The sequence below is a fragment of the Psammomys obesus genome, unplaced genomic scaffold, assembly GCF_907164565.1.
Source record: "Psammomys obesus unplaced genomic scaffold, mPsaObe1.curated_primary_1811, whole genome shotgun sequence".
Classification (NCBI taxonomy): Eukaryota; Metazoa; Chordata; class Mammalia; order Rodentia; family Muridae; genus Psammomys; species Psammomys obesus.
The window spans coordinates 6,034,041-6,178,219 of record NW_026590809.1 but is presented as its reverse complement, the minus strand read 5'-3'; the positions used below and the strand labels follow the sequence as shown (position 1 = coordinate 6,178,219).

Below are 144,179 nucleotides of genomic sequence, written 5' to 3'. Positions count from 1 at the left end.
ATTGCTTCACCAGAAAGCCCCCAAATCAATGGATACTCAATCAATTCATTGGAAACACAGGAAAATTATCTATGCTTATTCAATTATTACAGGCACATAAAGAGAAAACAAACCAATCTCTCAAAGAATTAGCCACACAAATGGAAGCTAATAAAGAGAAAATGAACAAAGCTCTCAAAGAAATACAGCAAACACGGTCAAACAAATAGAGGGACAAGTAGAGACACTATGAGTGGCATATAGAGAGGAAACAAACAAAACAAACAAAAAAAATAGAAACCATTGTAGAGAGACAGGAATCCACATTCAAACAGAAGAAGGAAATAGTGCAAGTCATGAAAACAAAATTAGAATCAATAAAGAAAACATAAACAGAGAAAACCCGGGAGCTGGAGAACGTAGGGAAAAGAACAACAACCACAAAGGTAGGCATCACCAATAGAATACAAGAGACAGAAGAGAGAATATCAGGTGCTGAAGTACAATTGCAGAAATTGATACCTCTCTCAGAGAAAAAGTAAAATGGGAAAAGTTCCAAACACAAAACATCCAAGAAATCAAGGACACCACGAAAAGACAAAAACCTAAGAATAATAGGAATTGATGAAAAAGAAGATTCCAGGCTCTAAGGTCCAGAAAATATTTTCAAGAAACTCATAGAGGAAAATTTTCCCAACTTAAAGAAAGAGATGTCCATAAGCATAAAAGAGGCCTACAGAATATCAAATAGAATAGGTCAGAAAAGAAACTCCTCATGTTACATCATAGTCAAACACTAAATCTAAAGAATAAAGAAAAAATATTAAAAGCAGCAAGAGAAAAAGGCCATGTAAAATATAATGGTAGACCTATCAGAATCACACGGGACTTCTCATAAGAAACTATGAAAACTAGAAGTGCCTGGGCAAATGTCATGCTACATTAAGGAACCACAAATGCTAACCCAGACTAATATACTCTGCTAAGCTTTAAATCAACATAGATGGAGAAAACAAAATATTCCATGACAAAACCAAATTTAAAAAATATCTACACAGCAAACAAGCCCTACAGAAGATTCTAGAAGGAAAACTCCAATCCAACAAAAAAAAGGGAAAACATAGGACACAGATAATTTCACAACAAGAAAAATTAAAACAAGCAATGAATAACAGTAACACCACCAACTCCACAATAAAAGAAACTAACATTCATTGGTCACTATTATCTATCCACATCAATGTACTCAACTCTCCAATAAAAAGACACAGACTAACAGAATGGTTACAGAAACAGGATTCAACATTCTGCTGCATTCAAGAAACACATCTCCACAACAAAGATAAACACTGCCTCAGAGTATAGGGCTGGAAAAATGTTTTTCAAGCAAATGGACCCCGAAAACAAGCTGGGGTAGCTAGTCTAATAACTAATAAAATACACTTTCAACCAAAATTAATCAAAAAAATGAGGAGGACACTTCATTCTCATAAAAGGAAAAATCCACCAGGAGGACATCACAATTCTGAACATCTATGCCACAAATACAAGAGCACCTATATATGTAAATGAAACATTATTAAAGCTGAAAACACACATCGATCCCAACACGTTAATAGTGGTTGACTTCAACACTCCACTCTCACCAAGGGAAAGATCTAGACAGAAGCTAAATAGGGAAATAATGCGACTTACAAAGGTCCTAAATTAAATGGGCCTAATAGATGTCTACAGAACTTTTCATCCAATTTCAAAAGAGTATACATTCTTTTCAGCACCTCATGGAACCTTCTCCAAAACAGACCATACAGTTGGTCAAAAGCAAGCCTCAGGTGATTCAAGAAGATTGAAATAATCCCTTGTATCCTATCTCACCACCATGGACTAAAGCTGGACCTCAATAACAACAATAGAAATAGCAGAAAGCCCACACACATGGAAACTGAACAACTTGCTACTCAATGACAGCTGGGTTAAGGAAGAAATAAAGAATGAAATTAAAGACTTCCTAAAATTCAATGAAAAGGAAGGCACAACATGCCTAAACTTATGGGTCACAATGAAAGCAGTGCTAAGAGGAAAATTCATACCACTAAGTGCCTTCAAGAAGAAATTTGAAACATCTCATACAAGCAACTTAATGGTTCACCTGAAAGCCCTAGGGGTTGGGGAGTGGGGAAGATGGCTAGAAATATTCAAGCGCAGGGCTGAAATCAATAAATTAGAAACAAATAAAACAATTCAAAGAATCGATGAAATCAAGAGCTGGTTCTTTAAGAAAATCAACAAGATAGACAAATCCTTAGCCAAACTAATAAAAGTCAGAGAGAAATTATCCAAATCAGCAAAATCAGAAACAAAAAGGGGGACAAAACTACAGCCACTGAGGAAATCTAAACAATCATTAGGTCTTACAGCAAAAAACTGATGTGCCACAAAATTTGAAAATCTAAATGAAATGGACAATTTTCTTGATATATTCCATTCACGTGAACTCAAGGTGTACCAGAGAGCAATAGTAATAAAAACTGAATGGTATTGGCATAAAAACAGAATAGTGGTTCGATGGAACTGAATAGAAGACCCAGAAATAAATCCATACACCTACGGATACCTGATATTTGACAAAGAAGCCAAAATCATACAATGGAATAAAGACAGCATCTTCAACAAATGGTGCTGTTCTAACTGGATGTCTACATGCAGAAAAATGCAAATAGATCCTTATTTATCACCCTGCACAAAACTAAACTTCAAGTGGATCAAAGACCTCAACATAAAACCAGACACACTAAATTGGTTAGAAAAAAAAAAAAAGCTGGGAAAAAACCTAGAAATCATTGGAACAGGATACTTCCTGAACATAATACCAACAGCACAGGCTCTAAGATCAATAATCAATAAATGCAATAAATGGGACCTCATGAATTGAAAACCTTCTGTAAAGCAAAGGACACTGTTGTCAGAACAAAACTACAGCCTACAGACTGGGAAAGGGTCTTCACCAACCCTATATCTGACAGAAGTCTAATATGCAGAACAAAAAGAAACTCAATAAGTTAAAAAGCAAAAAAAAAAAAAAAAAAAAAAAAAAAAAAAAAAAAAAAAAAAAAAAAGTCAAGTAATCCAATTTAAAAAATGGGTTACAGAGCTAAACGGAGAATTCTCTGTAGAGAAATATAGAATGGAAAAGAAATATTTAAAGAAATGCTCAAAGTCCTTAGTCATCAGGGAGATGCAAATCAAAATGACCTTGAGATTTCACCATACACCCATCAGAATGGCTAACTCTGTGACAATACATGCTGGAGAGGATGGAGAAAGGGAAACCCTCCTTCATTGCTGGTGGAAATGTAAACTTGTACAACCACTTTGGAAATAAATCTGGTGCTTTCTCTGACAATTAAGAATAGCACTTCCTCAGGATCCAGCTATACCACCCCTAGGCATATATCCAAAAGTTGCTTAAGTACACAACAAGGGCATTTGTTCAACCATATTCATGGCAGCTTTATTTGTAATAGCCAGAAGCTGGAAACAACTCAGATGTCCCTAAGTTGAGGAATGAATACAGAAATTGTGGTACATTTACACAATGGAATACTACTCAGCAATTAAAAACAAGGAAACCATGAAATTTGCAGGCAAATGGTGGGAACTAGAAAAGACCATCCTGAGGAGGTATCCCAGGAGCAGAAAGACACACATGGTATATACTTACTTATAAGTGGATACTAGACATGTAACATAGGATAAACATACTAAAATCTATACACCTAAAGAAACTAAGCAAGAGGGAGGACCCTGGGTAAGATAATCAATCCTCACGCACACAGACAAACAGGATGGACATGGAAAAAGGAGAAAACAGAACAGAAGCCTACCACAGAGGGCCTCTGAAAGACTCTACCCAGCAATGTATCAAAACAGATGCTGAGACTCATAACCAAACTTTGGGCAGAGTTCAGAGAATCATATGAAAGAAGGGGGACAGGGTAAGATCTAGAGTGGACAGGAGATCCACAAGGAGAGCAACAGAACCAAAATATCTGGCACTGGGGTCTTTTGAGACTGATACTCCAACCCTAGACCATTCTAGGATACAACCTAGAACCCCTGCTCAAATGTAGCCCATGGCAGCTCAGTGTCCAAGTGGTTTTCCTAGTAAGGGGGACAGGGATTGTCTCTGACATGAACTCAGTGGCTGGTTCTCTGACCGCTAACCCCTAATGGAGGAGCAGCCTTGACCACAAAGGAGGACAATGCAGCCAGTCCTGATGAGACCTGACAAACTAGGGTCAGATTGAAGGGGAGTAGGACCTCCCCTATCAGTGGACTTGGGCAGAGTCATGGGAGGAAATGAGGGAGAGAGGGTGGAACTGGAAGGGAATGAAGAAGGAGGCTACAACTGGGATACAAGGTGAATAAACTGCCAATTCATATAAAAATAAAAATATAGTTTAAAAAAAGTTCAGCGATTTTCCCCAGGCCAATAGTCAGTCAGTGCTGACTGGGAAGAGCAGGCACCAGGAAAGGAAGTGCTGCCAGAGAGCACAATGGACTCACATAACTTACTGCTGCAGGTAAGTTATAATGCCATAAGGGTTTTGGATACTTCTGTATCCAAAACTCTGCACTGCAGAAGAGAAAACAGACTCTAAGGCTGAACTCTAACAGTATTTCATCCTATGATCTGATGTGATGTCTAATTCATAAGAATGAAAATCTCTTTGGAGAAATTTGTCTAGTATGATATTCTTAGGGAGGTTTATCAAAAGGGAAAATCACATCGGGTGCCATACATTATGTCAAGGAGGCACAAAAGAGCAACAAAATTACAAAGTATTGATAAATTTAGATTACTTAAGGAAAAATTATGAGACGTTTGTCATTTAAACTTAATTTTATGATTTAAATCCACATATGATTCCAGGTACAGCTCACTTCCTTATCCATTAATCTGTCAGTTTTCTTCGACCAGGATATAGTTTCTGATTTTCGTTGTCACCTTTTGTTGGTTCAGCAGAGAGAGAAAAGTAGGACAACCTTAAACACATAATCCCGAGTTAACTCACCATTCTGTAGACTGTGGATACAGATAAGATTTGTCTACAAGATTTTCACATTGGCCATCGATGTCACAAGATGGCCGAGACCTTTCAGCTAGGCCTACAGAGCAGTTGTCAGCTCATTAGAGGTATGTTCTTAGGACTGATGGACCTAATTCTTATGGGACCTTAGTCCCACCATGCCTTCTCTTTGGCTGTGTGCTCTCCTCTTGCACTTACTGCCATTACGATGCCATGGTCCTCCACGGAGACAGAACCAATTGAGTTGCCTGAACTGGTACTTTCATTCTCTAAAAGTATAGGCTAAATAAACCCTTCTTTTTTATGAATATCAGCTGTAGGTGTATTGCTATAGTAACAGAGAACAGACTTGTATAGCTGCTTAATGTCGATATTCAGAAACTTAGTGCAGAATCAAACATTTGACAGCTCTGAAATTCCGTGCAAGCTAGGTTACACTGAGTAACCAGAGCCTGGAAGTTATAGCAGTTAGTGGAAGTGCCCTCCCACACACATGTTATCTCCTTTGAAAATGAAATATGTTGACAGAAAAGGAAAAATCCAACCAAACTGTATTTTTTTACATTCTTCTATGCAAATGGCATAGCATATAAAAAGTGTTTGGCATGCATGCATTCACATATACTGCAGGTAAACCTTCCATCCAACAAAGATGAAGAATTTAAAGCCAAATAATAAATTTTATTTCTTTTCAAATGTACTTTGATTGCTGTTAAGCACACTGAAAAGGTCTATGGGCCTCTAGACTACAAAAATGATATGCCAATGGAACTCTGAGTGTGATGAGAAATGACTCCTACCAAAAGAGCTAGAGAAGACACTGAGGAGTTGTTTAGTTCCATTCCATGGATCTCAGGGGAAAAAATGTTTTGTACTTTGGGTCTTAATGTTCCTAGGATGATCTGCTAGAAGCTAGGCCCTCAGCTGTTAGTATTATTGACAAGGTAAAAACATTTAAAGGACCCGATTTGAGGCAGTGTATCACTGAGTGTGTCTTTGATGTTGGGGTATTAGCCTCTGCTCTTTCTCTGTTGCTTGCCCATCCAGGGTGAACCTCTTATCATCAACTGCTGTCTCATTAATGTTTTGTCTGAAGACAGACACATAAAACACAGAGTCACCAACCAAAACCTCTGAAATCTTGAGTCAAAATGCAACTTTCCAAAGATGGCTTTTTAAAGTAATCTATAAAGACATACAGAAGTGACTGACTATTACATAGTATTCTGATAGACAAAATGAAGATACTAAAAACAGAGGCCACATTATAAGAAAAGGATACTATGTTTATTTGGGGAAGAAGAGGTTTAAACATAAGACTTAAAAAAAGCCTTAAGTGGGCTTGCTCATATTCTCCCTTAATATTTCAAATAGCATCTGAGTTACAAATTAAAATTATTGTTGTTCTTCTGGCTTTCTCCTTAACAATCACCCAAATAAAGAAAAATAGAGCCTATACCTCCATGGCATATGTGTTGAGATTTGCTGTACAACTTCATACAGAGGAAGGAAACATCTGATCATGACCAGTGTTGACTAGATATTCCAACCTTGGGCTCATCTTTCCAAGGACCCAGACACTCAGAAAGTATCTGGATGAATAAATTAATTGTTGGAGAAGAGGTGAGCAGAATATTGCTTGTGGTGTGACAGGAAAATAAGGGGGAACTTCCTTAGAGATAGAACACACTCTATATCCTTATTCTGTGAAATCTCTTCAAGACATGCTAATCCCTCAGCAGAGTGCATGGAATCATACGAAAGAAGGGGAGTTAGTATGATGTGGAAAGGATAGGAGCTCAACAAGGACCAAATATATCTGGGCACAGGGGTCTTTTCTGAGATGACACTCCACCAAGGACCATATATGGATATAACCTAGAACCTCTGCTCAGATGTAGCCCATGGTAGCTCAGTAACCAATTGGTTTCCCATCGTAAGGGGAACAGGGACTATTTCTAACAGGAACTCAATGGCTGGCTCTTTGACCTCCCTACCCCCCAAGAGAGGAGCAGTCCTGCTAGGCCACAGAGGAGGACTTTGCAGCCAGTCCTGAAGATACCTGATAAAACAGTGTCAGATGAAAGGGGAGGAGGTCCTCCCCAATCAGTGGACTTGGAAAGGGGCAGGGAGGAGATGAGGGAAGGAGGATGGGATTGGCAGGGAATAAGAGAGCGGGATACAGCTGGGATACAGTTAATAAAATGTAACTAGCAATAAAAAAATTAAATTAAATTAAATTAAAAAAAGACATGCTTTGAATCTTTGTATATCTGTCATTGAAAAATAGAAATTACTTGAATCTTGAGTCATAGAGTCCAAGGTAGAGTGAAAACAGTCAATAATGTAGTTTAAAGATGGCAGATATTCATATTAAGGATGAATACATCCAATTTTCTCTTTATTTCTTTGAATGTGTCATGACTTTATTCAGAAAAGCCACAGAAGTTGATCAACTTTTAAAGATAAAATATATTACCCAAGAGACAGAAAATATATTTGTGTAAGCAAATAAAATGAAGGATATATAATGTGGATAAAAGCTTTATATAGATTTCAAAGGATATTGGATTTAGGAAAAGTAGAATAATGAGAATTAAAGTTACTGGGTCAGTTTAATCAATAAAGTACTTTCACCCATATAATTTGCACTCTCAAATCACTGTGGGTTTAAATAATTTAAACTAGTTGGTATAGAGACAAATGTTAAAGTATGGGCTGATTATATTATGCAGTCTCAAATTATCCACTATAATTTTAAATCCAAGTAATACTCCATAAACTTAACTACTGGCTTAAGCTAAAGTTAATAGTTCTAAAGACTGACAAAGACACAGACAGTTGACCAGGTTACTTTAGAAGACAAATCAAGAAAGTTAGAAATTTTGTCTTTTTTAAAAATATGATTTAAAACACATTTTAATTTAGCTTATCTGGCGCTAACCAGTCGTGCAGTCTGTCTCTTGAGGTCAAACCCAATTCTTCCTTCCAGAGCGTAATTCTCCGGCATAACGACTTCAGGTCTTTCTGAGAGTGACACAATATGGCAGACTGAAACAGTATCTGTGTTCCTGCCACACTTATATTCCTCTTTTTCCATCCACTGGTGACTACTTGCTCATGTTCAGTGTTTATCATGCCCATCGCTTCTCATTCATTTGAATAAATACTTCTTTAGACCTCTAGGGTCCAGTGATTCTTCAGGGTGCTACAGCAGAGTGTAATAAAGAAATATGACAGATATTCCCATTCTTGGGGACTTTATATTTCAACGACCTACAACGTTTGAACAAACCTACTCTTCTGACATAGGTGATAATGTCATGGGTACACAGCAGCTGAAGTCTGAAATTTATTTTCATATAAAGTAAGCAAGGTCAATTATATTTGTCTGTCTTACTATGTGCACCCAAGTTCAGCCAAAACGTCTATTCTTGAATTCTGCCCAGCACTTATTTTCCTTTGCAGTGAAGTCGGTATCACCCTGAAAATTATTTCGTGTATATAAATAGTCTAATCTGAGGTCTATAGACCAATCACAGTCACACGAGGCACCAAACTTCTTGTACAATGTCCAAACTTTTAGTGAATTCACTTGGCCTGCTGTCAGCAGCCGACATTGGATATCAAGCTTTTGGCAGGAGCCAGTATGAAGTCATCTCTTCCACCTTCACTCGACCTCAGCTAGAGGCTGTGGAACTCAGCTGCAGAGTTTCACAATACATCAAGCACATCAGTTCCATTCCAGCCCAGCCTTCTGTCTTTGCAGAATTTAAGAAGCAAAGGAAACAGGCAAAGCTTAACTATGGAAAGCATCGTTTTCACATGATTCCCATGCTTATTATATATTCTAAATAATATTTTTTACTTGAGGCAGAAAAAAAATAACAGCAGCCAATATCTGATCTAAAATCCAACACTACATTAAACATTTCACGTCATTTTATCTAGGTCAGTAGTTCTTTTCCATATGTATATCCTAGTCTTTTTCAGAAGCAAGGACAAAAATTATATAGAATGAAATAAAAATAAATATTAGCTGTCTATATCTCTAGATATAAATATTAGTTGTTTATACATTATAAACACACACACACACACACACACACACACACACACATTCTCTAGGCTGCCAAATGGAATATACTAAGAAACTTGTAACATTTCATGCAGCTTTAGTAAAATGCACCCAAAACATTGTTTCTAATAAATATATCTGAAAACTTGATCATTGATTACTTTATTATTATTTGCCCTCATAAATGTACAAATTCAAGAATAAACTTAGATATTTAGGACTGAAAACAAACTTGAAAGAAGTTGAGATGGATTAAGTTAAAAAGCAAAACTCCAAAGAAATCTACCCTAACAATTAGCACTGGATTTATAATATCTTTATCTTTGGAAATAATCAAAGGTAAAGCCATACTTATTGGTATGTTACCTTTATATATTGATCATTTTACTAGGCTTGGCTGATGAAAGTTATTGCTCATACATTAAATGTTTCTTGTGCTAAATGTTTTGGAGGGCTGTGCGAAGAGTTTCAGAAGCCTTTGTGTTAAGAGAGATCGCTGACGTGTTGTTCACTGATTCTAGTGGTTTTTCATGAGAGCAATACACCTTGGCACAGGCACACAGAAGTATAGGTGTTTGATTCTCTCTCTCTCTGAGACAGGGTTTTTCTGTGTAGCCTTGGCTGCCCTGGACTTACTTTGTAGACCATGCTGGCTTTGAACTCACAACGATCTACCTGCTACTGCCTCCCTGAGTGTTTGAGAATAGGAAGAAATTTCTTCCTTCTCTTGGTATATGTGTGTCAGCATTCTGAAAATTATCCCACTTAGTTTAGTGGAATTAAACCCATAGTAAAGAAAAAACCTGCAAATTCTGTCATAAGTGGTGATGCATTACTGCTGAGAAATTCAAATTGCTACAAGCTTGGGAGGCAACCAAGTAACGTCTAACTGTACACTGAGCTCACAACAGCACATGCTCTTTACACGAGCTGCCTTCTCTATACATGGAGAAGAGCCAAACATGAGTTCATTGACAATACAGTGACATGCTCTCTGGCTTCCGGAATTAATTCCACCCGATCCAGCGTGATCCTTGACACACTTAGGATACCCTTAGATACTAAACAACTTGACATGCAACCCTTGTAATGATGGACAGGCAACGCGTGGGGAACAATGTGCAAATCTGACTCAGAATTCTGATACACTACCAACTCCCAAGTACAGCAGCATCTTATCAGCCATGATGGCTGAACCTATCTAGGTTTATAGGTCTGGCTGCCTTCCATGAATTTAAGAATGTCACAGAACCTGTCCTGACATCTGTCTTGAGTGAGCTGTTCATAACATGTCTTGTATGTAATGGTGACAAGTGCACTTTAGATAAGAAGTTGGTTTATGAGCAGAGTAAGAATTTAAAAGCAAAGAGTTCAAAACAGTTTGGAGGCCTCCTTTTCTGTAAGCCTAAAAAGTTCCAGTCACAGGAGACAAACTGTATGCATAAAGAAGGGAAATTATGTGCAATGAAGCATATAAACAATATGTTCATTGTTTTAATGAAATAGAGTCACACCAGTTTAAGAAAAAAATAGTAGACAAATATGTTTGTAGCTCTTATATCAAAGGCTTTTTAACTTTCAGAAAAACAAAACAAAACAAAACAAAAACAAACAAAAAACAAAGTATCCTGAGAATACACAGGGAATATTCTACAGGGGCTTCTAATGAAGACTGACTGGAAGGATCACATGAAGGTGGAGATGACGAGATTCACAGAGAAAGAATGGTGTTCATGTAAGAATAGTGCCATGACCTTTATAATATAATGCATGCCCCTGTCCCTTCCTCTATGCTTTCGCCCCATACCTAAGGGTGCCAGATAAAATATGGAATGCCTACAGAAATTTGCATTTCTGATAAACAATGAATAATTTTGTTCATTGATTTTCATTGAAAATATTTATTCACTGAAAATTTTTTCTTATCTGAAATTCAAATCTGACCGGGTATCCTGTGTTTTCATTTGCTACATCTGCTAACCCTACCAATCCAGCCCACCCTACACCCTACTGTAATAACAGTGAAAAGAATTGTAATTAATGGCAGTGTCCCAGGAAAACTTAGCCAAATGAGTCAGGTTGGCCTTAATGTCTGTCTAATACAAAGCTCGGTTTTAATGATGTCATTGATGCTTTGTCATGTGTCTTTCTGCCCATTCCTCATATTCCCACACTACCTCATTGCCAGAGCAGTGGCTGCTCTTAATTTAACTTAGTGACTTATGTACTGGAATAGTTTTGGCTGAACCACTAGTTTAGGGAGCTCCTACCTTGCCCCTACAGGGCACATGTCCTTCAAGGAAGAGATGGGACTTAATGTTCAGATTTTTTTAGATCATGCTTGTTTTTAAGTAGAATATAAGAAAAGAATTACTGCTAACCCATCTTTGGTGTGGATCACCAAGTTTTTCAAATGAGTGCTTTGAATATTAAGCAGAATTATGAGATAAAAGTGAAAATACTGCTGTGGTTGCTACTTTCACAAAACTCTGTGGAAAAAAAATGGGTTCATATATGCATTGCTTTGGGCAGCCTTAATGCAATGGCACAAGGAGAAGAGAGGCTTAAGCCTTCAGTGTTGTGTAAGAGTGAAACTCTAAGACTAACAAAGCCAGGATTGATTGATGACAATCATGGAAATGTGTCAAGTGTAACAGCTTTCAAACACTACTTTACAAATTGCACATATTTTCTTTCCCATGTAAAGATTTAAATTGGCAATAAATTATGTCTGTTTTAGTCTGACTGGGTTATATAAATAACTTCTATGGAATACAGAATTTCTCACTAGCACATCAAGTGTTACAACACGTTTCATCTTTACTACATAGATCATATTTAGAACATAGAATGCAAACTGTAAAGCAGCTGTCAAGACTGAGCCCACAGTAGGGAAATGGGAAGCATTTTCTATAGTTTGGAATCAAAGCATTCCAAGTAAAAAGACAGAATACCACACATAAGCTGATAAAAGAGAACATGCGCTAGTGATTAATACCCCTGATCAACCACACAACCCAGGCTGGCCTCGAAGAACTGACAGTACTTTTGGGTCAGATCCCTCACTGCAGGAATTATAGCTGTGTGCTACCATGCCTAGCTCAAGCAAAACTCCTACAATATACTCCAAGTGAAACAGTCACCTTAAAGTAACATGTAAGTATGTACATACATTTACTATGGCTTGGAACATATCCTGGATAGTGTATACGCAAAAGCAATTCCACTTCCATGTCAGTAATATTTTCGCTTGCTATGAATGTGTTCTCATGTGAGAGTATTCCAAATGTTCAGGAAACTACTTTCGTCCTTCTTACACTGTGAAGAAGGACTGCTGTTTCACATTACAGTTCCACCTACATTTACATATGATTTCACTTGGCTCCTCACTGTAAATTTTTACAATTATTTACTTTATAATGTCTCACAGTCTCTTACTCGGACACTATGAGTGCTAAAAACATAACTTGGGCATACAACATTTATTGCCTATGTTGAACTTTTCATCGTTGTTTTAAAATTGATTTCAGATTCTCTTAATGGAGACTTGCAATATGTTTTAGTGAAATTGATCAATAAGGATATCTCAGAAAGTTGTGCACAACTGAAATGATTTATGTGTCAGAGCCAGCTGAGAATAAAATATACAAATGTTAGCCATAGAGGTTAAAAGACAGAGGAAAAAAGAGGCCAGGATTTTGTTTAGTTAGGAAGTATTTTATGTCTCCATTGCAAAAGATGAAACAAAAATGTTTGGTTTGGGCTTTATTTGCATTTATTTTTTTAATTTTTTAAAAATTTTATTGGTTACAGTTTATTCACTTTGTATCCCAGCTGTAGATCCCTCCCCCATTCTGTTTCAATCCTACCCTCCCTCACTCTTCTTCTCCTATGCCCCTTCCCCAGTCCAATGATAGAGGAGGTCCTCCTCCCCTTCCATCTGACCCTAGTCTATCAGGTCTCATCATGACTGGCTTCTTTGTCTTCCTATGTGGATCGGTAAGGCTGCTCTCCCTTCAGGTGGAGGTAATCAAAGAGCCAGCCCATGAGCTCATGTCAGAGACAGTCCCTGTTCCTATTATTGGGGGAATCCTCTTGGACACTGAGCTGCCATGAGCTACTTCTGTGCAGGGGTTCTAGGTTATCTCTATGTAGGGTCTTTGTTTGGAGTATCAGTCTCAGAAAAGACCCCTGGGCCCAGATTTTTTGGTTCTCTTGCTCTCCTTGCGGAGCTCCTGTTCCCTCCAGGTCTTTCTATCTCCCGCTTCTTTCATAAGATTCCCTGCACTCTGCCATAAGTTTGGCTATGACTCTCAGCATGTTTTGATACATTGTTGGGTAGAGTCTTTCAGAGGCCCTCTGTGGTAGGCTCCTGTCCTGTTCCCTGTTTTCTCCCTCTTCCAATGTTCAGCTCATTTGACTTTCTGAATGAAGATTGAGCATCTTACTCAGGGTCCTCCTTCTTGATTAGCTTCCTTAGGTGTACAGATTTAGTATGAATACCCTATGTTTTATATTATATGTCTAACATCCACTTATAAGTGAGTATATACCATGTGTGTCTTTTTGCTTCTGGGATACCTCACTCAGAATGATCTTTTCTAGATCCCACCATTTGCCTACAAATTTCATGATTTTCTTGTTTTTAAGTGTTGAGTAGTATTCCATTGTGTAAATGTACCACAATTTCTGTATCCATTCCTCAACTTAGGGACATTGTTTCCAGCTTCTGGCTATTAGAAATAAAGCTGTTATGAACATGTTTGAGCAAATGTCCTTGTTTTGTACTTGAGCATCTTTTGGATATATGCCTAGGAGTGGTATGGCTGGATCTTGTGGTAGCACTATTTCTAATTATTTGAGAAAGTGCCAGATTGGTTTCCAAAATGGTTGTACAAGTTTATATTCCCACCAGCAGTGGAGGAGGGTTCCTTTTTATCCACATCCTCTCCAGCACGTGTTGTCACTTGAGTTGTTTGGGGTTTTTAATTTTGATTTTTTTAAGACTTAAAACAACACAGAAGTAAAACCAAAAGAGCTAGGAATCTCAAAGAAGAGATGAAATCTTAGCTAGAACTCAGCATTTCTGACACCATGTTTATCTTTTATTACAAACAAATAGGGAATTAGGAATACCTTACTGAAAATGGTGTAGGCACGTGCACCCACAGACACAAACACAGACATACAGACACAGACACTCACAGATACAACACACACACACACACACACACACACACACACACACACACACACCTATTAAAGATCATCCTTCTGGAGCTCCAACATAATATACTTCTAAGACAACTTTTACTTCAATACATCTCCCCAAATGAAATTTTTGTTTATTTTAAAATTATTGCATTTGAGAAATGAAAGTGTTCTAGGTGTGAGGATATAGCAGAGCAATGAAGAACACTAACTAGTCTTCACAGAATCTGAGTTTTATTCCCAGCATCCACATGGTGGCTAATGGCCATCTATAACTCTGGTTCCAGAAGATCTGACACCTTCCTGACAAAACACTTATACACATAAAATAATTTTTTTAAAGGATTGTAAAACTAAATTAGACCAAAATGATCTTTCTAATAAATTTTAAATAAGTTTATATGCAATAAAATTAATATTATTTATTCAGGTATTCTGTATTCATACAAACAATACTGAAGCAAATATAGATAATGTATTCTTTATAATACTGATCAATCCCTTTTTTGAAGAATGTTTATATATAACTAATAAAGGCCTCAAATATTTGACATGAAAAACTCTAAGAAAATGAAGTAGAAGAAATAAATTTTACTGATAAAGATTTTCTATAGTATAAAGAGTTGCAGAAAAAAACACCAGTATTATGCACAAAATAGTAGTTTACAACTTGGGAAGAATATCAGTTAAAAAAAGAATATGACTCTTGGCATTAGTCCAGTTTTTGTTCTAACAAATGAATGAAATTTCAGAAATAACTAGTGTTTCAGACTTTCAGCTCCAAAGACTGTTCATAAAGTGGAAGCTATAGACAGGACTATAATTTACAGGACATGTGCAGTTAATAAAAAAGGTACTGGTATTGTTTAAAGAAGCTTCAATAATCTGTCCTTCTGCATGTAAGAATTTCTTATTCTCATCCATAATAAGTAGAAGGCCAATTAACATTTTACTGGCACAGGATTGCCAAGTACTTCACAAGTATAAAATATGATGTAAATGCCACAGAATCAATCACTTCATACTCAATGTTCAATCAACAATTAATAAAAATGTGGTATCATAGAAGAGACATACTAATGAAACTATAACTTCCCTATAGCATTAGAATACTCCAGAATATTACATAGTTGTTTAAGGTCAAATTTCATTTTACTTTATACATTATTTATGCTATTTTATTGTTTGACTTTGGAACCATGTATATAAATGGATATAACCTCTCATTTCCTGTATGAGATGATAATTTTATTCTAGGATTAATATATTTATCACTTCATGGCAAAACACTTACCACACATATTTATTAATCTGCAATAGACTTATCCTTTTTGTTTGAAGATTCAAAAAAAAAATCATGAGTTATTGTAAAGTCAGAGTTTGGGGAAAATAGTAGAAAGACTCTTAGAAGCTGGAAAGGATGCAGGCTGCCAGGGCTTGTTCCAAGCCTCTCACTCAAATGTGGCAGAGACCATACATAGTGCAGAGAGATTATATCACCAATTACTCACTTTTGTGTCATTTGGACAGATGAGATCAGCTTCCACAGCTACAAATGCTTTTTGAGAAATGAAAGTAGGAGAGGGCAGATGTAAAGAGCTCCAATGATGTTCATGTACTCGAACTCCAAAGTTATCTGCAGGCAGATGAGGGAAAGGTGAATTTCAAGAATGAGTCTCTTGAGCCTTGTTGTCCTTTGAGCGAACCAAATAGATTTCAAGATGTGTGGGCTCCATCATTTACAACAGAAAGCTCTTCATCAGGTCTAAAATACACATGTTTAATTGACTATTTTCTACACGGTGTGTGCATTGATTGTTAAGTAGATTTCAGATGCTGCTAATGACAGTAATTTTGTTGAAATTTAGTTGGTTCCACTGCTGAATTAAGCCTCAATTTAGAAAACTCACCAAGCAGATTTAAGCCACCATTCTAGAAGTCTGAAGAAGAGGAAAAGAAATTATTTTGTTTAACAAAGCATAGGCTATTTCTTCAGTTTGTTTGCAAGTGCTTGCAGAATCACTAAATGAATTGTTCTATCATTTCCCCTTTCAAAGGGGATTCATGAATTGCTTTTTGTGCTGGTTGTTGTGTAAACTAGTAGATAAGATGGTGTTCCATTAAAAGGTCACAATTCAACAGCTGGTGAGATTGATTTCTTTACAGTAGTAGCAAATGATCTCTTACAACCTGAAGGGCAGGTAGATTAAATGAATGAGGTTCAAACACTATGAGAGACAAAAAGAGTTTATAGAAATGCTAAATTTTAGGTTGGAGAGATTATATAGTACACACAAGACTTGTGGTTGGAATATAAAAATATATGAGAGAAAGGCAGAAAATAAAGACATACAGAAGTGAAATCGTGAAGGCACTTATGTGCAACACTAATTTGTTTGAACTCTTGTTATGAAAGGCATTGAACAGACACCAAAGAATAATTGTTGAGTGGATGAATGAATTAATATGGAAGCAAGACAGACATCCTTAACACATCACCAAAGAGAAAGCAAATCCTTGGTAGTTGTATAGTCTGGTAAGTCAAATATATACAAAGACATGAATATGTGTGTATTAATTTTACATTTATCCAACTTATATATTAATATTAATCCTATTAATTAATAGTAAAGTAATTAAATAGTAATTACACACAATTAATATTAATGTAATATTAATTATATTATAATTAAATATATTATTAATATAATATTAATTGATTAATATTAATTACAATTAATACTATATTACAAACAATTATATATATGGGGAGGAAGGCACAGAGGCTATAGTCACCAATGGCAAGTCCTGACTCAATTAATGCTTGCTGATAGGAAGTACAAATAAACATTTTAAGCAGGGCAATAATGAGAACAAGGAAGTCTTGTCTTGAAATTTGGAACAGGAAGCAACATGAAGAGATAAACAGCTGGGAATGATTAGAACCCTTATGTAATTATTAGGAAAATACCTGATGAGTTAGGAGACGAGAGGGACATGCTAATCTCTCAGTCATCACACCATTTTTCTCAGCAGCTTCTAGGTGAAGATTCAATACCCCTCCCATCACAATTTGTCATTGAGAAACATTTAAAGGTATCCCTGTTGAACTCAGTAGTGATCTGTATGCAATTGTATGTTGATTGGAACACTGGGAGAATTATATGGGAAAGACCTGGGTTGAACTTTTCTTTATATACTCAAGAGGCTAAACAAAAATTTCCAGCTGCGTTTAGATGGAGGGCTAGGTTCTGGTGAACTATTATTCACAATGACTGTAGTTAATAGTAATGTCTTTTGCCTTTTAAGACCACTAAATGAATGGAATGTACGTATTGTCACTACGGACAAATGATAAGTTAGCAAAATGAAATTCTAACAAATGTGGTTGATTCATTAGTGTATATACATGCACTAAAACATCAAATTGTACCTGTAAATACATTTGTCAAATAAAAATTTAAAATGTTTAAACATAAGGTGGTTAATGGCAAGTCAAAACTCTTTAAAAAGGTTTCAAAGTCACACTTAAGTATGTAATTCATCTGTGTTATCTTTTGAAGTTACAATTATCTTACTTAGGTTGTTTCCTGTGCATGCTTTTGTGTACAATTCTCTCATTTCTATTATTGTACTAAATTGTTTCTAATTGAAAGTGTCTAATTTGTTTTTGAGATTGGTAAAGTTCTGACAGATGGAAAAATGAAAATTATCACCAGAAGCTAGACTGATTTATAATATTCACATTAAGCTGAACCTTATCACTGTGGTAGAGTAACGGTCATGTAATCTGGCAGGAACCTATTTTAGGACTAAGAAGGAAACTATCAAAGAAACCTAATTTTAAAACAGGTTAAGAAATCTGAAGAAAAAAAAAAGAAATCTGAAGAAAAGATGTTTTTTTTTTTTTTAAGTAATTGAAAGTGAGGGATAGGGAGGAGGTGAAGATTGAAAACTATAGCTTTTTATAAACAAGCACAAAGTGCTTAAGATAGTGCTGTTTCATGGACGAATTAAAGTGTATCTTCAAGTAATGCTCACAAATGAAGAAAAACAGGACATTGTCTCAACAGAAACCCCCACCAATGTGAACTGGTATTTAAGTGTGAAAAATGCAAGTCCCCCAGGTGAGGAGTAATAAACTGAAGATTCTGGACATGAGTAGATATGAAATAGGAACTTAGGAGGCAGCTTCCACTGTTTATAATTCTTTTTTTATTTTTTATTATTAGTTACATTTTATTAACGTTGTATCCCAGCTGTATCCCGTTCCCTCATTGCCTCCCAACCCCACCCTTCCTCCCTCATCTCCTCCCTTCCCCTTTCCAAGTCCACTGATTGGGGAGGAACTCCTCCCCTTTCATCTGACCCTGTTTTATCAGGTATCTTCAGGACTGGCTGCAAGGTCCTCCTCTGTGGCCTAGCAGGGCTGCTCCTCCCTTGGGGGGTGGGGAGGTCAAAGAGCCAGCCATTGAGTTCCTGTCAGAAATAGACCCTGTTCCCCTTACTATGAGAAACCAAATGGTTACTGAGCTACCACTGGCGACATCCAAGCAGAGGTTCTAGGTTATATCCATACATGGTTCTTGGTGGAGTATCAGTCTCAGAAAAGACTCCTGTGCCCAGACATATTTGGTCCTTGTTGAGCTCCTATCCTTTCCACATCATACTAACTTCCCCTTCTTTCATATGATTCCCTGCACTCTGCCGAAGGTTTGGTTATGAGTCTTAGTATCTGCTTTGATACACTGCTAGGTAGAGTCTCTCAGGGGCCCTATGCAGTAGGCTCCTGTCCTGTTACTTGTTTTCTCCTACATCCAATGACCATCCCATTTGTCTTCTAAGTGAGGATTGATCTTCATACCCCGGGTCTTCTTTCTTGTTTATCTTCTTTAGGTGTATAGATTTCATTATGTGTATCATATCTAATAGCTCTATGTAAGTGAGAATATATTCCATGTGTGTATTTCTCCTTCTGGGATACCTCACTCAGAATGATCTTTTCTAGATCCCACCATTTGCCTACAAATTTCATTATTTCCTCGTTTTTGATTGCTGAGTTGTATTCCATTGTGTAAAAATACCACAATTTCTGTATCCATTCCTCAACTCAGGGACATCTGGGTTATTTCCAGCTTCTGGCTATTACAAATAAAGTTGCTATGAATATGGTTGAGCAAATGTCCTTGTTGTGTACTTGAGCAAATTTTGGGTATATGCCTAGGAGTGGTATAGTTTGGTCTTGAGGAAGCACTATTCCTAATTGTCTGAGAAAGCGCCAGATTTATTTCCAAAGTGGTTGTACCAGTTTACATTCCCAACAGCAATGTAGGAGGGTTCCCCTTTCTCCACAACCTCTCCAGCATGTGTTGTCATTTTTTATTTTAGCCATTTTGATGGGTGTAAGGTGAAATCTCAGGGTCGTTTTGATTTGCCTTTCTCTGATGGCTAAAGATGTTGAGCATCTCTTTAAGTGTTTCCATGCCATTCTATATTTCTCGACAGAGAATTCTCTGTTTAGCTCTGTACCCCATTTTTTAATTGAATTACTTGATTTATTGCTGTTTATAATTCTAAGTGGTATAAGCTGCAGTTGCATCCTCTTGCTCTGTAGGAAGCCCAACACAGCTGCCTTCTGTTGCCAATGAATTAAGAATCCTGAAGATAAAACAAAATTGATCTTGCTGCTCTGGTCTTCAGAGTCTTATGTCTAACTCTATCCATTCAAATTCATGGGTCCTCCTGATCTGCATGTTCAAAGAAGATACTTTGAAATCCCCATGTAGTTATGTACAAGGATGCATAGCAGCACCATAGCAAGCACTGTCTTAGCTTCTCTCTATTTTCTCAATGACTTACTCTCTAACTCATGAACCCTGGACAGATGACTTTAGGCTCCAAGTTTCTCTATGATATTTATTTCTGTAACTCAGTATTCCTTTTGGATGTTTTGGAAGGCACGTTCCTTTTGCTCTGGAATCGTATTTCTGTCAGTCTCCCATTGCCTGCTCTCTGTCCCCTCAACCTGATATTCCTCAGATGTCAATAGTTTCTCTAGTGACAACAGCTGCAGGCAATGGAGCAGCCTGTTTATAGTCAGAACAGGATGAAGTCGAGAGTTCCTTTCGTGCTGGCAACTATTTGGGAGCTGTTTTTCAGTTATGAGGGACTTTTCTTTCCTGGCCTCTACTCACTCATACTTTCCCCATCATCTGTGAGCTTTGCTTTGTCTCTAGGATGGCTGAATGAAACCAATGGAGTATCAGAACCTAGCCCATATGTTCATTAGCAGTGAATTTGTAATTATTTTCTACAGTTTGAAGTTAGTGAAATTTTGTGCATGTATGTGTACATGCTGTGCACATATGTTTTTAATGATCTACATATTTTGCTACATTTTGCCTGAACTGACCATGAAGGTACTTGATTTTCTTTGGCTATTTATGAAGCAGCATTCTGTGTAAACCTGTGTCCACATTCTATACATGAAGAATAGACTCAAGTTTGAGATTCCTTGCTCTGTGAGTTGAGAATAAAGTATCCACACCTGGGTAAAATTCATTAACCTGCTTTACAGGGTTCCCTACAGCAATGAGAGAATTATATTAGATGCTCTACATTTTTAGATGAATAGTTTCTGGAAAGCAACAAAACAATTAAAATATTAAAAAACACTACACAGGTGCAAGACCAATTTACAGGTGAGTATGTATAAGCATACTTGGCAAAATATGAATCAAGAGTCTCCTCTTTTGTAAAACAATCATCATGCTTCATAGGTTTAGTAAAAAAGTAAAACCAAAAGATAATCTTAGCACTAATACTACAGAAAAATTAATGCTTGGTATTTCTCTGTTTTTTTTAAGCCTATATATACAGTAAAAAAAAAATGTGAATTAATTTACTTGTAAACATTTGGTGGAAGCAGGTGATTTATAAAACAATATGACTTATCCAATAAAAATGAACATGGTCTGGGAAGACTGGAAATCAAGCAGTTTTAGTCTGTGCAGTGGGATTAAATATTATGTGAAAAGACATGAAGATCATATAGAAGAATTGCCCCATTTTCCTCATAGGATTTAGAATTTTCTAGAACATTTGTGGGTTTTATCCACTTTTTAAATTTTTATTTATATTTTTATAAATTACAGTTTATTCACTTTGTACCCCACTGTAGCCCCTCCTTCATTCCCTCCCATCCCCACCCTTCCTCCCTCATCACCTCACTTATAAGTGGATATTAGATATCCACTTATATGGATATATACCATGTGTGTCTTCCTGCTTCTGGGATACCTCACTCAGGATGATCTTTTCTAGTTCCCACCATTTGCCTGCAGATTTCATGATTTCCTTGTTTTTAATTGCTGAGAAGTATTCCATTGTGTAAATGTACCACAAATTCTGTATCCATTCCTCCATTGAGGGGCATTGAGTTGTTTCTAATAGTTAAAACAAAATTAAACTAAACTAAAACAAGAAAGAGCACATGCACTTACTTGTCAAAAAGACTAAATATAGATTCTAGACTCCCAGATATTAACTGTATTAATCAGACTATTAACTTCTATTGTTTGTTTAGTCAAAAGTTGGAGTAGAGGGGGTTTTATTGTTTTCTTGAGACTAAGAGGATGGGATTAAGATTACACTTACCATCCAGCTTGATTGTAGGATCCCTGCTCACCCTTGGGTCTGAGTGTGAGATCATTTGATTACTGTCTCTGCGGCTGGGAAGATCATTTACACTTTATGTCCTTCAGTGTCAACAAATTTTCAGCGGTTTCTGCTGCGTAAGTTTGTGAAAAAGCTCAAAAGGAAGTAATGATTCCGAATAATTTATCACAATTCTTGCCAAATAAAATAAAACGAATATTCTTAGCATCACTGATATCTTTATTATCGCTAGCTTGGAGTCAAGTTCCTTATAAGCCGTAATTGTTGTAGTTTTTATTTCATGGTCCAGAAACATAGTTTCTCATTTTCAAGGAGAAAAGGGAGTCACACCAAAAAACACGGAAGAAGAAATGTTATTTCCTTGGTTCCAAAGCAGACTCCGGGAAATGCGTTCAAGAAGTGCCCCTCCCTGTTCCAGCACCCCGGGAAAGGTGAGGGTTGAGCTTCTGGTATTGGGTGTGGATGTGTGTCTGCCAAGGGCCTGTACCGTGCTATATGGGATCATTCTGGGCTTCGGTGCTGGAGAAAAATATTTTTTTGACAGAGGCTTCTTTACTTTGCTGCAGCAAGAAAAATATAATCTTGAATGGCCAAATAACACATCATTGTGACAGCATTAGCTCAGACGAGTGAGAGGGTGTCAGAGCTTGAACTATATAGGATTAATGAGGCTCTTGTTTGCCAGTTGGGGACAAGACCCGAAGCCCTGGCTTCATCATTCACACATGAGCTTTCTGAATGTAACAAATACATGAAGTAATGAACTTCTAGAGAGAAGAGGCATATTTTGGTTCACGTGTGTGAAAGGTTTAAATGCACAGCTGACTTGATCTTTTTCTTTCAGCATCTGCTATGTCTGCACACGAGGGCGGTGGAGCAAACCCATGGAAGCCCATCAGAAGAGAGGATGAGGAGGTGCTGAAGTCCCATTGTTTCCATCTAAAAGCATGTGCAAAGTGACTTCCCACTAGACCTGAGCTATGAAAAGTTTTTCATGACAGAAAGAACCAAGATGGAGATTAAGACTTCATTTTTTAAAACATTTAACTATTGAATGGTTTTGGCATCTTTGTCAAAAAACAGGTGTCCATAAGTGTGTGGATTTATGTCAGGGTCTTCTATTCGATTCCATTGATCCACCAATCTGTTTCTATGCCAGTACCATGCAGTTTTTACTACTGTTGCTCTATAGTACAGCTTGAGATCAGGGATGGAAATACCTCCTAAAGATCTTTTACTGTAGAGAATTGTTTTAGCAATTCTTGGTTTCTTGTTGTTCCATATGAAGGTGAGAATTTTTCTTTCAAGGTCTGTAAAGAATTATGTTGGTAATTTGATGGAAGTTGCATTGAATCTGTAGATTGCTTTTGGTAAGATGGCCATTTTCACTATATTAATTCTGCCAAGCCTGAACATGGGAGATCTTTCCATCTTCTGATATCTTCTTCTAATTCTTTTTTCAGAGACTGGAAATTTTTTCATACAAGTCTTTGACTTGCTTGGGTAGGTTCACACCAAGGTACTTTATGTCCTTTGTGGCTATTATGAAGGGTGTTGTTTCCCTGCCCTGCAGACTATCAATGCAGATGCTGAGACTTATGGGCAACTTTTGGGCAGAGTGCAGGGAATCTTATGAAAGAAGTGGGAAACAGTAAGATCTGGAGAGGACAGGAACTCCACAAGGAGAGCAACAGAACCAAAAAATCTGAGCACAGGGGTCTTTCCTGATTCTGATACTCCAACCAAGGCCTATGCATGGAGATAACCTAAGATCCCTGCACAGATGTAGCTCATGGCAGTTCAGTATCCAAGTGGGTTCCATTGTAATAGGAACAGTGACTGTCTCTGACATGAACTGATTGGCCAGCTCTTTAATTACCTCCCCCTGAGGGGGAAGCAGCTTTACCAGGCCACAGAAGAAGACAATACAGCCACTCCTGATGAGACCTAATTGACTAGGATCAGAAGGAAGGAAAAGAAGACCTCCCCTATCAGTGGACTTGGGGAGGGGCATGCATGCAGAGGGTAGAGGAAGGAAGGGATTGGGATGGGAGGAAGGAAGGAACCACAGGGGGGATACAAAGTGAGTAAATGTAATTAATAAAGAATTAAAAAAATGTTATACTGAAAAAAACATTTAATTAAGTTATTTTTAGTATTTAAAATAATGTGTTTAATTATATTTTCACATACACAATATATCATTGTAATTTTTCTCATACTCACCCCTCTGTTAATCTCCTTTATCCTCCTCTGCCACCATTCCCTGTTTCCCAGTCCTCACACCTCCAAATGAGAATAAGACTTTAATCCATAGACTCTGATGGTAGCCCAGGTCCGAACTACAGAACTACAGCACCATCCCTTAAAAAATGGAGTGTCTACTGGCTTCCAGTTAACAAGAGACAATTTTAGTCAGAAAAGCACTTAGATCCAGTGCAAACCTTAGAGCCCACATGAAAAAAGTGTGCATGTTTGCATATGCTAGTAGTTTCAGAAATGGAGAAGTTGAGACAAGCATCTAGTGAGAGAGACACTGCCCCCAAAAACTAACATGGACAGAATCTGTGGACCAGCATCTGAGGCTGACTTTGTTTTCTTATACATTCTTTCTCCCACTTTCATGTACCTACACACAAACACAAAGAACATTATTCTTGAAAACATAAATCAGATAATACATCTCCCATCCTTAGGACATTCTGTTAGTTTCAAGTTAAAATGAAAAATAAATTCTTGGCATGGTTAAAAGTAGCCTGCCCTTATCTCCCTTCTTCTTTCATGGCTCAATGTTTTCTTTTGCTAGCTGCATTCCACACAGACTCATCTCTTTGAAATCCCTCGGTTAAGCCATAGGTGTGTCACAATACAAGGCCTTTGCAATCACCATGATTCCTTCATATATGTTTCGTTGAAAGGCACATGGCTAGCTTTTTTCTTATTCTTCAGATCTCTGTTCAAGTTTCAGCTCTCAGTGATTCCACCCTCAAGGACTTTCTCTCTTTTCATTCTATACTTGTTTGTCTCTAAATATCTGAAATGCTATTAAATACTTAGTATTTTCTTCTATATGCTCTCTTGAGAATCTAAACTCCATAGAGCCAAAAACCTCGATGGATGACATAAGACACATCCATGTATTTAAAACAAGAAAACACAGTACCTATCCATTCATAATTATCTACTTTATTAATGAAGAAACAAGGGTTTATGTGTTTGTCTTATCAGTCCTTTTTTTTTTTTCTAATAACAACGTAAGTTCTCAGATTCCATGTCTGTTTAACATAAAGGGGGAAATTATAAGGAGAAATATTAGAGTATAGTTGTAATTGTTTGAATACTGTCCCACAAAATTTTATCTCTGTCTGGAACCTCTAAATATAACATCATTTGGAAATAGGTCTTTACAAATCAAAGTTTTATAATGATCTCACATTATTTCTCTAGATCATTGCTTATATTATAATCTTTAAGTGAATATTTTAGAAAAATTAATGAAAAATAATTTAGCTCTCAGTAATGATTGACCACAAATATTGTTGTGCAGCCTTCAGGAAAATCCCCAAAGCATTATAGTCTCTGTTCTAGGTTATCCTGTCGTCAAGTTCAGATCCTCTTTATCATGGGGCTGCAGATACAGCTCAGTTAATAAGAATGACTTCTGCTCCTGCAGAGAAGGTAGGTTTGGTTCCCAGCACCCACATGGGATAATCTGCAGTGCCCTGTTCCTTCAGCTCCAGGGAATATAAGACGAAGAAGCCCTCTTGCCTTCACAAATAGCTGTTGGATGCCTGCCTTGTCATGTGGGTGCTAGAAACCAAACTCTGTCCTCATAATTGTACAACCAGTGCTTTTGATAACTAATCTATCTGTCTATCCTTTAAAAACCTATAGTTCCTTAGGGTGTTATAAATACAGATGTGTAATACAAAATAACGTAAAATTTCATTGTGGTAAATATATGCTTCTGTCTACACTTCTACCATAAAAATTGTTACGATTAAATTCCTGTACACTTGTGAGTAGGGTTTTTTATAAACATTTTAAGGATCTTGATAGACATCTTTATAATTTATTCCATAAAACTGTGCTGTTAATGTTTTAGCTTTAGAAACTGAGGGTCTCTTTTAAAATGTACATCTCAACATTTGATGCTGTTTTCTTTTAATATTTGTCAACTTTAAAATATCTGATTTTTACTTCTTTGTAATAAGTAGACGAAATGTGCTGCTTTTTCCTGTTAATTAATTTATGTTAGCAACATAAATTGTAAGATCGTAGAACCTCAAACTAAAACAGAAAGAAACTAGTTAATATTTGATTCTTGGAAATCAGTGTAATTTTCATTGTTTATCAATCATTTAGGCAAATGTTATTAATATGAAAAATACATTCTTATAATTTTAAACATAAAATCAATATACTGAAAGAAATATGAGCTGAAATGTTAAATTATAACACTACCTAGCAGCAAATATGATCTAGCAAAATATACAGATCTACTGTTAAGTTCTAAAGAGAAAACTAGAAAAAAAGAGAATGAAAGTATATATAAAATTAACATATTTAAGTGGAGAAATAGTTTTAATTAAGATAAAATAAACCTGAGAAAAATATCTCTTGAACAAGGTTGCAGAGCACTTACTTAGAGGCCATGAGAGTAAGGAACAAATACTTTACTTAGAATTTAAGACATTTCTAAATAGGCTGCAGAAAATCTGATTTACAAGGTCAGCAACTACAGTGTGAAGAAATGAGATATTTGAGTGAGGAGAAAAAAATGACTTCAATAACTGAGATAGAAAATAATCAAGAATGATAATCAAAAATGTTAACTAATGGATGGCTGTGAGAGATACATATTAAGGAAGACTTTTGTTCGCTTTATATATCAGTGACCCTAAGGAGGGTATAGGATCAACTTTGCCGATATGGCAGAAGTTGGGGTTTGATGGGTCAGTCAAAAAAGAGGTGCGTGGCTTATTCAGTTCAATTCAGAAGTAAAAATTTCCAGGAACTTAAAACCATTTTTTAAAGGAATATATGCTACTAAGTTTCCTGGGCGTGGAGCTCTGAAAGAAACATATTGAGGTATAATATCAATTATGTTGAGAAGTTATACACACACACACTGTGACCAGGTGGGTATTCAGTATATGCAAACTATATTGGGAGCCTGGAAATTTCTGAATCTGCTTTAATATTTTCATGTTATTGTTTCTCAGCCATATTTTTTCTCATATTTTTCTTTTGACTTCTTCACACAGAATAATGTCATAATGCTGAATGCTATTATTTCATTTTATCAGGTTTGGCAACTAGTATTAGAATATGTTGTGGCCATGTTAGTCATGATAGGAGATTTGTTAGACTGAAATAATTAAAAAGAAAAAAAGGACTAGTGTAAACACCTTAAAATAGCCCGTGGGTATTCAGCCCCTGTTGCCCCAGTTGGTTTTTAGGCTTCATGGGCATCTTTGCTAATAAAAGGAGGGAAACAAGTAGAAGGCAGTAGTTGAGTGACGAAACCGTAATTTCTAGACATCAACTGTTCCCCCAACACTCAGAAAATTATCAGCCCCTGGTTATGCCTATCCATGACCACTGGGAGGGACTCAGGCTGTTTCCATAAGCTCTGGATGCTTAGAATATGGCTGCAGCCACCATTTTCCTCCTCCTCCTCCTCCTCCTCCTCCTCCTCCTCCTCCTCCTCCTCTTTCCTCCTCCTCTTCTTTATCCTCCTCCTCTTTCCTCTCCTCCACTCTTCCGCTCCTTTTTCTTGAGCAAGGACAATAGAGAAGATCGCTAAATACTAGATATAACTAGCTACTGATGAATTCTTTCATCACATCGAAAGAAACTAGGACACCCACCCCTTTCTGCTCCATACAGAAATCGGAAACAAAATGTAGTCACTGTACTGATGTCTCCTTGCTTCAGAATTGCTAGTAAGATTGTACTGACCAAAGTGGGATATTCATAATCTTAATTAAACAATATGCAGTCAGCAATGAAGGTAGAAGTTATTGTTTGCTTCGTGATTAATCCTTATAATAATTCTGTGGGTGAGTAGTGTCTTAATTTTGCAGATTTTAAAAAAAAGCCATGGATAACAGAAATGTTTCATGTTTCTGAGATTTCAGAGGTGGAAATGAGCCCTGCATCTACATCCTGTTTGATTTCATACCAAAGTCTCTGATTTCTCTATCATACCATGATTGATTGTTGATTTCCCTTCACCATTCCTTGCAACCCTGTTTTGAGGCTTTCCCATTTCCATATACCCAGCCTGCTGTGGAATTGTTCTTCATTTCCAAAGTCATGTTATCTGAACTAGTCTTTGCATGTACTTTATTGCATTTCTCAGACCCAAAAGTGGTTTAATAGCCATGACTCTGCCATCCATTGGTTGGTTGCCTTGTATGTGGTAGCTGCTCATTGTTTTTGTTATTGATTGAATATATTTATGTGCTCTTGTCAAAGGTTCACCTTTACAGAATTTGGCTATGGTGCTGAATTTGTTATGCTTAATTAACAGCTATAAAAATCTTTCAAAGCAGACTCACAACTGTAAAATTCTACACTCAACTATATTTTATATAAATAGTGAACAAAATAGTTGTAATTACCCTTTTCTTTTCCTTGTGACTTCTGTAAGTAAGTTTGTTGTCACAATACTCTGGAGGACAACTCTATAGTCACCAAAGAAGCCGCTGTAGTTGCACAACTACGATAGCTTTCTATCGCTGTGACAGATGCCTGATACATACAACTAAAGGAAGAAAAATACTGTTCATAGCTTCAGATTTGAGCTCTCAATCTATTGGCTCTATTGACATCACCTATAGCGGGGAAAACACTATGACAAGAAGTACAGTGTAGAGAGGCTCAAAGTTGCTCACCCTTTTGTGACCAGAATGCAAGTAAAGAGACGGTAAGAAACAGGATCTCAAGATCTCCTTAAAAGGTCATGCTCTTGACTTATGTCTGCTAGTTCCCATCTTAAAACTTCCACTAGCTCCAAATAGCAATCTGGAGACCAATTCTTTCACATATAGGTCATTGGGAGAGATTAAATATCTGAATGATAGCAATAGCCTAGATCAAATCCTAGTCCTGTCATCTATTTGTATTTTGACTTTAGGCACATCACATAACTTTTTTGTGCTTCAGTTATTTCATCTGTCAAATGAATTACTCAAGTACCTTCCTGTCTAGAAAGCTGTCTGGCACATTTATTAGCATTTAGTAAATATTTGGTCAGATGCAAGTCATTGCAGACCTATGTTATTTCCTCCCAATTTACTCTTCTTTCCTTTTACTTATAATTTTTCCCTTTGGGAAATGGAAAACTAACTTAAAGTTATTAAACTAATTAAGATAGGCTTGTTTTCTACTTTGAGTTAACCTCACAAATGATTATTGATTACATATGACAAACCAAGTACTGCTTTGGTGCCTAGAGATACCAACTGGATAGGATAGGTACATAAGAACCTCTGACCTTAGGAGCTGGTAGAAAGCACAAGTACAGAAAAAACAAAACAAACAAACAAACAAAAAGCAAAACCTTACAACTCAGTGTTTGGTGCTTCCAGTACAGAATCATTTAAAAGACATTCTTCAGGTGCCAAAATACAATATGAACAGGACTAGGATGTTCTTTGACAACAAAGTCATTGCTCAGTGAATCACCCTGATGCCTTTCACCTCAATGTCAGCAGGCACAGTAAAAACTTGGGTTACTGTGGTTCCCCGACAGCTTGTCCTCGCCTTCAAGCCCAGCGCAGTCAATTCCTACATTACAGGCGACAGAGGCAGGCCTCTGCTAAGGGTAACCACCCTGCATTGCTACAGAGCCCGTGTTCAGCATCTCATAATCGTCAATTTCGTTTTTCCTTTGCACCTGCAGCATGGTAACACTCAATACAATTTCTAGATGACGTGCATTAAGCAGATTCAAAGATTATTGCTGAATGTACACAGTCAAGGCATTGTTTGGAGTGCTGCATGAGGACAGCTATGTATACATTTATGACAGGCACAAATTTAAACACTAAGCTGTGTAAGTAAAATATAGTGGTAAACATATGCACAGTTGTGATATATACAGAACAAGGTCATAATTGAATATATTAATATTTTCTTAAATCCAAAGCAAAATGTATTGAAATATATACTGTTCATAGTATGCAGTTACCACCCCCATCACACAACACACACGTGTAGACATGGAGGGCTGATTTTTACTCATTTGAACAGTAAATTTCTATTTATCATATATTACCAAATGTATACAATGTTAATACAAATATTGTAAAACTCGGGAAGCCAGACAAATCATACATTAGCAACTCTCTTGGTGACCTTCCAGCTTGGCTGTTCCTGTCCTCTACGACACTTTCAGACAGCTAAGAGTGACCGTCAGGTTTTAGATTCAAGGTTTCCTGTCAATAAAAGGGGCAAGAGAAAATGGGTTTTTAAAGTTGCAGTTGGTTTAATGGAAAAGTTTCTACAGACTTTGTTTTTACAGACAAAGTACTATTTAGTATAATTTAGTAAAACTGTGTGTTTCTAAAAGTCAGTGACAAACATCAAGAGTCAAATTATACGACTAGACCCTGTAGTTGTACTCTGAGAAGGAAAATAATTCTCACTGATGTAAAATACTGAGGTCACAAAATACACGAGAGAAACGAATTATTTCTTCCAGAATGCAAGGATCAAAGACGATATTCAATTTCCGTGTAGTGTGTAGTAATAACAATATCCATATTATCTACATAATCTGATTTCTTGTGACTCGGGAAAGAGCCCAGATGTCATCACCAATGTATGTTAGGTTACTTTTGCTTTAATGAGAATTTATTGAGCAACATTTCAAGTTAGGGATATTTTAAGAACAGGACATGTTAATTAAGATTAAGAAGCCCATATCATCTACTAATCCAAAAAGCAGATAGTCTGGTGTTTTGAGGTGATAGAGGCACAGAATTCAGAATAGGCAGCGAAACAAGACAGAGTACAACAGCATTTCATAGCAGTAGGAGACCAGGCTTTAGATTACCAAGAAACCTTATTGGAATTTGATTTCTCTATTCATCATTAAAATTAGCCTGATAAACAATGAGCTTCATTATGCCATTATCACACACAGTTCTCTGCTCTTCCATGTGTGTGTTTGTGTGTGTGTGCAAGCACAGATATACAAGTCTACTTGTCTGAAGGTCAGAAAACAGTCTTTGGGAATTGGTTCTTGTCTTCCCTCTTATTGAAGCAGGGTCTCTCTTGTTTCTGTGTGTACTCCAGCTTCTAGGCAATTCTGTGAGCACTTATATTCTTAGAATAAAACTAACTCAGTTGTGGTGTCTGATTTTTTTTAATTTAAATTTTATTTTTTATATTAATTACAGTTTATTCCTTCCTTCCTTCCTTCCTTCCTTTCTTTCTTTTGGTTACTTTGACTAGAACTCTGTCAATCTCGTTTTTGTTTGCAAAGAACCAAGTTTGCTTTATTGTTTATTATTCTTGCAGTCTCCAGTTCACGAATTTCTGCTCTAATCTATTATAGCTTGCCTTTTATTTCACTTAGGTTTGCCTTCTTATTCAAGGACCTCGAGGTGCATTCTATGTTATTTATTTGACATTGCTCTAATTTATTTTAATGTAAACACTTAAAGCTGTAAACTTTTCTCTTTGATATGACTTAGCTGAGTTTTAGAGGTTCTAATAAGCCAACACTTCATTTTCTTTTAATTCTAGGAATTTGTATATTTATTCACTGATTTCTCCAATGACTCACTGTTTATTTACATTGCCTCCTTCAGTCTTCAAGTATATGTGGTTTGTCTTCCTGTTGAGTTCCAGGTTCATTTCAACGCGATCTGTTAAGATATAAATAGAAAGAGGGGAAGCCGGTGGAAATTGAACCACATAGGCTGGGAGGGAGACCCTCAAAAGCGAAAGGGATGATACAGGAAAAGGATAAGCAGGGGAGCTCCAAGATGGCAGCAACCAGTGTGCGCCGTATCTGACGGGCCGAGGATCCAAACTCCAAAGCCAGCAAGTGGACAGGCAGCTGGCTCCAGAGCGTCGACTTTGGTGGGCTGAGTGGACAGGCAGCTGGCTCCAGAGCGTCGACTTTGGTGGGCTGAGTGGACAGGCAGCTGGCTCCGGAGCATCAACTTTGGTGCTTCCCAGAATAAAGGGGACATCCCATGAGTTGAGGCCTATGGAATCAAGGTCTCTCAGGTCCAAGAGTCGTGAACTGTAGGCCCCCTGCATTTTCCAAATACTCTCTCTGGCAAGTACAAAGCCCCAGATCCAAGGACTCTCAACTCTAGTGGCCAAACATTGGATTTTTCCTGCCCCCTTGAGGGCAACATCAGGATTTCTGGGACACTGTTTCAGGATCCAAGCCATAGTTCTGCTGGTCACTCTATGGAGGCGAGGCAAATAACAGAAGCTCAAGGATCCAAGATGGCACAGCCCAGACAAATCTGAGTAGCAGGAACAAAGAATCTGGTAGGCCTGTAAGCTGCAACCCAGCTGCTTTCTGAGGCACCCGGCGATTGGCACCCACGAATTGCCAACAACTTCAAGGCACCTACATCTGTGCCCTGCCTTCCTTAGCTGCATCCGAATCAGCAGTACCCATTCTTGTGCCCCTGGACCTCTCTCATCTTCCTGAAGATTACTCCAGACTGCAAAGACAGGCAGACTCAATCTGTAGTGCAGGCTCCAAAAACAAACAGCCAAGGTTAAGGACAACAAGATGTTAAAAGGCCAGCATAAAAAACACAATCAACAAAAACCAGGACATCATGCTTCCCCAGAACCTCACCCTGACAACTCAATGGATATCCTAATGCAGCTGAAACACAGGAAAATGATCTTAAATCAATGATTATGCAGTTATTAGAGGCACATAATGAGGAAACAGTAATAGAGGCCATCATGGACAGACAGGAACCCATGATCAGACAGGTGAAGGAAATGAATAAAATTGCTCAAGACATAAAAATGGAATTAGAATAAACAAAGAAAACACAAACCAAGAAAACCCTGGATATGAAGAACTTATATAAGAAATCATGTGAGAAACAGGAACAATGGAATGCAAGAGATGGAGGAGAGAATCTCAAATGCTAAAGATAAAATTGCAGAAATCCATCTCAAAAAAAAAACAAAAACAAAAACGGAAAAAGTTCCTGACACAAAACATCCAAAAAAATCAAGGACACCACAAAAAGATGAAACTTAAGGATAATAGAAATAGATGAAAAAGAAGATTCCAGGCTCCAAGGTTCAGAAAATAATTTCAAGAAAATCATAGAAGAAACTTTCCCAATCTTAAGAAAGAGATTTCCTTAAACATGCAAGAGGCCTACAGAACACCAAAAAACTAGAACGCAAAAGAAATTCCTTCTGCCACATAATAATCAAAACACTATACCTACAGAACAAAGAAAAATATTAAAAGTGGCAAAGGGAAAAGGCTAAGTAACATATAAAGGCAGACCTATCAGAATCTCACCAGACTTCTCAACAGAGACTATGAAAGCCAGAAGGGCCTGTACAGATATTTTGCAGGCACTAAGAGACCACAGATGCTAACCCAGACTACTATCCCTAGAAAAACTTTCAATCATGGAAACTTTCTATAAATGGAGAAAACAAAATATTTCATGACATAACTAAATTTAAACAATATATACACAGTAATCCAGCGCTACAGAAGATACTAGAAGGAAAACTCCAACGCAACAAGATCAACTACACCCAAGAAAAAACAGAGTATAGATAACTTCACAACCAAAACAATCAAAGGAAAAGAGGCACACAAACACACTATCACAACCAACTCTACAATAAAAGGAAGTAAAATTCATTGGTCACTAATATCTATCAACATCAATGGATTAACTTTTTAATAAAAAGACACAGACTAACAGAATGGTTGCAGAAACAGTACCAAACATTCTGCTGTATTAAATAAACATACTTCTGCAACAAAGATAGCCACTGCCTCAGAGTAAAGAGATGAAAAACGTTTTTCCAAGAAAATAGACCCAAGGAGCAAGCAAGAGTAGCTTTCTAATGTGCAATAAAATAGACTTTCAAAGAGAATTAATAAAAAAAAGATGGGGGATACTTCATTCTCATCAAAGGAAAAAAATCCACCATGAGGACATCATAATCCTGAACATCTATACCCCAAATATAAGGGCATCTGCATTTGTAAATGAAACGTTATTAAAGCTTAAATAACACATCAATCCCAACATATTAATAGTGGGAGACTTCAACAGCCCACTCTCACCAAAGGACAGATACTGAGACAAGTTAAATAAATAATGACACTTACAGAATTCTTAAATCAAATAGACCTAATAGATGTCCACAGAACTTTTCACTCAAACACAAAAGAATAAACCTTCTAGCACATCATAGAACCTTGTACAAAATTGATAATATAGTGGGGCACAAAGCAAGCCTCAACAGATAAAAGAAGATTGAAAGAATCTTTTGTATCCTATCAGACCATTATGCTCTAAAGCTAGACCTCAAAAATAACAGAAAGAGCAAAAAGCCTAGAAACACATGGAAACTGAACAACTCTCTACTCAACTACAGCTGGGTCACGGAAGAAATAAAGAAAGAAATAAAAGACTTCCTAGAATTCAAAGAAAATGGAAACACAACTTACCCAAACTTGTGGGATAGAATGCTGAGAAGAAAGTTTATAGTACTAAGTGCCTTCATAAAGGTATTTGAGATATCTCATATAAGCAACTTAACAGCACACCTGAAAGCCCTGGGAGGGGGCAAGGAAAGAAGCAGACACACCCAAGAGGAGCAGACGGCTGGAAATAATCAAACTCAGGGATGAAATCAATAAATTAGGAACAAAGAGAATAATTCAAAGAATCAGTGAAACCAAGAGCTAGTTAGTTGGGAAAATCAACAAGGTAGACAGACCCTTAGCGAAAATAAGTAAAAAGCACAGAGATACTATCCAAATTAACAAAATCAGAGATGAAAAGGTGGACATAATGACAGACACTGAGGAAATCCAAAGAATCATTAGGTCTTACTTCAAAAGCCTATATGCCACAAAATTTGATAATCTAAATGAAATGGACAATTTTTGTGACAGATTCCACTTACCAAAACTGAATCAAGATCAGGTAAATGAATTAAATAATTCTAAATACCGTAAGAAAATAGAAGCAGTCATCAAAAGTCTCCCATCCAAAAAATAAATAAATAAAAAACATAATAATAATAATAAAAGACCAGGGTCAGATGGTTTCAGCACAGAATTTGACCAGACCTTCAAAGGGGGGCTAATTCCAAAACTTCTCAAACTATTTCATAAAACAGAAACAGAAAGAACATCACCAAACTCATTCTATGAGGCACAGTCACCCTGAGACCTAAACCATACAAAGACCCAACAAAGAAATAGAGTTTCAGAAGATGGCAGCGCCAGGAGGACTCTCATTCTGAGGAGCAGCACAGCAAGATTGGCACAGTGACCAGCAATCAGAACTCGTGGCCATAAAACACAAGTGATTGTGTTTCACAGGTGAGAGGATACCCCACGGTGGGGAATTCAATCAGCTTTAACTCACCCGGCTAAACCGCGGAAGAGATCCCGGTTCTGCCAGGCGCTTGGTCGCCAGCCCAGAGCTACACGCCAGCACAATCTGGTCACGATCCCAGACTGAACTGTGGGCCATAGACTGGATTTCCCAGTCGAGAGATAACCCCACGGAGCAGGAAACAATTGGGACCGACCTCAGGTTACCCAGACATCCCCTGGAAAAGACTCGGGGTCCCCGGGGGCCCCAAGAGCCAGCCCGGACCCAGAGCCGGGACCCAGGCGCCTGCACAGAGCCCTGCCTGTGCACCTGATTCGCCGCCTCAGATAGAACTGTGGGCACCAGGGCACCAGGGCACCAGACTGCGTGTCTCTGGCAGGAGGAAACCCCCAGCGGAGGGGGTCAGCAGCTCTAACGCTTAGGACACCCAGCACCAAAACACTTCCTGGACTCACGCAGACTCTAGGGCAGGCAGGAGTGCTGTGCTCTGCCGCCATTGTTGCGTTCCCCTGGGGCACTTGGACATACACCTGCATCCTCAGACCTACAAAAGCCAGAGAGCCATTACAGCAGCCCTCAGATACTGTGCCAGGGATCGGCCAGTTTTCCCTGGTCTGTCAAAACTGTGGAAATCCCTGGTCCTTCAAGAGGGCTGCACCCACAGTGTCTGGACCAGAGGAGTGCCTGCAGCCGCCATCCCAGACAGAGACACACAGCTTCTGGTCCAGAGTGAGGCACCCAGCCTCCAGACCAGAGCAGCGCCCCCAGGCGCCAACTCAACCTAGGTGCACATTCTCCAGGTCCAGAGCAGAGCAATCAGCCTCTGGCCCAGAGACTTGCTGAGTGCACCTCCCACTTTCCGGGACAGAACTGTGCGCCCCAGGATAACAGACTGAGTTTCCCTGTTGGGAGAAAACCCCACAGCTAGGGAATCAGCAGGTTCTTCAAGAGGACTGTACATGGAAATTTAGTGAGCAGCAGCACACTAAATTTATAACAAGAAACCCAACAGTGGGGCGGGTGTCTTGAGAAATTCTATGGGTAAGAGGAGATCCCCCCCTGCCTAACATAGACCACAGCTACTACTCAGGGCTATAAACCTGAGGTGAGCAGTGGCAACTCCTGAGAAACACTGGCCATACAGTGTCCATAACCAAAAAGCAGAGAAGGACTTCTTCAGGAAAAATCATCTTCCGGCCAAGGGGATACTCCCTACCTCAGGACTCCAGGAAGCACAGAAACTAACAGCCAACACCTAAATCAGCCCAATGGGTAGAGGTCAGCGTAAAGGCTCAACCATCAAAAGACAGAGCAATATGGCATCTCCAGAACCCAGCCATCCAGGGGCGAAAAGCCCTGAACAATGCAGCATAATAGAAAATCAAGAAGGTGACCTTACATCTATGTTGATGAATAGGATAATAGAGGAAACAAATAAAATACGTAAAGAATTAGAGGAAGATAAAACCAAACAGATCATGGCTATCTGTAAAGAAATGGAGGAAGATAAAGACAAGCAGATTAGGACCATCCGTGAAGAAATACAGGAAGATGCAGCCAAACAGCTTGTGGCCTTCAGAGAAGAAATAATTAAATCACTGAAAGAAATCAAAGAGACAGAGTTGAAGGAACTAAAAGAAAAAGAGGAAAATACAAGCAGACAGGTGAAGGAAGTAAACAAAACAACTCAAGACCTGAAGATAGAACTAGAAAAATTAAAGAAAACACAAATGGAGGAAATAATGGAGAGGAAGAATTTAGGGAAGAAAACAGGAACTACAGAGGTAAGCATAACCAACAGAATACAAGAAATGGAAGAAAGAATCTCAAGTGTAGAAGATACAATGGAAGAAATCGACGTATCTGTCAAAGAAAATGTTAAATCCAAAAAATTCCTGACACAGACCGTCCAAGAAATCCAAGACAATATGAAAAGACAAAATCTAAGAATAATAGGAATAGAGGAAAAAGAAGACTCCCTTCTCCAAGGCCCAGAAAATATTTTCAACAAAATCATTGAAGAAAATTTCCCCAAGTTAAAGGAGAAGCCAATAAGGATACATGAGGCCTACAGAACACCCAACAAATTTGACCAGAAAAGAAAATCCTCCCGCCACATAATAATCAAAACAGTAAGTATACAGAACAAAGAAAAAATACTAAAAGCTGCAAGGGAAAAAGGCCAAGTAACATATAACGGCAAACCCATTAGAATCAGACCTGACTTTTCAACAGAAACTATGAAAGCCAGAAGGGCCTGGACAGATATCATGCAGACCCTAAGAGAACACAGATGTCAACCCAGGCTACTATACCCTGCAAAACTCTCAGTCCTCATAGACGGAGAAAACAAGATATTCAATGACAAAAAAAATTTCAACAATACCTACACACAAATCCAGCATTACAGAAGACACTGGAAGGGAAAATACAACCCAAGAAAATTAGCTTCTGTCAAGAAAACACAGGAAATAATTAACCTTACTACAGCAAAACAAAAAGCAACCAAGCACACAACCTTATGAACACAGCCAACATCAATATCAAAGGATCTAACAGCCACTGGTCATTAATCTCTCTCAACATCAATGGACTCAACTCTCCAGTAAAAAGACACAGATTAACAGAGTGGATACGTAAACAAAACCCAGCAATCTGTTGCATACAAGAAACACACCTAAGACACAAAGATAGACATTACCTGAGGGTAAAAGGTTGGAAGACGACTTTCCAAGCAAATGGACCCAAGAAACAACCATTCTAATATCTGATAAAATAGACTTTTAACGAAAATTAATAAAAAGAGATGAGGAAGGACACTTCATACTCATCAAGGAAAAATTCCACCAGGAAGACATCACAATCCTGAACATCTATGCCCCAAATACAAGAGCACCCACATTTGTAAAAGAAACATTGATAAAATTTAAACCACATATAGATCCCCACACATTAATAGTGGGAGACTTCAACATCCCACTTTCAACAAAGGACAGGTCAACAAAACAGAAATTAAATAAAGAAACAATATCTCTGACAGAGGTCATGAATCAAATGGACCTCAAAGACATTTACAGAACTTTACACCCAAACACAAAAGAATTTACCTTCTTTTCAGCACCTCATGGAACCTTCTCCAAAATAGACCATATAGTTGGTCACAAAGCAAGCCTCAACAGATACAAGAAGACTGAAATAATCACTTGTATCCTGTCTGATCACCATGGAATAAAGCTGGACTTCAACAACAACAGAAATAGCAAAAAGCCTACACACACATGGACAATGAACAACTTGTTACTAAATGACAGCTGGGTCAGGGAAGAAATAAAGAAAGAAATTAAAGCCTTTCTAGAACTCAATGAAAATGAAGACACAACATACCCAAACTTGTGGGACACAATGAAAGCAGTGCTAAGAGGAAAGTTCATAGCACTAAGTGCCTTCAAGAAGAAATTTGAGACAGCTCATTCAAGCAACTTAATGGCCCACTTAAAAAACCCTAGAAAAAGAAGAAGCAGACACACCAAAAAGGAGTAGATGGCTGGAAATAATCAAACTCAGGGCTGAAATCAATCAATTAGAAACAAATAAAACAGTTCAAAGAATCAATGAAACCAAGAGCTGGTTCTTTGAGAAAATCAACAAGATCGACAAACCCTTAGCCAAGCTAACTAAAAGGCAGAGAGACACCAACCAATTCAACAAAATCAGAAATGAAAAGGGGGACATAACTACAGACACTGAGGAAATCCAAACAATCATTAGGACTTACTTCAAAAGTCTATACTCAACAAAATTTGAAAATCTAAATAAAATGGACAATTTTCTTGATCGATTTGACTTACCAAAGCTGAATCAGGACCAGGTAAATCAATTAAATAGTCCTATATCCCCCAAAGAAATAGAAGCAGTCATCAAAAGTCTCCCATCCAAAAAAAGCCCAGGACCAGATGGCTTCAGGGCAGAATTCTACCAGACCTTCAAAGAAGAGCTAACTCCAATTCTCTTCAAACTATTCCACAAAATAGAAACAGAAGGAACATTACCAAACTCATTCTATGAAGCCACAGTCACCTTGGTACCTAAACCTCACAAAGACTCAACAAAGAAAGAGAATTTCAGGCCAATCTCCCTTATGAACATTGATGCAAAAATACTTAACAAAATACTTGCAAACCGAATCCAAGAACACATGAAAGATATTATCCACTATGACCAAGTAGGCTTCATCCCAGGTATGCAGGGGTGGTTCAATACATGGAAATCCATCAATGTGATCCACCATATTAACAAACTGAAAGAAAAAAACCACATGATAATCTGCCTAGATGCTGAAAAAGCATTTGACAAAATCCAACATCCATTCATGTTTAAAGTACTGGAGAGATCAGGGATACAAGGCACATATCTAAACATAGTAAAGGCGATATACAGCAAGCCTATAGCCAACATCAAACTGAACGGAGAGAAACTTAAAGCAATCCCACTGAAATCAGGGACAAGACAAGGCTGCCCACTCTCTACATATCTCTTCAACATAGTGCTGGAAGTCCTTGCTAGAGCAATAAGACAGTTAAAGGAGATCAAGGGGATACAGATGGGAAAGGAAGAAGTCAAATTATCACTATTTGCAGATGATATGATAGTATACATGAGTGACCCCCAAAACTCTACCAGGGAACTTCTACAGCTGATAAACACCTTCAGTAAAGTGGCTGGATACAAAATTAACTCAAAAAAATCAGTAGCCTTCCTGTTTACAAAAGACAAAAGGGCTGAGAAAGAAATCAGAGAAACAACACCCTTCACAATAGCCACAAATGACATAAAGTACCTTGGTGTAACCCTAACAAAGCAAGTCAAAGACTTGTATGAAAAAAATTTCAAGTCTCTGAAGAAAGACTTAGAAGAAGATATGAGAAGATGGAAAGATCTCCCATGCTCATGGCTTGGCAGGATTAACATAGTAAAAATGGCCATCTTACCAAAAGCAATCTACACATTTAATGCAATTCCCATCAAATTGCCAACACAATTCTTTACAGACCTGGAAAGAAAAAGTCTCAATTTCATATGGAATAACAAGAAACCGAGAATTGCTAAAACAATCCTCTACAATAAAAGATCTTCTGGAGGTATCTCCATCCTTGATCTCAAGCTGTACTATAGAGCAACAGTTATAAAAACTGCATGGTACTGGCATAGAAACAGAATGGTGGATCAATGGAATTGAACAGAAGACCCAGAAATAAACCCACACACTTACGGACACCTGATTTTTTACAAAGATGCCAAAACCATACAATGGAAAAAAGATAGCATCTTCAACAAATGGTGCTGGTCCAACTGGATGTCTACATGTAGAAAAATGAAAATAGATCCATACTTATCACCCTGCACAAAACTGAAGTCCAAGTGGATCAAAGACCTCAACATAAAACCAGACACATTAAATCGGCTAGAAAAAAAAGTGGGGAATACCCTAGAACTCATTGGTACAGGAGAAAACTTCCTGAACAGAACACCAACAGCACAGGCTCTAAGAGCAACAATCAATAAATGGGACCTCATGAAATTGAAAAGCTTCTGTAAAGCAAAGGACATCGTCATCAAAACAAAGCGACTGCCTACAGATTGTGAAAGAATCTTCACAAACCCTTTATCTGACAGAGGACTCATATCCAATATATATAAAGAACTAAACAAGCTGAAAAGCAACAAACCAAGTAATCCACTTAAAAAATGGGGAACAGAGCTAAAGAGAGAATTCTCCGTAGAGGAATATCGAAGGGCAGAGAAGCACTTAAAGAAATGCTCAACCTCATTAGCCATCACGGAAATGCAAATCAAAACAACCCTGAGATTTCACCTTACACCCATCAGAATGGCCAAGATGAAAATCTCAAGGGACAACACATGCTGGAGAGGTTGTGGAGAAAGGGGAACCCTTCTCCACTGCTGGTGGGAATGTAAACTGGTACAACCACTCTGGAAATCAATCTGGTGTTTTCTCAGACAACTAGGAATAGCGCTTTCTCAAGATCCAGCCATACCACTCCTAGGCATATACCCAAAAGAGGCGCAAGTACACAAAAAGGACATTTGCTCAACTATGTTTGTAGCAGCTTTGTTTGTAATAGCCAGAAGCTGGAAACAACCCAGATGCCCCTCAACTGAAGAATGGATGCAGAAACTGTGGTACATCTATACAATGGAGTATTACTCAGCAATGAAAAATAAGGAAATCATGAAATTTGCAGGTAAATGGTGGGACCTGGAAAGGATCATCCTGAGTGAGTTGTCCCAGAAGCAAAAAGACAGGCATGGTATATACTCACTCATATAAACATACAACATAGAATAAACCCACTAAAATCTGTACATCTAAACAAACTAAGCAAAAGAGAGGACCCTAACTAAAATGTTTAATCCCCATCCTGAAAGGCAAAGAAGATGTACATCAGAAGAAAAAGAAAATAGGAAACAACCTCGGAACCCGCTACAGAGGGCCTCTGAAAGCCAGAAGAAAACAGGAAACAACCTTGAAACCTGCCACAGAGGGCCTCTGAAAGCTTCTGCAGTATAGACTGTCAAAGCAGATGCTGAGCCTGATGGCCAACTGATGGACAGAGTGAATGGAATTTTATGTAAGAAGTGGGAAATAGTAAGAGCTGGAGGGGACAGGAACTCCACAAGGAGAGCAACAGAACAAGATAATTTGAACACAGGGAACTTCCCAGAAAATCATACTCCAACCAAGGACTATTCATGGAGATGACCTGGAACCCCTGCACAGGTGTAGCCCATGGCAGTTCAGTGTCCAAGTGGGTTCCATAGTAATGGGAAGAGGGACTGCCTCTGACATAATCTGATTGGCCTGCTCGTTGATCACTTCCCCCTGAGGGGGGAGCAGCCTTACCAGGCCACAGTAGAAGACATGGCAGCCACTTTTGATGAGAACTGATAGACTAAGATCAGAAAGAAGAGGAGAACCTCCCCTATCAGTGGACTTGGGGAGTGGCATGCAGAAAGGGGAGGGAGGGTGGGATCGGGAGGGGAGGAGGGAGAGGCTTATGGGGGGGATACAAAATGAATAAAGTGTAATTAATAAAAAAAAAGAAATAGAGTTTCAGAGTAATTCTTTTATGATCATTTATGTAAAAATATTAAATAAAAATACTCACAACTGAATCTAAGAACACATCAAAGATATCATCCACTCTGACCAAGTAGGCTTCATCCCAGGCATGCAGAGGGTTCAATGTATGGAAATCCATCAATCCATCAATGTAATCCAAGATACATATATATTACATGATGTTTAAATGCATCTTCTTAGATGCTGAGAAATGCATTTGACAAAATCCAATCCCCACTCATGTTTAAAGTTTTGGAGCGATCAGGGACATAGGCACATACGTAAACATAGTAAAAGCAATATACTGCAAACCTATACCAACATCAACTAAATGGAGAGAAACTTAAATCAATCCCACTGAAATCAGGAGCAAGGCAAGGCTGCCCACTGTCTCCATATCTCTTCAACATAGTAGTGGAAGTCCTAGCTAGATTAATAAGATAACTAAAGGAAATAAAGAAGATACAAATTAGAAAGGAAGAAGTCAAAGTATCACTATTCGCAGATGATATAATAGTTTACATTAATGACCCCAAAATTTCTATCACAGAACTCCTACAGCTGATAAAAATACCTTTAACAAAGTGGTTGGATGCAAAATTAACTAAAAAATAAATAAATAAATAAAAATTTAAAAAAGATCAGTAGCCCTTCTGCATACAAAGACAAACTGGCAAGAAAGAAATTAGGGAAACAAAACCCTTCACAATAGCCACAAATAACATAAAATACCTTGATGTAATGCTAACCAAGCAAGTTACATATTAAAAACATATTAAAAAAATACTTCAAGTCTCTGAAGAAAAAAAAAAATCGAAGAGGATACCAGAAATGGAAGGATCTCTCATGTTCATGGATTGGTAGGATAAACATGGTAAAAATATCCTACAGAAAGCAATCTATAGATACAATGCAATCCACATCAAAATAGCAACACAATTCATTACAGACCTTGAAAGAACAATTCTTAACTTCATATGGAAAAACAAACAAAACAAAAACAAAACAAAAAAAAACAAAAAAACAAAAACAGAGTAGGTAAAAACATCCTATACAATAAAAGATCAGGAGGAATCTCCATCCTTGATCTCAAGCTTTACTATAGAGCAACAGAAATGGCATGGAACTGACATAGAGATAGAGTGATGGATTTAATGGAATCTAGTCAAAGTACCAGAAATAAACCTACACACCTACAGACACCTGATTTTTGACAAAGAATCCAAAACCTTACAAAGGAAAAATAAAAGAATATTTAAGGTGTGGTGTTGGTCTAACTGGATGTATACATGTAGAAAAATACAAATAAATCCATATTTATTACTCTGCACAAAAGTAAAATCCAAGTGGATAAAAGACCTCAACATAAAACCAGACACAGTAAATCTGTTAGAAGAAAAAGTGAGGAAGAGTTTTGAACTCATTGGCACAGGAAAAAACTTCCTGAACAGAACACCAATAGCACAGGCTCTGAGATCAACAATCAATAAATGGGACCTCATGAAACTGAAAAGCTTCTGTAAAACAAAGAACACTGTGAACAGAGCAGAACTATAACCAACAGACTGTGAAAAGATCTTCACCAACCCTACATCTGACACAGGGCTGATATCCAGAATATATAAAATACTCAAGAAGTTAAACAGCAACAAATCAAGTACCCTAATTAAAAAATGGGGTACAGAGCTAAACAGAGAATTCTCAACAGAGGAATATTGAATGGTGCAGAAACAGGAAATCTTCAACATGCTTAGTAATCAGGGAAATGCAAGTCAAAATGACTCTGAAATTCCATCTTACACCTATTAGAATGACTAAGATCAGAAACTCAAGTGAGAACACATGGAAAGAGGATGTGGAAAAAGTGGAATCCTCCTCCATTTCTGGTGGGAATGTAAACTTTTACAACCACTTTGGAAATCAATCTGGTGCTTTCTCAGAAAAGTGGGAATAGTGCTACCTCAAGACCCACCTATCCCACTCCTGGGCATATATCTGAAAAATTATCAACCATACAAGGAAATTTGCTCAACTATGTTTGTAACAGCTTTATTCATAATAGCTAGAATCTGGAAACAACCTAGATCTACCTCAACCTAAGAATACATACAGAAATTGTGGTACATTTATACAATGGAATACTACATATATATATATGAAATCATGAAATTCTAAGGCAAATGATGGACCTAGAAAGAATCATCCTTAGTGAGGTAACCCAGAATCAGAAACACATGCATGGTATATACTCACTTATAAGATATTAGCCATATACTATAGGATAAACATACTAAAATCTAAAGACTTAAAGAAGCTAAATAAAATGAGTACCCTAGGGAAGATGCTTAATTCTCATTCAGAATGGCAAACAGGATAGTCACTGGCAATAGAAGAGAAGAAACAGGACTGGAGCTTACAGCAGATGTCTTCTGAAAGACTCTACCCAGCAGGGGAACAAAGTAGGTACAGAGACCCACGGCCAAACTTTGAGGAAAGAGCAGGGAGTCATAATGAAGAAGTGGGGATAGAAAGACCTGGAGGAAACAGGAGCTCCACAAGGAGACCCATAAAACCAAAAATTATAGGCACAGGGGGTGTCTGCAAAGCCTGAGGCATAACATACATTGAGAGAACCTAGACCCCTGCTCAGATGTAGCCCATAGGCAGCTCAGTCCCCATTTCGGTCCCCTATTATGGGGCACAGGGGCTGTCTCTAATTTGAAGTTGCCTTCTCTTTGATCACCTCCCCTGGAGGGGAGAAAGAGGACCCAGGCAGTCCTGATGAGCCTTGATAGGCTAGGGTCAGACAGTAGAGGCAGATGACTTCCCCTATCAGTGAACTAGGAGAGGGGGAAAGGGAGGAGTGGTGAGACTGGGAGGAGATGAAGGAGAGGGCTACACCGGGATACAAAGTGAGAAAATCACAAAAATTAACAATGATAAACAAAAAACAAAACAAACAAATAAATGATATCAGTAATTATATTGATTCTTTTATCTCTTGAAGCTTGCATTGTGGCGTCTGTAGCCGCTGTAGATGAAGAGATGCATTTGCTGGCTGCTCTATGTACATCTGGTAAATAGAAATAATCTATTGTATAGCTTAACTCTGAAGTTCCAGTATGAATGTTTGGTTGGCATGATGAGTAAGATGCTGAAATCTGATGTTTTTGTTTCTTTTGGTATTAATGTTATGAAATTTGATGTCTGAAGAGTCACTCTGGATATATTTATAATTGTTGTGTCATCTTGATTAAAATTTTTTATCAATATATAATGGGGTTTTTTAGCACTTCTGACTAGTTTACAAACAAAACAAAACAAAACAAAAAAACTGCTAGCTGTTTTCAGCTTCTTTATGCTTCATAGGTTTATCTGGCTTTAAGTTTGGAGTTATCCGTCTAGTTTGATGTATTCTTGGAGGAATAGATAGTTATATGTATATTACTTTTAAATACAGTCAGCTACTTGGTGTCTTTTTTTTCATTCATTGAAAGTAGATGTTTTTCATACAATATGTTGATTGTAGTTTCCCTTCCCACAGCTCTCCTGAGATTCTTCCCATCTCCCCTCCTATCCAAATCCACATGTTTTCTGACTCTCCTTAGACAATAGATAGGCACCTGCATAATAATAAAATAAGATGTAATAATTTAAAAGTTATGAAACAGAATAGGACAAAACAAAGAAAGCAAAAATAGGCAAATAAAAAGAAGTAACATATACAGACACAGAGACACTCACAGAAATCCCATACAAACACAAAACATGAAGCCACAATATATATGCCTAGGACCAGTAAGGTTAAAAGAAAACAATAAAATTTTTTCTTTCTTTTTTCTTTTGTTTTTTATAAGACAGGGTCTCTTTGTGTAGTCCTGCCTGTCCTGGAACTCCCTCTCTCTCTGTAGACCATGCTGGCCTCGAACTCACAGAGATCTGCGTCTGCCTCCCAAGTGCTGGTTATAAGGCACATGCCACCACACCCAGCTAAATATATATTTTTTAAATATAAGTAAATAAAAATAATTTTTAAAAATACCTTGATTAAACATTATGAGAAAAAGAACCTCCAAAGATGCCACTGAGTTTATTTTGTGTTGGCCATCTTCTGGTAAGCATGCAGACTCCCCACAAGAGCAGTTTGTTTCCCAAGTGAGGCTTCCCTGGAGAAAATCCCCTTTTTAGCACTGGTGTTCAGTTGGAGCTTGCTCCTGGGTTAGGATGAGGGCTGTGTCTACTCCTCCTCTTCATGCTGGCTGCATCTGGTGCAGACTCCTGCGGGTCCTGTGTCTGTTGACACAGTTTCTGCGAGTTCGAGTTCGTACGTGCATCAGCCCTGTGTTGAGAAGGCCCTTTTCTTTGGTTTCCTACTTCTCTGCCTTAAAAATCATTCCTCCTTCTCTTCTGCAAGGTTACCCAAACTCTGAGGAGAAGGGTTTGATGGAGATATCCTACTTAGAATGGTTTAAATATTAGTTGATGTCATTGGCATTTAATATTATTATTGAGAGCATTTTGCTATTTCTTACGGTTTTGTTGGTTATTCTTCTTGCTAGTTGATTGCAATTATTGCTACTTCATTTCTTCCTTTTCCCAGTAGTATTAGGTGTTGCTAGTGTACTATGTTGGATATAAAGGAAATAAGAGCATTTCCTAAGCATGTAGGAATAGATGCTCAATAAATTCTTGTCCCATGACTTCCACCTCTGTTCTGCCTCCCCCAACCACCTGTGCTGCTTCAGAATCATTTATTATGCTGGACTTTGTTGCCTTTCTTCCTCTTTCTGTATCAATAAGATGATTACAGACCAAACCAGGTGGAGTTCAGCTTTCAAGTGAAGAAAGCAACAGCTTTGTCTGTTTCAACTTGATAATAAGTATATGCAAAAGTTAATCTGCATACCACAAAGAACTAAGAAGATAACCACCACACTGACCTGGCACTATGAATGGTTAATTTTCTTGAGAAAAATATAACAAGATTTCTCAGAATCTTCATCAAAATGAGCAAATGCCCCATTACTCTAGAGGATTACCATAAATTTGATGCTAGCCTGGAGCTACGGAGCAAGCCCCTGTCTTTAAGAAGACTCAAGATGTGGCTATTAGTTTGTAGTCAAAACTTTATCAACGTTTAAAAACTCACTTCAATCCTATCTGGCCTTAGAAACCGACGTTCATCACACAGATCTCTTCAGTGTGGGTGTTCTGCTTCCCTTTTTGACAGGAAAGTCTTTATAAATGCTATTGCCTTAATGCTATAATTGCGATGTTGAGGTTATATCCCAGTATGGCTTGCTTTCTTCTCCTCAGATCACTCAACCTTTTCCAACAACCTGACCTAGCATCTCAGTTTTCCATCTATTCTGCATACAGCTTCAATTTCTACAAAGTGTTATATTGTGATATAGAGCAATGGACTTCAGAGACAGAGATGCCTATGGGGAACAGTTCTATTCAAACCACAACAGACAAAATGAGTTGCTACTCAAATAAGACTTTTGGATAAAAGAGTGGAAGCAATAACAACACTGAAACAATAAACCTAAATGGAGACTGTTCTAGGCAAAACAAGACATTTAGCTAAACCATAACCTAGATACACTACTTATGTGATTTTGGCACAATACTTTCTGTGAGATGTTCTGTTTATAAAATGGTTCATAATAAGGTCAAGTAATTCACTAAAAGTGGTTGATAAAACACACACAAGAAAGGTCACCGTTTCATGTTATCTGTATCTTCCAACTCTACATTTCACACTGTGAAATGTTTTCTGTATGAATTGAAGTAGAGTCTACATGTTTTGTCCCATGGTTTTGAAATATAGTACTAATTTTCCTTGCTTTCCCTACATTTTCCCAAATTTTTTTATGGAAAAATCGCTTTTCTTGAGGGAAACATTCTTCTGTTTTTAATATAATGCCTGGGCTTATATCACCATTCTTCATCTGGAACACTTTCTAGTTTAATTAGAAAATAGATAAATTAAAGCAAAATTACACAAGTTTTTGATGACTTATTTTTAGCTGTAAGCAATAAAAATATTAAATGTTAACAATGTTAGGGCAAGAAGTAGAACACGGTTCTTTATTTAAAAGTAATTAATTTTTCCTTTATGTGGTGCCGAGAGACGAACTTAAGACTGGGAAAGGGCTCTACTTACGAGCCACACATACTTCACAGAACACTCATATTTTAATTTTATCTTAACAATTAACCACTTGAGACATTACATAAGCCCTCATTATTGAGAAAAAAAAGTAAGAGAAGCGTAAAAACTAGGAAAAGCGTATTCTAAGCTGTTTGGATATACTGAATGTATAAATTTCACATTTCCTGTATGGGAGGGCCTCCAGGAGTGACTGAATTTCTTTACTTGAAAGTTTATCAGTGAAGCTCCAGGGAATTGAGAAAATTGTCCCAAGCTCTCCTCTAGTACATAGTGAGACAAGAGTCAAACCCATTTCTTGTCTGAGTGATGTCTTCACAGTGCTACCCTCACACTGCCAACCAAGAATCCCTTTTCCTTTCTCAAAAGTGGGAATTTTATTTGGGATTCATGAGACTGGCACTAACACTGAATCTTTTTTCCAAAGTTATTTTTATGTTCTTCTTGAGTCTTTAATTCAGACTTTAATGAAACTTTTGAAATAGCCATTTCATGGCAGAAAATGGAGTGCACACAATTTTTAAAGTAGTGTCTAATTGCCCTTGATTCCAAGCCAAATCTGTACTCCCAACACCACTTCCCCATGCTGGGACAGTATCTTTTCTTCTGGTCTCCCTGTCATGGACATCTTCCTATTAGGCTTATGCTAGGTCACCTTGACATTTGGAAACAATTGCTTTGTCTTGTGCTTCTATTGGAGTATTTTATTAAAACAAAGTGCAGTTCATTTTTAATTACTGTGCCATTCTGCGTTCATCTGTAAGGTGACATTCTAGCTCATCAGCCATAGTGCTGCTATTTAAGAAAAGAGAAGAGAGTGAAAGGAGAACAAGGCAATTACAAGGTTAGTCTCTATTTTCAAAGCCTCACTTGAGGCTTCATTCAGGTAATTTCAATTAACTTTTATGGAAGTTACCCTGCTAACATGCCAGCAAATGCTACTGTAACTAGATTCAGTGCTTTTGGCAATACAACTGTGAAAGAAGTTAAGCTATGGATTTTTCAAATGCACCAAAAATATTTTTCCCAAGACCTTATGACATGTTCTCCATGGTGTAATGCAAATTAAGACCACTGATCTAAGGATCTGGGAAGCCAGGGTCATAATGGAGACATTAGCAGATCTTTCTCTAATGCAGCTCTGCAGGGGGCCATTAGGATAGTTTATGGAAGTACCAGTGGCAGCCTAAGAAAGAAAGAAAGAAAGAAAGAAAGAAAGAAAGAAAGAAAGAAAGAAAGAAAGAAAGAAAACAGAAAAGAGTAGGAAACATAAAGAACTATAAATAGAAAACAAAACAAGAACCCAAAAAGAGATGAAGACATAATTAAAAGAATAAAAGCAATGGAAAGACCCACGACGTGTTTTCCATTTTCTGTAACCTTGTGCTGCAGTTTTGGACAGTTTATGAAAAATACTTCTTATATCCCTAAGCTCATAGGTCTTTGGTTCTTTGTAAATGAGGCACAGAGCCCACGACAATTACCAAAATCATACTGACAATCTCTTGTTGGAGTAATCCTTCTGACTCTTTATTAGTGTCTCTCAGAACATCTATCCAGGATGACATGAAGAAAAATTAAAAACAAGGAAATTTGCAGGTAAATGGATGGAAATAGAAAAGATCATCCTGAGTGAAGTAACCCAGAAAGACACACATGGTATATACTCAGTTGTAAGTAGATTTTAGTCATATAGTACAGGATAGACATACTATAATGCACAGACCCCAAGAAGATAAGTCCGATGGCTATCTTCGATATCATGTCGGCCCACTAGTTAGCGGAGTGGGGGATATCTCTGACATAGACTATGTTGCCTGCTTTTGGATCACTTCCCCCTGATGGGACTTCCCTACAAGGCCACAGAGGAGGAAGACTAACTCAGTCATCATGGGAATAGATGAACTGGGGTGTCTGGGTAGGGGGGCTCCTCTATTCTGAAGACAAGGGAGAAGGAATGTGGGAGGGAGAGTGGGACTGAGAGAAGAGGAGGGAGGGGCATATGACCAAGACGTAAATTGAATTAATTAACAAGAAAGAAAGAAAGAAAGAAAGAAAGAAAGAAAGAAAGAAAGAAAGAAAGAAAGAAAGAAAGAAAGAGGGAAGGAGGGAGGGAGGGAGGGAGGGAGGGAGGAAGGAAGGAAGGAAGGAAGGAAGGAAGGAAGGAAGGAAGGAAGGAGTCCTGTGATTCTGGAAGATCATTAGCCTCTCAGCATGACGGAGGTGAACATGCCATTTTCTACATCTAAAAGGCAGCTAGTTAGCAAGACATTGCAGAACAAAAGATCATTCTTCATTGTAGTTACACTGTCCCTTTATCTAAATCAGATTCAGAGTGAAGAGTAATCCTGCTATCAAAATATTTTATGCGCCAGAGACAGTAATCAAAATTACTACATAATGTTTAGCCCTTGGGTCACTCAAATTTTTATGTGTTTAGCTTTTTTTTTTTTTTTTCTTTTTTAACAGTAATTTTTGTTTAGGAAAGGACTAAAACACATATTTTGTTTGGATTTTTACTGAAATCAAGTGCACTTCTCTACTATTTCTCATCAAAAGACATTGAGTTCCAGGCATCCAAGGTTAAATTTGATGGCACCGTAGACTACCAGGAACACAGTCCCACTTCTTCCATTTGCTTTGAATGTATGACTGCACATAGTCTTTACATAATCGTTTCTAGAACACTAAATTAAATGTGACCACAAGTCTGTATTTTTCCAATATTTAGGGGATGTTTGATGAATAGTCTGGCAACTTATTTCTCATAAAAGTGATTAAGTAAGAATAATACTGGCAAGAGGCAGCTATCACGTCATGTTTGGGAAGGTGCATAGAAAAGGCAACTAAGTCTCAGAGTTTCAAAGTATCTTTCCCCCTCCCTCCTCCCTCCTCCCTCTCTTAATGTCTACCCCAGTAACATCTCTATAGGATTCTTACTTTTTCAGTACTGAAGCTAGAGCCTTAAAATTAAGTGTGAAATATAATGCAAGTTGTTATTATTATTATTATTATTATTATTATTATTATTATTACAACTAACCTGAAATGGGGTGCTTTGTTCTCTTTAGAAATAGCCTCTTTCCAGACAGACTAAATTATACTTTGGTCCACTACAAATACTAAGGAAACATTGTGGTGTTGTCACGGTCAAGGCAGCTGGGGACTCAGATCTACCCCTTTGATGGACAGGTTGTGAAGGAACTTTCAGAATGAGGAAGGGAGGGGTGAAGCTGCTATCTGATTGGATGGTCAGACGGGAATTGCAGGGTCTCTTCCGGTACAGGCATACACTGCATCAGGCCTCTTCACAGGACAATCGGCTGTGTGGCTGGGAATATGGTATGTGCAGGGGGCCTGGCACTTGCATTGTGAAAGTGCGTTGCACCTTGAGTGGGCTCGCTGTACATGCCCCCCTCCTTTTTTTTGGAAAGCCATTTCAAATAATTCTTAGGTACGTTCTGGAGATTTTTTTTTCTTCTGGAAAATCTAAGTGCATTTCCATTTATGAAATTTATATCTGGCTCTGTCCAGAAAATTAATATGTGGTTACTATTTGTGTCTTCCATTTTGCAGCACAAAAAATGTTGAAGTTAAGCATCTAGGCAGAATGAAGTTGGTAAAAATCCCTCTCTGCAAAGCAGGCTCATCTTTACTTTTGATAAAATGAATAAACTAGCTGTGTATATGAATTAACCAGCACAAATCTGTTTGTATAAACCACCTTGGTTATACACTGCGTCCAGGCTGGTCTCTCATGAGAGTTTTAAAGCAGACAGAAGAGTCAGAGGATGAGGCTGATAGTCCCTTCAGCCTTGAATCCAACCTCCAGAAAGAAAGGAAACTAACAAGACTACAGGGATCCAAAACAGGCACAAAATCAGCCAGGAAGCCAGCTGGTGGAGATCAGAACATACGTTTCTATCATAGAAGAGGAAAGGTCCAGAGAGTGTACCTAACTGAGAAAATAGGTACATAAAAATTTAAAAGGCTAAAGCCTGTGATTGAATCTAACATCTCTATAGAAACAAAAGCAGATCAACCATGCTGGTTAGGGGAAGCCAATTTTCAAATCAATAATTTGTTTTAAAGTCTAGACTTATAAATTGGTTCCATATGGTAAGAACCCAAATTGACATATCTTATCTAGAATCTACTATGTGCATATGTATGTTTCAAGGCAAGAAGCACTGGTCTGGAATGGTGAGGTCTCACTCTCCCTCTCTCCTCTCTCTTCCTTCTCCCTCCTTCTCCCCATCCCTCCTTTGCTCTTTACTTATCATCCTCTCTCCTTCCTACACCCCATAAGGTGAAGTCCTGACCACAGTGTTCTGCCTGCTGTAGGCTAGAAGAAACAAGAACAAACAGCCATGCACTGAGAGCCCCTGGAATCCTGAGTCAGAGAAAACTTTTCTTTCTGTTTCTCTCCTGTTTTCTTATTGCAGCAAGGTTCCACATGGTGTGATTTCCTCTTTATTTATTTTAAAATGTCCTTTTGGCTTTTTCTCCTGAACCCATGTAAAAGCCAGACATGGCAGCATGCATCCCACAACTGGATTCCCAGAATTCACTGGGCATCCTGTCTGGTTCAAAAGACAAACTCACCGTTCAGTGAGAGACCTTGTCTCAATAATAATTGTGTGTGTGTGTGTGTGTGTGTGTGTGCTGTCTTAATATATTTATATATGCATGAGTATGTTTCTCTTGTCTCCACCATGAAGAGATTGAAAAAGATATCTCCATGTCAATATCTGTGCTCAGCATGCACCTGTAGTATGACCACACCCATATACACACAGGCACAGCACATATATGTCCTCCAAGTTTCCTTCTGACGCCTTCCCTGATGCACTGTTATTTTAAATGTGTGTTATTCAGTTTGTCTATATTTATATAATTTATAATGTATGATTTTTTAATGCCAAAGTGATCAAAAAGGATACAGCATATGATTTGATTTACAAATATTTCTTAGGGCTGATTTTGTGGTCCAATATGTTTTTTTTTTCTTAATATGGTTACCACACTGATGAAAAGAAAAATGTAGGCTGTGTAGCAATTATGTGGAGTGATCTGTACCTGTCTGCTAAGGCCATATCATTTAACTTTGATGCTCCTGGGGAAGTGTTTTCTGTGAGGTGCTGAAGTTTCCTTCTATAACCGTGTTGGAGACTACCTAACCACTTTCAGATGTGTCCAAGCTATAATCCATAGATCAAATGTATTCCAAGAGAGCTAAGAACATGGCCCTACATAAAACTGTGAGCTTTCTTAAGCCTTATACGGTTTTATTTGTAATTTGATTACACATTTCTTAAGCATGAACTTTATAGATAATGCCATGTCACAATGTCAAAAAGGTTGAATAAGCCCATTAGAACTTACAGTTATATACATATATATAATTTTTTTATAATTTACTCACTTTATATCCTGATTGTAGACCCTTCCTCATCTCCTCCCAGTCCCACCCTTCCTCTCTCTTCCTCCCTAACCTCTTTGCCTAGTCCACTGAAAGGGGGAGTTCTCCTTCCCTGCCATCTGACCCTATCCCATCAAGTCTCATCAGGACTGCCTGCATCCTCTTCCTCTGTGATCTGGCAAGACTGCCCCACCAGACAGAAGTGATCAAAGAATGGCCAACAGAGTCCGTGTCAGAGACAGCCCCTGCTACCCTTACTAGGACACCCGCATGGAGACTGAACTGCCTATGGCCTACATCTGAGCAGAGGATCTAGGTCCTCTCCATGCATGGTCTGTAGTTATGCATCAGTCTCTGCAACACCCCCCTGGTCCCAGACTTGTTGGCTTTGTTGGTGTCCTTGTGGAGCTCCTATCCCCTCTGTGTCCTTCTCTAAAAGCTAATGCTCTGAGGGCAGGTGCACAGAGCTCTACAGTTGAAGCCCATTGCTTCAACATTTTTGATGATCTTAGTAACTTTTGAATTTTTGTCTTGAAACCTATTGAATGGGAAAAAAGTATAAACACATCTGTTCACCTCAGGCTCCCCTTTATTTTGAATTTGTTTCCACCTTCTCACTCTCTTTCTGTGAATGTCCTTTGCAGTAAAATGATACGTTTTTAAACAGGCAACTTAATATTGAATCTTCTTTTTGTTTCTGTTAAATACATTCAACCACTCTGTATCTTTTAAAAAAATTATCTATCTCTCTATGTCTCTATCTCTCTATCTCTCTATCTGCCTGTATGCTTGAGCACTTTCATATCATGGCATATACATGGAGGTCAGAGAAAAATAGCAGTCAGTTTTCTCCTTTTACTATGTGGGTCCTGGGAATTAAACAAGGGTTATGAAACTTGTAGTACCCAATGAACCATTGCACTAGCTCCCGTCTTTTCTTTTTAATTTACTTTAATTTTATTTTTTAGGTACAGTTTACTCACTTTGTATCCAAGCTGTAGCCCCTCCCCCATCCCTCCCCATTCCACCCTTCCTCCCTCTTCTTCTCCTATGCCCCTCCCCTAATCCAATGGTAGGGGAGGTCCTCCTCCCCTTCCATCTGACCATAGTCTATCAGGTCTCATCAGGACTGGCTTCTTTGTCTTCCTCTGTGCACTGGTAAGGCTGCTTGCCCCTAAGGTGGAGGTGATTTAATTAAGAAATGCAGCCTGTTCATATTCAAGGCTATTACTGAAGGTTAAAAAATTATTCTTGTCACTTTGATGAATTTTTTTGTTGTTTGGAATATTCATTTCACTGCAGTTCTTCTCATGTCCAACTCTTTGGCCTGATTGCTCTGCTTCTGATTCTATTTCATTAAATAAGTTTTCTATGCATATGAATTTATTCTTCTCATTTTTAGATATTAAAAATGTGCATATGTGTTTGATTACTGAAGTCCTGTATGTCTTAAATATTCTCTTCATTTTCCTTCCTCTGTCTTTCTCATTCTCTTCACTCCTCCCTTTTCACATTTGCCTTCCTCCAGTCTCTTTCTCTTTCTTTTTTGATTGAAATATTTCCAAAAATGACTCCTTAAGTTTAGATATTTTCTTCTAGTTCATATAGTCTACTGTTGAGACTTTCAGCTGCATTCTTGGTTGACTATCCAGCTATTCATATACACAATTTCTGTTTGGTTCTTTTTAAACATCTTTTCATTGATAAATTCCTCATATATCTTAATTTTATTTAACCATATATTTGTTTCTCTTATTCTTCATTGATGTTTCACTTAATCATTGTTTCCAATTTATCAGATATTTCATCCATTTTATTTTCTTAGGAACCAGTTGCTATAGAGATGTGAATTTGAGAAGTGTTGTTTCACTTTGTTTTTCATATTTATTTTGCTTCTTTAATATGATTTGCACGTCCCATGGATCAGATCACTTTTATTATGTTGCTTCCTTATTAACCAAATCTCTCTTGAAGATGTTGGGTTGTCAAACAATCTCAAACAAGGCTACTGTAATGTATCCTTATTACAGCCTTCCCCCCATTATAATTAATTGGGGCACAGTGTGTAACAATATGATTTTAGAGGAATAATGTTGTTACAACTCAGGTAACACCGAAAATATTCCAGATATTCAAGCAGATATGATGCACATAGCAATAGGTCTGATGAACTTTTTATGTGGTTTCTCCTACAGTCAGAATTATTTCCACATCAGGCTGCTCAGGCAGTTAATCCTAGCTCTGTTGCTTAGTAGAGGTCCCAGCAACTGCTGATGCATAGTAGTGGCTGTCCTGAAACACTTGCCCTTCAACGAGTCAGTAGTACAGGCCCAGATGCTGTAGAAGAAGAAGTGGCAGTACTGCTATAACATGTAGCCAGACCACGCAGGGGTGGGGCGGGTGGAGAGAGTGCCCCAAGGCCATCGCATAGCTGGGAGGAGCACAGGGTGAAATTTCTCTTCTGAATATCTGGTGATACTGCCCAAGGATAGCTCGAGATGAGTAGATTTGCTCTTGGGTCCCACTTTGATTATGTATGCCCAGAGACAGAGGGGAATCTAAAGCTGCAGACGTGTTTGTACAGACCACATTCAGACATACATTGTTCCCTCTGCCCTTCTAGAAGGAGTCTCTGAGTGGTGCACAGCTAAGCAGGGTGGCAGGAACTGTGGGGACACAGATGCTGGCCATATCCTTGGACACATCACAAGAACCCTGACATGGCTTTCTAGTATGATGTCATTCATTTTCCACTGTATCAAAACTTTCATGAGGTTCATGTTACAGTCACTCTGTTGAGTCATATTAGATTTGGAATGTAGCTACCCACAAAGCCAGTGAAGTAAATGCCTGCGCAGTCCAAGAGAAGAGAATGTCAAAGAGTTCCTGAATCCCTGGGTAGACAGTTCTCAAAAACCTTATTTTTCCAGATGGTTCTTGGCTACTGAGAGCAGTCTAGGCTTTCACTGCAAAGCGAGACTGCATAGATAGCTTCAGGTTACTAGGGAGGTGAGCTGTAATCTTGTGAAACTTTCCGGTAGCAAGGGAGTTTCAGGAGACTCGCCTTTGGCCTTCCAGCTGTCACCACTTGGGTAGTAGATGCCAGAGTATTTTGTTTCTTTTGCTATGCTGTTGTCCTAAGATTTAGAATCATACCAGATTTCAGTGTTTCATAGTCTGGCTTCCAGTGTTCTCCCACATCACTCTCCAAAATGCAGTCATATAACTGCTGTAGTAGTCTCCTACATGGACACAAGATGAGTGCTTGGTATTGCCATTCAGCCATCTTGAATCTCCTGAAAGGAATTGCTTTGAATTCACATTTTTCAATGGTAAATTTAAACAATGAAGACTACACAACTATTTTCTTATACAAATAATATTTATTGAAATTAAGTAACAAATCATTAAAAACAGGAAAACATCACAATTCCATGAAGTGCTCTTTTGTTCATTTTTATTTATTAGCATATGTGATCAGTACAAAGTAAGATATTTTATTACAACATTTCCATACAGACATATATTATACTTTGATCATATTTACCTCCTGTGGTACTCATTTACTCCTTTTACTTCTGTCTTTTTTCTTTCTCTTTCCACATGTCCTATCGTCCCTACTTTACCTTTATGTCTTCAGCACCCTCATCTAGATTCCACACATGAAAGTTAATATGAAAAACTTGGCTTTGGGACTAAGTTATTTCATTAACATGATGGACTGACTGCTTCCTGCAAAAGACATGATTTCACTCTTCTTTTTGGATGAGTAAAGCATCACAGTGTACATACACTAAATGTTTTAATACAGTCATCTGCTGATGGGCAGTTAGGTTGACTGCACAACTTGGTTAATTTCTATAGTAAATTTCTGATGTTGAGTCTGACATTATATCTTTCAAAATTAATTTCTCTGTTTAAAAATCTAACTCTAAAGCATAAAAGGTGATTTAGTTCATGTTATGGACCACATTTTCATAGACCTGTATAATAAATTATTGGAGGGTTTTTTATTTTTAATTATGTGTATGTGTGTGTCTGTCTGTGTATGCATACACATGAGGCCATGAGTGGCTCTTAAAGGCCAGAGGTGTCAGATTATCTGGGTCTGGAGTTACATGTGGTTGTGAGCCACTCAAATGGGTGCTAGACACCAATTTTAGGTCCTGGGGAAGAGTGGTATGCTCTCTTAACCACTAAGCCATCTGTCCAGCCCCTGAATAATAAATTTTAAAGACACTATTCTTACATTTATGCAAAAAGAAGGGCTCTTGTTATAAACATTGTCTGTTAAGAATGCACCTAACATGTACATCATTTTAAAATTCAAAGTCTGATCCATTAATTCACTTAAATGAGCCATTATCATTCCACAGATCTTATTGCTTCTCTTAGAAATCGGCAGTGATTCTACCCTGTGTCAACTAGCACAGGAACTATTGCGGCGAGGTTGCTAGAAGTTTCATAGCTTGTAAATTCTTGAGACTCCATCAATTTCTTCTATTATTTAAACTGCAAGATGTATAGACTGTCTGTGGAGTAATGAGTACAGCCCCTGCAGGTCAACAGTCCCTGAATTATGCATGGGAAATGGACAGCAAACACGGACACATCCAACTTTGGTACTGTAAATTTTGGGCAGTAGCTTTTCCCCTAATAGCTTCTTGAAATATCTCTCTTCCCAATGGTCTACATACTGTAAGGGCCTGTCTACATGGTCAGGGCCATGCTCTTTGTGCCTGAAAGTTTAATCTTGTTATCACTATTTACTATGTACTATTTTTTCCCCTTTGGGCTAAGGCATCTTTAAACCTTATTTAAATCACCTCACAGTTTTAATATCTGAGGAATAAGAAAATTTATAGCTAAATGGTTCATTTGTCCTCAACAAAACAGTACTAAGTGGGTTGTATTATCTAACATAAGTGAGGACCGTATTAGATAGAAAGGGACATAAATCTAGAGACAGCTATTTATATTTGGAAATCATTAAAGTTTCTATGTCATGACCTGTGCATGACAGGTTGCATATTGTAATGAGTTATCAGTGTCATGTATTCCATGTATGCTCTTAGTACAGATTTTTATGCCATTTCTGCTTGTGAGAAGTGAAGTGGAGAATGTGGTTACATGATGATTAGAAAATAGAGTCAGTGCCCAGGAATGCAAGGAACTTTGCTAATCCTGGTTTTAGGCTGCAAATCCAGAAAGGTAGAAGAGTTCTTTCATAAAACATTGTCACTTGTACAACAAAAAATGATCTTAGAACAGGTTTGGAAGTAAGTAGATGCTGCAATTCACTGTCTGTGTGAAAAATCTCAATGATATACATGAGATATAAGAAAAGCAAAGCAGCTTGACGGTAGCTCATTCTTACAAATTACAAGAGTGCTTTATTACATTGCTATTCATAACCTCAAACAACAATATTATAGAAATATATCATACTACTACTATTAATAGTTCTAATAATATTATATAGCATTTCTGGACAACGATTTTGTGTCTGATTGTTGCTAAATGTTGTATGTTGAATTTCCTCATTTAATTCTATCAATATTCCTAAGAGATAGGCACTTTTGTCATTTTCATTTTCCCATATGGGGAAACTGAGGTTTAATGGGTCAAGCAAATTATTCAAGGAATAAAGAATAAATCCAGAATTATATAATTAAAAAGTTCAGGATTATATTTTTGTAAAAATTAAGCCAAATAAACATCTCGTGATTATTTGCTTTTCTGTATACTGAGCTAAAATTTCTGCTGTAGGATCTGCCACAACTGGTGCAGAGACAGAGAGAGAGGCGCAGTGCATTCCTTCTCCCAATGAAAGAATTTATTAAAATATAATGAAATTTCCATTAATTTGTCTACTTTGCTTCAGACTTTTCTTTCTAAATCTCATAAATATAAAATCGAAGCTTCATGTATGGTGAAAAATAAACAAACAAAGTTGAAAATACACATTTTGAGCCTCAAAAATAATTCTATGGATTCACATTGGTTTTGTGGACCAGAGTTTTCTGAGATACTACAATTCTATTCTCTGGGAGGTCCTATTCCTCCAAATGATAAAGTATTTCATTGTTAGGATCCCTTGGTGGAGCCAGACAACCTGTAATATCACTGGTCTTTCAGTTTGATGATAGTGGAAATTTCTTACAGAATTGGTTCTACAGCTCAAAGTCAAAGAGAACCAAGTTCTAAAGCTGCCTTTATGCCCTAGTTTCGCCGTAGATGAGTCGGGCTGTGAGCAGCGAGGCCCAGAGGTGGGATCTGATGGTATGATGATGCCTTGTCTTGTGGAGACAACAAGGCAATTATTTTCCCTCTGAACAACAGTCTTGAGTTAAAAATGCAAACTTTAGAGCTGGGCATGGTGATGAGCTTCTTTAAGCCCAGCACCCATGAACAGCTGGGCAGATTGCTTGAGTTGGAAATCATCCTGGTCTGCAAGGCGAGTCTAGGACAGTGAAGGCTACACAGAGAAACTTTGTCTAAAAGAACAACAAAATGCAAACTACCTCGTTGCTTAGGCAGAAAGTTGGTACCAGCCTCAGAGATCTATAAAGGCATCTGAGCCACAAAGCCTGGTGTCTTACACTCCAATAGAGATGAGAGATGTACCGAAACAAGAGGAGACACCAGCAGTAAGCAGAAATAAACAGGTCAAGAACCAAAAAAAAAAAAAAAAAAAGGTTGGGATATGATGAGTGTTGGAAATGTTTCAGTCGGCTTTCTATCACTGTTTCAAAATATCTGTGATGGTTAAGTTGCGAGGACCAAGGGTTTATCTTGTAGTTTTGTAGGCTCCAGCCACTGTTTTGGGTCTTCGGGTACTAGGAAGCAAATCGGCAACTTTAACCAATCTGTGAAGCAGAAGAGAAAAAGAAGCAGCAGGATCTCCGGCCATCCTCTTGTAAGGTACACACAAAATAGCTGAAGAAAGTTCCCTTTGGGTTCCAGCTCCTAAGGGTGCCAACCACTCCGAGTATCAGCCTTGGGACCATCCCTTCCACACGCAAGCCTTTCAGGGTGCTCTAGATGCAAACCGTAGTGAAAGGGACAATGGGGCTCAGTATTCCCTCACACTTTCTACCATTCTGTGGCAGGTGATCACTTTTACAAAACACAGAAACCGAATGAGCACATCATAGAGCCTCATCAAGAGCTAAGAGAAACCAACTGAGTGAAAAGTATTCACAGAAGACACTGACAACTACTATTCTATCATGTGAGCCTGCCTTGACAGCCAACAGAAAACTGGGCCTATAATTGCTTGTGTGAAATCATTAGATAGCTAAACCCTGAAAAGAAGAAACAGAAGGAAAATCTCTAATGATGAAAAAAAAATTAAACAAGCTATAAAACATACAACTAAATATACAAATAGCTATACCTATTTTTTCTTTTTGGAATAGGTAACAATCATAAGGATCAAATAATTCTATTTTTCCCTTTGGACCAGAGTAATCCATAGAGTAGCTACCGATGCAATTTGTAATCAGCACAGTAGAGAGAAGATTCTAACTCCGGCAAGTAAAAGACATAGAATATATTCCAATTAGTAGAGACAGGCCCAGTTCTCAGAGCTTGAGTTCTCACTTGGACTTGTACAAAAATAGACCATTAGAATTACAAGTGAAAAGGTAGTAGTAATTGAAACCATCTTTTAAGCTGTTTCAGGCAGGGAACTATGCAATTAGCACCTTTGTCCCCGAAAAGTGGAAGTAAAAATGAACTGAGGAAGAAAGTTTTGAAAACAAAGTTATATCCCAATATTAAATGCAATTAACCTTGCGGTTGGCCTGTACATCACCACGGCTGTTGCTGAATTGCGTTGGCTAGGTTAGGCTGTGACAAAATGTCACAGACTGAGTGGCTTAGACAGCAGAGGTCTGAGTTCTCACAGCTCTTAGGTGTGGGATGTTTATGATCAGGGAGCAAGCATGATTATGGTGAGGGACCCTCACAGTATTTTCTCATGGTTTGTGAGAGGAGAGTAAGCACTAGTCTCTAACCCCATCATGAGGGGACCACTTTGATAATGCAATCAAATGCCAAAAGCCGTCCCCTCCAAATACCACACTGGAAGGAGAGGGCTTCCACGTCTGAAAGAGAATAGGGCACAATACTATACTCCGTTCAACAGCATCCGTACATGCAATCATTTACATAGTTAACAGAACCAATCTGAGGAATGGGTTATTAGGTGACTGTGTGAGCGCTGTCTGTGAAATCAGATGGGTCCAATATCCTACAGGAGTCTTTTGGAACCTTGGTATCATATGCAGACTACACTGACCAAGACACTGTTATACAGTAACTAATTATATTTATAATTCCTGTGCTCAAAAAAGCTGGAATCTTTTCAATCTTCCCTAGAATACGCTACATTTTTACATCTTCTGACTCAATCTCCCAACATCTCTTCCACAGAACAGATTACATGCTCTATTTCAATCACAGTAATCCCTTTACTTCCTGTCCAACACACTAATGACCAATGCTTACCAGAAATGTTCTTCTGGGTACCTACCTTAGTCACTCTTACTTCCTCAAGGACTCCGTTCAAACACTATTATGCAGAGGAATTTTTCTTGAGCATCCTATGAGATAGCAATCTCAGCCTCCTACCCTGATCTTGCCTTAGCATGCTGTCCCTTTCACCTGTCTAGTCTATTTTCCTGTATACTTACCAACACTTTATAACGTACATATGGCTTATTCTTCTGTTCCTTACATTTTTATTTCTTTCTATGCCTGTGTTGGCATAAAGTAGTGCCGAAGAGGTTTTTATTAGACTGTTGCGAAGTAACCTGAGTACTACATATACTACACACACAACATACACACATGCACATACACACACACAACATACACACATGCACATACACACACCATCTGCCTCCTAACTACAGCAACACAAAACACCTGGGTTGAGAGCTCCCCTTCAGCGGAGGAATGGGTACAGAAATTGTGGTACATTTACACAATGGAATACTACTCAGCAATTAAAAACAAGGAAATCATGAACTCTGCAGGTAAATGGTGGGATCTAGAAAAGATCATCCAGAGTGAGGTATCCCAGAAGCAGAAAGACACACACAGTATATACTCACTTATAAGTAGATTTTAGATATCTAATATAGGATAAACATACTAAAATATGTACACCTAAGGAAGCTAAGCAAGAAGGAGGACCCAAGGTGAGATGATCAATCCTCACTCAGAAAGGCAAATGGGATGGACATCGGAAGAAGAAGAAAACAGGAAACAGGACAGGAGCCTACCACAGAAGGACTCTGAAAGACTCTACCCAGCAGTGTATCAAAGCAAATTCTGATGCTCATAGCCAAACTTTGGGCAGAATGCAGGGAATCTTATGAAAGAAGAGGGAGATAGAAAGATCTGGAGGGGACAGGAGCTTGACAAGGAGAGCAACAGAACCAAAAAATCTGGGCCCAGGATTCTTTTCTGAGACTGTTACTCCAATCAAGCACCATGCATGGAGATAACCTAGAACCCTTGCACAGGTGTAGCCCATGACAGCTCAGTGTCCAAGTTGGTAATGGGAACAGGGACTATCTCTGCCATGAACTCAGTGACAGGCTCTCTGATCACCTCCCCCTGATGGGAGAGCAGCCTTACCAGTCCACAGAGAAAGACAATGCAGCCAGTCCTGATGAGACCTGATAGGCTAGGGTCAGATGGAAGGGGAGGAGGGCCTCCCCTATCAGTGGACTTGGAGAGGGGCATGAGAGGAGATAAGGGAAGAAGTGTGGGATTGGGAGGGAATACTGGAGGGGGCTACAGCTGGAATACAAAGTGAATAAACTCTAATTAATATAAAAAATTAAAATAAAAAAGACCTGGGTTGCACATCTTGCTAAAGTTGTTCTCTGCACTGCAAGAAAATAGTCACACTTTCACTGAGTGCACTTTCACAAACCAAACTCTATACTGTATGCCTTTTACCTAATGAAGCCTCACAAACAAATCGGAATTTTGGTAAGGAATGCTCGCCACATATCTGGACAGGTTCTCGATCATTGTTATTTGAAGGTGTTTGTTGTAAAGAGTGAAGTAAAACATAGACTAAGAAGTAAAACTATTTTGGGGGCCAGTGAGATGGTTCAGCATGTAAAGAAGTTATGAAGATGAAAAGCAACTCCTGCAGCTGGGCTCTGACTTCCATGTACAACCTGCCCCGATATTCACACAATAATAACTTTAAAGCTGTTCTTTAAGCTAAATGTTGATAAAGACTGCCAAGAGGACTGTAAACGTAAGACTGTCCTGTAGCCTATAGCCAGAGTTCTCCAGGCAAATGGACACGGGTTACCTACTGCATAAAATCGTGCTGATAAAAATGAAATCCCTCATCTTGGAGGACTGCAGGAACCTCTATCCTAACTCTGGCAAAGTCAATAAATCTCTTTCTCATTCTGTTCTGGCAGTGTGTCATGTGTGTAAAGTTTCTCCTTGAAAACTTAGTGGCTTGAAAGTGCCATTCCAATGGGATGTCAATTCAGAGCATGCTTTGGGCTTTCCGCCTCTTGACACTGGATGAGTCTCCTGGTAAATGACTCAGTCACAGGATTGGTCATTTGATTTTGGCTACTATGTGAAGCTCTGAAAAGGCTGAGGGACAGAGGGGCCTATTGCTCTCTATGTGGATCTTCTTTTGTATGCTTTCATGGGTTTCCTTTTGGAGTCCATAGAATATTTATAAAGGAAAAGTCCAAAAAGTACATAGAAGAAAGGTCCCCTTTTATCCCTTAGCCTTGGAAGACATAAGCATAACTTCTGATCTCTTAAGCAAGATAATCAAAAGATCCTCCTGGGTCCAAGGGGACAGGACAGAATCCGACTTGATAAAAGGCCTATGATTGTCCTAGCAAATGAGGCTTGGAGATAGTTATAGTGTTCATGTTTGGAGGATAGACTCGCCCATGAACCCTGTCCTGGCTTTTATTGTTCCATTATCTGAATTTTCCCACCTCTCTGGTGTTCCATGTACCATTCTTTCCCCCACAGCCTTAGGCTCTGGACTGTGCCTGGCCTCTGTCTGCATCCTCGTTATTATTTATGCACAGTCCTGACTCTTTGCTTGTGTAGCAGCCCTTTATTCAACAGTGAACCTTGGGAAGTTTATTCTTTCAAACCGTTGCAGGATTTCTTCCATTGATTATTTAATAATGTAAGACTTGCTGATCTATTTTCAGCGGCTATGAAACTGCTCTCTCCCTTCACTGGGCAGGTTCTGTATTTACCCTTGTACCTTCAGGTTCTTTCCCTGCTTTTATGGCAGCAAAGAAGAACTTTTTCTTTTCTTACTTTGAAGAAATGAAAAAAGCAAGAAAATTAGGTTAGTTGCTGACTAGAGCTTGAAAAGAAATTGAATGTTTCCCCTTGTGTCATGTAGGGGGCCTGACATTTTCTCTGACACTCTATTAACTTGCCTTTACCCAAATAGTTACAAACACCCCCACAGGGCAACTTTGGTTTTACAGCAGATTAGGCATGGCAACCTTTTCTCTAAATTAAGCCTTCAGGGATCGGCCCCACAGCCACACAGCAGCTTTAAACCCATCTTCCAATGCTCTTTTCCTAGATACTTTGCATGCAGCCATGGAAACCACTGGAGGCCACTTTTATCCTTAGGTGGATCAAGGGAATTGGGATGGAGTAGGGTTGCTACCCTTTCCTCCCTGATATACCTCATGCTGCCCCTTGAAGGGCTGATGGCCCAGGAATTTCTTCAACAGTAAGTTCAAGGCCAGACTCAAGGTCCATGTCTGCTCCCAAACTCCCAGGAAAGTTCCAGGGATTAGGGGTGGGGTTAAGCTCTACACTTCAAACTGCCAGAGCCCTTGTTGCTATGTCACAGGGGAGGAACCCAGGGTTTTACAGCCCAGCACAATCTGCTGAGATGCATATAGTTTTCAGCTTCTGCATTAGAAAAAGGAAAACAATTATTTTGCTTCTTACAAAGCCTAACCCTTGACTCCCAATCAACCTGTTTCTATCTGACTCAGGGTGCTGGGAAATGGATGGATCTGTGGGCATGAATTTTCTGAACTGCTTCTTCTCCCACAGTCCCTGCTTAGAGGATGTGGGCTGTCTGAATATAAAACACAAGGTGCAGTTGTACTTGGCTTTGGATCATAACGAAAATTCTACAAGTAGAGTATCTGATTTGACATCTTGGCACATACATAAAGTTGAAAAAGGTCTGATCTGCACATTTGCTACTAGGTATCCAGCTGGGAAAAAAAGACGCTGAAAATTCTGAGGCAATACAAATCCTTAAATGATTGCTTGAATCTCTTAAAACAAGACTTTGTTTCCTGTCCTCACCCCACAGGCAAGCCTTCCTCACACACGCTGCATCTGGATTTTCCACTGGCTCCTCTGTGGGCACCCACAGGGTGTGGCAGCCTTCTCAGAATAAAGAGGGATTTCACTTCAGAAGGAGCAGGAAATAATTTAATTCAATTCATTCTGGAACAAATGACCCCACAGTGTTTCAATCTCATCTATATTTTCACCAGAAAAAAAAAAAAAAAAAAAAAAAAATGGCGGATTTCCTAGAGCACCTGAAGCGCCTCAAGGAGTTGGTGTTGCCAGCACTCCTGCAGCAGCTGACCTTGTGAAGCTTTCCAGTATAATCGTTTTGGGCAGCATGAAAAAGAACATATACACAAACTCAAAGGTCCAGAGAACTACATAAATGTTGATGTACAAAAATAGACCACAAAGATCACTGCCCTGTTCACTCTGTATAGTTTCCTCCCTCTTCTTTCGTTATTATTTTGCTATTATCATGAAAATATTTTTAGGTTTTATTTTTGCTTGTTTGCTTGCTTGCTTGCTTGCTTCCTTTTTAGAGAGAACTCACTGAACGCTTGACTTGACCTCAATATTCAGCTCTGAGGCCCGGCTGCCCACGCAACATTGCTGGCTTGGAGAACATTGTTAGAATGATCAGTTTCACCTGGAACCGCGCTCGCTGTGGCAGTGTAATAAAGAAAGAAAGTGTTCTGGACTGGCTACATCTCATCTATCAAACGGATGAGATTAGATGTTTTCTCCACTGAGGCAACAGCAGCGAGCAAGGGACGAAGCCCCTGGAAGAAGATCACGTCTTTACAAGAGAAGGAAACACACAGAGATTTGAAAAGGAGAACGGAGAATGGCTTGGTGAGGAAAGTGGAGGTCACCACCCCACTGGTGGCAATGTCTGGGAGTTGGACTCCTCCTCTGTGAAAGAGGCGTGTGCACGTGACCGCAAGCTCAGCTTCAGCGTGAACTCTGAAGCTCTGCTCCCACTCAGCGGTGTTAGAACGGCCTCCACGCGGGCAGCGCTCCAGCTCTGCTCACCGGGGGAGGGGAATGTAGGTCAGAAGACCGGTGTCTGGGCAGCTGGACGCAATTCATAAATTTGCAGTAATTGCTTTTAATCCACACTCCTCCATTTTTTTTTATTTGTCCTGAAACTCAAACCAGAATAATCAAACAGCTCTGTATTAACATTACCCAGTAGACCTTGGACCACCTGTCTGCTTCCTGGTTTCCTGGCCAGTATTCCTTCTGGGAAAGGCTGATTGGAAACACAGCAGGGTAGAACTCATTGCTTTTCTTCCTTTGTTCCATCTGTCTCCCTCGTCTTCTGGGAGATGGCTTGCTCAGCTTCATATTGCTTCTCACGTGGAAGGCGCAGTCTCCACCTGCGCTCCCGATCCACGGCTTCAAGTCTTCTCCCAGATGCTGCTGATGCAGCGAGCCCTGTTCCTTGTTTTTCCAGTGTGTTAAAAGCCTCATCTCCTGAACATTTTCACAAAGCTAAAAATCTTACCCCGTCTTTTTCATGGAGTACCCTCCATTCTCTCTGTCCTTATTGGTGCTTTCTCTTCACCAAACACACCCTTTTGAAGTAGGTAGGCTACAGTTCACATAGCTTCAGATTTCTTTCCTGCTGATGTGTCAAAACACTGATGGGCTGAGGATGTGGCTCAAGAGTAACCCTGGAGTGTATTCCAGGATCCACAAAATACTCAAGGTATTGGCACAGGTCTCTCTCTGGAACTGCATGTAGTTGGTTTTGTCAAGGTCTTGAGTGATCAAACAATTGCTGTGTATTTTCACTACTGTTAGCAAATTGACATTGTTAGCTGTGAATCTGTAAAAGTAGCCCCTTACTTATTGTCAAAGACAGGACTCTTTGATCCATTATCACACCAGGGTTTTACCATAGCCTTTTTTAGGTACTTTTATATGAAGTACAAGAGGTTTTTATTCCACACATACTCATATGAGTGTGTAACATGAACACATGTGCACCAGGATATCTTACCAACACTCATTCTTACAAGACCTTCACATTTTACCACTGTTGTGCAGTCAGTTTACCCCACTGCAAGAGGGCTCCGAAACAGAGAAGTGAGTGCTTATGGAGCAAATCATTAGAAAATGCCTGCCATTTATTGGCATTCCAATGACTGCCACCAAGGATGCTCCTTTATGAGTATCCAATGTCTCTTTATAAATGTATAGTATAACAATACATTAATATGTTCGCTTGTCTTCGCTACTCCAACTCCCGCTTGTTAATTTGCAATTGCGTCACATTTCCACCTCCATCGTTACATTTGCTGCTTCTTGCAGTCTCGTGTTGAGAAGCAACCAGGGCAACAACATTAAATACAAGAGAAGTTTCTGGGTGTGTGGCCTTTGCCAGAGGGTCCACCCACCAGTGAGGAAACTGACATTGCCTTTTCCAGGAGCTGCTACCTGTAGCAACTGTTTTTGATGATAATATAAACACATTTCTCTCTCCCCTTTCCCACCTCCAAACCTTCCCATAGGCCCCTCCGCACTATCCTCCAGATTCGTAATCTCTTTCTCACTAACTGCTAGTTCACGCATATATGTATATGTATATAAATATATATTCCTAAATATAGCCTTTAAGTCCATATAATGTTACTTTTATGTTTATTTTCAGGGTTAACTGCTTGACACAATAAGAAACTTTTAACTCAGAAAAAGGCATATAAACCTGGACAGATTTCAGCTTTCCTTTATCAGCATTGTTTTCATATGAGGAGTCAAGCTCAAATTTTCTGGGTATTTTACCTAATAGTTATTAAGAGCAATGTCCAAGAATAGATGAGAGATGTTCTTCATAAATTCATTTTGAAATATACTTTTTGATGTTTGTCATTAGCTTATACCTCACAGATGGCACCCCAAGCCATCTGAATTTAAATGCCACCACACACAACTACCTAGGACAAATGTTCTCTACAGCAAAGTGAGAATATGAATTTTTATACTTTCCATCAGTATGAAACAAGGCCTGAGAAACACATCTTCGCTCAGCTTGAGGAAAAATATAACTTACTTAATGTCATGAATTTTTACAAAAATGTTATCTAAGGAGAACCTAACAATTCCAAATGCTTAACAGTGTCACTGAGAAAAGGATGAGAAGAGTGTGCATAAAGTCAGAAAGAGGCGGAGCCACCCACAGGAAAGAGAACAGTAAAGCCACCTTCCTTGGCCCAAGTGTGAGCTCTGCATTCACATCGTGTCCCTAGAATACCACTTACTGTGTTGGAGACAGAGAAAACATCAATTCATAAGCCTTCCAAAAGAGATGGAAACTCATTTTGCTTAAAAATGTCTACACTTTCTATTAATACTTCCTTACCTAGGACTAAAACCGTGCACTGCTTGAAGAAATAACATGACCTATGCCTACCTGTCCTGCCTTCCTCCATTTGTCCCCAGGAGAGGAAGTCAGTGACCTAAGAGGCACAGCTGAACTGTGTCAGATCCTGTCATGAGTGTGAGGTGAAAGCAAGAAGAATTAAACTCAAGAACAGGAAGGCTACCCAGTGAGATCCTGTCTCAGAAAATGAAAAACCTGGGAATATAGCTTGTGGTAGAGCATTTGCCTGTCTTCTGCGTGAAGTCCTTCAAGGAAAACCAAAGGGAAAACATGAAGTGAACAGAAAACCTTCCTTCAAAGGCACAGACAACCTACAGGGAAGCCGGGTCTTTCTCTCCAGATATTTCTGCCTCCGTATTTTCTTTTTTTAATTAATTTTTTATTTTTTTACATTAATTACAGCTTATTCACTTTGTATCCCAGCTGTAGCCCCCTCCCCCATTCCCTCCCAAGTCCACCCTCTCTCCCTCATCTCTTCCCTGCCCCTCTCCAAGTCCACTGATAGGGGAGCTCCTCCTCCCCTTCCATCTGACCCTAGCTTATAAGGTCTCATCAGGACTCTGCCTCCATATTTTCAACACAGTTTTACATAACCAACCTATTTTCTCTATTTTAAAGATTTATTTTACATTTATGTATGTACGTGTGTATATATGTATGCATGATTTACTTGTGTGTATGGATAATGTATGTATGTATGTATGTATGTATGTATGTATTATTTAGTTGTGTGTGTAGATGTTGTACCTGTATGTATGTATGTATGTATGTGCACCATGACGTGTATAAACTCACAGGATAATTTTGTTAAGTTGACTGCCTCCTTCGGCTTTGGTCCTTCCATTCTTGGATTGAACTCAGTTTTGGGGATTGAACTCAGGTTTTCAGGCTTAACAGCAAACACCTGCTGGACCCTCTCACAGACCCTCTCCTTCTTTCCCTGACTGAGGCTATTGTAAGTATCACTGTTAAATTTCCCAAGAACGTAGTGTTTTCAACCTAAAAGCTACCCTTTGTTGAATTCTGTTTTTAAAACACAATGAACAGGTTGCTTTTCCAAACACGGCTGACTGTTACCATTCTGGTGGGAACAGCTTGAACCATAAAACAAAACAAAACAATGTACACTTGGAAATCATGGTATGTAAAGGAGCGGTCTAAGGGACCTTTTGTGCCCACTGAAAACTTTTCATGGCATCTCCTCTGTATGAACCTACTTACTTGCAGCTGAAAAACTAGTTTTCCTCTTAGCTGTATTTCCCTTCTGTTCGTCTCTGCTGTGGAGACAGAGTGCTGTGCGTAACACCGCAATCTGTCACATGGTATGGCTGTCGGCCCCACACATTCAGCATTAGCCATACCAAGTGCAAGGAAAAGGAGAACACTATCCTCCACAGTTAGTTTAATGTCACAGAAAACTGTGAAAAACACACACAAAGTATTCTGTGTGTCCATTTTTCAGCATGATTTATTTTTAGCTTTCTGCATCCGGAGTGTCTGAATCCAGACTCAAGAGGAAAATATCAATGGGCTACATATGGTACACTTCTCAGCATGTTTGAACATATTTGAAGTAAGCAAAGTCATCCCGAAAGACTTTTCAGGACTAAACAATCTCTGTTAACACTTACAGCCTTCGTTGCAAAGAGTGGAAAACCCAGGAAGAAACCTTGCCTCATATTCCTCCCTCCCACAGTGTTCTTTCCAAAGACTGTTGCTACTTTCCTCATCTTGTTCAAGGCCCTGGCCTTCTACCATTCTACGTTGCTATTTTCTTTTAGCTAAACGCTAAACGCTGAGAACACTGGTGTCACTAGCTGACATCTAGATACTGAAGATCCCAAATTCATATCCCTTGTGACACCTTCTCTATAAAATTCAAATAAAAATTTGTACTCATATATCCAAGTTTTTACTGGACAACTCTCCTTGGATGTCTTAAGACATAGCTCTAGATTAATAACTCAATTATTTGAAACTACTAGTTTTAAATACACTAATCCCAAAAGCACCTGAGTTCATGGCATTATAAAAACTTCATTTACCCCCAACTCTTTTCTTGATATTCTTGTATCTTCTTTTTTTATGGCCTGTATCAAACCACCCACTAACTCTACTGGTTTACCCCAAAGCACACCAAGGATACAGCTATTTCCACTTAGAGTTGCTAGCTTTGGGTCTAAGGTACTATCTCCTCTCACTTGCAGCAACAGATGGTTCCTACTGGTTCCTCAGTTTCGTCACCCTAGTCCAGCTCGCCAAATTATTGTGTTAGGTGATTGTCAAAGCAGGCCAACCTTCTGGTCAATTTGTACAGTCTTTCCTTCTGTAAAAGTAAATCAAATATTTTTAATAACTTGTGTGATTGTTCTTCTTTCCGATTCTTTCAGCTAGGCTGGCCCCTGAGTGACTGCTGTATTGTGCATACACATACAGGCCATCATAATCATGTCATCACCACTGTCGAGGTCAAGAGGATATTTGTGACATTGGTTGTGGCAAAGGCTATGTACTTACGTAGGTGTTCCCTCATGTCAGGGATCATCAAGTCATACACATTAAATATGCACCATTTTGTATGTAAATTGCACCTCTGTGCTGTAGCTGTATAAGAGGGCTAGCAGTGTGCTCCTTAGCCTGAAAGGTCGGATCATACTGAACGTAAGCTAGAGGCCAGTCTCATCTTTCATTCAGGGGTTACTGGAAAAGTTATAAAACTATAACTGAGGCTTTGCCTTACCAAGTGTTTAAAATTTCTTCTACCTGACCAGAGATTCCTTTTTTTCCCTTCTGGTTTTTATAGTCTCTGCTGGGGAATGACCCCAGTGTCTTGTGCTTACTGTACCATGTGCTACACAGAACCCTCCTTTCATAGTTTCCTTTCAATGTTTATCATGTTTCAGTGTTTAACATATTTTGTGCTTAATTTTATTACTAATTTCAATCTATTTTGTTAAATGACTGTCCTCACCATCCGAATATTTAGTCAATACAGGCAATGTAAGGCAACATGACAGAAGACATATTCTCTCTCTCTTTCTCTCTCTCCCTCTTTCTCTCCTGTCTCAATGCACTCCTCCCTGTCTCTTTCTTTCTCTCACTTTCTGCTAAATGTTTTGTCACTAGAATCTAAAATAGTGGCAGGCATATAAAAAAAATAAAGAAAAATGTAATGAAAGTAAAATTTAGAGATTAATAAAGAAAACAAAACACAATGAAAAAATAAGAGAATGAAAGATAAGAGGAAAGAAAGGGAAAGGGAAGACAACAACAGAGGGAAGTAAGGATTAGAAAAGGAAAGGAAAAAGAAAAAAACATGATTTATGATTGAGAGTGTTCTGCTAGTGGGAAACAGCGAACTTTGCGGGTTATTTCCCTCATGAGAATATTCCTGTCGCTTTTAGATTACTCCTCTAAATTTCCCTTCCTTGTTTGTTTCTTCGTTTCACTCTTAGATGTGAAAACATCCAGTGGGAGACAGGCGAGGGGGCAAAGCATACTGCAAGATGTGCAGCGTGGCGTAAAATGCTGTGTGCGAAGACAGTGAGGGAAAAAACACAAGCGCAGAGATGCGTATGTGCACGTCACACGCAGAAAGACCCACAGACACGGACATTGTTTTCAACACTAACTAGAATCCTACTGCCCGAAACCCACGAAAAGTACCAGGTATATCCTTCTTGTACAACTCCATAAACTACGCACCATTTTTAAAAAGTCAGTTTTGAAAGTATGACTCTAGTAATTTCTAATGTTAAGATCCTTAGAAGAATTTGTTGCATATTGCAAAAGCATCAAGCAGTGGAATCTGTCGACTGACAGATGAACAGAGTAGCAATGCTTAACACGACTTTATGCAGTGGTTCTCAAAAAGACAAGAGAAAGGAATGGAAAACGGTGTATATGTAATGCACCATAAAACATACAGTAACCATTTATTAATCAGGCTACAGTTTTGAAAATGGATATGAAAGGAGATATTTAAATCTCTACGACTTAAGCAAGAAAACCAAATGTGTTACATCCTCATAACTACTCCCCTCTGTAGATGTAGCTGGATGAATTTCTCAAATGCATAATCTGCCAACTTTGAGGACTAGTTAGTGTGAAGATAGTGAGTGAAAACGTCTGTTGCTTTATTATTAAAAGTGCAATGTACACATTGTTTAAAAAACATATCTGAATGATGCTCATTAAGAAAATTAGTTAACAGGACACTATTCTTATCAATGCACAGCTACCAAAGTCACAGTATAGTAATTTCATAAAATAGGAGACAATACTCCAAACTGTCTGCCAAGAAAACACTCATCACTAATTTGTATGAAATATATTGATAACTCTATTTCAGACTTCAGTGGTTAATTTAACATGGAAATTATGACCTTTTACAGATTGAAAAAAAATCAAATGATAGTGACTTGAAATAATGTTTTCTTAAATGTAGTACTTCTTTGCAAAGAAAGGCAAGTATAGTTTCATGTTAAGAAAATATTTGTGATAAATAATTTTTGAAAGTTAAATGTTAGAATAAACAATATATATCAGTTGGTCCAACAACTACTCCAGATAATACCAACAAATGCATTGATAACTGCAATTTCTATTGGGTAAAAAGTGATAGACACAGTTCTAAGCTAATGTGCTTCTTTCCGTTCTTTCACACTAGAAGAAAATGTGCAGGTTTCAGTTACAGAATAATTAGTGAAAGTAAAAATGTACTTGTTTTCTTCATAAATTGCACGTCACTTTGAATCTAACCGCTGATACCTTCAGAGCGAGTGGTCCCTGTGCAAGAATCGATGAGATGCTTGGTTTAGACTGTCTCTTAAGGACAAAAAGGAAAAAAAGAAAGGAAAGAGGATTTCACAATGGAGTTCAGGCTGACTTGAAGATGGGTTCTTATCCTTCCTGTGTTCAGCTGGCTGATGCTGGGATTTTGAGAGAGGACCACCATCCATGGATTACTGATTAGAGACATTGAATGGATCATATTAACAGGTTTGGAGACTGTCCAATCACACATTTTTTTTCTTTTCTCCTCAAGGACGAATGTGTGTTTGTAAATACATACACTGTATACAATATAAATAAATACAAAAAATGGTAAAATTTGTTGTTGTTGCTGCTGTGATAGACAGTTACGTATCACAAATTCAATCATGTTTATTTCACTATTTCCTTCTATACTTTCAATAAACATTTTGAACCTTTGTGCATTCTCCATAATAATTAGCAAAAACCATCCACCTAAATAAAATTCTCATTTATGATGTTTAATCTAAAGCTTTCTCCCAGAGCTTTTTTTGACCTGATACAAAATCTAGATTTAAGTATTTTCAAATAGGTTCATTCATGTGGCTGTTGATTCATAGGTGGTTGCTGTTTCAGTTTGACCGATACTTAGAGAAAACCAGGAAATAGAGTGTTGCCAAATTTAGAAGCTACTGCACCTCTTGGGATCTATATATTCAAACTGAAAAAAAAAATGCAGCTTTGTGTGTTTAAACTTGTTTTTCAGGAAAATTCATTAGAAAACGCTTCCTGGAAATCCAGTAATTCTTAAAACTAAACTTGCCAAGTTCAATGACTTAAACTGTTTTGTAAGGATCAGGTGGCTTTTGCTTTGCAATGAGCATTAATCCCTTGGTAAAATGTTCACTGACTTGAAGTGAACCTTGATGGACATATGCCATGTTGAGATTCTCAGAAACTGACACAGACTGTCAGCTCCCAATCCAGGTGGGCTCAGTTCATACAGAAGTGCTCTGGAAGCAGAAAGCCTACGGTTCCTCTCTGCCTCATGCCTGACGTCACAAGACTTGTTACTTAGTTGCAAGCCTTAATTTTCCAGTATCATAAAATGCACAGTATAAGATCTTTTCCTTCACACAAGCTTTCTTAGAAAACTCATGAACAAACAAAAAAGGGTTTTCTACACATCCATGAGAGAAAGATAGAACTTGATAATGAATTTTAAGTCATTCCTGGCCTGATCATCCAGGCTATACAAAGGACTCATTGACATTTAAATAAAGTCCAGTTTTTGCTTTTATAATCTTGTAATTGCTAGTAAGAAAAATTAAGTGCCTCAATCCATCCTAGTTCATTGTGTACATATAAAATGTTTAATACTGGCAATAATCTTCATTAATTCAAAGAATGCTCATTAAGCTCCTATAATGCCTGAGCCCTATGCCAATGAAACCATGGGTAAACCCTGAGTCCTTTTGTCAATGAGAACACAGTGCAAGGGGGATTTATTAATTATTTTATAACCTATTGTTTTTCTATTGTGGGGTGATTTTATTCCTTGGCTAGATGCCATGACCTTGCACTTCCTCTTTACTTCCTTGGAAACAGAAGATAGCTAAAAAGACCTTCAGTCATCCTGTTCATTTCTCATAAAATAATACTAAGGAATTAAGGTTAAGAAATATTTTTTCAAGTCTTGTAGAATCATGGCAGTGCTGTGAATCACCAGCTATGAGAAACATTATTTTTCATAATCAAATTCCTCGATGAGAAAATGCTTCATTGGTTCCCTAGCATGTTTTAAGTGAGCCACTAGTGAGTTTTACCTCCCAAGGAAGAAAACTATGTAAAAGGGAAAAGAGCTGAAATTTTAATACATTCAATTCTTCAAACAGATTTGGCAATGAGGGCAAGAACCCTGAGATAAATTGTGTGCTCCTGAGAGCGGGTTTGCCACTGCTTTGTGGAGTTGGGCTTTGCTAAGTTATTTCCCATCAAGAGAGTTAATTAACAACCGCAGTGTTTAATTCATCCTTTAAAAAGGCTCTTTAGCCCACTCTTCAAGGACTGACAAATTTATCCTTACTACTTACACATTCTTGTTTATATCTCATAATGCTATTCTTCGTTTCTCCAACAGGCTCACACTCTGATAGGGATTATGGGTGATTTTGGAAATGGTTAAAACGGGCCAGCTAAATATCCCTAATGTTCCATTGTTGTTCAGGCTTGGTCCCAGGGTAGGACTGTTTAAACTGTTAGACAGAGGTGGGCTGTAGAGATCCTTTGGAATGTCTTGTGGGCATTGGTGACATGCCCTTAAATGAGAATAATCATGACCCTGGTACTTTGCTCTTTTTCTTCTTTCATCTCTGGTTCATGATACAAATGGATTATTATAGGTCAAGCTTCCCACCATTTTCATTTGATTTCATTGTCAAACAGCCAGAAACATCTGGATCCTTTAAAACTGAGTCAAAATAAATCCTTTGACTTTCTAACTAAATTAACTCAGGTTTTTTGTTATAGTTACAGAAAGCTTATTTACTCAGGAAATGAGCAGTATAAACCAAATAAGGATAACAAATGAAAATAAAAACTAGAACCCCTGCACAGATGTAGCCCATGGCAGTTCAGTGTCTAAGTGGGTTCCATAGTAATGGGAAGAGGGACTGCCTCTGACATAATCTGATTGGCCTGCTCTTTGATCACCTCCCCCTGAGGGGGGAGCAGCCTTACCAGGCCACAGAAGATGACAATGCAGCCATTTCTGATGAGATTTGGTAGACTAAGATCAGAAGGAAGGAGAGGGGGACCTTCCCTATCAGTGGACTTGGGGAGGGGTATGCATGAAGAAGGGGGAGGGAAGGGGGAAGGTGGGATTAGGAGGGGAGGAGGGAGGGGTTTATGGGGGGATACAAAGTGAATAAGGTGTAATTAATAAAAGTTTAAAAAATTATAAAGAAGAATTAAAAGTATAAAAGAAAAAATACACACACAGAGGGAGAAAGAGAGAGGGAGGGAGAAAGAGAGAGAGAGAGAGAGAGAGAGAGAATATAGTCAAAGAGAAAATACAGCATAAGAGATGATGTTGGAGTTTGGAGAAACTAACTTGGGCACCTAATGATGCTTTCAGACTTGAAGAGTCCATGTTGTGCTAGAATACAAATTTAAACTTTACTTTGTAATCGTCAGCTGCTCTTGTTCACACAGGCATGCTTTACTTGTGTAAAGCCTGGTTTTTAGTTCACGAAAGCACTGTTAGGTCTTCCCTCCCCAGGCCTTACAGGAGCTCCTTCTGAACTTGCCCATAGAAAGGCCCTTCCTTCCAGAGCACATTCATCCCCCATGTCTCATTTTCCTTCTCTGCATTCGTAGTTGATTAAGTCTGCTGGAGCTCACCAATTTGGGGATTTCCAGCTACTTCCACCTGAACACTGATGGAACTAGGTAGAGTTTTGCTGTGATTCAGCAACAATTGCTGGTGTCATACTCTAGGATCCTAAAACAGCAAAACAGATGTTCCCAGAACAGTTCTGTCAGGGACCTGTTGGTGCCACTCTCTAAAGGGATGCTACAAGAATGAACTCTGACTGACATGCTGTCGCTGCAATGTCCAGGAGAGAGACGCTGCTGGAAACATTGACTGCTTCCCTTGTGCTTGCCAAGAATTTCGTGGGCTTTCTTCTTATCATATTACATATATGAGACTTAAGTCCATAGTTAACGTTATTGAATAGCATGCTCAAAGGCTTTTTTTTTTTTTATGCACTGGGAGCCCTTTCACTTAGGCTAAGCATTAAACCTCAAACACTCACCAGCTAACATAAATTTCAAACCTATTCTACTTATAGAATGTTCTTGGCACAATGGAAGTTCACTCTACCCATTAGCTGCTGCTCCCTGCCCGCTTAGGCCTCATGATGTGAGATGACAGCAATGACTATCTGTTTCCTTTCAAATTCAGTTTCCCCTCAATGTAGTTCTCACCACAGTATTAATAAGAGATCTGTGATTTCCTTGGGAGGAAGGCAGGATGGGTTAATACTCTTGTGTTTCTTTTTGACCAAGCTGCAAAAAATAAATAAATAAATAAATAAATAAATAAATAGATAGATAAATAAATAAATAAAAGTATTAATTCCTCAGCTTCTCCATTGCTAATTTGGGCTCTGTTCTGTACAATTCATGACTCAACCCTGGGTTGAAATGTAAAATAATTTCTGTGGCATTATAATATCAATATTATATATCCACACTACTGAGCAGATGCCTATGACATTTGCTAATTTCAAACACAGCTACCCAGTAAAAAAGGAATACTTGGATTTTTTCTGTAACAATGCAAAAACTGACCACTACTTCTTCTGTCTTTTCAAGTTTTGTTTTTGTTATTTTAATATGATTTTTTATTTGTTACAATTTATTCACTTTGTATCCCAGCTGTATCCCCCCCCATTTCTTACCAATCCCATCCTCCCTCCCTCCCTCATCTCCTTCCATGCCCCTTCCCCAGTTCACTGACAGTAGAGAAAATATTTTTTAATTAATTCATTCACTTTACATCCTAATTATTCAAAGCCCCCAATCTCACTCCTTCTCCCTCTCCGACATCCTCCCTCCCCTATTTCTCAGATAAGAAGAACCCATCCAAGGACTCCTACTCATCCCCACCCCAGCTCATGAACCTGCGTGAGGATGATTGCTTTCTCTTCTGGGGAAAGGCAGCCCCATGGGGGGCAGGGGGAGATGGTGACCAGAAAGCAGGGAACAGAGTCCATGTCAGAGACAGTCCCAGCTCCCCTTTCTAAAGGACACACATGAAGTCTGAGCTACCCATCTGCTACATCTGTGTGGGGCCCTAGGTACAGTCCTTGGTTGATATTTCAGTCTCTGCCAGTCCCTCCCTCTGGGCCCTTGCTACTTGGCTCTGCTGATCTTCTTGTGGAGTTCCTGGCACCCCCACTTTCCCACAAGAGTCCTTCTGCTTTGCCCAAGGTTTGTCTTTGAGTCTCAGCACCTGTTTAGAGAAAAGATCATCATGAGTGAGGTAACCCAGACCCAGAAAGACACGCATGATATGTACTCACTTATAAATAATTTTAGCATGTAGTACAGGACATATAATTCACAGACCCAAAGAAGATAAGTAACAAGGAGGACTCAAGGGAGGATGCTTAAATCTCACTCAGAAGGGGAAATAGAATAGACAGTGGAAATGGCTGAAGAGAGAAAACAAGGTAGGAAAGGGGGTGGAGAGAGAAATGAGGGTGGAGACCAGACCTGGGGAGAGCAAGGACGGCGGGACAGAGGACCTGCAGAGAGAAGAGAAACCATGGCCAGGGAGCATCTCTATGACAACCTGGAGACCTAAGACAGGGTAAGCTTTGGGATGTATATGGGGAGGAGGACTCTAGCTGAAACTCCAAGTAGCAGGGGTCATGAAGACCAAAAAGGACATCCTCTAAGAATGTGGAGGAAGGGGAACACCAACCCACTCTCAAAAACTCTGACCAAAATTTCCCTTGCCTAAAAGATGTGTAGGGATAAAGATAGAGCAGAGACTGGGCAATGTCTACCTAACACCTCCCCCAACCTGAGACCTACCCACCCCATGGGAGAGAGCCAGCTCCTGACACTTAGCGACACTCTGCTATATTCACAGACAGGAGCCTAGCATAACCGTCTTCTGGTCTTCTGAGAGGCTGCCTCCAGCAGCAGATCAAAACAGATGCTGAGACTTCCTTAGCCTTTTTATCCCAACAAGAGGTCCATTATTTGTTGATTAGTTGGAAGATGGGTGAATGTCCTGTGTCAAAACCACCTTTCCATTTTCACAGTTAGAAAAACGTTGCACATAACCTCTAAACACTCCCCCAAATGATCCTAGGATGCTTGAGAGAAAAATAGAGATAAAGGCAGAATTGTAGCAGGATGTGCTTTCCCTGCACAATAGAAAACTAGGAAGTAGATACACAAAATGCATATCAGACTAACATGATCTGGAGCTCTTGAAACTGTGAAGGCAGATCTCAGCAGTCTCTTTCCAAATCCACGTCCTGGAAAAGAGCAATCTGAGGGTAACATTAGTTTTATTCACCTTAGCTGTCCTGAGACCCAACCTGAATATGATCCAAGAAATGGGGGTCCACCATTTATAACACAGCTGTGCATAAAGCAGGTCCAAAGCCTCACATAGGCCAGCTCTGGCCCCTGTCCTGGGAAGTTTTTTCTCACGTTCTCACATCCTCAGCCCTCATAATCCCCAGTTCCCTGAGATGTCTCTATAACACCACATCCTCCACAAGGAGAGTTCTAGCAGTTTTTGTCCTGAGGAAGTATGCTACACAGGGCTTTGCTGTTTTGTTAGCTGTGGGTATATACAATGACAGAGATTTCTTGGACCATGTTGTGAGTGTATGTGGGTGTGGGAGGTTCTTTCACACACATTTCCAAAGACAGGCTCTGTTTTTTGTAGGCAAGAGAGCAGAGCATTCCAGCTATACTCTATAATGCACACTGCAAACTCTGGCTTCAAGTCAAGGTCCCTGGGGTAGACAGGTTGGGAGGAGAGAAGAGATGAAGGCTCCCTCAACCTTTGTAATAAAAACCTAACTCAATCCACCTGGTGTTAGGGCAGTGCACACCATGGTTTCATGCTGTAACCATTTCAGATGTTAATTGAAAGGGATATTTGTTTGTGAATGGAAAGAGAGAGAGAACAAGCGACACTCCTAGGTATGGTTGAGGAGAAGGTTTAGGGAGAAAACAGCCAGAGGCATCTGGAAGGGTCCAGAACAAACCAGGCCAGCAAACTGAATGGAGCCATGGGACCATGGAGAGAGGAAGAAAAGAGAGGGAACAAGAGAAGATCGAAGGACTGGGAGACCAAGAGCACTAAGAAAACCAAGACGACATGCAGCCAAAATGACTGGGTTACCTACTGAAGAGAATCCGGAGGAAGGAAAATGAAGCTCAGCTCTGACATGTTGAGGGCAGTGGGCAGGATGTACCAGCCAGGATGACTCTGTAACAGGTACTAGTGAATAGGGAGTGAAGGAAATTGGCAGCCAGAGCCCACTTTGGTATGTTAAGTAAGCACCTCAGCCATTTGGTCTGAGTTTCTTTAGTACCTAACATTTTGTTTGTTTGTTTGTTTGGTTGGTTGGTTACATGTGTTCTTCCTTATATCCGTGTGTGTGTGTGTGTGTGTGTGCCAACTATCTTCATGTCTCACTGCAGAGAAATGTTTCCTGGAGACATCCACAGGTATCAGTCAGAATTATGACCACAGTCTCTAGTGAGTCAGCAGTTCTGCCCGGAATTCTTATTTTTATTGACGATTCACTTGTCATAGTTATTTCCACCATCTGTTACTTTTTCATCTCTGTAGTCCTGTCCTAACTCTCATCTGACAAAGTTTGTCTGATATTTTATATAAAAAGTAGAAGTGGGGAGAGAAAGCATGTCCCCGAGTTCCCATCATAAAACAATTTCACCTTTGTCACTCCCTATAAATACTTGCACAAACCCCTGTAGTTATGCATAGCTTTCCTGCATTCTACTTTGCTCTACTTTCTTATTTTTTTTTCTTTCTTTCTTTCTTTCTTTCTTTCTTTCTTTCTTTCTTTCTTTCTTTCTTTCTTTCTTTCTTTCTTTCTTTCTTTCTTTCTATCTTTCTATTACAGTTTATTCACTTTGTATTCCAGCTGTAGCCCCTTCCCTAGTCTCCTCCCAGTCTCACCCTCCCTCCCACTTCTTCCCCTACACCCCTCCCCTAGTCCACTGATAGAGGAGGACCTCCCCCACTTCCTTCTGACCCTAGCCTATCAGGTCTCATCAGGACTGCTGCATTATCTTCCTCTGCGGCCTGGTAAGGCTGCTGCTTTGTCAATAGATGTTAATCTTTTTATCTTTGAGTACTTTCCTGAGCATACAAACATGATGTGGTATGCATCCTTTTCTTAGTCAACCCTTATTTGATCTTTATCTTCCCTCTAGCTTCCTCCAATTGTTTTGGTCTACTTTTCACAAAATTTCTTGGGAGAAATGCCATTGTCTTTTCCATCTTTCATCCCGTTTCCATTTCCTTGATTTAATAAATGCTTCTTTGACAACTTTTTCTGTTCAGTCCACAGACTGCCTCAATTCAGTATTATTTCCTGAGCGATGCCATCCAACACATCCACATTCTGATACACCTCTACCCAAGCCTCTTCTTACAGTTCCAAACTTTGTATCCCCAAACTATCCATTTGACATGTGAGACTTCCAGGGCCTGTATTAATTACTTTCCCTATTGTTATGATAAAATACTCTGACCAAAGTAGCTTGAGCAGAAAAGGATTATTTTGATTCACAGTTTGAGGATCCATCATGGCAGGGAAATTCATGTGGTAGTAGCTTGGAGCACATTGGGTCTGGGGCCAAGAAGAATAAAATGATCAGTGTTGTGTTCATCTGAAATCCATGACTCAATCCCAGGAAATGGTGTCTCCCATCTTTAGGGCATGTTCCCACCCAGTTAGCCTAATCAAGATAGCTCTCACAGGCATGCCCAAAGACTTTTCTCTTAGGTGATTGTAAGTCCTGCCATGTTGAGAATCAATATCACCCGTCACAGGGTCCAAAAAGAACAAAATATTCTCCTGGCTTTATCTTGTTTCTGCACAGATCGTCCATCTTAGTAAAAGGCAACATTGTGCACCAGAATCCTATACAATCTCAACAGCCTTTATCTTTCTCTTTTCAAATACCTTATGTTAATTCACCAGGAAGTTCTATTTGATCTACTTTTAGGAAATGCATTGAATTAAATCATTAGTCATGAAGATGATAATAGAAGCATTAACAGTTGGAAGGCAGAGTATGTGAGGAGATTCAGCAATTGAGAAGTTCAAAGAGAAACCTAAATATTGAATTAAGAATAAGAATGGGGGCTGAGCAGATGGCTCAGTTTTTTTGATACAGGCCTGGTTTTATTATTAATTTTTTTTTGGTTGTTTGTTTTTGTTTTTTGATTGTTTGTTTGTTTGGAGACAGGGTTCCTCAATGTAACCTTGACTATCTTGGACTCACCCTGTAAACCTGATGGGCCTTGAACTCATAGAGATCCTCCTGTCTCTGCCTCCCTGAGTACTGGGACTACTGGAGTGTGCCACTGCATCCGGCTGATGGTTCAGTTTTCTTTTTAATTTTTTATTTAACTTTTATTACTTACACTTTATTCATTTTGTATCCCCCCACAAGCCCCTCCCTCCTCCCCTCCCGATCCCACCCGCCCTCACCTTTCTGCATGCATGCCCCTCCCCAAGTCCACTGATAGGGGAGGTCCTCCTCTCCTTTCTGATCTTAGTCTATCAGTTCTCATCAGAAGTGGCTGCATTGTCCTCTACTGTGGCCTGGTAAGGCTATTCCCCCCTCAGGGGGAGGTGATCAAAGAGCAGGCCAATCAGATTATGTCAGAGGCAGTCCCTCTTCCCATTATTATGTAACCCACTTGGACACTGAACTGCCATGGGCTACATCTGTGCAGGGGTTCTAGGTTATCTCCATGAATAGTCCTTGGTTGGAGTATGAGTCTCTGGGAAGTTCCCTGTGTTCAAATGTTCTTGTTCTGTTGCTCTCCTTGTGGAGTTCCTGTCCTCTCCAGCTCTTGCTATTTCCCACTTCTTACCTAAAATTCCATTCACTCTGCCGGACAGTTGAAGCTGAAAACCAGCAAACCAAGTAATCCACTTAAAAAAGGGGAAACAGAGCTAAACAGAGAACTCTCTGTAGAGGAATATCAAATGGCAGAGAAGCATTTAAAGAAATGCTCAACCTCATTAGCCATTAGGGAAATGCAAATCAAAACAACCCTGAGATTTCGCCTTATACCCATCAGAATGGCCAAGATCAAAAACTCAAGTGACAACACATGCTGGAGAGGTTGTGGAGAAAGGGGAACCCTTCTCCACTGCTGGTGGGAATGTAAACTTGTACAACTACTCTGGAAATCAATCTGGCGCTTTCTCAGACAACTAGGAATAGCGCTTCCTCAAGATCCAGCCATACCATTCCTAGGCATATATCCAAAAGCGGCTCAAGTACACAAGATGGTTCAGTTTTTAAGAGGACTGACTGCTCTCCCATGGAACCCAAGTTCAATTCCCAGCACCCACATAGCAACTCACTACTGTCTGTAACTCCCATTTCAGGATATCCAATGCCCTCACACAGATATATATGCAGGCAAAACACCAATGCACATAAAATAAAATAAACAAATTACTTTTAAAAAAGAAATTAGGAATAATGCATATATGCTAAATACATATTTTTCTATGCTCTTCACCGCTATTAATTTTTTAGTGATTGGTTGTGGAAACTAAAAATCACAAATCACATTTGTAATTGTGAAATTATCATTTAGTACTGAGACCATGAATTTATTACTTGGATATTTCACATCACATCTTTTCTTTAATCTTTGTTTAATTGTTTTAATTTTGAAGATTATTTTGTATGAATATAATATACAAACAAGCAGGCAGCAGAAAATTCATAGCAATGCCCTGAAATTGGAAAGGTAAAAGAATAAACAAATACAACAAATCCCAAGGGATGAACAGATTTTAGACAACTAGTTTTCACGACATCTGTTCTGGCCAGAGGGGTACAGAATAAGAAATCAAAGTACAAATTAGCCACCACCACGATCTCAGCCTCTATCAACCTAAACACATAGTCCTGAACAGTACTGGTGTTTTCATGGTAGAGGCATGTGTACAGGGGCGAGAAACAATTCCCAGGGACTACAGAGGAAACATGTTCACAACAGATGTTATTTCTAATGAAGGAAAAATAATAATAATTTCATAGGAGTAACCAGCATCTCATTGTTCAGAGTCTTGCTGAAACTTGTTCCTCAACATTATATTCTCATTCTGTCTCTCTCTTTTTTCTGTCTCTCTCTAACTCTCTCTCACGTCTCTACTCTATTTACATCCTCCTTGTCTTACACCTCCTCGATCTTTTATGTTTTTTATGTTTATCCTTATATCAAACTACTCGATCATAATTTACATTTCAATATGTACTTCAGAGTCACTGATCACAATTTATTGGATAATAATCATGCAAATGCCATGCAGAATGTTGCTCTCTTCAGGATGGTCCAGTGAGTTTAGACACCTGCTGAATTTTGCACCTGTTTATGAAAGGTCTTAAAGAAAGAGGAAAGGGTTGGGGTTTCTTTTTTAAATAAAATTAAAAAAAGTTGACTTTAACATAATTTATTTCAATTTACCAAAACTTCATTTATAGACAGAAAATATAAAATTACCAGAAGTTAAAGGCATAACTGCAAATGATGAAATATTGGTAACTTGGTAAAATCCATGATACATAACTCAGTCCAGTAGTTGAGGAGACAATCAGACTAGCAATTTACTTCTAATATGTATTTAATCACAATGGCTTTGAGTGGATTATAATCTGTGACCAAGGGCTTCTCTGTCTCCCTTTCTACCCTACTGACTGGCATTATATTTTTTACTTAGTTTGACCTTTGGAACATGAAGTGACAAGTGTCCTCTCTTGCCATGATCCAAGAGTCCAAGACTGAGGCTTTCTAAAATAAGAGATGGAGGAGAGACCATCCAGTTAGGCGAATCCATTGTGGATATGTAATGGAGACGAGCAGGGAATGTTAGATTGAAGCTGGTTCCCCAATTTAGGTGTGACAGCTTGTGCCCCAAAAATTTGGTTCAGCCACCATCCTCATTGTCAGTTATAGGAACCAAATTAACAATGAAGAGGAGAAAAAAAGAGAAGATGTTTAATGTGGTCATATTGGGACGAGGAATAAAGCAACCCAGCGGCTTCCCCAAATCTATTTTCAAGATTTCTAACTTGAGGGTAGAGTTTAAATAAAAACAGAAAATATGCATACATAAACAATACAGCAAGATGTGGTCCCCTGCCCACCACTGTCTCAGCTCTCATTCTGTTCTTCAGGGTCCATCTCAGCAGCAAGGTCAGCTGAATCTTCTTGGAGGAAACAAATTTCTCTTCTGGATGCCTCCAGACTTCAGCCATTCCATTTTCTCTACTGGTAGATTTCCTGGGGCACTTCTAAATTCTCAGGGCCTGTCTTTTAGTAGTCTAATAGTCAAAGAGTTTGTATAAGTATCTCTTCAGAATATATTCATTCCTGCCAGGCAGGCTAGTTGCAAAGTAATCAATATCTTAGAATCATTCCTTATCAAAGCATAATAGCATAAGATAAATAAATCATACTATTTCAAGAAATGAGCATTTTCTCTATCTGAAAAACAGGAAAAGAGACATTTCAGGTGGCAATCATGTTATTCCACAGGATAATACAAAAGATCACTACCATGTGGATATGATCTGTCCCTTAAAGGTTCATATAATTAAAGTTTGGATAAAAATCTGCTTGCTATTGGGAGGAGCAGAGATTGCTGAGGAAGCACCCTTGTGGTGGAATCTGAGGCTCTCTCTTTATCTTTGCTTCCTGAATGCCAGGAAAAGAAGATCTTCATCTACTCACACTTCCTCTGTAATGTACTATGCCAAAGTCACAGGGTGAAGCAACCAGTGACTGAAACTTTGCAAAATCATGAGCCAAAATAAAATCTTCAGGCTTTGAGTCATTTCTTTTAGGTGTATTGTAATAGTAACAAACGCTGTGGCTATTTCCCTCCCTGAAAGAGGGAGAGAGATAAAAAGGGGGAGAGAATGGGGGGAAAGGGTGTCAGGAAGGAAAAATTCAATCCAGACTACAGAGGGAGCAGGAGATGCCTAAGAGTAGTGGAGGGGTGAGTATGGTCACATTTCATTGCACACGTGTTTGAAAGTCAAAAGGAATAAGGAAAAGAAAGCTAATATATCCATGTGTCTTTCCATAACTTAACCACAAGCATAAAACTTTTAGAAAAATTTCCAAGGTCACCAATTTCTACTTTGGCAATCTGCATTTTTTTAATCAGTATTATTACCTAAATATAAAAGAAATATAACAAATTTATCGGTGTGGTATTATTTTTGATAAGTTTAAATGTATGCAAGAATCTTAAGTGAGATTTTTTGTTGTTATTGTTAACTATGAAGTTCACATGAAGATTTCATTTACTTGCATAAACAAAGACCTGACATTGGATCAATTAAATTCACCTTTTAGCCAAAGATAATGACCAAAAACTACAAACAAAACAAAATAAAAAACAAAAGGAGAAGAAAAAAAATAGGCATGGGTTGAGAAAGTTTGACAATAAAATTGTACCAGAAAATGCTAATTTTTCTAAGAAATTTATATGTGTTCTGTATCTAATCATGAGATTTACACTAAGATTCTGGAGAATTAAAATGATTAAAAAAACAAAACAAACAAACAAAAAACATTGTATTTCCATATACGTGTCTTTTTTAGAAAATATACTCCAATGTACAGACATGCTGTTATTGTCTCTTACAAATTGGCACCCTGGTATAAAATCCTCTGAGGAAATTATCCAAACAGCTATACAGTTGTCCAATGTTCAACATAATGTCAAGATACATCCACTCTGCTTGTTAGACACTTCTATCAAATGCACGGAAATACAGGGAGATGGTGTGGAAGGGGAGTTACCACTGTTGCAATCACAGCCTTCCCTTCAAAACATGCTGTACCTCTAACTTATCACACTTTTTTATTAAGCTCATGCTGCTTTTCAAAGAACTGAAACAAATATAGATCATAACTTTAGTGAGGAGATACGCTAGAGGATAGCAGTCTTCCTTTTTATATGTAAAACACTTAAAATATGAGGTTTTCTGCCTTCCACCAAATGCAACGCCAGCTGTGGTTAGTCTTCTTCTGCATTTCCAGAGCAGGAATGTGTGTCCGTGGCTCCCACACTTGTGAGCTACGACTATGGTAAGGTGTATGGTTATACATACATGTGGTTACTAGCCCATATCTATTCCAGGATATTAAGCTAAGCTTGTTTAGAACCTAAGCTCTTACGAATTGACTAAGACTAAATTTCAATTTGCTTGTAAATGAATATATTAAATGAGACTTAACTTGTAGTGGTAATGTCCATTTGTTAAGCATCATTTGAAAATGTTTTAGATAGTTTGTCTTTCATGGACTCCATATATCACTTAGAGGGTATCTTAGTTAAGTTTCCATTGTTGTCATAAAACACCACGGCCAAAGCAGCCTAATGAAGAAAGGATTTATTTTATCTTAACAGTTCAAGGGTCACACTCTATCACTGATGGAAGTTAGAGCTGAGGGGGGAAAAGGGGTGTGATGGCAGCATCTGAAGCAAAAGCCATGGAGGAATGCTACTTACCCTCTGGCTGCCTATTACCTGCTCTCAATAGGGCATCCGTGAAAACGCCTCATAGAATACCTACAGGTATTCTAATAAAAGCATCTTTTCAAACGTGATCCCTCTTTCCAGGTAACTTCTGTCAAGTTGCAAGATAAAACAGGATAAACATTTGTGAGAGGAGAGCTCTGAGAAGGCCACCCTACTATAAAACATTGCTCTGTCCTTGATCAAGTCCCTTGGATAGAGCATAAAGACTTTTCGAGTTCACTTTCCATTCAGTGAAGACTTAGACAAGATTGTGTGGTTATGTTCCCAGGACTGCCCAAGCTCAGGAGCCACTGATGGCAGAAGCACACACTGGCACAAAGAGCGCCCCTCCACCTCACAGATAATGATGCAATTTTACTCTAAAATATTTTTCACCATCTTATTTCTCATGGAAACATGTATTCTGACTGTGATATTGTAAACATGACAGTCCTCTTAATGTGAGCTGAATTAATTGATTTATTAGGAACAAAATAGCTATGTGGGCTGGACTAAATTGGCTTATTAAGCATTCAACTGCACTAATTGCGTGCCTAGTGGCCAAAGGAACAAAGGGAGGAGTGAGGAAAGAGAGGCAAATGCCTGTCAGAAGGACCCAGACTCAGCACCCCCAGACAGGGGAACTGTCTTTCCCTCAGCAGAGCTTGAACAAAGCTTCGAGACTCCCACCAGGATGGGGGGATTCAAATTCCATGTTAGCTCAAAGAAAAACTCTCCATGTGTTAGAGTTAAATCCCATTGTCCTTTTCTGCCTGTGAATATAACTGAGCACAAACGCTGGGAAAAAAAAGAACATCTTTTATCACAGAAGACTGGGTTCTCTGAAAGCAAAGGAACTTGCCTCTGAGCTGAGAGAAAGAAGTACAGGAGAACTATAAGCAGTAATGGCTTGCAGCCTATAATAGAAAATGGGTTGTTATGGGATCTGAGGTTCATATTGCTTGCTGCTCTCCTCAAACCCAGGAGGCAGAAGTTCCTAGAGGAAAACAGGTTTGTTTAAAGCCTACCTTGAAAAAAAATTAAAGTCTGTCTCAGCACTCTATTTGGGGTTTTGGTGGACCAAATACCTGTTATAAAAGAATGAGAAGGGCCCAGTGAGACAGGCAGGAAGCCGTATACTAGATAAGGTCTTCATCTGTGACTCATTTCCTCTTCTCTGCCAGGAACATCTTTTGCATCCAGTTAGTTTTTAAAATGTAAGGAAAGACCTGTCAGCAAGAAGGATGAGGGTGGGTTCCAGACAAAAGGAGGGCAGCAAAAGTAAGGGGCAGTTCCGATGAGCCCCCATAACTAGGCTAAGGCTAACAAGAGGGCATCAGAACATATTATCTATATGTTATATGTTTAGAAGCCTCCAGTATGAAGGACCTAAATGTGTAGCATAAATAACTCATTTCAAAGATTAGGTTTGATGTAGGTTTGAGATATTTGTATATGTGAAATAGCAATGAAGATATGATCTACGATTCAGAGACGGAATGGGGAAAATGGACCAGTATGTCTGTTGAGACTCTTCTTGGCCCTTCTGTTGTAGCCCTTCTTCCTGTAGAGTTAGAGGACAGACCACACTGGAAGAGCTACCTTAATTTCCCTCTGATCACTGGTACATAGAAAGGGGAAAGTTTAGGGTAGTATTTTTAGCTATATGGCTGTTGGGGAAAGGGACTCTGGTTTCTCAACCATGCTGGGGAAGAGCAATTCTAGTGTCTATGGCTTGCCTCTTCTAAAGAGAAAGGTTGAAAAAACAGCCTGCCCATGGTGCAGATTTTAGAATCATGAAGAATTGGCTTGAGTTTCTATTCTGCCAATCTCTGACTATTTTCCTATGCAAAGATACAATATTCAACTTGAATATTTCTCCAAAATATTTGCTAAAAGTTTAATTCCCAGTTGTGTGCTATTAGATGCTAGAATACTAAAAAACAGGGTTTTTAAAAATCTTTCACTGATATTCTTTTTTTAATTAATTTATTTTTTATTAATTACAATTTATTTATTTTGTATCCCAGCTGTAGCCCCCTCCTTCATCCCCTTCCAATCCCATCCTTCCTCACTATTCTTCTGCCATGCCCTTCCCCCCAGTCCACTGATAGGGGAGGTCCTCCTCCCTTCCATCTGATCCTACCCTATCAGGTCTCATCAGGATTGGCTATATTGTCTTCCTCTGTGGCCTGGTAAGGCTGCTCCCTCTTCTGGGGGAGTGATTAAAGAGCCGGCCACTGAGTTCATATCAGAGACATCTCCTGTTCCTCTTACTAGGGTACCCACTTGGACACTGAGTTGCCCTGAGCTACATCTTTGCAGAGGTTCAAGGTAATATCCATGTATGGTCCTTGGTTGGAGTACGCTCAAGTATACAAGGACATCTGCTCAAGCATGTTCATAGCAGTTCTATTCATCATAGCCAGAATCTGGAAACAACCCAGATGTCCCTCAACAGAGGAATGGATGCAGAAACTGTGGTACATTTACACAATGGAATACTACTCAGCAATTAAAAACAAGGGAATCATGAAATTTGCAGGCAAATGGTGGGATCTAGAAAAGATCCTCCTGAGTAAGGTATCCCAGAAGCAGAAAGACATACATGGTATATACTCACTTATAAGTGGATATTAGCCATATAATATAGGATAAACATACTAAAATCTGCGAACCTAAAGAAACTAAACATAAGGAGGACCCTGGGTAAGATGATCAATCCTCATTCAGAAAAGTGAACATAATGGACATTGGAAGAGGGACAAAACAGGGGACAAGACAGGAGCCTACCACAGAGGGCCTCTGAATGACTCTACTCAACAGGGTATCAAAGTAGATGCTGAGTCTCATAGCCAAACTTAGGGCAGAGTGCAGGGAATCTTATGAAAGAAGGGGGAGATAGTAAGACCTGGAGGGGACAGGAGCTCCATAAGGAGTGCAACAGAACCAAAAAATCTGGGCCCAGGGGTCTTTTCTGAGACTGATACTCCAACCAATAAAAGACAGGTTTTAACAGGAGGTTTTTATGCCACGGAGGGTAGGTATGCCCTCTCTTTGACGCCTACACTTTCCTTCATGTTCTAACCATGATGTGAAGCCTTTGCTCCCCCTCCCTACTACCATGCATGCTGCCTTGCCACAGGAATTTAGGTATGTCACTGATTGGTTATGTCACTGAAACCTTCAAAGCTCTCAGAATAAACATTTACTCTTCAAAAACTGGGTATTTGTTACTGTAACAGAAAGCTGATTTAATTTCTTTATAAAGTCTATTTGATTTTGCCATGCCTCAGTTTTGTTATAACAGAGTTGTAGCAATGTCTGTCTCACAGAACTTTCCTGCATGCCTATGACACAATGCATGGAGGTGGCTCTTATAGGACCTGGCATCTCTGTGGCTATCAAAGAATCTGCATGATCTCCCCTTGAATTTTTCCCCATATACATTATCAATCCTCATCATAACAGTTATTTAGAAACATAGACTGTTAGAATGCTCTTTAGAACTCATTTATTTCAACATTGCCAGAAAATGTAAAGTCTGGGGCAGAGATTAAGCGCCCTGCCCACAATGCCCTAAAGGATTCTTATCAAAAGGAAGTGACACTTAAATTTAAGTGACTTTGCATTATATTTAGAAAAAAATACTTTTCATTTATCATGTGCCTCAGCAATCGTCTACAGAGCCCTGCAAGATTCATCAATTAAATTATAAATCAGTGCTGTGCAGTGGATCAGTATTAATTCTCTACTTATTTAAGAGGTATGAATCACACACAAGAGTAATTCAAATTGTAAAATATAACCCTTATTGCAGGGAATTTGCCTATAGATCTTTTTGTTAACTTGACCTGCTTCTTCCAGTTCTCATCTCTATGTAAAGAATCCCCAGTATCACTAGGCTGTAGTCTGTGTTTTCATGACTGGATCAAGACCTTAGGAGAGCAGATTGGTATTGATTATAACTATGAGTCTATAAAGCCATACTTATAGGGATGCTTGGGTATAATTGTGTAAATGGGGCCAGTGGTAATTGCTATTACAGAGATGCAACATTGCTTGTAAAAAATGGGTATATATATATATACAATATTATTATTGTAATACTTGAAAATAACCAGAGGGTGTGTTACCCAAGTGACACCTGGCTGATTAACCTTCCTCCTCAGTATTTTTTACATTTTTTCCCTTTTCTTTCCTTTTCTTCCTTCCTTCTTTCCTTTCTTTCTTTCCTTCTTTTTCTTTCTTTTTTGTATGCATTTGATCATGGCATTTCCTTTCCCTTTCTTCCTTTCTTCCTTCTTTTCTGCCTTCCTTCCTTTCTTCTTTCTTTCTTTTTCTTTCTTCTATGTATGCATTTGTTCATGGCAAAAAGGCTTCCAGACAATATCAGGCAGATATCTCAACTGAGAAGGCCAAGAGGAGTTATGGAAAGGTCCTCTCCACCATTGTGAACCCATCTACATTTGCATCTTTTCTGCTGTGCTCTATAAAGAAAAGGGTGAGCTGTTCATTTAGCGTTCCCTAAAGTGTGATGATCACGTAGCATGTCCAAATGTCCCAGGAGACTCTGCATAAGTCAAATGATGGTTTAAAAGGAATATTCTTCCCACATTAACATGGAAGACAAGAATGTCAACCACATCCTCTCCAAATATGTACCTCACCCCTCTGAGGAAAAAAAGGATCATGAGAAGAAATAACACTTCCCTCTGAAGTAAAAGGGACTCTCTGCAGACTAAGCAAAGCAAATAAAAGAAGGTAGTCATTTTGTAAGAGCGCTCAACTAGGCAAGGTGAAATGAAGACCCCGACCCAATCTTGTTATCAAAGGAATCCGACTACTATGTACTGCTGGGGAACCTCATTCATGATCTCCTTGGTTTGAGCTCCTGTGGGGAAGATTGGAGCAGAAAGAAGCCTGGATCTGACTCGGGGATTATAGGGGTTAGAAGTAAGCCACTGCTTATGTTGCCACCGAAAACCTTAATAGCTAAGTGTTTGAACTCTTGTGTTTGTTTAAAATATGTAATTGAACGACATTTTAAAAAAGCTTTCCTTCTGCAGTAACTGTTGGCTGGTTTCAAATCTCTTCGTGAATGTATTCTGGAAAACTGGGACAGAGTTTTCTCCTTGCTAGCCAAGTTCATGCGAGCTGACGCTTTATGTTAGTGGAAATGTACAATAGAAACCTAAACCACCATGCATAACAGCACATAGCAGAAATGTATGTGTGTACATTTGGGGGTTCAAATATTTTCTAGCTTCCACATTTACTTTATGTACACTATTGAGCCAACTGACAGTTTCTAATATGTAATATTTTAATGACATCAACCTTTACCTTTTACCTAGAGTAGAGTACTTGTACCTTTCTGAGGTCCTTAAATGAATCAATTTCATATAAACCTTTATTATGTTTTAATATTAGTTTATATCATTAAACTCTTATTTATAAGTTGCCAAAAAAAGCAGCCCTAAAAAAGATAAATTAAAATAAATAGTCTACTCTATTGGCATGCCTGTGTTAACTGCAAACCATTTTGTTAGAAGACTATGTTGAAAATGCCTGCAATTTCCTAGGCCCTTAAACATATGGGTAATTCCTAGCTTGATAACCAACATTTTGGCCCTAGAACAGAAATACTAGGCATTTAATAAAAACCCTAACATAGCTGAGGTGGAGCTCAGCAGCAGCAGAGTGCTTGTGTAGGATGAATAAAGCTTTGAGTTAGACCCAGCACCACAAAAACAACAAATGAATCAAAGCTTTCAAGGACACATTAATAAAGCAAAACAAAGCTTTGGTCTGTGTACCCACTGAAAGCCTTATTGAGAGAAATGTCTGTGTCATGGAAAGTGCATGGAGTTGAAAACTTGAGTCACTGTCTTTATGCTCACATAATCTCTGAGTCTTGAATTCTTAATTCATAAAATGCATATTCCTACATCTACCCAGCAACAGTCTGGTGAGTGTTGAAGGAAGTAACCAACAGAGTCTCCAGCTTACCCTTGGTTTCTAATGTACCCTTCAATATTTCATAACCTTGAAAAGATTTTTAATGTTGAATGTAAAATAACTTAGTCAAATATTTCAGTGTCCTTTTGCCTGTACTAACTTGTGAGTGCAAAGATTTTATGTCATGAAGCACATACCTTCAAGCCAAATATCTCAGAAAAGGGGTGCTGCAATGAAAAGTCCTTGATGTTTTTTATCCTGTGATGTTTCATTTTTTTCTGATTTTTGGACAAGTTAATAAACTATTAACCATACATGTCAGTTCAAAGAAACTTCATCTCTCTATGTGAAAAATAAACTAATAATCATTATGTCTTCTATTACCAATGAAATTGAACTGGCATTTTTATTGGTACAAAGCTATGAGTAAATCATCACATTTGTCCTCTTACCTTGAGGAATGGTTGAGAGTTCACAGAAGCATATAATAGCAGATGACTTCACCACAAGAAAAGAGATGTTGATGATTACACTGCTTTAAGGTTTTAAACATCTTTCCCTGATGTTAATGGAGCATTTCATATGAACTCCCCCTTCAACAAAATAGGTAAATTAGTTACCGAAAAGAGAGTACAATGGAAGTAAGTACAATGTTCACTATGATGAACAAATACGTGATGGAGAGAGAGAAAAGAGAAAACAGAGTGGAGTGAGCACTGTGGAGACAGGCAGAACGCAGATATGGTGGTGCTAACAGGTGAGAGAGAGAGAAGAGGTGGACAGTGGAACATGCTGTTGCCCAGCAGGCTTGGCGGGGTGGCGTGCAGTTCACTCTCTGGATTAGACGTCCTTGAAGGACCACTCTACTCTGGTCCATGATGCCGTCAGAGGCCATGCTTGTGTCTGTGTTACATGCTGCTGCTCCAGACATGATGAAACTTGAGATCCACGTAGATGTTTGAGTCTGTGCTGCTGATTGAAGCCTTAGTGATGTCCTTGGGCTTTGCTGCCTCCGAGGGCCATTTTGCTATGAGTGGCCTGTGCTGCCACTTAAGGTCATGGTGATGTCCAGGCCTGTGTCCAGGGCTGGGTCTAGGTCCATGATCCCATTGCAGCCAGAGGCCTTGTTCTTGGTCTGTGCTGTCACCAGAAATCATGTGAAAGACCATAACACTTGCTCCCTGTGACGGTAAAGATCAAGGGAGCTACTTTAGTGATGGTATTAATGCCTATATCATCACAAACCCCTCCTCCAAGGAGATTATACAGGAAGCCAAGGATAGCTTTTTTTTTTTTTTTTTTTTTTTTAGTTCAGAACAGGATTATTCTGTGCTTCACAGGCTGTCCTGAAACTCGCTCTGTAGACCAGGTGCTGGCTTCAAACTCAGAGATCCACCTGCCTCTGCCTCCCAAGTACTGGGATTAAATGTGTACACCACCACCTCCTGGCAAAGAGAACTCTTATAAAGTGTAATAAGGATGTTGCAGTGTAGCTCTCTAAAACTGATGGTGTTTAGGAGGGATGCAGAGGGGAAGGACTAAATTCCGTTTAAAATTCCGTTTAAGGGGGAGACCACTGAGAAATTGGCCATACTACAGTGAGTATATAGATAACACAAATTGGATATTTTTCTTTTTAAAATTTTTTCTTTTTATTTTTTTTTTGGGGGGGGAGGTTACAAGGATGGTGGATGGACATGGGAGGAACAGAAGAGAACATGATCAGTGTTCATGATGTAAAAATCCCAAAGAATAAAATAGAGAGAGAAAGAGAGTGAGAGAGAGAGGAAAGAGAGAAAGAGAAGCATATTATGATGGGATTTTTTTTTCCCATAATCTGACTTTCAAAGATTTGTCCCTCTAACAACCAAGACGTTTTCTCTAGACCCTCTGCAGACGTGGGATATTTGTCATGGGCTGATGGGACCTATGTCACTGAATCAGTAGCTTCTGGTACCCGAAGATGCTAAAAAGTTGACCACTAAAGGAATGATTAGAAGGGATCTTTATTCCTAAATGATTAGGAATCCCTAAATCAACTGTATTGTATGCATTTCACCTGTAGTTTTTAAAAGAGTAAAGCCATTTCCCTCATTTTCTTTTACTAAAAATAAATTCTTAAAAAATATAATATATTTTGATTATGGTTCTCAATCCCCAGTTCCCCCAAATGATTGCCATGTCTCCACTCACCCAAATCCACACTCTTTCTTTCTCTCTCTCATTAGAGTACAAACAAGGATCTAAAATAAATTAATAAAATAAAACGAGATAAAAACAAACAAGCAAACAAAAAGAAATCAAAAAAAAGCACAAGAAACACAGATGCTGAGACAAACATTCACATATGCAGAAAACCTATGAAAAACAAGTTGGAAAACATAATATATAAGCAAAAGATTTGAACAAAGAGAGAGAAAAAAGCTCAGACAAAGCATTATGAGCAAAACAAAAACAAAACATACCTCGTTTCCAGTTCTGTTTGTGCTGGCCATCAATGGCTGGACATGGGGCCTGCCTGGAGTGTGGTTTGGGTACCCAGTTAGGCTCCATGGAGAAAGCTAATTTTTTCTTTGAGGGCAGTTATCTGCTGCAGAGGGCGTCTGAGTTGCAGATGGGGCTTTTGTCTGCTTCCTTCTCACCCCTGGCGTTGACCCGTGCAGCACCAGTGCATGCCGCTAGTCTTTATGCCTGCATTTTGATTTGTTTCTAATATTGTGCATGTAGTTTAACCTAACGACCTAGATACGGTACTGGTGGTGATCAGGCTTCATCCTGTTCCTGCTTTATGGACTACTCTTAGCAGCCTTGAACTTATTCAGCTTTTCAATTGTGTTTTGTTTGTTTGTTTTGTGTGGCCTGGAACTCACAGTCCTGCTGCAGTTCCTGGAATGCCAAAATTTCAGCAGTTCAGTGACACTATGCTCAGCTTAACTTCTTTTTCCTATCAAATGAATTCTAGGTACGCTTATAGCGAAAGAGACAGAGATAGAGAGGGCAAGAGAGAGAGAGAACAAGCTGTTAGAGGTTCAAAAGTACCAGATAAAGTGGAAGTTTCAAAAGATGAGTAATCCTGAGACTGTCACTAGCAACCTCAACATTTGTAGAAAGCCAGGAATGCTCCATGGGTTGTGCTGGACTGAAGTATGGCTACATTATCTTAGCAAAGTTTTCAAACAGAGCAACTGGCTAGTCTCAGCTATCCCTGTCATCTAGGTGTAATGTTTGCCTTTGGAGTGGTTGTGTGTATATTCAATAACTATGCACACACACTCACACACTACACACACACAAACACACACTATATATATATATATATGTGTAGTGTGTGTGTGAGAGATGTGAGGTCTGTACTTTCCTCCACATTGATATCTAAGAGCAAAGTGCAGCTTTTACATTTTTCTTCACAAAGAGGTCACAAGCCTGATGTGCTGCGACATCACAGTGCAATGACACAGTCATATGCACAGAAGGAGCAACTGTCTGTTAACAGTCTAGGAGCAGCCATTTCCCTGCGATTTTTTGAAGCCTTAAGATTTAGGTTCTTTCCTTTCTTGATACACAAGACATCTGTATTCTTCTCATAGCTCTCATGATTCGTAGTCCTCATCTTCTGTGCCACCAGGCTGAGAAATGTTGAGATCCAGCCTTATTAGGCAAGCCACACAGCTGCTGCCATAGCTCCTGCCTCTATAATTTTCCCTGATTGATACATTTGTGCTCAGAATGGCTAATCCACCATTTAAAAAGGTTAATATAAAATGCTCACAGTGGCAATTTTCTTTGTATTGGGTTTAATTCTATCTACATCCACTCTCCCCTACTTGGCTCTGTTCTCAGCCCTATGCTTAGTTCTCTGGAATGCTCACTTGGGAATATTTTCTGTTACCCATCACAACGATATGGTTCCTCTGTAAACCAAGGACACTGAGCCACAGTGATGACTGAGGCAGACAAAAAGACAACTATCAGATGAATCAGAGCTGGGGACAGTGAGGCAAAATGGAATCTCTTTTTCTAAATTGTTTGCTATTTACCCTCAGAATTAGTCAGATCCATTGACCTAAAGACATCCCTGTTTGTCATTACTAACTTCAGCAAACTGTCAAGAAGTGCCTCGCCCGTATAGGCAGCTTTGTCATGAACTGACAAAAGAAACATAATCAGGTGTTTTCTGCTTTTGAGGAGCTCAAATTAGTGGGAGAAATATACATATAAATGAATAATTATAATATGACTAGTTACCATAACCACTTAAATGTCATGGTATTTTAACCAATGACAGGGACATTGTAGTAACTGTAATAATCTCCAACTAATCACATCAGCGAAGAGCTGGGAGAATGGGGTGGCATTGATCTTTGGCTTCAAAAGGAAAAGCAAGGGTTTATTTCAGAGAGACAGCCCTAGTTCAGGAATGCTGAGTCATGCCCTGCTAGACTACATTGTAGGGGAAATGCAGAGCAGCAAGGTTGGGAAAACAGTGTTGAAGCAACTCCACCTTCTCAAGCCTTTTGTTTTGAAAGGAAAGGATTGAATGAGGGCTACCTTTTTCTTTTCCCCATAAATATTCTAATGTAGAGACAAGGAGACAACATAATAGAGGTAAGGAGCTTTTGGATAGCAAAGACAATGGGAATGATTTGGCATTTCTTCTTCCAGTGCTACCAACCATTCAACAAAACATTGTCACATGTTATCTCAAAGTCACCAAACACTTGTCTGTTCTACACAGCAAGATAAACTAAAGATGGGAGAATAATTCTTATAAAATTACAAACTCAAGGTTGCATGTGTCCCCATACAGAGCCATTCCTGGGTATTAGACAGTTCCTCCTTAGGCTGAAATCTCTAGAAAGAATATTGCACAGATCCAGCTGAGGCCTGAATTATTCTTTCTGCTGTATGCTCACTTACCCTAGCCCTTCTCTCCCATAACCTTATCTTACTGCTAGCCCCCAACCCCAACTTTCTGCTTTGTGCTCCTTTCAGAAACTTTGACTGTACTGAACTGAGATGAGTAAAACTGGTTTTAGTCCCATGTCCTTTTCACTCTGTTTTGTTGCTGTTGTTTTCATATAGAATGTAGTAGATCTCAGGAAAGGTTTTACCAGACTTTCTAGGGAGTGATTAAACAATATTTATAAATATGACATTCCGTAAGTACTGAGTTTGTTCATGTCTGCTTTCATCTGACTTTTTGTTGTTGTTTTAAAATTTTGTACCAAATTGTTAATTATGTGGACATGTATATGGGCATGGGCATGTAAGTGGAGGTGCCCCAAGAGGTCAGAAGAGGGCTTTGATTGATCTCACCAGGATCACAGGATCAAATCCGATGGAAATTCCCAAGACGTAACTATTTTTGTTAAAATACGTTTCCTAAATTGGCTTCCTGGCTTCCTACTGTATTACTTAACTATTCATTTACCTTCCAGCTTTTAAAGCTTTCTAATTTTTACTTAAATACCATTTATTTTTGCTGGAGAACTAACATTATAGTACAGAACTTTAGAATTTAGAATTTAACCAAACTAATCTACTATTTCTTTCTTCCCTTCATTCCTACTTTATCCTACTCTTTTTTGGTGTGTGTGTGTGTGTGTGTGTGTGTGTGTGTGTGTGTGTGTACTGAGACTAGAGCTCACTGAAAATGTAGATGTGACCTTGAACTTGTGGCTGAAACTTCTGCTTCAGCCTCCAAACTATTGGAAATGCAGACATGCCCCATCAAAACTGTGTTTTTTTACTCAAAATTAGTCATGTATGTGGTTGTGAAAAATCAAACAATTCTGTAAGTCTTATAATGAAAATATGGCCTTTTTCTGTTTCCAAACCTCTCAAAGCTTTTATCCCCATTCTCTAGAGGAAACCACATCCATATCTTTTATTTTACCTTACAGTTTTGAATTACATACTTATGTACCTTATTTTGTTTTCATATATTGCCTATTGATTTTTCTAGTACAGAAATGAAAATTTAACTCTTAGGGATTTTCTACTTATCTCAAAATATAATCATCTCATAATTCTTGTTCAAATCCATTATCAAATTTATTATTAATGTACTCATACTAGCCATGAACAATAATGTTATGATTTTCTCTTCTACATCCTTCTCAGTGTGACTGTTTAAACTACTACTCTAGGGCACGAGAAATTCATTTATCTAAATCTTACCAACACTGGGCATTGCCATATTGTTTTTCTCTTTGTCAATCAAGTCAGCACAAGGTAGATCACGAAATTTTGATTTAGGCATAGCTGAGATGTGCAGAGATCTAGGCTGCCTGGTGTTTTGAATATTCCCCAGTTAAGAACTCTTCTAAGCCCATGCTTGTTTGACCTTCCTTGGCTTTTTGCTGTGCTGTTTTATTTCTTTCAGTGAATAGGTACCTTGGTTGAAGGAGGTGAGGGTGTTACTGATTATGCCTGATCTGCCCTTAGGCTCACCTTCTGGCTGAGCCTCCAGAGCATGACATGTTAGGTCCAGAGAAAATCATACAAGATTGGCTCAAATCATCAACCAAAGCCAAGCATAGTATATTTTCTATGTTAAATTTCGTGTGTGTGTGTGTGTGTGTGTGTGTGTGTGTGTGTGTGTGTAATCACAGTAATGGGTGGTTCAAGTTTTGAAAATCTAGAGTTTGTAAAAACCATAGATATTAGCCAAATAATTAACTAAAAAAAAATAGTTGGTAGTAGCTCTGTATAAATACTTGAAAGCAATGTTTGCCTCAGGTAAACGTCACAAAGCAGATAACTTGCCAGAAGAATGTGGGTTGACTATCAATACAATCACCACAGCACAGTTCTCAAGGGTGAGAATTTAAACAACATATTGTCCTGGTTATCAAAATTTGTCTTTGAATTTCATGAACACTTACTGTACAAACACAAAAGATTAATGTCTTAGTAAGGCATTATGAGGATACTGATTAAATGTCTACACAGTCCTACCCAAGAATACAGTTTCTGCAGTGATTAATATTTCTTAATTTCATATCTTAGTCCAGTTGGTGTTTTTACAGAACTTGAATACATGTAATTTACAAAGAAAAGGAATTATTTTGTACAACATTGGAGGATAAGATGTCTAAGATGAAGCCTGGTATCTGCTGAGATGTCTGCTCTCATACTGAGTTCCCTAACTGGGATGTTTGTTGTCCTTCAGTGTCAGAAGAGCCTCTAATCACCTTTTAAATGCTGCTTTTTTTCATATTGCTACAATGACAATTAAATTAACTGTGAATTTTGGAAGGTACAACTATGTAGATCATAGGTATGAATAATAAGTCTGTCACGTACGGTGACAAATTTGTGTATGGTAGCTCAGGGAAGAAATATGTCATAGACAATCTGGGTCAGAAAAATGACCACCAGCCAAAAAGCAGAATTAAAAGAAGCAATTTTCTTTGCACTGTTTATCATCCTCCTTGATTCTAAAGTTAATATCTAAAAATATTAACAAGTCTTAATAATGCTAATGTCCTTTCTTTCTGAATTCATTAAATGTAGTTTTAGTTAAAATGTAAAATTACTTCATCAGTCTTAAAATAGTCATTCACTTTTTTCTTTTTCACATGATATATACTCTACAACCCATTGCTGATGACTTCAACTACCCAACAATAAATGAAGTGCCCATGTCTTTTTGGGGTCAGAAAGGAAACAAAACAAAACAACCAAATGACAACAAATCAGAAGCTAACTAATTGACTTTTGAGAAAAGCTTGGCTTTGCATACTTTTATGACATGATAGTACACTAAAGTATTGGCTTAGTTAAATGACAAAGAAAAAAAAACATAAGTAAAACTTACCTTTTCTTCATCAACTAATTCAACTAAAAATGAAAAGATATTTAAGTCTCATATTAACAGAGATGAAAAACACTGCCTATTGTCAAGAAATCACAATTTCTTGCCTTGCTATTATCACTTAAACTGGTGATTACAAATTTTCAGTTTTGACTCAAGTATATTACTGGCTTTCTTTCTGTATAGCACTCAGTGATTCTTTAAGTAGCTAGTGGTTTTGTCTTATTTTTGTAAAATCATTGTGATTTCCCTTTAAAATTATTTTTTGATGTCTATGTAGACCGAAATATCATCTTATCACATATGCAAAATATTCTAGGATACAGGAAAATTATGATGACATATTTTGGCTTGTTATTTTTTAGAAGCGAGGAGGTTTGTCTAAGCTAGAATATAAATGATGGAGTTTATGTCTAAAATATGTCTAAATGTGTTTTTTAATGAGGCATTTCTGTATTTCCCATGGCAATTTGAGATAATCACTGTGTACAATCTTTTAAAACAATTTTCTACATTTATTTTTAATTAAACTTGAGTAGGCTGGAAAAAAATTCTCTCAATTTACCTTCATATGAACACTCTATTTAATTTAGCTCTACCACCCTTCCCTCACTACCCCTCTGGCCAAGCAATAGTTGAACAATATTCTCATTCATTTTTAAACATGGATGTGTGAGCATTTTATATAGTGGCACAATATGAGTTATAAATCTTTGCTCCTGGGATTTTTCTAGGTTATATTTTAAAGATTTTCCTGGAGTATTGAGTAGCATTGTAATTTTGTTTCTTCTTTTTTGACTCAAAACTGTAAATATTCTAACAAAAATCACATGGATTTTATTGAGGCACCACAGTCATCATTGTACTTATTAATCAAGTATGTAATATCAGTCTGTTTTTGAATGCCCTTGCTATTGCTTGCTATGGGTATGTGAGATTTAAAATGAGAAAGCAAGGGCTACCTCTTCATCAGTGGCAAGCAACCTTATCTGACAATTCTTATGTAAATGAGATTATTAAGGGACTAGGTCTCAATTACTCGCTCTTAGCCGTCGCATCACTTTTCAGCAGAGTGGAAGTAAACACACACCTCAAGGTGCAGTAAACGGTAAAGGGAAAACCTGATGCTGTGGCAAACGTCTCGTGAACAGTGAGTCTGAGAGGACAGGCTTCCGCTGCAGGCCATGGTGGGGGTCCCTTTCCATGCTCCCTTCCCTTGTCATTGTCCCAGAGTCCTTTTTCCTAGATCCTGCAAAGTGTGCAGGGAAAAGCATGAGACAACAAGCTTTGGAATTTCTTCCTCAGCTCTTAGCAGTGGCCATCACTGGCTTTCTCTGTGCCTTGTTAAACAGAAAGTAACCTTTCACCCTTCACCCCTTGGGTGATCCATGCATAGTAAAGGCCAATGCAGAATTGCTGTGAGTGACCAAGAGCTGCCCTTTGTGCTCAAGGGGACATGAACTTAGATGATTAATCTGAGTTTCCTACAAAACAACAACATGGGCTCTACTTTGCGCTTCAGGGAGGCTTTTTCTCCAGAGAGCCCCGGGTGCACCACTCAGAGGGAAAGGATGATAATTATTTCCTTATTACAGTCTTAACCAGAACTGGTTGTGATCAAAGAGAAATCAGGTTACGGGTGGATTTGTATTTCTGTCATCTAACAGACTCACGATGTGAAGTGCTGTCTGAAACCTTAAAACAAGTAACTGCAATTACCACTTACTTCTCTTTTGACCTTGACTCGTCCACACACACCCTGCCACATAGTGTTGACATTAGAACCAAACTGAGCCATCGAGTGTCTGGACCCGCAATGAGGATACCACAGGGGAAAGGAGCTCAATTTAAAGCGTGCTAACTTTTATTAGCCTGAGCTATCACTCTAATAATGCTTCCTTTTCACGACGTGTCTGCAACTGCTCCAGCATTAGAAGAATAAAACTATGACAGATTATCATACAGGCAATGGATACACACTTAAATTCAAACACTGGGACCCAGAGGTGGAGACAAGAAATCAAAGTAACATGTCTAATAAGTGACAGAAATAGTATTGAACAGAAGTAAATATTTCTGTTTTCTACAAACATAAAATGTAGAACTACAACGATTTTAAATTGTATTTTCACTAATGGGCAGATTTGTTGGAAGAGCCAGAGTTTCAAGTGCTGACACATCTCCCGTCTGTAATATATTCTAAAGTGAGAGTGTGTATGGATACTCACAAACCAGGTGTCTGAAGAGTTAAAAGTTATCCACCACACTAACAAACAAAATGTGTAATATACTTCTAAACTGAGGAATATACCGTGTGGCGACCAAGAAGTCAGGGTTGAAAGCAGGCTTTCCTCTTAGACTCCTTGGGCTGTATAATGATCATCAGCCTGGCCCAGGTGTGCAGCCCACAATGCTTTTCTACTCTTGGCTTTAGCCCACCTCACTATTGATCTCACACAGGTTCCTATAAACAACCAAGTGTTAGGCTAGTTAGCCTAGCACACCCTCTCACTCTCCTGACTGCTTCCCATCTGACAGATCTTTGTAGGGGGCATGATCCTTGGTTGATGCTTCATTCTCAGTAAGCACCAAAGGGTGATAAGAAGGGGAAGAGCAAGGTTTTGAACCTTGGGCTTTCAGACTGAGGGTCTGACGCCTTACTGGCTGAGCTATTCAGCCTCTCTCACTAGATAATTCTTGACTCCTTTTTATAGCCCCCAAACTCTATAATTATACCATTTGAATATCCCACAGTTTTTAGGGAAATTTATGGTCCTATTCTAAGACGGCTCAAAAATCATTAAAATAAGCATGGCAATTCTTGTTAGTAGCTGTGTGGAATAACTAGTTGATTTCTCAACTCAATAATCACTGCCAGGTGTTTTAACAAACTTCTCTCAATAACTGAAAAAGAAACAGAAATAAAAATTCATACAGACCTAGAAGACATGAACACTCTGATCTGCTCCAATTTATAGACATCTGTGTAACAATCTGCCCCCCCCCCCAAGGTATATTTTTGTCAGTGAAAAATTTACTAAACTATATCATGTGCTAGGCCATAAAGTTAGTCTCAACCAATTGAAACTATTAAAATAATAAAGAGCATGTTCTTTGACAAGAATAGAAATCAATTATATATCAGCAACATCAATATTCTAGAAAATTTCAAGTATTTGGACACTGATCACATGCTTCTACATATAATATAAAATAAACCATAATGGGAATAAGTTGTTTGAATGGAATAATAATAAAATCAACAAAATTTGTAAGACACAGTTCAAACAATGATATTTATTACATATCATAAATATATGTAATATTTAAATCTAAATATTAGAAAAAAGACTGATGTAGTATTATATGAATATCTACCCAAAGGAGAAAAAAAAAAACAACAAAACAAAACCAAAAAGAAACAGGAGACACATGTCAACTATAACAAGGCAATAAATATTATGCTAACAAAATCAACAGTGGTGGGACTAGGGTTACGTCACAATGGACAGAGCATTTTCTCACCATGCCTGAGGCCCTGGATTCCATGGTGGTACAGAAATGGAATTCAGGAGACAGAGATAAGAGGATCAGAACTTCAGGATTATCCATGGCTACACAGGATGTTCTCAGCCGAGCCTAAAACAAATGATATTCTAGTTCATAAAACAAATAGCAGAACCAAGAAACCAATCTACAGTTTAGATAAATGTAAAAAATTCTAAAACCTTTATAATTTCCAAAATTAATATGCAAAGAACAGGATTTCCTGTGTCTACTAAACACTAAATTGTATTCATCTCACACTAAAAACATTCTCATACAACTCATTTGGTTAGTGAACTTTACAAAACCTTTCTCTAAGAAATAATACACCTGTAACACGAAGACTCTCTCAAAAAAAAAAAAAATGATACTAGTAGAACCATGAGATCAAAATCTGACAAAAGCTCTATAAGGAAAACTATAAAACTATTAGGAATATTAGCATACAGATTATCAGCAAATTGATTGATCCAGAAATGTATAAAATCATAGTCCGCCATGATTACAGGAAGTTAATTACAGAAATTAAATATTGGCCTAAGATTTAAAAAGCAGGACTGTAAAAGCAGTTTGGGAGGCTGAAGGCAAAATGAATGTGAATTAAGGCCTTTGTGGGCTGCAGGAGTTCAAGCCTGAGACTACAGTGAGGCCCTCACTCACCCGGCAGAGATACAGCACCACGGTGGGTAAGCAGCTTATCCAGCAGGAAAAGTTCTTGGGTTGGTACCAAAACAAAAACCTTAGTAAAAACATCAGTAATCTGTAATTTGCGCATTTACAAAACTGGAGTGCCCATGCAGGGAAGAAGAGGACATAGAGGAAAGAGGAGCTCTACAAGGAGACCAACAAAGCTAAAAACCCTAAGCCCAAGGGGTCCTGCAGAGACTGACACACCAACCAAGGACCATGCCTGGGAGGACCTAGCATTCTGCTCAGATGTAACTGACTAGCAGTTCAGTTTCCTGTGGATCTTGAAGTGAGGGAAGAAGGGGCTGCCTCTGTCATGAAATCAGTTAACCACTCTCTGATCACTTGCCCCTGGCAATGCAGTCTTACCAGGCCACAGAGGAAGAGGATTCAGGTAAGATTCAGAGACTCCACAAGCTATGGGCAGATGGCAGAAGAGGAAAACTCTCCCTTACAGTGGAATAGGGGAAGAGGATGGGGTAAGAGGGAGGAAGGGTGGGGCTGTGAGGAGTTGAGGGAGGGGCCTTCAATTGGGATATACAATAAATTGTATATAAAACAAATTATAAAAAAGAATGAAAGTTGGATTAAAAAAAAGAAAAAATAGAGTGCTCTGATTATTTTCAGAAGCACACACACACACACACACACACACACAAAATAGGTGAAGTTTGTGGAATTTTATAGAAGATGGGGAGGAAGAATTGAAAAACCAGAGAGGTCAAGACCACCGCAAGAAAACCTACAGAATCAACTAACCCGGACCCACAGGGGCTCACAGAGACTGAAACACTAACCAGAGAACATGCGTGGGACTGAGCTAGGCCCCCTACACATATGTAACAGTTTGGTCCTCATGTGAGACCCCTAACAGCAGGAGCAGGGCTGTCTCTGACTCTAATGCCTGCCTTTGGATCCCTTTTCCCTAACTGGACCTCCTTGTTTAGCATTAATAGATATGCACAGTCTTGCTACAACTTAAAATGCCAAGGTTGGTTGATTTCCATTGGAGGTCTCCCCTTCTCTGAGGAGAAAGGGAGTGGGGCCCAGGGGAGGGGAGTGATAGGGAGTGACTGGAGAAGGGAAGGGTGAGGAAGTTCTAATCTGGCTGTAAATTAAATTAATTAATTAATTAATAAAAAATGTTTGAGAGAATTCAGCTTTCTCTGTTGTTTGTTTTGTTCTGTTTGGCGACAAGGGCTCACTCCACAGCCCATGCCTACATCAGTCTTATAACCCTCCTGCTTTAGCCCCTGAGTGCAGGCTTACAAGCTTCTGCCACCAGCTCTGGCCTCAACACACATTTCTAATTTTTTTTTTAAATCCAATCAGAATCCAAGTAGTATTTTTTTAATTAAAGAAAATTGACTAGCCAATTTTAGGATGTAAGTGAAAATGCAAATATCCTAGAATAACCCAGACAAACTTGAAAAAGATGAGCAAAGATGAATTATACATAGCGCTTCATTTCAGACTTATTCCAGATCTGTAGTAATCAAGACAGTGGGTAGGCTAATATACGGGTGTAACTGAGAAGTGAATTAAAAGTGGAATCATGACATATACAGCAAATTGATTCTTTATAAGACTGCCGACAGGGTAGAAAATACGTGTTAGTAATTTATTTTAATAAATGGTGCTAAGCTACATAAATCTTACAGGTAAGTGGAAACACACGTCCTACATCATCCCTTAACAAAAAATTATTTTAAAATTTCTGTTTCTGGATTCATTTTTAATTTGAGAGGAAACTTGCTTTAACTCCTTTGTAAAGCTTTTGTTTTTGTTATGCTCATCTACATAAAATTTATATGTTTAAATCTCACTACAGGGAAATATAAGCAAATACGCGTTTTGCATTGGACTAGGCACGTGTTTCTTAGCATGAAGAAACATAACACATAACAGGGATGTTTGTCTTACAGGGCTTCGTAGGTGGAACAAGGAGGATTAAAAAGAGAGGGTCAAGGTCTTGCATTTCAGGCCAGCTTGGGCTACGTGAGACTCTTCAGCAGCATACAAACAAAAGAAAGAACAGAAAAAAGGAAAATTAGACTATATGAAAATATGAAGACTTCAGTCTATCACAGCAGACAATGCAGACAGCAAGTAGACCAAGGACAGACTGGAATGTATGTAGCCCACAACGACTCCAGAGAGTACCTATGTCCAGAATACTCAACCTCACACAAAAAATCCCAAATGAGAAAAACAGTAATAAGAAGGGCAAAGACGGTGCTGGAGGATACACACGAAGGTTAAAAAAAGCCTCTCAAATGTTTGTACTATCCTCACGGAGGTGCAAATGAAAATTATACCTGTTAGAATCCCATTCTACACACCTGCTTCAAAGGGAAAAAAATTAAAGACAGGTGACACCAAACATTAGCGAGAACATAGAAAATTTGGGTTCCCATACATTGCTGGAAGAAATACTAAACTTCTTTGGAAAATTGTGACAAATTGATTAAAACATTAAATAGGAGCTACGTCTGGCTCACCAACCACTCCATACTTACAGAGATCCAAAAAAGATCAAAAAGAATTTTCTACATGAGTATTTATAAAAACCTTCATTTACAATAGCCTTAAACTGGAAGGTACCCAAAAGGTCCATCAGTGGGAGAACTGGGTCAGCAAACAAGCAAATTCAATTATAAAAAAATAACTACTGATGGAAGCAGTACTATTGATAAATCTCAAAACTGTTAGGACTGGAAGGAATCAGACACAAAATAACATACAGCACACCCAGCATGTATGGAATTTGATTAAATTTATACAAGCTTCAAGATATGGAGAAAGAAACAAAGACAGGAGTTGTTTATGAAGTGTGGGGATTTACTGGTTGAAGATAGCAGGAACTAAATAAGATGATGAAGTGCATATCTTTTAACAAATACTTAATTTTTTAGGTTATAATTACATATTTCCAGCTTTCTCTTTCCTCAGTCCAAAAACCTCACACATACTCCTAATTCCTCTCCTTCAAATTCATGGCTCTGTTTTTCATTAGAAATGTGGATCTTTTAAAAAATGGTATTTTTCCTTGTGTGCCTGTGTATGTTCATGAACATATGCTTGTGAGCTCCTAGAAGGGCAGAAAAGGGAGACTGATCCTCTAGAGACGCTGGCCGTTGTTAGCCACCTGCCTGGTGTTCTGAGGATTGAACTCATCTGCTGCAAGAACACTGCTCATTCTTCATAGCCAAAGCATCTTTTCATCACGGAGAGTCAATATCTTCACAGAGGTGTTTAATTTGTCAGAGCTTTTTGAATTGTACACATTTCTCTGTATGAAAGCATTATCCAAATTCACAAAAGTTTGCTCATGCGAATGCTGAGCAAAAATCAGCTCCAAAGGCCTCTACTAACATATTTAAAGACATGGTACACGTGCGCAAAGCAACAAGCTAAAAATCATAAGGCGTGGGCAGGAAAGAGGCAGTGTCACGCCAATACCACCCAGGCTGTTTACAGCCTGTCTGTGAAGGGTTTCTCGTGAGTGGAAAAACAGACAGGTTATGCCGCCAGCTTTGGTAATAGAGGCCAGTAGCTCTACTTGTAGGCTACATGCAGCGGGTAATCTTTGAAAAGTATTTGCAAAGCAGTTATTGCAGAGAAACGCTGAGAACTCTGGCCCCATCAAAGGCTATATAAAGATCACCTCCGTGGGGACCGCTGCTGATGAGTTTGCAAGGCTGTTCAGAGTGTCTGGTGAGAACAGAGCGTGAATCCAGACGGAAGAGGCAGATCCAAGCACAGGACCAGATTGAGATTTTAAAAATCTGAACCAGAGAGGTGGTCCAAAGCTTGCCTCTTTTGGAGAAAGGGTCTTTTTTCACCCCAAATGCCCTCCAGAGAAGGAAGGTCATGACAGAGAGCTTGAAAAGAAATAGCTTGCAGGACAGAAGTACACTGATATTGCTTAGGAACAGTGTTGCATTAAAATAGAGACTTGCTGTCTTTTCTTTCCATGTCTAGTTCCAAAGCAGGACCATTTCCAAACGGAATTGGTTATTGCTATGGTCACGAATGAAAGAGTTACAAAATGTCAAAAGACTGGAGGATGATGTGACGACAGAATTTACTAGGAAGGAAAAGAAACTAAAATACAAAATGATAACAGAGAAGGCACCGCTGAAAGAGGCTATAGTTGTGGACTATCGTCGGGAGCTGCATGTGTGTGCTGTGTGTGTAGGATCTCTGGATCTGACTCTTAGCAAGATAAGAATATTGAACATATGCTAATGAAGACCGCTCACGCCTATTTACATAAGGGAAAAGGTGTCAGTGTCTTTAAAGATACAATTAGCACAAATATTTTCCACCTTCTCTTAAATTTAAATGGATGGAAAGGGCTAAGCTTTGGACTGCACTGAATTTTATATACCTTTATTCCTTCATAGCACAGCCTCTGCTTTTCCTAAGCTTAAAGCCTCCTAAGTGAGGAAGCACAGCTCTACCTCATTAAGATTAAAAGACAAATGTGTATCAGCCGTCTTCATTTGAGATAAGTGCCAAGACAGGACATCAGTTACTCCAAGATTCCAGCTAATGCTTCAGCTATTTTCCAAAAGAAGATATTTCTTTGGCCAGAGTGATCGCTAGACTAGGTCTGTCTTTTATACTCTACCTGCTTTGTCATGAATGTCTGCAATTATCTGTCTCACTAGAATACTGAAAACTAGAAGTTTTCTAGTCCTTTACTTCATTTCTTTTTTCTGTATTACTGTTACATGTTTCAAGAAAGGCTTCAGTAAAATTAGATTTAGGGTTGATATTTTTTCATTATCATCGCCTCCTACTTCCCCTGCTCCTTCTTGTTTTCCTCCTTTTCTTCTTCACTCTCTGTCCATTGCACATACTTCAGAGGTTCCTGCCCACACTATATCCAACATGTATAATGAATTTTACATTTCCAAAAAAGGATTTCATATCATCTGTTATCAGGTCTAAGTAGGAGGTATTTATGGTTTCAGTCACAAAGTCCTCCAGTAGATAATAAATCCCCACTGAACTGTACAGTGTGGATAACAGTACTTGCAATATTGTGAGAATTATAACTAATATAAGCATAATATATTATAGATATTGAACATGGATTTGAACCTGAAAATTGGATGCCAGGCAGCATTGAGAAACTTGAAAAGGATATCATAGAAAACCTCAGCGGGTGCTCAAATAAGGCTCCCTGACACCATACATATATTTTCTATGTATAAAAATTGAAAAATTTCTGAAAAGCTCAGAGGAATAAATTTTGTAGTGTGTTATGTGTTTATTACATTTTATTTTACTTTATACTTCAGAAAATGTAAAAAAGAATCAAATTTCTGAACATGGCTACAATCCTAGCACTTTTATTCAGCTCAAGTGTTTTCTGAACATATCTTCTAAGTCGTAACTGACTTTTACTGAAATGCAATGCACACAGTGAAAACTGCATGGATCATGAATACTTGCTGGCATTATGGGTGGGAAGAGCAGGGAGCTATCACCCAGGTCAAGAAAGAGGAAGACTGCTAGCCTAGAAGCATCCTTTGATGCTTGAGTACAAATAGTCCAGAGCTGATTGCTTTCCTTTATTGGAAATTGAGTTGGAAGCACCCCAGAGTCCCATGATGAAAGCCTCGCAAAGACTTTAAGGAATATCAACCACCATCAGGTGATCCCTCCAAAGAACCTTGGAGTAGAAATATAGTAAAAGCTATTCTTTCTGCCTTAGCTCTGAGAGCTGAGATGAGAACGAAACTTTTTCAGCTGGCAGAACCAAACCAGAATTGAGCTTTGTGAAGTTCTAGGTTCATCTAAATTCTGAGTTAATCTAAAAAGAGATCTTATTCAAGAAGAAAATCTGGAAGATCAAGAACCCCCAAATGAGACAGGTTTGTAAAACAGAAATGGGTATCACTATAGTTGTGATTGGGGAGTTGCTTTAATTACCCACATTAGAGGTATATTTCCTATGCTGACACTTTTGAGAATGGGGGACACTCAGAGACTAGGCCTAGCTAGCAGAGAGTCCTTCAGCTAGTGAAAGTGTGTCTCTAAGGACACTGTGGATCTTCATCCTCTTTCTTTTCCTCTCTGGCCACTAGCTGCATAGTTCTCACTCTGCTATGCATCCACCATAATATGGTACCATAGACCCAAAGGAATTGAATACCATCTAGATCTTCTAAATCAATAAATCAAATTTACTTTTCTCTTTTCAAACTGACTATCTCAGATACCTGTTACAGTAGTAGAAATCTGACTAACACAAATAACAGAAAGCTAGAAAGTGATAATGCAATAAGGGTGGCCAATACAGCATCGCGTACGGTGGGAACAGGCAGATGAATTCATTGAGAAAGTTTCTCAGATGCAAGAATGTCACGTAGAAGTGAAACAGGTCTAAGAAGGAATAAATGAGATTTTATTATTAGAAAAAGCTCAGATTGTTTGCCAAATTAATCATTTATACATTATCTTTCCCACTCACTGGTGAACGTTATGAGGAAGGTAAAAAGATTTAGTTCAGTCTCTATATGCCCTGCAGGGCCTTACAAGTTAGCACATACTCACTGGGCAGTAATGTGAAGTGAATTTTGATCCAGTGCCTGCCTATAAATACTAAATCAGAAAGACGGATGGGACAGTGGAAGGCAAAAGAGTGAAGTTGAATGAAATAGTTCTCAGAAAACAAATAATAGTTTGTTTTCCTTATTCTTTGTCTTTCTGTCCCCTTTGTTTAATTTTGAGATGTGAGAATGAACAGAAGGAAAGGTGGAGGCGGCCCAAAGATGGCAGGTGTTAAGGAGGAACATCAGGGTCTGGGCGGAAGAGGCATCCCATGTTGTCACATACATGAGTGCTGGGCCAAGAGGGAGATCTGTGAAGGACGAGAGAACTAAGTAGAAGAAGAAGAGAACTACAAATATGAAGGAAATACAAATGAACACAAAAGTGTGTGTTTCTAATCTATGTTAAGCATGTTTATAAATAAATACTTACTTTTTTTATTTTGTTCTTAATACGGCCCTAATAACCCCAGGAAGCAATGAGCATAAAAATGCCATATTGTGAATTCTAAAATTCTTCTATTAAAATAAACTAATGTCTTCAAAAATGACAAAATTGTGGCACAATCTATCACCTGTCCAAATAAGAGAAGTGCAAGACAAGTGACATAAAGTGTCCTCATGCATGCCAAAATATTAAAAAAATATATATTCTTAAAAACTTAAAGAAGAAACAGCAGAAGAAAATAGAGGATCATTAAGAATCAGCCACAGGAGAAAGCTGGGGGAATTTAGATAGCAAAATAGATAATTATGGAAAAGATTAGATTTATCAAAGAAAGCAGAAATTATGGAGCCCATTATGGTGTAAAGAGTAAGAGATAGGACATGATCTTTGTCCTAAATTAAGCTCCTGACTATGAAATGGAGTTAAAGTAATGGAAATAAGAAAGATGCCACTTGCCACCAGAGCTAAGGTGGCAAGCCATTCAGCTAGTCACAGTAACAGATGCTTAACCTAAGTTATCAGCATAATCTCAGATATGTTTCCATTATCATGGGCACTAGAGAGACATTAAGGTAGAGAGATCCGACTCCCACCTGTACCAGTGAACACAGTGAACCTCCCTAGCAACAAGATGACAGATACATATCATTTTCTGCTGACAGGGTCCCCAAAGATAAAGAAAGATGTACACTGAGAGAGTTCAATGACACATGGCAAACTAAGGTAACCTGGGACTCTGAATTCAGTCCCTACCCCCAAAGAAAAAGAACATTGCTGAGACACTGGGAAAAACTGAATGTGTTTTATTGACTAAAAGTTTTTATGTCAGCACTGATTTACTCATTGGGGTGATTACAGGGATCTGTCAAGTTTTTATACCTTGGTTTGGAGATTTATGCTGTGGAGAATTCCTGAAGTTAGGATAAATAGAATATTATGAGTATAACATATTCTCATATAGCACAAGGGAATGGTGGTATTAGGGAGAGGTAAAGGGGAGATAAGGAGTGAATGGTAGCAGAGAGGGAGGAAACCAAGAGAGAAAGGTAAGGAGGAATAAAGTAGATGGGATACAATAGTTGTGGACACAATAAAATGTTAATTGATGTATATGAATAAAGAATATACAGACATTATTTTATTGTAACGTTCCAAAAAATTAAATATTTCAAAACAACTAAAACATATAAAAATATTGTTTTGTTTTTTTTCCTTCTAAATTCTTGTTCATTTGAGTTTTATGACAATATAACAAACTATTATGGATTAAATTGTGGTTCCTCAAATTCATGTGCTGATATTCTGGCACTCCAATACCTCAAGATGTAAACCCACTTAAAACAGTCATTTTAGAGGTAGCTAGTTAATCCAAGATGAGGTTATGTAGATGTTGTTTACCTGATTGCATATGACTGCATGCATTCTCTTAACAAAAGGAGATTTGAAAGCAGAGCCATAGACCCAGAATGTAATGTAACTAAAAACATGCAGAGAAAAACCAAAGATTTCCAGAAAACTGCCATACGATAGGGCAGAAGCACAGAAGACCTCCTAAGAGTGCTCAGGTGGTGCCAGTCCTGATATCCTCGTGTCTCTTTTGTTGCTGTAGTGAAATGCCCAGCAGCAAGTAACTTAGAGGACAGAAGGTTTATTTTAACTCACAGTGTCAGATTACAGTCTGTCGTAGCAGAAAGTCAACATGATAAGAACACAAAACATCTAGTCAGATCACATCTGTGGTCAAGGACAGAGAAAAGGGAATGCATGCATGATGCATAAAGCTACTCAGGTCATCTTCTCCACTCCATAAAGTCTGGGACCCAAACCCAGGGATTTGGTTGGGTCTTTACACACCAGCGAACACAGTGAAGATAGTCGCCTAGAGACTTAACCACAGGCCTCACAGAAACTGACTTCCCAGATGATTCTTTTTTTTAATTTTTATTTTTTTTAAATATTAGTTACAGTTTGTTAACTTTGTATCCCTGCTGTATCCCACTACCTCTTTCCCTCCCAATCCCACCCTCCCACCCTCATCTCCTCCCTGCCCCTTTCCAAGTCTACTGATAGGGGAGAACCTCTTCCCCGTACATCTGATACAGGTTTATCAGGTGTCTTCAGGACTGGCTGCAATGTCCTCCTCTGTGGCCTAACAGGGCTGCTTTTCCCTGGGGGTGTGTGTGTGTGTCAAAGAGCCTGCCATTGAGTTCATGTCAGAATCAGTCCCTGTTCCCCTTATTAGGGTACCCATTTGGATACTGAGCTACCATGGGCTACATCTGAGCAGGGGCTCTAGGTTGTATCCATACATGGTCCTTGTTTGGAGAAACAGTCTCATAAAAGACCCCTGTGCCCAGATATATTTGGTCTTTGTGGAGCTCCTGTCCTCTCCAGGTTGTACTAACTCCCCCCACCACACACACACCTTTTTTTTTTTTTTTTTTGGTTCCCTGCATCCTGCTGGAGGTTTGGTTATGAGTCTTAATATCTGTTTTGATAAACTGCTAGGTAGAGTCTTTCAGAGGCCCTCTCTGGTAGGCTCCTGTCCTGTTACTTGTTTGCTCCTACATCCAATGCACCTCCCATTTGTCTTTCTAAGTGAGGACTGATCATCTTACCCTGGGGCCTCTTTCTTGTTTATCTTCTTTAGGTGGATAGATTTCAGTGTGTTTATCCTATCTTATAAGTCTATATAAGTGAGTATATACCATATGTGTCTTTCTGCTTTTGAGATACCTCACTCAGGTTGATCATTTCTAGGTCCCACTATATGCCTGCAAATTTCATGATTTCCTCATTTTTAATTGCTGAGTAGTATTCTGTTGTGTAAAAGTACCACAATTTCTGTACCCATACCTACACTGAGGGACATCTGGGTTGTTTCCACATTCTGGCTATTACGAATAAAGCTGCTACAAACATGGTTGAGCAAATGTCCTTGTTGTGTACTTGAGCCTCTTTTGGATATATGCCTAGGAGTGGTATAGCTGGATCTTGAGGAAGCGCTATTCCTAGTTGTCTGAGAAAGAGCCAGATTGATTTCCAGAGTGGTTGTAGAAGTTTGCATTCCCACCAGCAATGGAGGAGGGTTCCCCTTTCTCCACAACCTCTCCAGCATGTGTTGTCACTTGAATTTTTGATCTTAGCCATTCTGGTGGGCGTAAGGTTAAATCTCAGTGTCGTTTTGATTTGCATCTCCCTGATGGCTAAGGACGTTGAGCATTTCTTTAAGTGTTTATCTGCCATTTTGTATTCCTCTACTGAGAATTCTCTGTTTAGCTCTGTACCTTATTTTTTAATTGGATTGCTTGATTTGCTGCTTTTTAACTTCTTCAGTGCTTTATATATTCTGGGTATCAGCCCTCTGTCAGATGTAGGGTTGGTGAAGATTCTTTCCCAGTCTGTAGGCTGTCGTTTTGTTTTGATGACTATGTCCTTTGCTTTACATAAGCTTTTCAGCTTCATAAGGTCCCATTTATCAATTGTTGGTCTTAGAGCCTGTGCTGTTGGTGTTCTGTTCAGGAAGTTGTCTCCTGTGCCAATGAGTTCCAATGTCTTACCCACTTTTTCTTCTAACCGATTTAGTATATCTGGTTTTATGATGATAGCTTTGATCCAGTTGGACTTTAGTTTTGTGCAGGGTGATAAATATGCATCTATTTTCATTTTCCTGCATGCAAACATCCAGTTGGACCAGCACCATTTGTTGAAGATGCTCTCTTTTTTCCACTGAATGGTTTTGGCTTCTTTGTCAAAAATGAAATATCCATAGGTATGTGGGTTTAATTTTGGGTCTTCTATTCGGTTCCATTGATCCAATATTCTATTTCTATGCCAATACCATCAGTTTTTATTACTATTGCTCTTTAATACAGCTTGAGATCAGGGATGGAGATGCCTCCAGACAATCTGTTGTTGTACAGGATCGTTTTGGAAATTCTGGGGTTTTTGTTTCTCCATATGAAGTTGACAATTTTTCTCTCAAGATCTATGAATAATTGTGTTGGTATTTTGATGGGAATTGCATGGAGTCTGTAAATTGTTTTTGGCAGAATAGCCATTTTCACTATGTTAATCCTACAGATCCATGAGCATGGGAGATCTTTCCATCTTCTGTTATCTTCTTCAATTTCTTTCTTCAGAGACTTGAAGTTTTTCTCATACAGGTCTTTCATTTCCTTGGTTAGAGTCACTCCAAGGTACTTTATGTTATTAGTGGCTATTGTGAAGGGTGTTATTTCCCTATTTCTTTCTCAGCCCTTTTGTCTTGGGTATACAGGGCTTCTGATTTTTTTAAATTAATTTTGTATCCAGCCACTTTGCTGAAGGTGTTTATCAGCTGAAGGAGTTTTCTGGTTGAATTTTTGGGTCGCTCATGTACACTATCATATTATCTGCGAATAGTGAAACTTTGACCTCTTCTGTTACAATTTGTTTTCCCTTGATCTCCTTTGGTTGTCTCATTGCTCTAGCTAGGACTTCAAGTACTAATTGAAGAGATATGGAGAGAGTGGGCAGCCTTGTCTTGTCCCTGATTTCAGTGGGATTGGTTTGAGTTTCTCTCCATTGAGTTTGATGTTGGCTATAGGCTTGCTGTATATTGCCTTTACTATGTTTAGGTACGTTCCTTGAATCCCTGATCTCTCCAAGACTTTAAACATGAATGGGTGTTGGATTTTGTCAAATGCTTTTTTGGCATCTAAGGATATGATCATGTGGTTTTTCTCCTTCAGTTTGTTTATATGGTGGATTACATTGATGGATTTCCGTATATTGAACCACCCTTGCATGCCTGGGATGAAGCCTACTTGGTCATGGTGGATGATATCTTTTATGTGTTCTTGGATTTGGTTTGCCAGTATTTTATTGAGTATTTTTGCATCTGAAGTTCTCTTTTTTTGTTGGATCTTTGTGTGGTTTAGGTATCAAGGTGACTGTGGCTTCGTAGAATGAGTTTGGTAATGTTCCTTCTGTTTCTATTTTGTGGATAGTTTGAGGAGTATTGGTGTTAGTACTTCTTTGAAGGTCTGGTAGAATTCTGCACTGAAACCATCTGGCCCAGGTCTTTTTTTAGAGGGGAGACTGTTAATGACTGCTTCAATTTCCTTGGGGGATATAGGGCTATTCAGTCTTTCTGCCTGATCTTGACTTAATGTTGGTACATGGAATTTATCAAGAAAATTGTCGATTTCATTTAGATTTTCAAATTTTGTGGCGCATAGACTTTTGTAGTATGACCTATGATTGTTTGATTTCATGTAGTATGACTGTTTGGATTTCTTCAGTGTCTGTAGTTATGTTACCCTTTTCATTTCTGATTTTGCTGATTTGGATAAATTCTCTCTGCTTTCAGTTTGGTTAGTTTGGCTAAGGGTTTGTCTATTTTGTTTATTTTCTATAAGAACAAGCTTTTTGTTTCATTGATTCTTTGAATAGTTTTATTTGTTTCTAATTGATTGATTTCAGCCCTGAGTTTGATTATTTCTAGCCGTCTGCTCCTCTTGGGTGTATCTGCTTCTTTTTTTTCTAGGGTTTTCAGTTGGGCCATTAAGTTGCTTGTATGTGATGTTACAAATTTCTTCTTGAAGGCACTTAGAGCTATGAATTTTCCTCTGAGCACTACTTTCAATTTGTCCCATAAATTTGGGTATGTTGTGCCTTTATTTTCATTAAATTCTGGGAAGTCTTTAGTTTCTTTCTTTATTTCTTCCTTGACCCAGCTGTCATTGAGTAGCAAGTTGTTCAGTTTCCATGTGCGTGTTGGTTTTTTGTTATTTCCGTTGTTGTTGAGGTCCAGCTTTAGTCCATGGTTGTCAGAGAGAATACAAGGGATTATTTCAATCTTCTTGTATCTGTTGAGGCATATTTTGGTCTATTTTGGAGAAGGTTCCATGTGGTGCTGAAAAGAAGGTATACTCTTTTGAGTTTGGGTGAAAAGATCTGTAGATGTCTATTAGGTCCATTTGATTTAGGGACTCTGTAAGTGCCTTTATTTCCCTATTTGGTTTCTGTCTAGTTGATCTGTCCCTTGGTGAGAGTGGAGTGTTGAAGTCTCCCACTATTAAGGTATTAGGATCAATGTGTGATTTAAGCTTTAACAATGTTTTATTTATGAATGTAGGTGCTCTTGTATTTGGGGCATAGATGTTCAAAAGTGTGATGTCCTCTTGGTGGATTTTTCCTTTGATGAGAATATAGTGGCCCTCTTTATCTTTTTTGATTAACTTGGGTTAAAAGCCTATTTTATTAGTTATTAGGATGGCTATTCCAGCTTGATATCAAGAACCATTCGCTTGAAAAACATTTTTCCAGCCCTTTACTCTGAGGTAGTTTTTATCTTTGCTACAGAGATGTGTTTCTTGGATGCAACAGAATGATGGATCCTGTTTCCGCAACCATTCTGTTAGTCTGTGTCTTTTTATTGGGGAGTTGAGTCCGTTGATGTTGATAGAAACTAGTGACCAAGAATCGTTACTTTCTTTTGATGTGGGGTTGGTGGTGTTGCTGAGTTTCATTGCCTGTATTCTTTTTTTTTTTTGTGTGTGTGTGTGTGTAGTTATTTATTTCCTCTGTTTCCTTAGATGTAGTTGTTTTTTTTTGGGTTGGAGTTTCCCTTCTAGTAACTTCTGTAGAGCTGGGTTACTGTGTAGATATTGTTTAAATTTGGTTTTAAATTAGAATATTTTGACTTCTCCATCTATGTTGATTGAAAATTTTGCTGGGTATAGTAGTCTGGGTTGGCATCTGTGGTCCCTTAAGGACTGCATGATTTCCGTCCAGGCCCTTCTGGCTTTCATAGTTTCTGTTGAGAAATCTGGTATGATTCTGATAAGTCTACCTTCACTTGGCCTTTTTCCCTTGCTGCTTTTAAATGTTTTTCTTTGTTCTGCAGATTCAGTGTTTTGACTGTGATGTGACGTGAAGAATTTCTTTTCTGGTCTAGTCTATTTGGTGTCCTGTAGGCCTCTTGTATGTTTATGGATATCTCTTTCTTTAAATTGGGAAAATTTTCTTCAATAATTTTCTTGAGTATATTTTCTGGACCTTGGAGCCTGATGTCTTCTTTTTCATCTACTCCTTTTATTCTTAGATTTTGTCTTTTCATGGTTTCCTTGATTTCTTGGATGTTTTGTGTTTGGAACTTTTCTGATTTTATTTTTTCTTTGAGAGACGTGTCAATTTCTGCGAGTGTATCTTTGGCACCTGAGAGTCTCTCTTCTATCTCTTGTATTCTGTTGGTGATGCTTACCTTTGTAGTTCCTGATCTTTTCTCTATGTTCTCCAGCTCCAGGTTTTTCTCTATTTGTTTTTTCTTTATTGATTCTAATTCTGTTTTCATGTCTTGCACCATTTCTTTCATCTGTGTGAATGTGGATTCCTGTCTTTCCATGACAGCTTCTATTTTTTTTTGTTCATTTCCTCTCTATATATTGCTAATTGTGCCTCTACTTGTTTGGCTGTATTTGCCTGTATTTCTTTGAGAGCTTTGTTCATTTCTTCTTTATTTGCCTTCACTTGTGTAGATATTTCTTTGAGAGCTTTGTTCATCTCCTCTTTGCCTCAATTTTTATGGTCATTTCTCTGAGAGCTTTATTTATTTCCTCTTTGTTCATCTCAATTTCTGTGGTTATTTCTTTGAGGACTTTGTTCATTTCATCTTTATGGGCCTCTAATAGCTGGAAAAACATAGTTTTAAAATCATTTTCTTGAATATCTAGTGAATTGAATTGTCCATTGATTTGGGGGGTTGCTGGTGAAGCCATAATGTCCTGATTTTTGTTGAGTGTGTTCTTATATCTGCCTCTGGCCATCTAGTTATCTATAACCCTCACTGTTTGCTCCTGGAGTTTGTAGTTCAGGCTAAGATTGTCTCTTTCTGTTTTCTGGACTGTTTATTCAGGAAGATGAAAGAGGTTCATTGATTTGGAAGTGTGCATTGTGGTTTCAGTTTTACCTAAGTAAGGAATGTGATGCTGGCGAAATTCGAATGTGCTGTTAGCGGGCACAGTGTGCATGCGTGGATTCCCTGACTATTGCAGTGGCCTGCAGGCCACTAATATGCAGCTCTGTCTGGGATCCAGGTATTGTTTGCCTGGATTTCACTGGTAGTCCCGCAAGGCAGAGGCTTCAGCATTGGGGCTGCTATCCCAAGAATCCCTATGGTGCCCACATTAGGGGTGTGGGTGGCAGGAATCTCTTGTCTGGTTGCTTAGTAGAGAGTCCCTGAGTCTGGGGCAAACACTCCCTAGATGGCACACTCACTCCCTTGCAGGACCAGTTGGATTACACAGGGGTTCCCCTTGCTCTCTACTCTCTGATTTGATCCTGCTGGGGCAAATGCAGGTGTAGGCTCACAGTCAGCTCTGTGGCACTGTAGCAGCAGGACTCAGTGTCCATCTGCCCTGTGTGTGGCCTCTCTGACCTTCCCCTCTTCCAGATACTGCCAGGGAAGGCTTATGGTGGCTGGTCCCAGGGTAGCACAGGAAAGAGTTGGGTTGAGTGTCCTCAATCCCAGATCCTGGGCCCAGATCTCTCTGCCAGAAGCCGCCACGTGCTAGCGCTTTTCTCGGGAGAGTATCAGGTAGGGTTGAGTGTCCTCAGTTCTAGAACTCAGGTTTCTCTGCCAGGGGCCACTGGGTGCACTGGAGGGGGGATGCTGTGGCCTGTGGCAGGCTGCCTCTCTGACCTTCCCCTCCGCTAGGGCAAGCTTATGGCGGCACTCTCAAGGGAGTGCCAGGAGGGGTTGGGAAAGCCCAATCCTGAGCCAGGGGTTTCTCTTGACAGGGGCCTCCGGTGCTAGGACTTTTTTCTAGACCTTATTGCGCTGGACCTGGGAGAGTGTCAGGATGTGTTGAATGACCATAGTCCCAGATCCCAAGCTGAAGTTTGTTTGCTAGGAGCAGCTGGCAGCACCGCTGTGCACCTCTCTATCCTTCAGCTCCACCAGGGCAGGGTTATGGCAGCATTCTCTGAGGAATGCCCAAAAGGATTGGTTTTTCTCAGCCCCAGATCTCGGGTTTTTTTTTGGTGGAAGCTGCAATTCTCGCTGGGGCTGAGGTACAGACAGTGTGGTCTGTGTCGGGTTTTGCTGGCTCCAGCCCTCTGCAAAGAGGGAGTAGGGTGTTAAATACGGGGAAGTGCCTAGGGATCACCTCCTGAGGTGTCTCCTCCTGGAGGAGTCTGCCGTGACCCGATTCTAGATGGATTCAGTTCATAGTTAGTCTCTTTCTTCCTGGAAGTCTCCATAACTCTGTTCAGGGTTGAACAGCCCCTTCACTCACCAATTTCGGCATTGCAGGTCCTTTGCCCTTCAGCTAAGGTGCACACTAGCCGCCGCCATCTTCCTCCTTCCCCTAGATGATTCTTGCTTGTGTCACGCTGGCAATTAAAACCCACTGTTACACCAACCACACTTTGAACTCAGAATTCTATCCCCAGTCATGTGAGAAAACATTTTTTTCTTGTTTAAAGCACATAGAATGAATTACTTGTTGAAGCAGACTAGGTGAACAAATACATTATCTATTAATATTTTGGGACATGATAAAAACAGTGTTGTTTATTAAGATGAAACTTGAAGGAATGTTAAGAAAAATCTTTCATGATTAGGAAAATAGAATAGCATCATTGGTACATTTATACTTGTTTATATAATATTGATGATATCTGCTCTATTCTTAAGGACACAGAAACTCTTATAAACAAAGCATCCAGGAGCTCATAGTCTAACTGATAAAAAGAAGTAATGAGCAGGAGATAGTAGCCACTATAATAGAATATAAAACAGAGGAGAGGTGTTGTATGAAAGGAGAGAAGGTTAGCACTCCCCTTGACAAGGATGGAAGAGGCCCTTGGGCCTGACAACACTCATGCAGTTAAGGCGTTGCTATCTACTTTGTGGCATCTAATCATTGTTTTTGAGGCTGAGACTCATAGCCAAACTTTGGGCAGAGTACAGGGAATCTTATGAAAAAAGAGGAAGATAGAAAGAACTGGAGTGGACAGGAGCTCCATAAGGAGAGAGAGAAAAAAAAATCTGGGCACGGGGATCTTTTCTGAGACTGATACTCCAACCAAGGACCATTCATGGAGATAATTTAGAACCCCTGCACAGATGTAGCCCATGGCAGTTCAGTCTCCAAGTAGGTACTCTAGTAATGGGAACAGGGACTGTCTCTGACATGAACTCAGTCCAGCTCTTTGGTCACCTCCCCCTAAGTGGGAAGCAACCTTATCAGGCCACAGAAGATAATGCAACCAGTCCTTATGAGACCTGATAGACTAGGGTCAGATGGAAGTGGAGGAGACTGGGGGTGGGGCAGGGGAAGAAGAGGGAGGGAGCAGGAAGGGGATAAGGGAGCAGGCAACAGTTGGGATACAAAGTGATTCAACTGTAATTAATAAAAATAATTTTTTTTTAAAAAAAGAAAGAAGTCTTAGGGGAAAATGTAGTCACTAAAATCCACCTATCTGGAAATATAAATACTGAACTTACTGGGTCAACAGCATTCAATTACTTTCCAAAAACATAATAGAAAACAGGTATGAAGAAACAAAGAAAAACAATTTGACAAAAATAGTTAGATACTTAAATGCCTCGATGGAAGTAATGAAGAATATAACTGGGGAGAAGAGCAGAAGGAAAAAAAATTCTTGACCAAATTCAACTTTAACTACATTTGGCAGTAGTCTAGCATGGGCTCCGTAATGTCAGGATGGACTAAGTCTAAAGTCTGGAATCAGACAGAGAGGTATGAGAGGGGATGAAGCATAAGTAAGAACCTGAAAGCTTAATAGACCTCGCTGCTGTGAAAAAAGCGACCTGGTTCTCATGTTTGTATTTGTAGACCTCAAAGACACTCGACTGACTTTTCTTATGTGAATTCCTTTCGTCTGGATTATATATTCCTTTACTTATCCATATCATGTCCTTTTTCTTCACAAGGAAACCTTGTCATTCAAAACATCTTACTTTCATCTAAAGACTTACCAAGAACTTGCCAGTATTGAAACTTTGACAAGCTAAATGCAAAAGGTTCAGAGACATTAGAGATGGAAGCATCCACATACTTCCTAGGTAGTTTTTAAGAGGATGGCACTGGGGATGTTACCTTCTAGATAATGCAGCTTGTGTTTAAGAGGTGGGTTCTCGACATTACAGGGAGGTGATGCACTGTTCTGTCCTGTAGGTGCCTGAATGTTGTAGAATAATGCTTAAGTGCTCAGCTTTTGGAGAAAAGATATATGTATATTTGTTAACTTTTCTCATTGCTGTGGTACAGTAGCTGACAAAAGTAACCAGATGAAGGAGGCACACATTCTGTCTCTCAGTTCAGGGGATGGTGGTTATCCTGGTGGAGAAGACTCAGCAACTGAACTGGGTTGTGGGAGCTTGTGCCAGGTTAAATACTGGAAGTAACTGATTGAGAGCCAGGGAACAGAAACACATCAAGGCTATTACCTTCCAGGTCCACCCACAGCAGGCTATGTCTATCAGCTGGACGCTGTGTCCCAAAGGTTCCATAGACTCCCCAAACAGGTTCACTAGCAGAGGACCAAGTGCTCAAACATAGCTTATGTGGCATATTTTACATCCAGATCACAGTATCATATAGATGTGTGTCTAATTCTGCTACTGGAAACTGTATAACATTGCTTTCAAGTTTATTTGGTTTGGTTTGGTTTGGTTTGATTTGGTTTGGTTTGGTAATGACAGTATTCTGCTACACTGGTTTGTCTTGAGAATTAAGTAATAATCTAAATTCTTTTGTGATTAAAAAATAAGAAGAGGGTGAAAAGTCAGAATAATAAAGCTACAAATTTGTAGCTGTCTTAGGTTTTCTTTATTTTTTATTAAATTAATTCAGTTTATATCTCAGTCATAGGTCCCCCTCTTTTCTCTTCCCAGTCCCATCCTCTCTCACGCATACCCTCTTCCTTATTGCTCAGAATAGGAGAGCTCCCCTACCCAGACACCCCAGCTCATCTATTCACGTGAACACTGAGTTCCTCTTCCTCCCCTGTGGCCTGGTAGAAAAGTCCCATCAGACAGAAGTGATCAAAAAGCAGGAAACATAGTCGATGTCAGAGATAACCCTCACTTCCCTAACTAGTGGGCCAACATGATACCTACGATGCCCAACAGACTTATCTTCTTTGGGTCTGTGCATTATAGTATGTCTATCCTGTACTATCTGACTAAAATCCACTTATAAGTGAGTATATACCAAGTGTGTCCAAGTGGGTCTGTATTACCTCACTCATGATGATCCTTTCTAGTTCCATCCATTTGCCTGCAACTTTCATGATTTCCTTATTTTTAGTGGCTGAGTAGTATATCTTTGTGTAAATGTACCACAGTTTCTTTATTCATTTTTCAGTTGAGGGACATCTAGGTTGTTTCCAGTTTTTGGCTAATACAAATAGAGCTGCTATGAACATGGTTGAGCAAATGTCCTTGTTGTATGGTGAAGCATCTTCGGGCCAGTGTCCAGGACTGGTAAAGCTGAGTCTTGAGGTATGGCACCCTACATTGCTGGTAAAGCTTCTTGAGAAAGTACCAGATTGGTTTTCAAAGTGGTTATACAAGTTTGCATTCCCACCAGCAATGTAGGGGTGTCCCCCTTCTCCACATTCTTGTCAGAAAGTGCTGTCACTTGAGATTTTGATATTAGCCATTCTGTGTCTTAGGTTTTCAATACTGTGATGAAACACCATGTCTAAAAGCTACTTGGGGAGGAAAATGTTTATTATATGTTAAAACTCTCAGGTCTGCTTCATCACTGAGGGAAGCCAGGGTAAGAACTCAAGGAAGGAGTCAGGAGGCAAGAGGTAATGTAAAACTCATGGACTGGTGCGGCTTGTTGGCTTGGTCCTCAAAGGCTTGCTCAGTTTGATTTTAAGTACAACCCAAGACCACCAGCCTAGACTTAAGACTGCCCACAGTGGACTGGGCCGTCCACCTGTCCTCAGAACAAAACAACAGCCTACAGACTGGAAAAGGGTCTTCACCAACCTTAATCTGACAGAGGGCTGATATCCAGAATATATAAAGAACTAAAGAAGTTAAAAAGGAACAAATCAAGCAATCCAATTAAAAAATGGGGTACAGAGCTAAACAGAGAATTCTCAGTAGAGGAATACAAAATGGCAGAGAAACACTTAAAAAAATGCTCAACATCCTTAGCCATCAGGGAGATGCAAATCAAAACGACCCTGAGATTTAATCTTGCACCCATCAGAATGTCTAAGATCAAAAACTCAAGTGACAACACATGCTGAAGAGGATGTGGAGAAAGGGGAACCCTCCTCCATTGCTGGTGGGAATGTAAACTTGCACAGCCACTTTGGAAATCAATTTGGCGCTTTCTCAGACAATTAGGAATAGTGCTTCCCCAAGATCCAGCTATACCACTCCTAGGCATGCATCCAAAAGATGCTCAAGTACACAACAAGGACATTTGCTCAGCCATGTTTGTAGCAGCTTTATTCGTAATAGCCAGAACATGGAAACAACACAGATGTCCCTCAATATAGGAATGGATACAGAAATTGTACTTTTACACAATGGAATACTCCATCATCAATTATAAATCAAGAAAATGCTCCATGGGCTTGTAGAAAGGCCAATCTTTTGAAGTGGGAGCATCTTCTCAATTGAGCTTTTCCAAAATGATTCTAACTTGTGACTATTTGAACCAAGGCAATAAATGAACCAATCTGAGAACATCTCTTAAAGATGAAACTGAGGGAATATAGAAGAACTTTCAACAGAGGGAACAGCGCAAAGTGGGAGGGAATTTGGAGCACTGAGAAACAGCAGCAAGTGCCATCCCAGGCACAGGAGAATAAGAGATGCGGAGAGTAATTACAGATTGCTTTGGAAAAGTCGCCAAGGATGAGCTCATGGAAAAACTTTAGATCTCATAACGATTTAACATTTATTTATTCTAAGTGTCAGAAAAGGCCATTTCAGCATTTTAAGCCCTGAGATGACATAAATAGATTTGTATTTTCAATGGGTCCTTCTGGATACAGGGAACAGTCTGTATAGAGATTTAATAGAATGAAGAGACTACTGGGGGATGGGTGGGCTGGGGCTGGCCTCAGTATCATCTTTTTGCTCTTGTGAACTCACCCTCTACCAGACTTTAATGGGTATCTAGAAGTTATCTTTTTAGGTTCTGTATTGAAGAGGTTCTTCAGTCTTTAGCTTTCAGCTGGGCTCAGCTCATAGAGCTATCAGCATGAAACCAAATTGGGATATGAGGTCAGTGTATTTAATTCTCTAGGTTCCCAGAAGCTGTGTTGCTGAATATCTGGCTGCCTCTCTCTACCAAAGGCCACAGATAGCTGTTTACTTTCCTGAATGTTTGCTCTTCCTCCCTTTGCCCTATCATGTTTTAGGATAGAAATCACTTCCCATCATTACTGGCTCTGGATTATAAATTGCTTCTATTATTTGATTCCTTACCCTTATCTCTGCCTTTTAAATTAATCTCCTTAAATTCTCTCCTAATTTATCACATTGTGAGTTCCTTCATTCATTCCTGTCAGGTCCTGCTCTGGGCTATTGCTGTAATATGCTTTCACACTGTAACAAAGCAGTATCAGTGAGATTGGGATATATTGGAAGGTGCTGTTAAGAGTGCTTGTCATATAGGATAAAATCTGTACATCTAAAGAAGCTAAGCAAGAAGGAGGACCCTCAGTAAGATGATCAATCCTCACTCAGAAAGCAAATGGGATGAACATCGGAAGAGGAAGAAAACAGGGAACAGGACAGCAGCCTACCACAGAGGGCCTCTGAAAGACTCTACCCAGTAGGGTATCGAAGTTGATGCTAAGACTCATAGCCAAACTTTGGGCAGAGAGCAGAGAATCTTATGAAAAAAGGCAGAGATTGAAGACCTGGAGGGGACAGGAACTCCATAAGGAGAGCAACAGAACCAAAAAGTCTGGGCCCAGGGGTCTTTTCTGAGACCGATACTCCAACCAAGGACCATTCATAGATATAACTTAGATTCCCTGCTCAGATGTAGCCCATGTCAGCTCAGTCTCCAAGTGAATTCCCTAGTAATGGGAATAGGGACTGTCAATGCTGACATGAACTCAAGGGCTGGCTCTTTGATCATCTTCCCCCTGGTGGGGGGGGGGGGCAGCCTTACCAGGCTACAGAGGAAGACAATGCAGCCACTTCTGATGAGATCTGATAGACTAGGATCAGATGACAGTGGTTGAGTTATACAGTCTTTCAATTTATTTATTGTTTCAGATTAGCAGGCAAGCATAAACCCACATCATCTTTTATTCCATTATTTCTTTCTTTGAATCATTAATTGCATGTATGTGTGTGTATCTGTGTTTGCCTCTGTGAAGAAGGCATTGGATCTTCTGGAGCTGGAATTACAGATTGTTGAGAATCATCCAATATGGATGGGGGGAACAAAACTTGGATCCACTAGAAGAGCAATATATTCTCTTCACCACCAAACCATCTCTCCAATTGAGAAAGCAGAATTTCTAATCTTGACTTGTTTCTTCTCCCCCAACTACCCACTCAACATTTAAACTTGAATGTCTAATAGTCATTCTAAATGTATCACACACACAAATGAATTCTTTATTTCTTGCAAATATGGCTTTAATTTCTCTGTTGTACTTTAGTTATTCGTGCCCAAAAATTTAGAGTGATCCTCTCTCATTTCTTGCCCACCTCACAGGCTAGGCAACACCAGTACTGTTTTTTAATTAATTTATTTTTTTTTATAAATTACAGTTTGCTCACTTTGTATCCCACTGTAGCCACCTTCCTCATTCCCTCCCAACCCCACCTTCCTTCCCTCCTCCCCTCCTCTGCCCCTCTCCTAGTCCACACAGACTCAGCTAAGTCTAGATCAGTGTCTTCATGTTAGAAAATAATTCAAAATTAGGGAACAAAACCCGAAGAGAATGGAATCTCACACAATCAGTTATTGGTGATCCCAGTACCTGAAATGAAGAATCTCATGAGTTCTGGGAAGAGATCACAAAAGCACTTGATCTCAGGGCAGGAATCAACAAACTCTAGACTCTCCCTTATTTGATCTTGAAAGCAAGTCTTAAGAGGATCAAACTGTTCCCCAGTAACCATGTCCTAGAAGAAAGCTCAAGAAAACCACGGGAATAAAATATGTGTAGCTCTCTAAATTAAAATTTACCATGAGTAAAAGCAGCCAGTCCAAACTACCTCAGACATGAAGATGCCAAAAGAAGAGAACATGAAAAATTATTCTAACTTCATTTTATGTGTTTAACAAATAGGAGGATTGTGGAGAACTCAAAAAATTTTGAGATGCAAGCTACAATGTTAAAAATAAAAATAATGGATGTTGGATTTTGTCAAATGCCTTTTCAGCATCTAAGGAGATGATCATTTGGTTTTTCTCCTTCAGTTTGTTTATGTGGTGGATCACATTGATGGATTTCTGTATATTGAACCACCCCTGAATGCCTGGGATGAAGCCTACTTGGTCGTAGTGGATGATGTCCTTGATGTGTTCTTGGATTTGGTTTGCAAGTATTTTGTTGAATATTTTTGCATCAATGTTCATGAGGGAGATTGGCCTGAAATTCTCTTTCATTGTTGGGTCTTTGTGAGGTTTAGGTACCAAGGTGACTGTGGCTTCATAGAATGAGTTTGGTAGTGTTCCTTCTGTTTCTATCTTGTGGAACAGTTTGAAGCATATTGGTGTTAGCTCTTCTTTGAAGGTCTGGTAGAATTCGGAGCTGAAACCATCTGGCCCTGGGCTTTTTTTTGCATGGTAGACTTTTGATGACAACTTCTATTTCCTTAGGGGATATAGGACTATTTAATTGGTTTACCTGGTCTTGATTCAGCTTTGGCATGTAGAATCAAGAAAATTGTCCATTTCATTTAGATTTTCAAATTTTGTGGCATGTAGACTTTGGAAGTAAGACCAAAGTATTGTTTGGATTTCTTCAGTGTCTGTGGTTATGTCCCCCTTTTCATTTCTGACTTTGTTGATTTGGATAGTTTCTCTCTACCTTTTAATTAGTTTGGCTAAGGGTTTGTCTATCTTGTTGATTTTCTCAAAGAACTAGCTCTTGGTTTCATTGACTCTTTGAATTGTTTTATTTATTTCTAATTTATTTATTTTAGCCCTGAGTTTGATTATTTCCAGCCATCTACTCCTCTTTGGTGTGTCTGCTTCTTTTTTTTCTAGGGCTTTTAAGTGAGCCATTAAGTTGCTTGCATGATATGTTTCGAATTTTGTTTTGAAGGCACTTAGTGCTATGAACTTTCTTCTTAGCACTGCTTTCAATGTGTCCCATAAGTTTGGGTATGTTGTGCCTTTATTTTCATTGAATTCTAGGAAATCTTTAATTTCTTTCTTTATTTCTTCTCTGACCCAGCTGTCATGTAAACTTGTACAACCACTCTGGAAAGCAATCTGGTGCTTTCTCAGACAACTAGGAATAGTGCTTCCTCAAGATTCATCTATACTACTCCTAGGCATATATCCAAAAGATTCTCAAGTACACAATAAGGACATTTGCTCAATCATGTTTGTAGCAGCCTTATTTGTAATAGCCAGAAGCTGGAAACAGCTCAGATGCCCCTCAGTGGAGAATGGATGCACAAATTGTGGTATATCTACACAATGGAATATTAATCAGCAATAAAAAACAAGGAAATCATGAAATTTGCAGGTAAACGGTGGGATCTGGAAAAGATCATCCTGAGTGAGCTATCCCAGCAGCAGAGGGATGCACACGGTATATACTCACTCATATAGACATATAATATAGGATAAACGTACTAAATTCTGTACACCTAAAGAAAGTAATCAAGAGGGAGGACTCTTGCTAAAATGCTCAATTCCTATCCAGAAAGGCAAAGAGGCTGGACATCAGAAGGAGAAAAGAGGGAACAAGTCAGGAGCCTGACACAGAGGACCTCTGAAAAGCTCTGCCCTGCAGACTATCAATGTAGATGCCGAGACTTATGGGCAACCTTTGGGCAGAGTGCAGGGAATCTTAGGAAAGAAGTGGGAAACAGTAAAATCTGGAGAGGACAGGAACTCCACAAGGAGCGCAACGAACCAAAATATCTGAGCACAGGGGGCTTTCCTGAGACTGCTATTCCAACAAAGGACTATGCATGGAGATAACCTAAGACCCCTGCACAGATGTAGCCCATGGCAGTTCAGTATCCAAGTGGGTTCCATTGTAATAGGAACAGGGACTGTCTCTGACATGAACTGATTGACCTGCTCTTTAATTACCTCCCCCTGAAGGGGAAGCAGCATTACCAGGTCACAGAAGAATGCAGCCACTCCTGATGAGACCTAATTGACTAGGATCAGAAGGAAGGAAAAGAAGACTTCCCTTATCAGTGGACTTGGGGAGGGGCATGCATGCACAGGGCGGAGGAAGGGAGGGATTGGGAAGGGAGGAGGGAGGGAACCACAGGGGAGATACAAAGTGAATAAAGTGTAATTAATAAAGAAAAAAAAGAGAAAGTGCTCAAGCATAAGAGTTTATGATGTCATCTCTTGTTCACCAAAATAAAGTCTTGTAAAATTGAAAAAAAAAAATAATTCTGTATGGTACAGATGGCAGGTTAGACCTTTATATTAGTGGTTTGAAGCCATAACAATAGCAACTCTGCAAAATGAAGCAGAAGAGGAGTTGTTCAATAACATCAGGTAGTTCTCTTTACTTTCAATTGATGTCTTTAAAGAAGATGAGGAGATGCTGGGGAGATGTCTCAGGGGTACTTACTGCTCTAGGAGAGGAACTGGGAAACTCCAGTTTCAGGGCATCTCGCATCCTCTTCTGGCATCCTCTTCTCGCATCCTCTTCTGGCGTCCTCTTCTGGCTTTCGTGAGCACTGCACTCACACGGTGCACATATATACATGCAGGCCAAAAACTAATAAAAGTAAATAAATCATTTCTTAAAGGAGACAAATGAGAAATTAATTGAACAAAACCAGTAAATCTCCTACCCAAGTCAACAAACCTGAAACACAAAGAGCATGAATAAAACTACACACAGGTCCATTGTATTCAGTGTTTAAAGCTCATGGGAAAGTACATTAAATACAGACACTGGAGAAGACAAGTGCTACCACAACAACCACTGTAACAGCAACAACTTTCTCAGTAGAAACAATACTAACGAACAGACCGCAGTGCCCTTCATAGTAATGAAACAAAGATTGCCTGAGTGGTGAGCAGTTTAAAAGGGAAGAGAGTAATAGAGAAAGAAGATGACAGAAAGAGGCGAAAGGAAAGAGGATGACATTGGCTGGTGGAGTACTTGGAACTGGGCCCTGTACTCCATGATTTAATTAAGAGCTACACAGGAAGCAGAGTCTGTGCTGGGATTTGGTTTGGTGTATCCTTCTGGAGAAGAAGATATAGAAGTGGAAGAAAACTAAAAGAGAAACTAATTAAATGTATTAACTTACTTATTTTCAATGTTATAAATATGCTATTTAAATAATTTGGTAATTCTGAGCAGTTAGGATAGTAACACAAGTACAATACCTAGTTACTTTCCCATTGTTGATGATAGGCTTTTTGGGGGAGGTTATACTATTCTCCTCTAACATATTGTTCAGCATACGTAGTCACTATCATATTTTAACTGCTGCACCACTAGAAAGTCCACCAATGCACAATTTGAAAGCAAAGTTGCAACACTTTCACTCTAAGATTGCCTCTTTCTCTTTTTCTCTCTCCTCAACCCTCTGCATCTCTCCTCCTTCTTAATATTTTACAGAGTATGAGAGGCAAGGTAAGGCCTTGGGGATGGAAAGAGGAGTGCAACTAATCAGAGTTCCTTCCCTTCCCTTCTTGCAAACATGACTAGAATTGTAGAGTATACGGAACACTTGAAAATAATGCCTCTAAGAAGAGTCATGCTTTTATCAGTTCAGTTGAAAAGACAAAGTATTAAATTCTTCAGCAGCAATTCCCCAAGGCAAGGAGAGGAAATTCCACTATTTTGAAACACGGAAAATATCCCCAGCATTAAGCTATTTTAGAAAGCTGTGGTTGAGCCCTCCATCTGATGAACCAGCCACAGAATGGCTGTCACTAATAAGTGCATTTTCCAGTATTGGGTGGGTCTCAGAAAAGGCCCAGTAGGCCTCATTCCAAGTCTGGAACAAGACATTTAAAACTCATATAATTATAGGACTGAGATAGGAAACATACATGTTTCAACCTTCTAATCCCACCTGCACGTGGACAGGGATGGGAACATTACTGCTTTATAAAGTAGCCTGGCCCAGTGTATTAAATGGTACCAATTGTAAAAATGTTCCTTCCATATTCAATGAAAGCCTATCTTCTTTCAGTTCCTACTTTCAGGAAAGGGGTGTTTAGCACTGCTCTCTGTGTTCTGTTAGATAAACCCATCTGGGCAAAGTGGTGTCAATCAAAGAGGTGTGTATGAAGCACTGAGGTGTCTTAATCTGGCAAGAGGAAACTTAGCAGACTCTTGGGTGGTGCTGAGTTACAGAGACCATGATTTACCATGTAAACTAAAACACAAGGTTGGGAAAGGTGCTCTGAATAATGACACTGGAATACCAGGGATGAATTCATACCTTCTTGCTATCCATGGACATCTCAGTAAAGTTAAGACAAATGATCCTGGGACATGAACCTTTTCATGTGCTCACCGAAACATTTCCCATCCCTCCTGAGCACAGACAAAGACTTTGGTAGCCCTCACTACCACCCCACCCCACATGCCAACACATACATGGGCATAGACACCCACCTGAAGACAGACAGCATCATCACAACAACGCATAGATCTAAATAAGCTTAGTTAGGAGCTACAGTGTGGGCTGAAGTGAAGCCCCTGGTGTTAGGTACAAACACGGATTAGACTGCCTCATTTAAGGTGTTACTGTAGAACCTGTGATGGTGGGAACCTTGTGAAGGAGCCGGGATTAAGTTTGTTTTCTAGATCAAAGCCACCTGGGAGAACCACTGAGTGGAGGCAGCCCCAGGAGACTGTGAGCAAGACAGGAATTCTTGCAGTGTTAGTACTCTGAGAGTGGGTTGCTTTCACAGAGCTCTTAGTCTGCCACAAGTGACATCGATCCATGACAAATCACACATTGCACAGACCATTTTAACAAACTAAAAACATGAGGATTTATGCTTAGAAATATATCATTGGAATATATACTAATTAATGATTTTTACAGTATTTATAGCAGAATTATTGTTATAACACAAATCTAAAGCTATTTAAATCTCTACTAATACTCATTCAAACAATGTTATATTTTCAATATGAACGTTAAGCAAATATTAATGTAATTAAATTATTCATGCATTTTAAAAGAAATCCATGTTCTCTCGCAACTAATTAATCTTAAAGAATTGACAGACTAGAGCAATGCAATAGTCAGTATAATATTCAGCTCCAAGACAGGAATCAGAGATACCTATAGCATAGCAAACAAACAGGAAAGAGTAGAACACATATTCTGTCTAGTAATATCCTGCATGACCCAGGATAGGTAAACTAATGAGTCAGAGACTTGAATCAGACAGTTTTCGGATATAATCCCTTTTCCTAAAACTAACTTTGTTTACATGATTAAGAGTAAAATGGTTAGGAAAAGCTCAGATATCATCTCCATGTATTGCTGAGAACCAATAATTTTATTTAAAACAACATTTCTTCATCCAAAATTATGTATAACAAACATTTCTTTGAAGGTCAGAATGAATACAGAGAACAATTACAACTTTCTTTTAAATGTTTTATTGTTCTCTTAGTTTAAGATTACATCAACATAAACAATCTTTATACATTTAATAGCAGAATTGTGTCTCTAGTCTCTTCACAGACTTCAAAATTGAATCTTCACAATTTGGATACTATCATAGCAAGCAAGAAAAAATTAAACAAAGATGTAACAATATTCCCAATTTTCAAATATAGGATTTAATTAAACAAATAAATTATATTTAGTGCCTGTTGGTTTGCTTTTCCCCCCTAGTTTTATGCTTTTCAGTAATAGACTCTTGGTTTCATTTGCCATTTTGCTCTGGCTTGCCAGACATTGCTAACAGTGGTCATCTTGAAGCAAAGTCAAAGAAATTTAGGCATCCTAGAACTTTTATGTTGGATCTAACTAGTCTGCCTTCATCAGTGTTTAGAGTACCATGATAAAAAAATTACTGTGGGCCAATCTCCACCCACAAAGCTGTTTAGTGTGTGTTGTATGTGTGTGTGGTGTGCATACATGTGGATGCATGTATGTTTGTGGATGGGCATGTGTGTGTGTGCATGTGTTTCATGTGTGGCAGCCACAAATTTATGTAGGCCTTCCTCAATTTGCTTCAGTGTTTTTATATTGAGACAGAATCTTTTACTGGACCCAGAAAACAAGGATTTGGCTAATCCAGCAAGCCATGTTGTTCAGGGATCCCCTGGTTTCATCTGTTGAGTTCTAGAATCACAGAGAATCTGCTGTGCCCATCTTCGTTTACATTTCAGCTATAAAGTTTTCTTTTTGCTATTTCAGATATTAGTCAACATGCATTATTTTAACCTTAGAGAAAAGATAAATTTATGCCAGCCTAACCTGATAACCGTATATTCTGTCACCTTTACTTATTGAAAGAATCGTAAAGTAAGATTTAACATCTGGAGTACAGGGGGATAGTTTCAGACACTGGATCAGGTTATTTTTCCGTAGGTCAGCCGCCGTTCTGGGCTTACTTGAAGACAACAGACAACAGAGCACTCACAAAGAGGCAAAACTGATTTTCCCCCATCTTAAGAAAGTAAAACAAAAGTATTCTTGGACACCAGTAAGGTTTATGCACAGTGACCCAGCCTCCTCTATTACCGGTCTCCCTCAAGTCCAACCAAGGGAGCACCTGTACTCCATGGCTGTGTTCTAGTCTCATATTTAGCTTAAAATATAGTGCTACTGTTCCACCGTATATAAATGCCCTGAAAGTGTGCATTTTAAAGATGGGTTGAGTTCACGTATGTAGAATGCAAAGCACCAAACAAGTAACAGTTATTCGCTGAAATCTCAAAGAATTGTGTCAATTTAACATTTAGAAAGCTAATGGCTATATTTGTTTAAACATCCCTTGGGGTTTTATTATTTATTTTGTGTAATCAGGAATAGGGACAGTGGAAGAAATGTTTTTTCAATATGCTAGTTAGATTTTTAATCGCTGTACTATTCTATGTACTGATATCCTTGCATCCCAAATGCAGGAAGCAGCTAAAATTATTTATTAGGAATTCCTTTCATACAAACATATGGAGTAATTGGAGAACAAGTAAAAAAGTATTTGTTGAAACTCCCAGACAGAAGAAGCATATCTTCTGTGAGACATCAATGACAGATTGATGAATTGTAACTAATTATGAGATTAATTATGAACTGCTCTAATACTCTGTATTTGGGAGTATAGTTAATAACTTTTCAAAATTCAGTAAAATATGCATATGGAAATGACACTTGACCCCTGAAAATAAAGCATCCAGGCAATCCCCTTGCCCTGGTATATCAGGAAGATGTCAACCTGCAGTGCAGCTGGTAGAGATGTCCTTGTACTTACAAGGTAGTGCTGGTGCACACTTACTCATAAACGAGGAGGCTGCTGCAGACCCAGAGCCTGCTGGACCCATACACTCAGCTCCACACTCTCTGCATAGACATGCAGTGTCAATAATACATAGAGTCCTTCAGGCCAATAATATTATTGCTTCAATTGTTTAATTAAAGTTACATCACTCAGGCACTGAGCATAGTGGCATGTTCTCAGTACAGGAAATACCAATTAAGGTTAATGAAATGGATGGATACCAACAAGAGATTGGCCACTTCCATGATGTGGAAAATTGTGTAATCAATGCATCTGCGTTTCTGCAAGAGCACGTGGAAAAACAAGGTATACTCCTACAGATGATGGGAAACAGTGTGAGTGTTGAGAACGCCATATAAACATTTGATGATATGAAGTTCATGCTTTAAATTTCACAGTTAAAACAAAATACCTGAACTTCACAGTTGTCTTCTAAAAGTGCTTAGAAATATAAGAAAAAATGCAATACTAATTTTAAAAATAGTGTGCTATTCAAATAGATTTTATTATAAGCTGATAAAATCAGCTTTTAAAATGTGCTTTGTGGTGTGTGAGAAATACGCCAGTATTTCAAAGCTCTGAAAACACTTCAAATCTACAATAAAAAGACAGTATTTAACTGTGAATTAATAGTAAGAAGAAAATGCCTCATAAACAAGAAAATTAATTTGTCTTATCTGGTTGTACATCATTGGACATATTTTCATATGGCCATCATACAAAATACTTTAAAGCAATACCATTCCATCAGTTTATTTCCATGGATATTTATCATTCCACAAATGTTATTGAAGCAATACTTTCGGGAACATGCCCTTTGTTTGAGAATTAGCAAACGTTTATATTATAAAAAATTATGTTCATTTAAATAATGATCCTGGATTAAAATAATTGCAGACACACGAGGGGGACATGAATAACCTCTCTGAAATTTACTCTAAATATTCAGCATAGTTAACTCATGACACAGCATGCAACTGTGTTTAAGGATAGATCTCTAACATTTATGCTTATATACAGCTACAAGACACATGGAGGAATGGATGGATGAGGTCTGTATTTTCTAATCTTGATGTAGTTCTGATTTCATACTCACTTATTTTACAATCCACACACTGGAAAGGAAATCCTGAATGGCACACAGATTTTGTTGCTAGTAAAACCATTGAGTTTAACTACTCCAACCACGCTGTTTCATTTGCCTGCATTTTACCACTTCCCTTTCAGCTGTGTGAACTATTTTATTTTGACATTTTAGACACAAGCATCCTTGGGATAAAAATGTGACTGAGTCCTTTGGAGTGCTTTCTGGCATGGGCCATTTTTTTTAAAGGATGTGCTTTAATAATACATACTATTATAAAGTTATCAATGGGCTCGTACCTTTTCTGAACATCCAGGAGAACTGTAAATGCTTCATTTTTACTATTTGCCCAAGCTGATAACTGACAAATTTTAATAGCAGAAGGAGAGGTAGAGGATAAATGTATCACCTATTTAATCACTTATTTACAAAATAGAAAAGAGAAATGCAAGATGGAGCCCTAAATTATTGAGGACCAAGGCAAAAGCTGTACAAGCCAGCTTTTTTGTAAATTTTTTTTATTATTTATTTTTTATTCATTTTGTATCCCAGCTGTAGCTCCCTCCCTCCTCCACTCCCAATCCCACCCTCCCTCCCTCTTCTCCTCCCATGATCCTCCCCCAGTCCACTGATAGGTGAACTCCTCCTCCCCTTCCATCTGACCCTAGCCTATCAGATCTCAACAGAACTGTCTGTATTGTCTTCCTCTGTGGCCTGGTAAGGCTGCTCCCCCATCAGGGGGAGGTGATCAAAGAGCCAGCCACTGAGTTCATGTCAGAGACAGGCCCTGTTCCCCTTACTAGGGAATTCCAACAAGTCAGCTTTTAAGACTGATACAAGCAATGCATTTTATCATTATTTACTTCTGCCTGATAATTCTATGAATGTTCTCCTGATTTTAATCACAGACTTATCACCTGATACTAATATTTATAATTTAAAAATATATTAAGAAAAGCAGCCTGCTGACATTAGCTATGTAATGCATATTGCTATATTTCTGAAATACACACATCCTGAAAAATTAGCAGCTGTGGACAGCATAAGTCTTTCCAATGTGAAGATGACAGATTGCTTTCATCCGTAACTGGCATGCAGTATAATTTCTGAAATAAATTCTAATTTCAAGCTGCTTGTAAAAGGAGAATAGTGTAGCCCCCACAAAGGTCAAAGCAATAATAAATGAAAGAATAAATAATATAAATAAGATGAAAAAATAAAATGCCTGGAACATCTTTTTTCACAGCATTTTTTTCTTGAAATATAAGAGAAAAGGGAGAAAAAGATACTCTGTCATGAAAAATAGATCTAAACCAAGCAGGCACTGAGGGAAGTTACAAAGAGGCAGCAGAACACTACATCTAAAGAGACCAAGGGAACTTTTTGGAATGTTAAGCAGCTTGGTTAGAAAATAGTCAAGAGTGCTGCTCTCAGGAGCTTCTCCTTGCATAGTATTATCATCCTCTACGGAGCACACCCCCAAAATAATCTGTTTCCACCAACTATGATGAATCTGACTTGAATTTGACTTGAATTTGAATTTGTTAACTTTTCCAGGCACCAAAAGGAAACATACCTAACAGACTAGACTATCTCACTGCTCTTTCCCAAACTCCATCTCTGGTCACAATAGCCTAAAACTGGAAGATTCTATAAACTCACTTTTCACTTTTAAAGACCTGGATTATGGAGTGCTATACAAAGCTTACAGTGTCCAATTTCTGTCATGAATACTACATGCATACATATTTTACACACATATATTGGTCAGGCAGATGTTATTAAGTAAACACCACTGGAGAGAAAACAGATGTATACTAACTTTAGCATAAATGTATATGTAACTTTTAAGAAGTATTTGGAAAATGTTTCAAAGAATGCAGGAATCAGAACTTACAAGCAGGTAATATGTCTGCAGTTAAGTTCTCACAGATCTTCTAAACAGATCTGCTGAGTGTCTGAGACTCAAACTTGTATTTTTAAAATGATGCATTTTCCACATCTATCAAAGGCTGCCAACAGGAGCTGGTGCTGTTCCATACTTTTCAAAAAAACAAAACAAAACAAAACAAAAGATTGTGTTGCTGTGGGAGGTCAGACCTGAAGCACAGACCTGAAGCACAGCCTTGTCAGCCACCAGGACATGAGACCTCTCAGCCTCTTCAGCCACTAGGCTGGCATTATCTCGATGGTTTGTCTTGTATCTTCCCCACTGTCTCCCTCCTTCAACTAAACCTATTTTCTTTTAAAAAGAAAAAAAATAGCATTTAGCATTCATAGTGAGGAAAAAAGTCCAATGAGAAGTATTTGCTTCTAGAAGTTATTTCAATAAGCTTTTCAATGATTTCATCTTATTTTTATTTTGTATGAATCTGTTTTTATTTTGTGACCATTGACATGTGTGTGGGGCTGGTGGTAGAAGCACATGTGTGCACAGAGGCCAGAGATCAATGTCGGGCATCTTCTTTTGTTAATCTTTACCTTATTATCATTTTTTGAGACAAGGTCCCTCAATGAACAATGAGCTTAGCATTTCAGCTACCAGCTAACCAGAAAGCCCCTAGAGCTGCCTGTGTCTGTCCTGCTCCCTCACCAAATACTAGAGTTATAGACATCTGCCACCAGGACTACACATGGCTTTTGCAAAGACGCTAAACATCTGAAATTAGGACCTCTTTCTTGCATGGTCCTAATCGTGTGACAAATCCATTATGGCATGAAGAAAGATAAAATCACAATGACAATGACATGTCTAGAAAGTTACCTTGAGGTACTTTCCCCTAAAACTAAACTCTAAGCTTTTAATTTTCATTCCTTTCCACTTTGGAAAGGCTGTCCATCAAACTTTAGAATGAAGTTTCCTCTCAGCAACATAATTCATGTTTTACATACATCAGGCCCCATGGCCTTGACAAAATAACAAAAGGGAGGTGACTCAGTCCCTAAAGGTAGTCCCTATTTCAGAAGATATGCTATAAAGCGGTCATCTATCCATTCAGAAGTGTCCACTCCTTTTTTGACTAGAGTTAGCCCTTGAACTATTAACCTGGGCTCACTGCTAGCTTCTAGTCATGACAACAAAGGTTCTCAGAAGGGAATTCTATCATGAACCAGCAGGCTCTGAGAGGAAAGCAAAGACAGAGTCACTCATCCATTCATACAGTAGAGAAGCAGTCTTGGGCTGTTTAAGATTTAGATACAACCATTTTTCAAAAAATAGTACCAGAAGAAAACAGTTTTATATTTTTGCAGTCATAAAATTTAGATTATACTATAGGGAAGATTAAGTACTGCAATGATGCCAATTCTTCCCAAATCAATTTGTATCTTCTAAATGCAATCCCTAAATGAAATCCCAATAGAATCTATTTTGTAACAAGAAAAGTTCAAAATTACATCTCAAAAAAAAAAAACAAACTATCAGGGAACTATCAAAAATAATGAAAAAGAAGAAGAAATACTGAAATAAGAGGACTTATTCTATTCTGAGAGCCAATAATTAAAATCAGTGTGATATTGGCATGAAAACTTGCAGACAGATCAAGGGAACAGAACAGATAACCCTACAACAGATTTAGAAAAAAAAAAAAAGAGCAGAAATGACTGCAAACTACTGGCATTGATTAATTAATTTCTGGGGCAAAATAATATATTGTGTTTTTAATCTTTTATTAAATAAGCAGATAATAGACAAATAGAAAAGTAGATGAAAAGAGATGGTATATAGACAGATGATAGATGCTAAACAGAATTATAGATATATGATAGATGCACAGATAGATTGAAAATAGATGCTTCATAGATAATAGAATCTGAACTGGATCAGCAGGATTAGATGTATGTAAGCAATCAGTCTCTAAAAATTCAGGAAAAATACCGATTAATTAATCTCAGGAAGTGAAGAAACACAGAAAACATAAAAGTTGTTGAAGAATTTCCTTTTTAGAACAAGACATTCAACCATTATATGTTCCCCAGGCCATAAAGATATAAATAATACTTGTCCATCACCATAAAATTTTTTAATATTCATAGAAATGCACACCTTTCTCAAGACTCTCAACTCCATAACCATTGTAACCTCCATTAGATGGAGAAAACGACAAGCATGTGGAAGTTTCATGGTTTTTACTTTTCTCAAATGTTTATGATATGAAAGGCACAGGCTGAATATGTACATATTTGGGGGGGGGTCATCAGGAATGGAGGATACACACAGAAGGCCTCAATCTCTACCAAGGTTATTTTCCTGGAAGTAAGCTTACCTTAAGGGAAGGACGGACTGGCATCTTTTTAATGCCTCAGCAATATTTCCTCGGTAATTTCCTGAAACCACTGGCAACCGCAATCCATGGTCTGGTTTTAGAAGTCATTCCGGGTTTTCTCTGACTAGGTGTCTTATTTAGTTTCATTTCTGTAAAAAATCACCATGACCAGGGCAACTCTTACAACAGAAAGCATTTAGCTTGGTGCTTGCTTATAATTTCACAGGTTTAGATCACGGTCATCTAAAAAGCACAGGTGCAGTAGCAGAGGGCTTTACATCCTGCTCCATAGGCGGCAGGCAGGCAGAGGACCAGGCCAAGGGCTTTAACACCTCAAAGCCCACTCTCAGTGACACCGCTCTTCCTACCAGGTCACATCTACTTTAACCAAGCCCAAACTGCTAATCCTACCTAGATGGTTTAACTAACTGGTGACTAGGCATTCAAATATTGGAGTCCGTGAGAACCATTCTCATTCAAACCACCACTTAGGGGACTTTTAATTTAGAGGGAAGCTCTAACTTCCATAATCTGTCACTTGTGTGCTTAGACACATAGGTTTAGCACACATTTCATGCTTGAATAAAACATAAGCATCATCTGTATCTAGCTAACATCTGTCTACTGCAGAACAAAAAAACTTATTTCAACTGAACCTTCACATATAATATGTAACAAAAAAGAAACAATTCTAAATGCTTTAAAATCATTTTACATGCACACACACAGGATAGAAAGAATCAAGGAAATTCAGAAAAAAAAAAAGAGAGGTATCATCATTATTGCTACATAAGCCAACTCTCCACCATAAATCTTGGGCACTGTAAGTGCCCGGTGCTAAATTTGTGAACATTAGTTCCCTTACTAAGGAAACAACACAAAGTCACTGAAAGTTGTGTAACTAGATTTTTAAAGTTGTAC

General features: G+C 38.7%; 1 non-coding gene across 1 annotated transcript; it reads left to right on the top strand.

Moving 5' to 3' along the window:
- Positions 1–124,052: 124,052 nt before the first annotated feature.
- LOC129678365 (U6atac minor spliceosomal RNA) lies at positions 124,053–124,178 on the top strand. The gene has a single exon (XR_008720360.1). It is a non-coding gene; the product is annotated as a U6atac minor spliceosomal RNA (small nuclear RNA).
- The last annotated feature ends 20,001 nt before the right edge of the window (positions 124,179–144,179 follow it).